Source organism: Takifugu flavidus, chromosome 20, assembly GCF_003711565.1.
Source record: "Takifugu flavidus isolate HTHZ2018 chromosome 20, ASM371156v2, whole genome shotgun sequence".
In the NCBI taxonomy this organism is placed as follows: Eukaryota; Metazoa; Chordata; class Actinopteri; order Tetraodontiformes; family Tetraodontidae; genus Takifugu; species Takifugu flavidus.
The window spans coordinates 2,027,058-2,149,767 of record NC_079539.1 but is presented as its reverse complement, the minus strand read 5'-3'; the positions used below and the strand labels follow the sequence as shown (position 1 = coordinate 2,149,767).

Here is a 122,710-nt window from a genome sequence, read left to right as displayed (position 1 = left end):
GGTGCTGAAAACACAGGCGAAAACAGAAGCGTGCGTTCAGACAAATGATCTCTCGTATATTGTTCAGAAATGATGCAGACAGCAGATGAAATATTTGCAGATAAATATTATGACATATGAAGCGAAACAAATATGGTGTGTCCGTTTGGGGGCTTTGCACAGAGATGGTTTAGAATGGAACCCCATTTAAAGGAGGTTTTTGCTTGAAAACAACAAACTTCTGTTCAGGAAATACTTTTTCTGATCAGGTAATAGTACTGATGTGAATAGTACTGTCACAACACACAGGCCACACTGCCGACTAGTGGTCAGGAGTGGAAATTGCAACAGTTTTGGTCCTTACGGCATTCAGATGTATTTTGTTGTTGACAAAATCAAACAAGGCAAAGGAAACACTTTTTCATTTTCTGGTGAAACATTGATGTGTAAAGGGGGTTAAACAGTCACTGTGAGCTTGTCTGGAGGGTAAAAATCAACCAGAGAGATAGCTGGTCTGAGGAGTGTTAAGTGCATGTTGACTAATGGAACAGAGCATCTTTTCACAGACACAGGTGCAGATGTATTCATACCTGCAATTGTGAGTGTATAAAGCATATACAAGTGTGCAAGCTTGTTTTTATGTTTACTGCGGTACATAAGTCGGCCCTTTCACCTGTTCGCCTGCAATTGTGTGTCTTTAATGGCTACCATTCAAATGAAATAAAATACTAAAACTCTTAGTAGCTCATCATCACACTGTTGTCTCATGATACACACCAAATCACACGTTATTTATATGCACTCCCAGGTGCATGACAGATTTAGGTCCATTGGTTCCCAGGCGATTGCAGCACTGATGATGGAGCAAATCGTTGATGGAGGATAGAGCCAACTGACAGACTGCCATATCTCTCCAGGTTTCCTTTCATCCAGCCGCAGCGTATGAAGCCAATCACACACATATGTTGTCAACACTGAAAGTACTTTCAGTCATTGCTGACAGGGACTTGTCATCAAAGTGCTACTGTACTTTGCCACCTTTTCATCACCACATCCGTGGGCGCGCGTCTCTCTTCAGTCACACACTCAGAGGTCCTTTAGTCCACTGGAACTTTTATTTCCCATCCCCACTGGCTTAAATGTCATTTTCCAAATCTTTTATCTTCATCAGTAAAGTGCCGCTGTACCAAGCTTAACGAGTGTCCACATTTAACAAAAAGAAAGATAATGTAGTATCAGATCAGCATTCCAAAGCAGGTAACGGTGACTAAAGTGATTTAGGGGGAGGAGCCTCTGCTTCAGGAATGTTGGTCATGGTCTTGATTTGGGACCCAACTTATGTGATTATAAAGTGAAGAGAGACAATCTTCCTATGACCTGTTCCACAAACAAACACTAATTAACAGCTTGAACTGTTGCACTACGGTGCTGGTGCATGACAAAATGGCAACAGTCACTCTCTCTCTCTCTGTGTTTTCTTCTCTGTGCTTCACGGTACTTTGTAGCCATAAATTGGAGACAGTTCCAACTGCTGCAGGTTGTGTCTGCAGTAATTGGCGCCAGTTGGAGTGCAGGATGCAGTGCAAAATTTGCCAATTGGTGTGTGTGCAGCACCGTGCCCACTCTCACAAACAGCTGCCATTTCTAATGAACGTCCACTTTGAAACCGTGTGTAATGATGGGAGCAGCAGGAGTTCACCAGTCTGTGACAATAACTGCACACATGTGCTACTGGCACATCAGAGAGGCGTAAACAAAAAAAACAAAGGCCTTGCATTCTTGCCGCCTGTTGTTGGTCTTGTGATGGAAAGAGGATGTCTGTCCATCCATCTGGCCATCAGTTTCCATAATTTAGTACCGTCTGGCTGCCACTAAAGTAACAATCGTCACAATTTTTCAGCATTTCCAAAAAAGCCTCATGCATGAACCTGAACTGTAAATTTCAAATGCATTTTTACATTTAGAATAAACTCACATGTGAGCAGAAGCCAAAAACACGTGAAATCTTGATGGTTTTTGTCATTCTGCTAAGCTGTGAAACATTTAAATGCTTACATCGTTATATTAAACAATTGTGACATTTTCAAAGGCACTACTGGTAATCTAAAAAGAGCTGAGAGCTCCTGCTCACGTCGTCTTAAAGTCCAAGATCAATGACAGCTTACATGCAATGTCTTGGGGTTTTTCTCTTAACGAATGAATTAAAATGAATTTATTACATTTGAGTTATCCACTGGTTACATCAGAATCCTGACATTTCGCTGCTGTTCCCCACAAGTAACCCGCTCTCTTAATTCCTTAATCCCCCTACCTTGGCTTTAGCATGGCTGTAAAAGGTGCCAGCGGTTTTCTGTGCACTAATTAGAGCGCAGGATAATATGATTTGCAGCAGTTGGCACGGTGGTAGGAGTGTGTGTGGGGTGCACACAAAGGAAGATGTGCAGTCGCCTCATGGCGAGCGAGCGTGGCTTTTCTCTCATGGCTCCCTGGTTTCCGCTCACAGTCCCTAAACATGCTCATCGGGTTGATTGGAGGCTCTTAATCGTCCCAAGGTGTGAGTGTGTGAGTTAATAATGCGTGTGCCTCTCAACCAGTGACTGCTGGAACAGCCTCCAGCGCCAGCCGACGACTGGGACCAGTGGTGGTTAACAGATGGTCGGATGGATGGATGGACTGAACTTAATTAACTTATTTTCAATCTTTTCAATACCTACTGGGCTCTTTACAGGGTTGATCCCACAGAGGTGAACTGTGTAACACCTGGGAAGATGCTTCAGTTCTGGGAAGGTAAAGAGCGTCCATCGCTCCAGGCCTCATATTGGTTTTAGAAAAATAATTCTCAGGTCTGTCTCAGCTTATAATAGCTGCACCCCTCTGGCATAAATTGAAGGTCCTTCTGCGCCGAGTGTGAGCCTTATTATAGACATTCATTTGTTGTGGTGTCACTCAACTCTCTAATGGAACGGGACAATACTTATGAGGATTTCTAAAATAAGAAAATTGCTTTAATGCTAATGTCATTCATGCTTGTTTTTTGTAAATCTCTCATAGTCTGCACCCATAGGGGCTGTTTTAAATTGACATTTCAGGATGACGGCGTTATGAGTTTCAGTCAGGCTCAATCTTTGGTGCTCATATTGGAGATTGCTCTTCATGTATACAGCTCTTGATCAGAAAATTGAGTAGATTTTTACTGCCAGCAGCAACAATGTGCAATTACATGGACTATATTATACATTTTAGAATATGTATTTGTTCCTGTCAGCTGTATAAGGTTTCAGCACACGGATTAAATACACATTTAGTTATATCAAGTATATAAAATATATGAAAATGCATGGTTTGGATTTTTTGTTCTACCACTGCAGGAGTTATTCGGGAGGATTAACAAGCTCTGGGCTGGGCAAACAGGGTAAAATGCAATTTAATGTTTTTAACCTTGAGGAATTAGAATTAGCCCTTCAGAGTGACACTCATTTTATAAGAATATTCAGAATACAGCCGGAGAAGGTCATTGGCGGAAGTATTTTTAACTCTCATTCACCACACAGGGATCACCCTCACAAAATATGGGTGTGGCCTAACTCAGGCGATTAACCAGCATCAAAGAAACAGATGAAATGATGATTAGTTAGAATATTAGAATACTTCAGAATCAGAACGACTGCTGCCTAACCCTAACCCAGCATCCACGATATAGTATATTTATAGAAAAAAACATAAACAACAGGTAATAGATTATGAATTGGCATTCTCTACTGTAGAATGTACCATTTTACAATAGTTTCTGTAGTAAGGAGATATTGATGTATGTAGAGTTTGTCCTCCAGAGGTTGAAGACCATAATTACATGGAGTGAGCATATGGCACGATTACTCTTATTAAGTCTCCTGATAAGAAGTGGGAGTCTCATGGACTACAGAGGGAAGACTGACATGGATGTACTATTCCCGAGACACCCACGCAGCTTTATGCATGTGAGAACATAATTATTTGAAGAGTCCTTTACCCTTATTGTAATATACAACTAATTAGATTCAAAGTAATGACAGCACGAGAACACAATGTGGATAGAACTCAGAAGAAGAATTATATATAAGAGCAAAGTAGTACAAAAACATAGCAACACCACACAAACAAACACAACCCTGATGTATTATGCATGATGGACCCCAGGTCTTTATGCAGCTGTCGATAATTTCCATATTCATGATATGCAACATTTTCAGCACTAATAAAGTTCTTAATCAGGCTTTAAGTGGTGTGAATTATAAACCTGACAATAATGTATTACAATGGAGCATTTTTGCTACTTATCTGAATATGAAAATTATGTTCTTTGGGATAAGAACATGTGCCAGATTTATTTATTTACCAAGAAGCAATTTAAAGTTCTCAAACCAACCAAGGTGCACGTTCTTGGTATTGGGAAAGTATAAAAAACATGGATAGGCCTGGCATTCTGATCTTCAAGCCCAAACTTGAGGAAAAAGAATTGAGCTAATGTCACGAAAAGAAGAAAGTCTGAGCTGAACCTCATGTGTTGACTGAACGATCGGCTAAAAACTTTAAAGGCTCCAATCTGCCTGCTCTCTTCTGTCTGGGTACAAAGCTCTGCCATTATTGATCAGGTTCTTTGTATTCAGTGTTTGCAAAGACTTTTTTCCAAAGTACACTGTTTGGACTGCATTTTCTCCTGGTTAAAAGAGAATAATAAGAACAGTATTGGCTTTCTGCCAGTGCTTTTTGGATCAAGTAATCGTTTAGATTAAAAAAAGAAAGAAATTGCCTGCATTTTAATACTTTCTCATCACCTTTACATAACGAGCACTGTGATCAAATTGGCTGTGTAGTGGTGGAGACCTACACTCCAAAAATATGAACACACGATATGAACACACAACTCAGAATCAAATATATTCACAGGGAGTTTGCAGGGGACTTTATAGTACAGGCCATGCAAACTTGGTTCATGGTGATATTACTACAGAAGGACCCCCCCCCCCCCCCCCCCCCCCCATATTCATTCCCTTCTGATTGGCTTATGTAATTGGATGGTTACAGTGCTCTTTGGATGTCTTTGTGACAATAAAAAGATGCTCCTGTTTTGCTTGTGTGGATGATTTTGAGTTAGATGAGTTGATTTGGGTTCTATTACAAAACATAAACGTTTTGCACGTTGTTGGTGCAAAACTGCTGGTGGTTTTTAATTGGACCCAAATCAAGGATTGATTCCACTTCAATACTCAGCAGTCCCACCGAGAATCTGCAGTCGTCAAACAGCTTCAAACCCGTAGCCTTTCACCGTACCCTCGATCCTGGCTGCTGGTCCCTGTTTTGTCTCTGTTGGCCCCAATATTTTAGTCACAGATGAATGAAATGATAATAATGCCCACAGCTCTCCCTGAGTGTTGACAGAAATGACTAAGGTGAGGAGGTAAAATCCCAGCATCCTGCAGTGGTGCTATTATTATCAGTGACATTGTGAACTGTGATATTTGTTGTTAGTAGGTGTAATTTGAGCTCAGGACAACACAAAGCTGTGACTGCCATCAGCCTAATGGCGGTCAAAGTGGGAGGGGTAGCAGACGACAATTAAAGTCCTCCACTTAACAGCAGCTGACATTTTATCTGACGTCTCAATGGCTTTTTCAAATAAATGGATTGGGATCCCAGGCTTTGACCTCTAGGTTTAATACCTCGGAGGCAAGTCCCTGAACGTCATAGGAATCTTAAAAGCTTCACCATGCAGGTGCACTCTGGACTAAACAACATTTAAAGGCATGGCCACACATTTAGGGTCATTTGGTACATTTTATTATCATGTTGTTGCAGCCATATTCCAGTTGAAACTGTGATTGGCCCATTTAAACCCTTGCTGACAGCAACCTGTCAGGTGCAGTCCGCTGCATTTCTCAATACTGAGGTCACCAGCACGGACTTGTGAACTTCTGGATTACATGCATTTGCTGCATGTCTGTCTGTCCTGTGACACATGTGTCTGCCGATGCTGGCCCAGCTGAAATGCATCATGCTAGTGGTCCCACGTCCACACAAGTCATGCCCGACGCATACTTGATAGGATGGGGGGAGCAAGGACACATCTATACACTTAGGCCATGCTTGGCAGTTCTTCCGTGCTTAGAATTATAACAGAACTGTGATGGTGTTTCACAAGTAAACAAGAACACAAGTACAAGCGCAAGTACGCATGTAGAGAAACAGCTCCCGAGAGGCCACCCGTACGTGAGAGTGAAGCCGTGTCTCCGCTCAGCAGGGCAGTTCAGGACAAAGCAGAAAGGGTGTTTAAAACTGGTTTCCACTGTGGGGGTGGGGGCAGGATACAAACAGCTACTTCAAGCAGTACTCAATCAGAAAACAGTGACCGTGTCGAGCTTGTCAATGAGTTCAATCAGGAAGAAGAATATAACCAGACAGAAGGTTGTTTTTGGGTTGGTTTTTTAAAAACTGATATTTGCAAAACCTAAAAATAAAGCGTTGAATCGATATATGAATTGTTGTTTCTGTGTGGTATATTTTGGTTTCTGCGCTGAGAGAGCGGCAGGAGTGAGCTGGTAAATGTAAAAATGTTAGTTACTGTGTAAAAGAGACCCGAAGGGGAAAAGGTAAATGTCAGAGCCCATGTGATGACTGTCAGGTTCATGGTTTGTGCGTGTGTGTGTGTGTGTGTGTGTGCGCGCACGCTCTGAATGTAAGCCATGTTGGAGGGTTGAGGCTGACCGGTTATTGAGGGCGTGTGACATCAGGATGGGACCTTTTCAGGGGGAGATCAGCGGTGCTGCGCTGATGCCGTCAGACCTTTTTCTAGAGGGCTGAAGGTCAGACATGTGCTGCCAGTGAGCTTCTGTAGACCTTTACTATTGCGAGCAGACTGGCAGACACATTGTAGGAGTAGAACAAACGAACGCACGGCAGAGATAATGAGTGAGATTAAAATGAGATGTAATCTGATTTCAGCCTGGTTTCGGAACATTCTAAACACACTAAAACAGCACTTCCTAAAGTCCACATGTTTTGTTATTGGCAAATAGGGACAAAGTTCAATTTTAGTCCTTTTAGGCCAAAGTGCAGCCTCAATTTCTTTGTTTCACCGATCACTTTTAAAGCAAGTTGAGGTCTGGTCCCCAGCTATGCCTCAGTTGAGTGAATTGTAGACCCCATGTGACTCATCCGGCGGCCTAAGATCCTCGGGTGGAGCCTTTCTGGTTGTTCCTCAGTGGAGGATGATGACTAATGGTGACCGAGCTTTGACGGCCAGAACCTCTCAACTTGAATCACCTCCCCTGAGGAGATCAGGCTGGCTAGGTCGGTGAATTCTATCGTAAATCTCTCGTTAGAGCCTGTTTTTCCAGATGGGATTGAATGTGATGTTGACATGATTTCTTCTGGATAAAAACCTAATTAGTTTACTCTGCAAGATCTTTTTCTTTTTTTTTTTACAGAGTAACAAACAGCTTTTGTGAGCAAATTAGCTGCATATCACAGAAGCAAAGCATCCAGAAATACCAATGGTAAACAAACCAGAACAGTTGATCAGACATGATGAATGTCACCTCTCCAACAACTAACTTGTTAAACACAACATAAAACCATGGGAACTGCAGCCCTCTGTTTCAGCTGAACTGGACCCCTGTGTCACTGTGTCAGCCCCTCTTTGTGGTTAGATTAGAGCTTCAAAGGGCTATAATGTCCTCGGTGAGGCGGAAGGTGCAGAAGACAGGTGAAAACATTGGAAATGTGCCACTCCATCACCATCAGGATGTAAGCTGGGCTGAGGAGAGCTAGATAAAGAGGTGAAAGGGTGGGAGGAATGTGACAAATAACAGAGAATATATAGAACATACTTCTTAATAATGCCTGATACATAGGTATATTCCTTAAGCTATCACATCTAGAGGTAGCACATGTGTCTAAATATACACTTCACTTGGCATTCCACTGAGGTGAAGAAAGAAAAGATTTTTGGGCTGTTGCAGGAAAGCGTTTCCACTCTACAAATGACTTCAGGACGTCAGACGGACCTTGAATAAACAGCTCTTTATTTTGTCCTCCACAGTGTAAAAGCTCAAAATAAAAGCATATTTAACCACCAGTGGGATTGGAAGGGCTGTTGAAAGGCAGGAATGACTTGTAAAATAAAGGTTTGTTGTGACCGGAGAAATTGGACTCCTAAAACAACCTCTGGTAGTTGTCTTCCTCTTGTCGTCCCACTGGTTTCCAGATGTCCCACCTCAGTGTTAGCTTTTGACACATTACCATGAAATGCCTCCAGTGTTTCTGTTTTGATTTGCAATCAAATTATCTCTGTTATTTTGTGCCTACACACGAGTCGTTCCCCTGCAAAAGCAGGCCTCTGTGGAGTTGCTTTGTCAATATTACACAGCAGCTGATGCCTCTCATGAATATTGTATGCATTATGCTACAGTTTTCTCAGACAAGGATGTTTGACAGCCAGTGTTGCGCAATCATACGATATCAGCATTCTGTCTCGGTCCCTGGTGCCACAGAGACACAAGAACCCTCTGGCATTCCTGAGGTGCTCCCAGGCCAGTGGGTCTCCGTGGGGCCTCCTCTCAGTGGGACGTGCCCCGAAAACATCACCAGGGAGGCCTTTCTGGAGGGATCTTGACCAGTTGCCTGAGCCACCCCGTCTCAATGTGGAGAGCCCCCATCTTGGCCTTCTCACTGTGTCTCTGAGGGACAGCCCTGACAGCCTAACTGGTTTCTGCTTGTATCTCTGATCTCGTTCGTTCTGTCACTCCCCACAGCTTGTGACCAAAGGTCACCAATGCACGGTGTCCCTCACTCCTGAACAACACCCTGAGGTATTTGAACTCCTCCACACGATCTCATTCCCCACCCGAGAGGACACTCCACCCTTTCCCAGCCAGGGACTGTGGTCTTTGTATCAAGATCCTTCTGCCGCCTGTGCAGCCTTAATCTAGTCGCGCCGTCCCTTGGTCCTCAGTGCCCTCATATGCTGCACCTGCTCCCAATTCTCCCACTCCTTCCCAGTGTATTTATACCTGCCTCTCAGGCGCCAGGCGCTCTGGTGTCGTGCATTCCCCCTGATCTCGACTGTGGATTTTTGTGTTTGGACATTTGTTTTTGGATTCTCAGATTCTATTCTGATTTTTGGCTTCGACTTGTCACTCTGGATTCTGATCACACCAATTGTCTGCTAAATTTGAGTTTGACATTTTCACTACTTGCACACAAAGTCCCTGGTAATCCTTTGAAAAAACCCCACAACGCTCCAGGTGTAATTAGTTTTAAACGCCGCCAGCAACACTGCCAGTGAAAGCAGCTGGAGACAAACGCAGGTGTTGTTATTTGAAATCTGAGCGCGAGCGCCGGACTTTGAAATCACTGACCGTCTCTGATGAGCATGTCGGCCAACCACCGAAGCCAAAATGTGGTGTGAAAAATTGGCTCCCACCCAGAAACAGCTGTCTTTGGGAACAGCCCCTGGGGTTGAGGCAGATTGATGTGGGAGTGCGGTTAGCGAGTGTGTTGTCGCGATCGGCGCTCGCCGCCAGCTTTTAACAATGCTGGATGGCAGCTATGGATCCAGGGCCAGGTCACGAAGCGCTGCATCGCTTCTGCACTTCAAAATATGGAAGTATTCGAATGAATTTTGAGTTATTTTTCTTCTGAAAAAACACTGAGAATCAATAACTGGAAACCTAGTTAAGACTGTACTTCCAAGGAGCCAACTTAAGGTCATAATTTCAACAGATTTTAAAAACAAAAGCAACACTACTGGCTTGGTTCCAATAAAATAGGTCCAACAGTTGATCCAAATGGATGTAGATCGATGTTCGTGCTCTTCCCACCTGTTCTAAATGTAGATAAATGTAGCAGCAAAGAGACTGATGAGTGGTCAGTCGACTGTGCCGAGGTCCAACCTGACAGGAGCACATCGAACCTCTGCCCACAGACTGAAATACAAAAAAGGCACCACAAAAATACTTTGGACTGATGACTTTTGGATTTTCAATATTCCAGTTTAAACAGTGATTTTAATATTCCCACTGTAATGACAGCTGTAGGCTACACCAGTGAAAATTTTAAAAAAAGAAAACAGATTTGTTAGACGGTGGCTCTGCCTCACAGCTATGAATGTTGGTGGAGAAATGACAAAGAAGGACCCTCCCCCCAAGAAATAACACTCGAGTTAGATTAAAAAGAAAAGGACCAAGAAAGAAAAAACGTGGAAATATTTCTCGTGCTACAGTTCAGAAATAAGTGAAGCAAAACTGCAGCTGAACTGTGTTGGTCCCAGATCTGCTACTTTAAAACCCGTCTTTGATCCTGACCTTAATGACATAAAATAACGCCCTGACAGCAATTACTCTAAATCCTTTTAGTAGTTCTATAAAAACAACCGACACACAGTGTTACAAACTTGCACAGCCTTGAATAAAAAGAACAGGGCAGTTGCTTCTCTTCAGAAGGTCGAGATAAGAGACACTATCTCCCTCACGGAGGATGAAACCAGATCCTTTTGTGTTTTCGTGTGAATGGGCTCTTACTACCGGGAATATTCACCTGGGCTGTTGTTGTGCTAACAGAACTGTGGAGGGTTTAAAAGTGTTATGGGTAATTCTTCAGGAAAGACCGTCCTTGGAATGCACTCATGAAAAGGAAGCTCAGGCATCCACAGGGGTCCAGAGGTCAGGATGGAACATTTAGTTCCTGCGTGGGGGAGCGTAGGTGAGACGGATTTTGTGGAGGGTTGTTTTTTTAATCATAATCCCTCAAGTTCTCTCTCTCCATGGTCTAATTTAAGACTCGTTCTTTGAGAAAATTGCTCAAAACAAAATAGAGGTGGAGCAATATCTTCCTGAATGCGGAATTCTTGGTTCATAAACAGATAATTACCATGGCTTTTGAGAATACTGATGGGGTTTAGTAGGAAAAATGAACAATTTCCTTTTGTTTTTGAAAATGTGACCTAGAAGAGGTAAAGTAGCCTTGAAAAAGAATAAAGATAACACACTATTTAGGCTAAGGAAATTTTTAAAAGCTTTTTTCCTTCAGTAAGCACATTTGCACTTTCACATACAGCAGAATGTTCTTATCAAACTGAGCAGAACTAGGACCAGAACCTTTGTTTGGCTAAAATGCCTTTGACACCACATTTTCAAGTTTCCATCGATCTTGCCTGATGTCTTTCCTTCACAAATGTCAATTAAAAAAGGTTCGATGAAAAGACAAGTGGAGAGTGGAAGAGTAGAGAAGGAAAATGCAGAGATTGTAAATATCATAAGAAAATCTGCCTAAAAATAATGTCACATTGTGAAGTCACAGCGCAAACCTTTAATTTATATTTAAGGCTTTTATGACGAATTAGTTATTGATGACCACAGGGACAAAATTTCCCCATGTACCAGCAGTTGGACGAAAAGGGAAACTTTGGAAGGGAAGAAATGTGAGTCCATAATGGATTCTACTCATTTGAAACGAATGTGAAATGAAACAGCAGAGCTAATTAATTTTGTCTGGACAGAAACCGACCCGTGAGACACCTCGTAATGGATGCCGCTATTCCCGCGTGCGTATGTCGGAGGGTTCCTAATGGCCACGCTGTGGCTTTGTGTCTGAGACAAAGTGAAGCTGCAGCTCAAGTCGCAGCAATGGTGGAGGCAGTCTAGCCCCCCCCACCCTGCCTCGTCAGATGATTGTGATTCTCCCCGCACAGGAGCGGCCAGCGTCGCCTCCTCTATCATCTCGCCATCTGCAGATCCAGCTCCAGGAAAGGAAACTCAACAGGAAAACACCTCTTCACACCTACAGTCCAGATCCGTGAGGTCTGGGGTGCCTCTCATCTGGATTTTTCTCCCTCCGGTTTCAGGAAAAAGGCAGCTAAACGTCTGTGCAGGTGCTGCACGATGTCCTCCCGTCACTGTCACACACGCTCTGCTGGATTCTAAATGAAGATTTAGCACCCTGGATGAAAGAAAAATGAGTCCCAACGCCAGTCTTAACTGTAACTTTTAAACACAGTCAGCAGCTGTCCGATATATTTCTTCATAGGATAATGAGGGCATATATGTTGACAGCTATGGGGGAAAACAGCTTGGATATGAGCTCTCGCTGGGTTAAATGTAGTAATGTGCAAACCGGGCTGAAAAATAAAGGTAACTATTGGGTTTACAGGGCTGCAACACTGCGACAGAATCCAAGCTCTTCTTTTTTGCCCAAAAGAGCGCCTATGTGCATCCTGTTTGCACAGTCTATTATTTATAAACCCATCATGGGATGCGTCTGCATGCACCCTTTTCTGCACACACTGTTTAATAACAACAGTGTTGTCTCCCATCACCAAACTGACCTCCGCTGGCCCAGAAGCTCCATCTGCTCAGGCGAGTCGGTAGCTATGAGCGAACATCATTACGCAAGCGACACAGCACCTAGAGGCGAGAGCAGTCGCTGCACGCTGTGGCGATGTGCGAGTCATTTTAGGTATTTGTCGCAGCTGTTACGCAAGACGTGCGATGCCGCCGCTTCTCTTTAATCATGGCCTTTGGAACTTGGGTGTTTTGGTCGCTGCAAACAGGATTTGAGGCTCGGCGGCTCATCATGCAGGAATTGTATTTGTGTTAATAACGTTGTGATTGCGGGGTAAATCGCAAAATAAACCCCGGAGGTGCTACAGTGTATTTGTCTGACAGAATTAGGAGATTATTGATGTATTTGATCTGCATGTTTGACAGTGGATGCAGGGCCGGGACCCAAACACTGACACCTCCAGAGAACAACAGTGAGATAAATCCTACAGCAAACTCAGAACAGAAGGGAGGGAGAAGGGAACCACACACTGGGTTATCACATGATGTCTGTATTGTTTTCCAGATTGGTTGAACTTTTGCAGTCAGGAAGGTCAGAATGAGAAATAATAATTAAATAAAGGTTGTAATTACGCCTCTCTGCTGATAGACAAGGCGTGACACAAGCACCGTCTGATGTGAAGTTTTCAATTTAACTGTGACATTGTGCTGACATACTTCTTAGTAACTGTCTGCGCTACATATATAGCGACTGTCACTGTGTCTGCCAGGTCAACAAAGGTGCTGTCTGACCATAACAGAAGCAATTGTCAGTGTTGACCAAGAATTAATTAACTGCACAACACGGAAAAGGTCACTAAAGCAAAGCACTTCGATGACTAACCAGAATAAAATTGGTGAAGGCCTGATCTGATTATCATCCCATTTTAATAATAATGCTCTACACTTTTCCCAATATTGAAGTAACTGTCTGTTTAATTGGGCTCACGGTGATTAAATGTGAAAGTTCCACCATTTGCATGTTAAATCACGCCAGTTTTTCAGCCTAATGAGAGACGGTTTTCCTCCTGCCCTGCAGCTTCACTCAAGCGTGCGTCTGCAGACTTGACAAACCCCTGAACGATTAAGGTTGTGCACATCCCTGGAAGCGGAGAAAATCCGCTCTCCGCAGTTGATCCTACTCCAAACTCCACACTGACCCGCGTTCGCCGCTCTTGCACGCGCCCAATCACACGCACAGGCGCGTGTACGCCTGCGCGCACCCACGCCTCACTGTGAGGGAACGACATCGTCAGATGGACTCCAGCAGCAGTCTGTGGATGCAGACGGCGGCACCGACAGCCCGGACAGGTGAGTGCGCATCTGCCGCTTCCTCCTCCTCCACCTCCTCCTCCTCCTTTTCTTCCTCCACCTCCGCGCGCATGTGTTTCATTGTGTTATTCAATTGTTAAAACGGGTCACATTTGCATTTTTATTTTTTAAATTCTCTGCTGCGCCAGCGTGCAGATGTTGGAGAAAATGGCACATGCACGCAGGGTGGCCGCTGACAGAGGCTGTTTAAAGAGGCTCAAATTTGGATCCGAGCAGTAACTTAGATTTCTGTCAGACTCAAAAGAAAATCAAACGGCCTAAACTTCGTGTGTGCGGCGTAACGAGTCTAATTGGGCCATCGTGGATTAATTGACTGCGACCGAAACTTATTTTCTGCATCTCTCGCGTAAATTCTTGGTCCTCACGTTTTGCTATTGTCTTTCTCCACCAAAACAGGTCGTATCTGTGTTGTTTGTACCATAAAATGAATCGGCTGCCCTGAAGGAATGGCAAAAACAATTCATTTATTTTAGTGCAAATACATCAGTTGTGAGTTCCAGCAATGTGACATTTAAAACGTCAAGATTTGCAATAATGTTTTTTTTTTTCAATTCAGCATCAGCAACAAGATGCATAATGCATGTTTTCTTTTATATTTCACTATTTCCTAAACAGTCCAGCAGCTGCAACGCAGAAGGTGACCGTTACATTCTAAAATCCTTATCTGGGGATCACAGGACACACTGTCACCCTTCGTTTTGTTTTTTCACTGAAACGGAGGTGTTGTCAGCACGGGGCATGTTCTGCTGTGACAGACACGAAGGACATCTTGTGGGGTTGAAACAGTGACGTCTCAGATGTCCGCAGTTGTCACAAATGTTTTTTGTAGCTTTAGTAGAAATCAAAGGTGACAAGAGCGCAGCGAGTGAGACGGCAGCCTCGGGTCCGACTATATTTAAGCTCCTGCTCTGGGTCCTAAACGAGGTGTGGTGTGCCCAGCTTCTCTTACCAGTGCAGTGCTGTCAGCTCAGACAGGGATATCTGACAAGTTTCAAGGGCCTGTGGCCAAACAGTCTGAATTTCACTTAAAGGGGTTTCCAGTGAGCTGCACGCTAGCAGCACAGACCATCATTTTAAGGTTTGATTAAACATCGACAAAGCCGAACCGACTTTCACTGTGGCATGAAAAGAAATAATCCATCAAGTCATCATCAACTGTAAGGTTTCTGAAGAATCTCAGACTCAAATTGGGGGTAATGATGGTTGATTCCCAACATTAAATCACCAGATGATAGGAGTCAGCAGGGGCCCCGGAACATTAGCAGAGATTCATAGAAGCTGACGGTTGACCCCTCTAATCAGATGGAATGACTGTAGTTTAAGGGTGTTTTTTTTTTTAATTTTTGGACCTTCTGCAGCCTCATTAGACATTTCATTCGAGCACAGTCTCAGGTCTGCAAGGTTTTACTCTTAATTAAACACGATAGTTAACACACCCGTGCTCACAGGGGCAAGAAGAATAGCATCTCTACGGCTGCACTAATGCGCAGGGTAATTAAATGTAAACAGATCTTTCTCAGTAAAGACACAAGCCATTAATAAGTCCACAGCAGCTGCTCTATTTTGTTTCATTCGAGTTAAAGAGATTCATGTACCTGTTTATTTGGCTCTTCTGTCCTCAAATTTCAGCTTGCAGCAGTCCATTAAACTGGATTTTAATGTGCCTCACTTTCATGCCCTCACTAGATGAATTGGCTACATTAAAGGAAGTCTGTGAAGCCTGTGGCACCAAAAACACAGGCTAGTTTCTTTCCTCCTTTTTGGGGGATGCACATTCGTTTCAGCGAGGTACTCGCAGATGCTACGAGAACTCTGTAGCATGTCTCAGCCACACGATGGCGACCAGCTTGACGATGATAGCAGAACATACGGGAGAGGCGTGACAACGCAGCTCCCTCTGAGTGGGAGCAGCGTCCACTTTGTGCACATGAACAAGCTTGGAGGGCTTTTAATTGCGTGATCTTACTTCTAAAAATGATTATTCCTCTGTTTGTATTGTACTTGCAGTGGGAATCAAATTGCAGTTTCATGAAGAGTGCTCCCTTTAGGACTGAAGTATTCTCAAAGATTATTCATTTTACAGCTGACAGAAAAGCTGCTGTTTATCTCTGATAACACTGTGTTAAATGAATGCTAATGAGTGTTTGCTTGTTGCGATGAGTTTGCTTTCAAAATATCAAAATAAGCCTGGGAAGTCATGTGATCAGTCACGATCATTTCAGCTCAACAAAAATGGCTTGAACTGAACTACTCGGGGGTGGTTGTGGGCTTGTTTGTGGCAACGCCTACGTCTTTGTCCTTAGACGTGTTGCATAAATATTGAAAAGTTCACATGAAGAAAACTGAGACTTCAGGCTTGGCAGATAAGATGGATGAAGCTTCGCCGTCAGGCACATTGTCCTATTTCTCCGCTCTAATGTGGTAGGATTCAGCTCAGCGGGATCCAAGCGTGCATCCTGTGGAAATGCTCCTTCATCTTCATAAAATGTGTAATTTGATTTCTTTTTGTCGAACATTAACATCTATTGACAGTACGAGCCAATAATGACTACATTCCACCTTCCCCTTGAGAGGACTCCCCAGGCGAACATCGACTGTTGACGCAATAAACATTATTTTTATAATTCTTTCCAGGCATTTTGCTAACCGCAGGTTCACAAAGAATAATGATTCGTCTTGACAGCGATAATGGCGAGCCTCTTAATTTGGCAAATAAACAAAGGCTGCACTGCGCGCCTGGATCATTGGGAAAGTGTCTTATCCTTTGGAAGATTATTTCTCATTCTTTTAAGCTTCCTATTTCATTCTCTTCATTGACAAGTTGCTATATTGTCACCGTTGTTACTGACATATCGCTCCCTTGGGTAATCTCCCATGCAGACCAATGGCACGAGCCATAATTATATGCTAATCATCTGCATTTTCCAATAGGAGGAAGTGGTGACACCATATCAATCATTGATCGGACCTTCGGCGTATCGACCCCTTTTTCTGGTGTGTGTGAAATGATGTTTCCCCTCCTTCCATCGAAAAGGTGAAGGCTTTAAAGGTGCGATCTGACATTCTTCGGACGCTTCGCTCAGGGACACAACCTCCAAAAGCAAAACAAGGCCAGTTGGGAATCGCTCTACTTCATTTGTAATCTGCAGGTGTTCTGGTTTTCCGGAATTTTCCCAAGGCCGAGAAAGCTGTTTTTGCATTACTGACATTCACAATCTGAATGAAGTGGAGCCTAACTGGTGCAGCCAGTTCTTTACAAGCCGGGGCAACCAATCGCTGCGCTCGTGTGAGGAGCTCCAGCTCATATAGATCTGCGGTTGAGCCTCAGAGTCTGTGCACGTTCACTACGGGAGATTAAAAATGTTTGCATGGCAAGACTTGCGAGAACAGAGCAGCCAAATAATTTTGATGTATATGCATCATGATTCATTGGATTGTTACGGCTGAGCTTGTAACAATCTTCTGCAATATTCAGTGTTTGAATAATTCTGATTGTTCCTACACATATAATCACTCTAATTCAGTGTTTCCAATATAACCCAAGACGGCGTTAGGGCATAGATCCTGGTATACAGTAGAATAAACGTGACATTTCGATGGCCCCTTTTATCCACATCACTGAATTAAGCTTCTGTATGGAGCACCCAAAAACCAAAACCAGCGCTTCATTTGATGTAAAAGCACTTCCAGGATCCTCCTTCTGCGTCAGCTCTGAGCCGGTTTCCTGACAGAGAGGAATATTTGGAATGTTTTAGGTGGGATGATACCGGCAGTCTTTTATTGCCTTTGTGGGACCCAGATCCAGGAACAGACCCAAACCCTCAGTATTACAATTGGATATTAACCGATAAAAAAGGTCTTTGACTCTCTTCAAAACGACCACTCAAACATCAACACGCTGTGAACGTGAAAGCCTGACGGCGTGCGCGAGGATCCGAGAAGGAGACGGAGGTAAAAGCCACCAGGACAGAAAGGGAACCAGGCGAGTTGGATACTTAGATTTAATTTCATGGCGTCCAACAGCTCTGTGTGAGAACCAGACGGGTGGCGTGACTCATCCACCTGCCGGGTGATCGCGCCGCTCACGCCAGCCCAGAATGACACCATTTCGGCACTTCTGTTATTGGGAACCACTGAAGCCACTATTACAGTTAGATGTCCTCACATTTAAAGGGTGGGCCCAGTAGATCTCGCCCTGTTTGTTGATTACTGAGGCCTGGGGGGGGCAGCTGCACTGGAAATACTTCAGGCTTGCATGCGTCCGCGCAAATCATTAGAACGGATTGTTTAAAAGAGCAACCGCACATCAGTCAAACATCGAAAGGGAAGAATGTCAGTCAGATCCACTGAGAGTTGGGCTGAAGGACAGTTGGGTCAATAAGTCCCGGAGCCATTTAACAGCAAATAAATAAACGGCCAGCTAAATATTCATCGATTGACCTGAATGGCACATTGGGTTTCGTGGCCACTTGCCATTTTAGGGTCTAAAAGCAGCGTGCGTCCTTATATAGCCAGCTTTTCCTTCACAGCCTTGATGCTAGCAGCATCAAAAAACATGTAGTGAAACACGAGCAAAGTTCTGTCGAAAGTAGACTGGGGAACAGAAGTCCCACTGCAGCAAATTGCCTCAAAAAGATTTATTTTTCTGGTGGAGCTGCTGTTGCTCCCAGCACCTGGAGTGGAGATGATGTCGAGGGAGCTGGCAGCCGTAATGTGAGGCAGATTACGGAAGCTGACGAACAGACATGGCAGGATTGATGATGCCGGTGAGGATGCATCTATAACTGGAGCGCTGTCATGCTGGTTCGCCGACAGGAACCATTGGTATGTACACCGCCTTGATGATGAGTGTTTACCTATCAGCCGTGTCCGTTTACTTCGAGGCCCTGGCCTGACCCCAGCAAACCTTCTAACACAGCTGGAGACAGGATTGCTTTTAAATTTAAAAATGTTTTAATAGCTAATTTCATGGTGTGCTGTACATGCAGCCAAGTCGAAAAAAATGAGCTAATAAGAGTCCCCGGGGTCCCAAAAGAACACAGAGTAAATTGATTCTCTTGGATGGCCGTGTTCTGCTTCACATAACATTCAGATGGTGAGTGCACAGGAACCAGTAGAGAGGAATAAATCAAGCTCGCTACAAGCTGTTGTATGACTCTGAACACGCCAGTCTTTGACTGATAAACTCTGCACAATGCGAGAGGACAGAAGCCGGGCTCACGTGTTGCGCGCTCTTACAGGGAAGATCAAAAGTCCCTCCGTTTGATGGTTCCTGTGTATGTTTTATTTATTTATGAGGGAAATCATAAAAAAAACAGATATTCTGACAAAAAAAGGAAAGGAAAGGAAAGTTTGGCGTGTTTTCAAATGGATGACCAATCAAGATTAGCGAGGAAGGTTATCAAAACACCAGTGAGGGTGATGAGACAGAGTCATTGGTCTGGGGGGTCTAGGGGGAGGGTCCGCAACAGCCTTTTGAACATCACCAGGAATCATGGATGGTTCTGTGTGGTGGATCCGGGAGCTTTGCAGAGGACAAACTCAGTGAATCAGAAATACTGGGGGATGATGTAAGAGGACCGCGGCTTTGGAAAGGATTTGTTTTCTATCACGAAAATGAGAAAAAGAGAAAAACAAAGCAAAATCAAACTTAAAAATCACATGGGGGGGGTTGAAGGGGTAGCCTGAAGTAGCCAAATCAAAGTTTATTTGTGGTTGGATTTTAAAGCAGGTGTTCAAGGAAGGAAAAGTTATTGCAGTTATATGCAGTTATTAAAGTAGTACACTTAATCAAAGCCCTTCTTTGTCTTTGGCACAGACATGGCGATTAAAAAAATAATTAGTGTAGATGTCATATCAATGAAACCAGGTGACTATAAAGCAGAAAGGTCAGTTCTTGTGGTATTTGGATCTTCAACAAGAGTAATTAACTTTCACAGCACATCTCTTTAAGGGCTAAATATAATGACGTTAGCGTAGCTTGTGTAACAAATGATGTCCCTGGGAAACAAAAAGCAAGTATAATCACCCGTGTATAGAATATTCTGCGTCATCAATGTTTCTTTTGTCCATGAATCTGACGTCCGTTCTGCAGGTTCATCCATCTCTGCTTGCGTTCATTCCAATAACGTGCAGATGTTATCCTGCATTTCTCAGCGCTCGGCGATGACCAGGAGCCAGAACGGCATCACATGGGTTTGAATCAAGCCTGGACGTTTGTGATGCGGGTTGACAAGTGGGAGGTTTTGTTTAATTGTGCCTAAAGGGAGTGACACAATAAAACTGAGTTTTATCCAAATTCTACACACCATCATTTCAGGAAACTGTAGCTTAAACCCAATAAATTCCTCCTTTGACACAAATGATGCATTTGCATTGTGTCATTTACTGCAGGTATTCACTAAAGCAGCCTCCAAATGGCTTCATCACAGCGTGGTTTAAGCCACGCTGGAACAGTGGTGAACCCTCTCGGAAAAAGAAAAGAAAGTGTGTCAGCTAACATTCATTTCTGCTTGGTCTGACTTTGCATTCCACCAATCTGTGCGTCGGGCTGTAATTATAGCTGCAGCTCATGGCTGCTCATTAAACACAGGCACACTGAAATGCACATATAGAAAAGTTTGCAGTGACTATTTGATGGCAGGCTGAGGGTCTGGATGGATTTCCCAGGCATCCGACGGCGTCCTCTCCCTCATTCATAATGACATGCAGGCCAGGTGAGGAGAGGAGAAATTCCCCTCAGACTTGACATCAGTAGATTTCTCTGCCTCTGAATCTCACTCGCTATATGCCGAGTGCTTTCCCACAGCTCCCTGCATAGGAAATGTCAGAGTTGGGTTTCCAGGTAGCTTCCGTTCCAGGAGTTAAAGGCTGCGCAACCACAGTTTTTAGCCATATCAGGGTGAGTGTTTGGAGAATCCAGCAGAAGGTCCATTCACTAAATACGGGGAAGTTAATGAATCCGTTTCAAAAGGTACATCCATCTTTCTTTCCACTGCATTTGGAATCAGTGACGTTGTTGTTCTACACAGTGTCTCTGAGCTTCCTGAAGCCTGTTTTTTCAAATAGAGCTCTTCTTCTTTGAAGTCCAAGTCCGTGTAAAACAAGACGGAGTTGCTCCGGAGTGTGAAATTGGCCATTAGGTGTGGAAGTGGTGGAGCAGGTTAGGTGAAGGTTCAGAGAAGATGCATTTAGGCTCCAAGTGGTAGATTTACATAACCCAAGTGTTAAAATAGCTAAAAATTTCACAACCCTGTCTGTGCTGCTAATGAGCTTGTTAGGAGTCCACCATTAGAGCACGATTCAGTCAGAAAAGCCTGTTGTGTCCGGAAGGAATCATCCAGCTGTGCATGAACAGCCAACTGTTCATGTTCTGTAAGCATATTTGCATTTTAGAGACCCCCCCCCCCCTTGCTTTTTGGATTTTTAATTATCACAATTAAAAGGCAAAATAAAAATGTGTCATCTTCTTAGTTTCCCGTGTCACCGAGATGTCCAAACCTTTTTAAAATAAGACAAAAGAGGGAAAGAGTGGAACACATGAGAACTCCTTGGACCCGTTTAATGAGCGAATCTTGGATCTCAGATCTCAGATCGTTGCTGAGCTTCTCATTTCCACTCTGCTTTTGTGGCAGATGCACAAACGATGCTGCCAAACGTGCTGAAGTCATTTGTTTTTGCTGCATGGTAATATTGATAACTAATAATTTAGTAGCGGATGTGTTAAATGCTTCATTTTATTCGTCGTTGTTTGGTTGCTTTATCGAGTCTGAATGCTCGTTTAGATGAAAGACAACACACAGTTTATATAGATTCAAACCTCTTGCGCTCTTTTTTGTGCTAATGAACATCATCCTCTCTCCCCTGTTTCATCTCCCCATCGCTCAATATGCTGATGCAGATGTTTGAAGTGGAGTTAACTGTAAACATGCGGGTATGCGCAGGCTAGTATTGCCCCCCCAGCAGGACTGGCTGACAGCTGTCTGGCCCATCTGAGCTGACCTTTATGTCTTCTGGATGAATCATTTAATAGATTTGCCCAATCCCTGCCCCACTGGCATCAGTTCACTGCACCCTCAGGCTCTGATCTGTTAAATATATTGGCAGGGCTGCGCCTTCAGGGTTAAATTTGATGGGAAGATCAGGGGAATTAGTTCACCACAAGGCTGCTGGATGAGTCGGCGGCACAATACAAGTTGATGAAACATGGCACAGCGTTTGATGGGGATGTAATTCATCATCTCTCCCACAACCGGGAGGTGATTGCCACTCATTCATCAGGGCATCATCGCACTTTAATTTGAAATGAAGTGCCTGAAGTGGGTGAGGAGAATTTTAAAAAGTCTGATTTGGGAAATTCTGCAGATATTTCCCAGGATGTTGATGATCCAGAGCCCTTTACTGTCCAGCCGGATTTGAAAAGATTATCACATTTGATCGATCAGCGGTGAAATGCAGTTTATTGTGGTGATTCTTTCAAATTGGTCCAGTGTTTTGGAGGAATTAACGGTCCGTGTGAGGCTGCCAGCGTTATTCCGACTGTGACTCAGGAAACTTTGAAGTGGCACGAGAGGAGGTGGGGATTACTGCAACTTGAGAGGACGAGGTTGTTGACGAGGATCTTGTTTGATCTCCAGCAGCGTGTCGCTGTGTGGGCTTGCATAAGTCCGTGTGTGCAACCGCGCACGTGCAAGTCTGTGGGTCGGCGTGTGATAAATAATGACGACAAAGTCGGGGGAGGAAGTGAGAACCGAGATTGAGAATTTGTACATGTTTGGTTGGTTTTTTGTTTTTTTTTGCTCTTTTTTTAGCAAATCTGAATGGCACGTGTCCAAATGTGCTGCAGTTATATACGAAGGTGCATTTCTGTTTGTCCTCTAAACCATTTTGTCCTTGAATTCATCCTCTGCTGCCAATTTCTTCTGTTTGTTGTTTTTTTTTTTTCTTTCCACTTTCGCTCCTGCCAGTCTTGCCTCCCCTCCCTGCCGCATCGGAGAGCCGCTGTGCTTCGCTATCCTCCCTCAAGGAAACGCTTGGAATCTAAACAGACAATGGTCCTAAACACTTATCTGTGTTCGTCAGCAAGAAGCAAATCATGATTTAGTTTAAACCGAATGGATTAACTAGCTACTCTGGCTGCCCCAATTCTACAGTCAGATTGTAGTTATTTATATCTCCACAGCCCGAAGACCAACAGCAAGCAGAAAACATCATTGCGGCGTCCTCATCCGAGTCTGCCTGTAATCTGCAAGGTGATGACAGCGTTTAAATGCTCTTTACCTCCATAAAAGTCTCAAGGCAGCATTAAGATCTGTCGGGGCATTTTTTTACGGGCAGAGATGATGCTCGATAGTCGTCCCCAAAGGATGATCCTATTTTGGTGGAGCCCAGCAGATCTGCAGGTGGAAGAGGGCGATAGAAAGATTCTCAGAGTTGTTGTTTTTTTAATCATCTTTACCAGAACTGGTAGAACATCCTGTGGTGAAGCTGCAACACCGGAATTGTGTCCCTGGTTCTGCTTTAGTCTTCACACACCCAACACTTTTGTAGTCACAGGCTAATCAATAAATATTGATCCCATTTATAAGAGGTTTCGAAATTACAGGCTCAGAAAAATAGTAATTAAGGGTGTGTTGGGCTGGGCTGCAAGTTCATAATAAAGCATCATGTTTGTGTTGGATATTTTATTTTAGTTTTTTCTTATTGTAGGCTTTTAAAATTAACAGGTTAGTGCAGGATGGATCATTATTGGAATCACCGGGAAGCGTAGATGGGCAGAGCAGTATAAAAACAACAGGAAGAACCTGCTGACCAGCTTAGTGGGTCTGATTATGAAGAAAACAAAGAGGGGAGCAGTAATAAACATGTAGTGATCTGCACAGACTGCAGGGAGTGCTTCTTGCCTAAGATCAGCACCACAGGCTTGAAGCACCATCTCAGCGGGCATGCTGGAGTCAAGGCTTCAGCTTCATCAAAATGTACACATGTGCCTCTGTTTATTTTTCCATTTATTCCACTGTGAATGGAGAAAAATTGGAATTTCTTGGGCGCATTTATACAATTATTTTTAAAATATCAATGCAGAATCAAACAAATAAATACTGTCACCACAGTTTTTTGTGGATGTAATTTATGGCTAATACCGCATCTTGCCGACAGGGGGCGCCACACTGCATCGGTATCGTTTAAGACCCCTTGTGTTTGAAGATATTTCAAGCAAAGTATCCAGATAAACACAAGTGTATCTCAAATCGACTATCATTGTCTCCAGGATGCTGCTATCATCACCCTGTTGTGTTATGTGTCCTTGGGGGCGGGGGGAGGGGGGTTTGGCTGTTTAGATCATAGCAACAGCAAAAAAAAGGAAAATGATACATGGCCTTTAAGAAAGGTTATTATATAAACAGATTACATGGCAATAGAGCCCATATATACTGTACATCCTCTCTGATCTGCTGAGAAAACTGGGGCATGAGATACAGAATTATATTTGGCTAAATAATTCCGAAAGCAAGAAGAAGAAGGCTCGATGACGGGTTATAAATTTCAGAGCAGACGGACGAAGCGGAAATACCCTTTTGTTCATCCTCTTCGTAAGCTTTGAATGGAGATTTATGAAAATAAATTTACAATTATCTCCGCTCCGCAGGCTATGACCTTTTAGCGATGAACCCGTGAAGGCTGTTTCTCTGTTCCTCTTTCTTTTTGAGCAGGTATTTTGGGGGACACCTGATCTGATCCAAATAATTCAAGTGAAAGGAAGGAATTTACCAGTATAATCAGCCAGTTTTTACATTTGTGCTGTTGTGTATTTAATTTGTTAGTATTAGAATACTAGAAAAGCAGATAACACAACATCATGAACAGTTTCATAAGTCCATTTAATAATAAATTAAAGCTAAAGACAAGAAATAGTACTGTAAATCTGCTTATTAATAATGCACCATTTTGTACAGAGAAGTTATCACAACACTGCACTTAGCAGAATGTAATGACTGTGGTCACATTTAGATTTGCTGCTGATGTTCTGGGAAAATAAAACACTTTCTGGTAATTTATTCATAGATAATAATGTGTATGTCCATCCATTAAAGGCTTGTACATGAGTTTGTAGCATTATCTGGACAGGACGAAGGCAGCGGAATTAGATGTGTCAGATACCACCTATTTGTGGGCTGTTTCCATCAAAGTGTGCGCTCGGCTCCATCTCTGGGATGCAATTTGCTTCAGAGGTCAGACACCAAGGTCACTGCAGCCTCGTTTGTCCCACTGTTGTCGACTATTAAAAACCTTTTAAATTCTTTAACTGTATTCTTCAAACCCTTTGGAGTCCACGCCTGCCCATTGAGGATCCCTTGATGGAGATTTAAACAAACATACTATAATAATAACCGCCATTACACTGCTGTTCCTCCCTCACTTTCACATATATAAGCTCGAGGAATATCACTGGAGCGGACAATGATTGGCTCCTTGCTATGGTGGGATCATGGCGGCAACATGCAGAAAAAGAAGTGGTAATTTAGTTTTGTCTTGCTGGGCTTTCACGGCTCAAGTGCAGCTCGAGACAAACATCCTCATAAGGCTTCCGAGTGTTTGTGTGCTTCTGCCACAATGAGAGCGAGTGCGTTATTACAGGGAGGTGGTGGCTGAACGTGACTCACCGTGGATCAGTTTAGCCCCTGCAAGTGCGCCTCGTTCGTTGGCAGCTCCATGCAGTAGGTCCCATAAAAAAGGTGTCCATGGAAGAAGGAGAACAGCAATGTGAGTGGGAGAAACAGACAGAGCTCGCCCGAGGGAGGCTGGCAGAGAGACCATCCGCTGATTGAATCTATGCACATATTAAGTGTATGTGTGTTACGTGTATGCTAATGAGAGTGAGGATTTAATGACAGCAGTACAGTGGATGTGTGCCAGCCACATATGAAAGATTTTTAATGAGCAGCGACTTCATCAACGAAGACCTCTCGGATAAATGCCAGAAACGAGCCGGGCGCATGCTCTCCGTGTGTCCAGAAGCTTTTATCGGCCTTTTAAAAGAAAGATTAGGTTTCAAAAGGGATGCGTGGCTGCACTAACGACAACAACATGCCGCGTGTTCTCGAGATTGGATTAATAATGGAGCTTATCTTCCGCTTTCACTATCGTTTTCCCCCACATTCATATAAGCTAATTTGGAAGTATTCTGATTTAATAGTGTTCTTGTTAATTCCTGGTGCAGTGTAAAATTTAATCAGAGGCTGCAGATTATACAACAAAAAAGGTCATTTTCTTTGTGATTTATGGCCGCACACTAAAATCCACTTGGCACAGTTGGCATGGATATTCATTTCATATCTGAGGACTAACGAAATAAACATTTTCCAAATTTAGGGCAAACCCATCCTGAATATACTTCAAACATAATGTAATAATTATAGTTTTATAGTTTTGTCCCTTGTGAGCAGTAGTCAAATCATTTTCAAGTTGTTTAGATGCAGTTTTTATAATTGGGTTGATTTATAGTCCCACTGCTGCGTGGTTAACAGGCCGATACCGTTATTTTTAGCACCAAAGTTTCTTTATAATGCTCTTAAATATGGACCTCAAGCCTGAGAAAATGGTTTGGACTTTTCAAAACGCTGAGTCTCGACATTCTTCAGTCTTTCAGATCAAGACGGCAGAAAATGTGAATAATCTTTGTGTCCCGCTCTGACCTTGGAACTCCTATTTGACACGCAGCGCTCTAAATTACACACTGTAAATGAACACAACATTCTCAAATGTTCAGCCTGTCCTTGTTGATCCGGGACTACATAATATAACATTAAGCAACAATGGATTATGTTAATGTGTGCGGCTGCGTGGCAAACTGAGACTCAGAGAGGTGAAAGAGAAGGAAAAGGAAGCGCCGGTGCTCTGTTTTCCTCTGTCTCAGCCCACTTTTGTTCTCCCTCCGCACTTGAGCTCCTTTTGTCTTCTTCACCTCAGTCTCAAACCTCTGCTGAGAGTTCTTCATCTTGCTGTCTGTCTCCTGCTTTTCTTCTTCTTCGCAGGGAAACACAGATGCTTTACTAATCCGGGGGGAGCACGGGCAATGAAGAAAAAGGAGGACAACATCTATATTTGAGTCGTTCCTCCCCACGGTCACCATCCCATATCTGCATCATATGAGGCAGTAGTGAACCTGACAGTCCCTCCTCCCCTCCCAACCTGTCACCTCTGCTGTTACCTGGCCCTTTTAGGGAAAGTGAAGTTCACTCACAGCCGGAGGGCTTTCGTCCTATCCAACCCCGACCCCTGACACGCTGCCTCACCCCCCATTCTGCCATGGCCAACGACAGCAGCTTCCTCGGCACGTGGGAGGGCTCTGACTGGGCAGAAACTTCCCAGTGCCCACCTTCCATAGGCGGGGCCACTTTTTGGATCGTCGCATACAGCGCTATCATAGCAATTGGGTTGCTAGGGAACGCAGGCCTGGTATTCATCATTGCCCGGCAACAGGAGCTGCGCAACGTCACCAACATCCTGATCGCCAACCTGTCGTGTTCGGACATCCTCATGTGCGTGGTGTGTCTCCCTGTCACCGTCATATACACGCTGATGGACCGCTGGGTGCTGGGAGAGGCCCTGTGTAAGGTCAGGACCCCCCCAACTCACACACACTTAGACACCCGCATACAATTAAACACCCACACACACTTCCTAACAATGCATAAACCTCTTTTCTTCCTCAACCAGGTGACCCCCTTCGTCCAGTGCATGTCAGTAACCGTCTCCATCTTCTCCTTGGTGCTGATCGCTCTGGAGCGCCACCAGCTGATCCTTCATCCCACTGGCTGGTCCCCCGCTGCGGGACACTCCTACCTGGCGGTGGGGCTGACGTGGCTGGTGGCTTGTTTCATCTCCTTGCCGTTTCTTTCCTTCAACGTCCTGACCAATGACCCCTTCCAGAACATCAGCCTTCCCGCCAACCCTTTCAGGTGCGCTGATGTTGTTGTAGTGGGAGCTGCTCCAACCGTGAGCCAGTTCCATGTCACTTTTTCATCTTAATTGATCAAATGTTTGTAATAGGAACAGTATTTCCTCTGTGCTTTAGAGAACGGCCTTGAAAAACAGAAGGAATCTTGGGTGGATCAGCAGAAAAGATCAAATCCATCCATTTTCTCTTATTCCCTATTCCTAATCAGGGTCACGGGGGTTGCTGGAGCCCAGCAGTCAGCAAGCGAGAGGCAGGAACACACCCCGGACAGGTCACCAGTCCACCACAGGACACACACTGTTCTCTCACACACTCACATTTCTGCAGTCAACCTAATGTGCGTGTTTTGGGACTGTGGAAGGATAATAAACAATTGATGTCATTTCAAAAGCGATTTCACAGTTTGTGACATAATCAGAGCTCCCTGTGCAAGTGCACCATTTCGTAGGTGAGACATTTGGATTCGGAGTCAACAGGCAGAACTGTAAATCAAATTTAAATGATTCCGCCTGTGTCAACGGACCTGCCGAGGCCGCAGAGCGGAGCCTTCCTCTGCAAATTTCCATACAGACCGCCTGGAATGTTTGGTTTATTTTGCTGGCTGAGGATCCCATTTACATTATGCTGATTCGGAGCACTCATTTTGGCATGAAATTGCCTTTAATCAGCTTCGTCCACCCTTCGCCATCAGGTTTCGGTGGATAATGGACCAAAAGGTTGGTTTCAGGGTGGCTTCACCAAACCTAAGCAGCAAAGCTTGCTGCGCGTCAGCACGCTAAAAGTAATTTTAGTGACTCTTTTCCTGCAGGATCCAGGTAGCAATGCCATATTTTTAAGTGCTTTCTGTCTAGAAATGTTGACTGCTTTGACATCTGGCACATGCTGCTGTGACGCAAGGAGCCACAGGAGGCTTAAGATTGAAGCTGACACGGAAGATGAAAAATCCCCATTAGTCTGAGGACCGCGTCAGATATGGAGAATAAAATATAACTGCTCTCTCTGTCTGTAGAACTGCTCCCTCCTCAGCTGCACAGCTGAAGTGTAACATTAGAGAACAGAGGGATGCAAAAAAAAATCTTAATCTTAATCTTAATCTAGATCTTGATCTCAGTAGATCGAGTCAAAAGCCATTTATAAAAGAATGCACTCAGTGGAATGCAGCTCCCGAGTCCTGACTGTTAACTATGGGATGGTGTATGAGAGTCAAATGAAAAGCTCTCCCAGGATGGTCGAAGCAAATATCCAATTAAGTCCTGGCTTCGTCATGTTGGGTTTTTAGCCTCATCAGCTCCATTTTTGTTACTTAGTCCTGAAAACACAATGTGATTAAGTGATTAAGTGAGAAAATGTTGGTTTTTTTTCATTTTCTTTATCATTAATTAAGGTGCAACTATCAGCGACAACGGATTATTTGCAACAATCAGAATTTGTGTAAATGTTTAGTCAAGCCTGAGGTTCCTGTTGACTCTTCACCATTTTGAGCTGTTGTTTTCCGCAGCAGACACAAACACTGTGTTCTTAAATAAGCGTTTGAACAGTTGATCTTGGGACCTGTAACTGCATTATAAAGCCTTCAAACGTTTTTAGAGCTCTGAGGAGTTTCCTATTGTAGAGTTTGTTTGTCTGTTTCCAAAATTGGGTCATGTGTTTAAAATTGGATCAAAGGAGGTTCAGAAAAATCAGAATCTGTCATCGCTCATAAATACAGGACTCATAGCTGCACTGATATTAGTGTATTTAATGCAAATTACACGATCTATGACTGTGAACTTTCATATTCTTGGGTTCCATTTAGGCCCATCTCTGAGGGTTAAACTGTGCAGTGGCACCTTCTTCGCCGTTCTGTCCTTTTGTTCGTTCTTGAGGACAAAATGCTTTCAGGAGCTCTTGGCTGTGCACTAGAATCAAACTGTTCCATCATTCAAAAAGATGCCTCCCACCTGCTAACAAACAAGTCCAACCAAGATGTTCTTTCTTCTCCATGGGCTCTCAGCACAGTTTGAAACAAAATCAAAAAAAAAAATATTTTTTAAGAAAGAACAATAAAAGAAATGAGTTTGAAATCACTGGAGCTGTATTAAGGATGCACGATATTTCTCCATCTGGCAAGTTATCCTCCAAAAATGAGGATTTTTTTTTTTTGTCATTTTTAATTATCAGCTAATCCATATTAAGCCCATAAAGGCAAACAATAGCGATGGCTTCTATTTATTCAACAAGTTTCTACAGTGGTGCAGTAACATTCGAGGAAGACACAAGAAGACATTTGTAGCCTGTGAGCATTGATAGTTTTTGATGAAACTGAACTAAAAAAGACCATTTAGTGCAGTATATCTTATCTCACTGGCAACAGCCAACTGTTGGTGGTGGCTGAAGACATCGTATCGTGCATCCCTAATAAACACCTTAATCTCTACTATGTTTTGTGTCAGGGATCATTTGATCTGTATGGAGCTGTGGCCCTCGAACAAGCATCGCCTTGCCTACATGACGTCGCTGCTAGTTTTCCAGTACTGCCTGCCGCTCGTGCTAGTGCTGCTCTGCTACCTCAGGATCTTCCTTCGCCTGAAACGACGCAGGTCACAAAGCTATATTTTGTTCCTCGCAAGTTGCTATCACAACAAATTTGTCGCAGCTCCTGTTTTCCCTTTTGTTCCGCGGCGCAGTCCTCTTTATTGAGTCTCTTTGCCTGAGGTCTGCAGCGGTATTTCACAGTGAATCGCCTGACAATGGGCCTCATGCTGTGTCACACAGGGACATGCTGGAGCGCAGCAGACGAACCCGGGGAGCCCAGAGGATTAACGTGATGCTGCTAGCCATTGTCGTAGCCTTCGCTCTGTGCTGGCTGCCGCTGAATGTCTTCAATACGCTGTTTGACTGGCACCACCAGGCGCTCCCCGACTGCCAGCACGACGCCATCTTTTCCGCCTGTCACTTGACAGCGATGGCCTCCACCTGCATCAACCCCGTGGTGTACGGCTTCCTCAACAGCAACTTCCAGAAGGAGCTGAAGGCCACCCTGCAGCGCTGCCAGTGCAGCAACCGCACCACCGAGAGCTACGAGAGCTTCCCTCTCTCCACCGTGGGCAGCGAGGGGCTGACAAAAGCCACTTCCATCAACAGGATGGGATCGGTCTGCGTCCTCTCAGCCCGGCCTGAGGTCAGCACGGCAATACCCGTGAAAACAATTCCAGGCAACACTGAGGAGCGGTGAAAAATTCTTGTGTAACAAGCGACTGGCAGGTAAATGGCCCGTGAGTGGGTGGCTGTAGGGCCAGTGTTTATCAGAAAAGCTCTTTTATGTCCAAAACACTTTACTTCAGTTCTGCAGTTCTATTGCCAGAGTTTCAGAAGAGCTTTTTCTCCTAAGTGGAATGTTCAGAGACAGGAAAGAATGACGGTAGAGACGAGAAGTATCAAAGGACTGGGATATTAAAATGGACCCAAACCTGTTACACCGGAAAACAGCACAATAGCCTGCACATGTACAGTTAGACATATGTTTAATCAGAGATATCTCAACAAGCACCTGTTTTAAGATTCAAAAAGTGAGACATACCAAATGATGATGTTCAAACAGCCAGCCCACAGCGGATCTGCCACATTTCCGGCACATCTGCGTCGGATTTATTATTTAGAATTTCTTTCTTTCTCAGTTGAGATAAAAATGTGTCTGATTCCTGCCAATCACACTACACAGAGGTGCATTAAGGTCAGATTTAAATCAACTTCCCACAGCTGTGTGTCGGCGTGGATGCACCGATTGTTCTTCACACCCATCCGGGCATCGTTGTCGAGACAACATCAGATCCAGATTGCAAAAACTCGAACCTTAACGATCACATGGATGTACGAGGCAGCACACCTGCCCCGGGACTGTACAGTGTTTCGACCTGTTGGGCCTCACGTGACATCTTCACACGTCTGCTGCCTGTATTTACAAGTTGTGTTTGACCATATAAGCAAAAGAAATCTATATTTTATCCATACAGACACGCAGACTGTCAGATTTAAACAGAGACAAATATGGGCGAGAACTGCGACACATACTGGCAAAGTCCTCATCTAATGTATTTGATTTCATTGGTTGTGGTCAGAAAAGGAACGGTATCAATGTTATTAGACAAAATGTGCTTGTAAATTATAATTTCTTAGCTCACTTTAGGCTGATCATGTGAGCATGTTCCAAAAGGAGTTGGGAAAATGAAGTTTGCTGATCTGGGTCCACGCAGCAGCGTGTAATTATGTTTGTAGCCATGGAAGTGACAGGGTCGCTGCAGTGCATCATGGGCAAATTGGCGTTTTACATCAGTACCCACCAGTCGATTCCCAAAACTTTGATCATTCTTGCTTGTTTTCCACCAAAATGACAGATTGTATTACTCAAAATTGTCGTTTGCTGTTTTTGGTGGGTTTCACAGACGACCTCAGATCATTTTCTATGTGAAATAAAGTGTAAATTCCATTATTACTAGTGAATACTGTTGACATGAGCATGTCGTAGTAAGCATTCCAAAAGTGTGGTAGAAATTACAAGTGCTTGACTTCAGTGGAACGACGAGGCTGCCTCATTTCCGTATATTAGCATATAACTCATGAAGGCTTCATTAACGTCCCCTGAACCAGTGATGGATAAGTCGAATAATGTGCATTAAGAAACTTGAGTGGGTTTCTCTAGTTCCCCGTGGCTGAGTTATTCATGCGTAGCTGCATTCGTGCTAAGTCTGTGAAAGATGCTGTTACAGTTGTCGCCGCTCAGCCTTACTTTTCTGAATGAAATTCTCAAGAATGTTGCAGATACTGAGCATATTTTGTAGCAGTTTTCACACCAAATGAAGTTTATATCGTAACTTTACTTTTGTTTCTCTTTGCCTCACACGTCGTGATTGAAACATCCGTGGTGGCTTTGGTGTGTTCTTCTTTTGGTTGCTATGACTGTGCTGGGACCAGGCATGAGCCCCAGACAGTGGCCACCATCCAGTGTATCTATTTATTGTAAGAGATGATGAGTTTTGACTTTTTTCCTTCCCTGAATTTATGACTTTACTGTAGCCGTGTAATTAAACTTGTGTGTGTGTGGGGGGAAAAGTGGCTTTTTCATATGTCTCATTTATTGAGAGAGTTGTTTCAAGCCGGGAGTTTGCAAACTCATCTGACAAATTACTTATCGCTGGCAACAATACGCACGGTGACGTGCACCGAATGTCTCCCCGGTGTCAAAATAAGCCTTTTTCCTGGAGAGATTAAAAACGTTTTGTAGTAAATCGCTGAATCCAACGGTAAGTCGAAGATGTTAGCGTTATCCTAAACCCTTCTTTCCCGGCGTTAATGTCAACCCAGAGCACAATTCAGTGGAGAAAAATGAATAACAAAGAAAAAAAGTCACATCTATATTTTTTTGTGCGTCACTGTTTATTTCTCCTGATCAGCATGGTCCAGCAACTGAAGAGTTTAAATTACGGTGTGATTGGGAGCTGCTCCTTAAAAGCGCATTACGGCTCGGTGGAATCAGCCCTCGTGCGTCAGCAGAACACAGTCACCATTTACGTAACCAAACCGCCAGCGTGTCAGCTGTTGCAACGTGCTGAACCATCTGCTTTGTGACACGCTCGATACCTTCTAAATGGATTGCTGTGCATCACGCTGGGGTTTGATCCTGAGTCATGAGCTGCGAGCCCTTTGTTTTGGATCACCGCGGCGCTGCGCCGCAGCCGCCACCAACTGTCAAACGTCTGTGACCTTCTGCAGTCCTGGGGCGGCGGCCTGCAGCCCGGAAGCTGGTTAAAGTTCCCCAGGGTCGTGTGAGAAATGTTTGCACCGTCAATCTCATTTCATCCCAACACGGATCTGCACAGAAATCGTCCTCCTTATGAGGTTTTGTTGTCTTTAACCACCTCGTCACGGCACGGACGCCGAACCTTTCGCGTGTCAGGGAACGCCTGATTTTGAATGCGTGGAGAAGTCACCAGTTCTGTCACTCAAGCAATAAAAATGCTTGACAGCCAGAGAGGAAGCTTGTTAACTTCTTGAATTTTGCAATTCAAATCAGGCTCTCCCAACTCATGAGCTTCTCTGAAGATTAAATCCCCGATGTTAGAACCACCCACTTCCATGAAGTCATGCTGGGACTGAATGGAACTCCTGTGATTACAATTTAAAGCAGGATAAAACCCAATGGGTCTCTGTTGTACATAATCCCCATCCAGTCAGTATGGATGTATGTGCCAAACGTCCTCCGTGGACACTCTGTCATTATCAACCTCACACTGATTGTGAAGGGACCTGGTCACGGAGTCACCGGGTTCAAACCTGCTTCCCCCTCCATCATCACCAGATGATTAAATTAGCTGTCCTTGTATCTGATTAACTCGGTGCGCGTCCTAAACGTGGGTTTTGATACACTTGAAGGTGTCTCAGTTATGTAACCATCCTGGGGTGGTGTCCGTGCTGGGTTTCTTCTCTCTGCTGGGCACGGAGCTCCACCTGACCTTGGTCCCTCTGAGGTCAACGGGAGATTTATTACACTTTGTATCCCTGCTGCTGTGGCCGATAAAAGGACCAATGCCTTTTAGTGTGGTTTGAATTTTTACTATTAACTGTAGTAAAAATTCATTTTTATTCAAAATTCTAATATTTATAATAATTATATATAAAACAGGAAAACACACAAAAATGTATAGATTATTGAAATACATAAAATCTATCTGAACACAAATATAAAGTTGTAAAAAAAAAGGGGGGGGGGGGTAAATAATCTGGAAAAGGTGGTATTAAAGTCTTCTTAGAAACAGTAGCGAAAAGCCCAAATAATTAGTAGTTATACCAACCAACGTTTTCTCCATTAAACCGTCAATAAAATTAGGAATAAAAAAAGAACATTTAATTAGTCTGTTGATTTTATTTTACATAATTGTAAATTTGCAAGTTGATCTTTGCAAGTTGCCACTATTCAGAATGCAAAAGGATCTCAGAAGTGTAGAGTGCTCCAATTACAGTTCAAACATTCCACTTTTCCAGTGCAGTGTTGAGAGTTCTCCCCAGTGTTTCCTTGTCCCCCTCCCTCCTGCGTCTCGTCAGTCCTTCCCCGTCTTGTTTGTCTCCTTCCAGGCTGGACGGAGGTTCACCAACCATCGGATTCTCTACACACCTGCAGCTCATCTTTGCTCAATCATCCACACCTGCCTCCAGTCTTCCGTTTCCCAATTTGTTCTGTAACCCTCAGCGGGAACAGCCTGGCTCACAGAACTCGCGTTTCGTTAATGCCTTTGGCTTTCGCTCGTTTTGTACTCTAACACCTCTGACCGCTGCTCCAGCCTCGCCCAGCACCCAATCAGATGGCAGCAGCATTTGTTTCAGACTCTCGAATGCACAGATGATTGTAAGGACAAAGACCTGAAACACAGCTTCCGTCTGATTTCCCGTGAGAGGTGGAGGCTTTGGGGGGGTAAAGACAGATTTGTCCTGCAGTGACCAAACTCATTCTCACTGGTCCTTGTCTTTCTAAACCTCACTGAGAGAAGCTTAGGATGCTTAGGATGTCCTGCAGCAGCCTGATCACCAAGAAATCCCACAGAACCAGATTTTTGCACTTTGTGTGTGTGTGTGTGTGTGTGTGTGTGTGTGTGTGTGTGTGTGTGTGTGCACATTTAAGTGCTCTGATGAGGAGGGCCATGTCTGAGTGCCGTCTTTTGGCAGTAATAGTTACAGCTTGCATGAGGACGCTCTAAAAATCCCTATAATTTAACGTGATGAGTTTGATGAGTAAGATTTACCCAATCAGTTGTGCTCAGGCTGTCGGGGATGGGTAGGGGTAGGTAGGTGGGGTTGGGGGGGTGTGGGGATACAGAACTGATGAGAGTGACACACTTTGCCTACATTAGCATCGCTTTGATTTTTAAAAAGACACATTTGATAAACTGAAAGATAGAATTGTTCTGTCGCTACAAAAGAACAAAACCAAAAAGGCTCCACACAAGTCTTACTGACACTTCACACAAGCACACCCTCCACTCCCTGTTTCCTTGGTTACACACACAAAAATTCACACCCATAGTCAATCCCAAAGTCTCTCCCAAGTGAACAAAGCGATGCTAAGAGAACAAGCATTTACACACACACACACGCACACGCGCGCACACACACACACACACACACACACACACACACACACACACACAGAGCTCCGTGATCACAGCATGAATAATCAAAAACCAACAGAAAAAAAAAGTTGTTGTCATGGAGACTGATTATATTTATGGAAATTGGGGTCTGACCTGGTATCACCCTCAAGAGACGCATGTGTGTGGTAAAAAAAACTGTGATTATTGTGCTTTAGAATTGTGATTTTAGAAGAAATGGCCTCATATATTCATCATTATCATTACGGCACATTCCAAAACATATTTCACACCCCGGATTGAAATCAGACACCCATTTTAGTTTATATGTGGCGATTCAGCTAATTAGTCGGAGCATTTTATCGAAAACAATGTTGGAAATGATCTTAAATATTCAGAGAACGACTACACATGAGGGGCCAGCACCATGGAAGTGGCGTTCATTAGGCTGACAGCTGAAGTGTGCGTTTGTGGAGGGTGTGGGCTTTAATTTTCAGGATAACAGGCTGTCAAGACAAACTTTTGTTTGCCTCGGTGGGACTTTCTTTTCAGGATTCCTCCTATTAGAGCGGATGGCTGCCAAAATAAAGTTAATCAGAAAGTCCTTATAGCACAGAGGAACATTTAAAAGACCCGGAGCATTCAGAATTGGCCTGACGTTAGCTATAAGAATGTTAAATAAAAGGACACATGAAGATGAAAAATGAACTTAGCAGACCAGAACCTTGAGCGTCGAGGTCGACCAAATGTATAGAAAATCGATTAGTCGGATACCTAAAACACAGAGAATCATTAGAATCCGACATTTCATTGAAAGGTCTGGGGTTTATTCCATAGTTGGTAGAATGTTCTTTCATAAAGGGGAAAAAGCTGCAGATTTCCCGCAGGCTACATTAGAGCAGTCACACTTTGAAGCCCGATGGTTCCGATAAACTCTGCTCGGTGGAGAGTCAACACTCTAGGCCCAATATTAGTGCTGAAAAGTTCCAGGGGAGAATTAAATCTGTGAAATCAAATTTGTGGAAGAACTGCAGGAACACCCAGGACAATATTAGCGCTGCGCAGACGTCCAGAGGAAGACTGTCAAGACAAGGTCCATGCTAAATAAAAAACCATTTAGAAGAATCCACGGGGACCTGGAAATACTGCAGCCTTTGCTGAAGTTCCTCTGATGACTCAGAGTGAATGAATGATTACGGCTCCCTGTGGGGCCCTACAGCTCTAATGTGTGTATGTGTGAGTTCTTTGTTGTGGGTTTGGATACAACAGAATACGTCATGGATTTTATTGGGTGAAAGGGGAACTGGAGGTCCGTCTCATCACGTACATACAGTGCATGATAAACCCCAGGCAGGGCTGGAGTCGATCCCAGCAGTCACTGGGGGAGGGGCGGGAAGACATCCTGGACTCGTCTCCAGTCCATCACAAGACGCTTCCATCCGCCACTTAATTTTGGATTTTAGGCAGAGTGCCGGGACCAACAAAGACTTGCAGAATTCTCCAAAACCCCAGAGAACTGAACCCATAAGCATTTTATTTTGCTATGAGGCTGCCATGCTAACCTCGACACCTCACTAATGTATTTTCCCCCTCTCAAGGTACCACTAATACACCAAAAAGCTTTCAAACGTGACCTAAACCCCGACAAATCATTCACTGGTGTAATTTGGCAGCGTTCAACCACCCATTATCTGGTCAGAAGTCCTCCGAAACCAGAGGCGTTGCCAGTTTTGGCGATCGATCTGTTTTCCAGGCTTCCATTTTCCACCTGTTTGAAGCTCTATTACCATCAAAGGTTTTCAGACGCGGCACAAAAACATGAATTGCGTTTTCAAGAAAACCGACAATAATCATCTAATAATGATATGCATGAGGCTTCTGTCGCAGCTTTGTCGCCCCTCCACCATCTGGATGAGCGCTATTAAAGTGTAATATGCTGTCGTTCCACCTGTGAGAGGGCGGCAGAGACGGCAGATGAAATCCATGAAGCACTTGGCAGCAGCCCCCCGACTCAGAGCTCGAAAACTTTCAAAAGCAGCTTGAAAGGGAATTTTTTTGGCCGTGTCAGTTCTTAATAAAAACTTTATTAACGAATGTATTTACCCTAGAAAAAAAGCAGGAGATAACCTGATTTGACACAGCAGGGTGTGACGCTAACGGGGTTTGCTGGTGTTTGCGTGTTTCCTTGTGTTTTCTATCCTTCTTGCTTAGCCTAGTTGGCATTTTATGTCCTCATCTGGGCATTTTAGCTCCATTCTGTGGTCTGCTGTGCACAGTGGCAACATATGGCTAAAATCAGCTGCCTTTCTAGTTTGCTTTAACTTCCTGGCTCCCGTCCTCCTAATTTCTTTTTGTCTTCTGCCTTTCATAATGCTTCAAGCCCAGCAAGCCCTCAGATGCTGGCCCAGCTCTCAGGCTTAAGCTGCTAAAGGCAGCCTAGTTTGAAAGTCTCAGATAGCCAATCGCAACAAAACTATTGTCTAATCAAAGCATGCGTCAAATTATTTAGATTACTTCTACCTTTGGTTTAAAATAGCAAAGGGGGAGGGGCTTATTACATACTGAAGCCTGCACGTGTTAGCAGAGGGTCGTCTAGCTCAGCTTAGCTTAGCTAAACTTGGGTCATCTTATAACTGCATGGTCAAGTTGTGAGACATCAGATACTTGTTGTTCATAGGAAAATCAATCAATCTGCTTCAACCACTCCTCTAATCACCAGGGCACCTCATTAATTACTGCACTGCCCATAATCAGGGACAATAAACACCCCCTCATATGCCCTGTAATTCATCTCCCTACAGTGTTTACTCCCATCTGATTTCTTTCATTAATGCAGGAAGGCCTGCTACAGGTGTTGTTTATGTACACTCGCTCAGCACCGACATCCATCTTCATCTGTCCTGTCCCTCATATGAATTGTTACTGGCAGTAGGTTCAAAAGCCAGCAGCTCTGACGCTATAGGGGTGTGTTAGAGCCACGGACACGTGGTTCCGTACACACATGTGAAGGCGCCAGTGATGCCCCAAAGATACACAGAGGTGTTAGACCCTAACCCAACATATGCTGCCATCTTTCCCCAGCTTACTCCAGCAAGACAGTTCATCGGAAAGCTGCGTGACTAATTTCAAACTGTTGAACTAACAAAGTGGTGCAAGCAGGAATGGGAAGAGAATTCCAGCGTCAACAAATAGGAGCAGGAAAGACGTATACAGTTTAAAATTATGAAAGGCATTCGCGGAGCAACTCCATCGGAATGGGAGTCGGTAATAACTAGAAATGATAGAGCCGATTAGGAGTCAAAAATCCCCTCAGCCTTTCATCTCCAGCCCTTCATGTTCATCTCAAACATGGAGGGGGGGGGGGACAAAAAAAGTTACAAATAAGTCACATTAGCTGCAGCATGTTATGGCGTTCACCCTTGTGAGGGTCATTATATTCCCTCTGTTCTCCCCATCTCTGCTCACGCAAAAAAAAAAAAGATTTGTGTGGAGATTACAGGAGCGGAGACCCGGCTTCTTCCTTCCAGTCATGAACTCCTGTGAGACACTCAGGCTGTACACTTTAATCTCTGGCTCTCTGTAGTTATTTGTGTCTGTCAGTCACAAATATCTGCACTTTGGAGATAATCAGCTCTTCACTCAGACGCAGCCTTCAACTCTTTCAAACTGTTGCTGTCTTACATGAAACGTGGCGCCGATGCCGCCGTGTTTGACTTTTATTACCTCTCTTCTAAATTAAGAATTACTCTGTGGAATAGCTGCTAATGAGTTGTCCTTATTTTGGCCATTTTTGTTCTTGTAAGTGTAGTTGGGGACATCAAAGACGCGCGAATGCACTTTTTACTCGTGTTTTTGGCAATATTCAGTGTTGTGACTCCGTTCCCTGTTATATTCAAGGATAATTTGACAATGGAGAAAGGCCACCGACCTTTGACCTTCCGGCGATGCGGCTTGACTGTCGATCAACGTCTCGTCTCAGGAGAGGACAACAGAGATGCAAAAGATTTCCTTTGCTTAAACAATAACAACACAGAGGTGCGCGGCCCCGGGATCCTCTCTGTCCTTATGTCTCTGTGGGGACATAAGGGTGGGACAACATTCATCAAACTGTCCAGCGCTTTGACCCAGAAGAGAATCCAAATGAAACGGATCTGGATGTCCAGACGGTCGTGTCAGCGGCTGCAGCCCACAGGGACGAGGACTCACACCCCATTAAGGAGACGAGACAGAGACAAGGCTGGGGCCGGTCACGGATTTGAGCCTGGTAAAGATAAAGTAGCACCTCCAACCTTTCATGTGAAGAAAGAGCCCCGTTTGCCTCGGACAATCTTCACCCACCAGACGGTTTCTGCACCAGACGTGATGGAGGAGAGGCTGGAGCCGAATATACACACATTTAAAGGATGCATGGACTTTAAAAGCTCTATTTAAATGAAATCAAAAGTAGCTGAGGGTGTATTTCCACATGAAAACCAAAAACTCACCGTCCCGAAATCTCACTTTCACACCATTTTATTGACGTTTTTTGTTCACAATTTTCGATTTTCCCCTGTTCAATCGCTGTAATTTATATGATTCGTCTGACTGCACAACTCGAAATAATGGATTTAGATTAGTGTAATTATCTTCAACAGGGACGCATGTGTGCGGCTGATCTGTTCCACATGAGCGGCGACATCATGAGAAGATCTTTGAGCTGCTCTGCTGGGGGAGACGTGCAATTGTTCAAAGACTTATCAAGCAGTCAGAGTTGGAGCTCTGAGCACTGAATATCCACAGACATACATAAAAGGGGATCATTACACACATGACTATGCTTTGTGCGTTTGCATCCCCTCCATCCGAAGGCTTGTTTCACATCTGCCAATTCGGAACGCCGTGCGAAGCCTGTCTGCCATAATTCAGCAGAAGTGTTGTTTGCTGACTCGCAGCCTGGATATTTGCACTTTAGAAACGCGTTCAAACGCTCATATTTGCAACCGAGGAGAGCAAAGCGGGGGCGATTGGCCCTGGCACCACTCAAAGGTCTGCGTGAAGAAATGAAATGAAACGCGTTATTTGATTTGTGTTCTATAAACTGTGAGGTAATGTCTGCCCAAGCCTGTGATAAATGCTCACGAATCGCTCTGACAGGAGCGACGTGATGCTGCGAGGTTCCTCAGGGGGCTGCTGGGTTCGCAGAGAAGACTGACACAGACGATTTCACATAGAATCGACATGTGTCTCGTCTTTAAAGGTCCATTTTTCCTTTAGTTTGTGAGCCTGGTGAGGAATCTGCTCCGAATGAAACAACCTGGCATTTAATTTTAGGCACTTTTAAACCTGATAACTTCAATAAATGCGAGAATGTGTGAGTACTTTCACCAGAAATGTGATGACATTTGTGTGTCAGCACGTGCAGTAGTTTGACACTTTAACATTTTTTGCTCTTAATATCTCCCATTTGTAATAACAGACTACGCTTACGACCGATACCTGAACTTATGAACTGAATTAAATCCACTGTGACTGTTTTTATCATAGTAGAGTAAAAAAAAAATTCCAGCGAGCTGCTGGAACTTCTGAACGATTCCAAACAATAAGATGGGGGTTTCTATGACAACCAAAGCTAATGATCGGTGTGACCCACACTTCCGGCTGCTGGAATAAGATCAAAAATGAGCTCCACTTCAAAGGAAATGAAGTACGACTACAAAAAGAATTTTAAAAAAAAAAGTGATGAAGAAGCTTTAACTAAAATTAAGTGTTTTAATATTTAATAAATCAAAGTTATTCTATTGCATACTTGCTGAGATCTATTTATCATATCTATCTACACAGACATGTATATTTTCAAAGCTGATTATGGTGGTTGTGAAAAGAAACTGGTAATTAAATAGTTGTGACTCTATGAAGGTCATGTAAAGGGTTTAGAATGCCTGTAATATATGGGAGAATAAGCATAAATAAATACTGAACTGGGACTGTAATTACACAAATTCTTCAAAGTCAATCTATTCTTTTGCTTCTGAATAATTCATTAGGCGCTTCGTGTAATTTACTGGCTCACATCAGACGTGTTTTTGATGCCATTTGAACACTGAGGCTGGTTTTAAATCCACGTATTCACTCAGGATGGCAGAAAAAAGCCCTGATCGCCCAGAAAACAGGGACTAGAGAGAGAGAATTTCAATGGCTTTAACGTGACCTGGAAGAGCAAAAAATGGCAGCTGACCAGGTGAAAAAGAGCAGGAGAAGCGTGTGAGCCAGTTCAAGTGAAGCCGCCAAAGCTTCATCATAGCTGTCACCCTCATAATGGGAGGGGGGGGGGGGGGGACGTCACGTCTGTGACAGCCGGGATCAAAGTGCTGGAGAAGACAAAAACGGCAGCTGGAGGGCAGCCGTGACGCCCACTGAAGAAAGTGACTGTCAGGTTTTCCACAGTCCAGTGTCTCTAATGAGGAGGTAATCGTGAGGAAAAATACAGTGGAGACACTGATGGTGCTGATGAGGTGGAAATGAGACGAGAAGAAGCAGCGACAGGGGTCGACCTGTTAAAGATCTAATCCTGCTTCTGGCAGCTCTGGCTTTGCCAGAAGGGAACCTGCAGTTGGGCTGCGTTTTCCTTTATTTCGATGCAATATTTCAATCAGATCCACAAAACACACAGTTTTTATTTATTTATTTTTAAAGGGCTATATCCAAATTTTGACTGTGGCCAGAAATTGAGGAAACTGCTGTCCACCAATCAGATGGTCACCAGGCCAACGGAAGACATCGGCGTTGTCATCTCCAAATTAGTCCAAAATCAGTCCTTCCAGGTCCTTTAATATCCTCCATCTGATTATTATTTCTTACCGTTTTGCTTTATTGTCCCGCGTTCAAATTATAGCTGGATGCATCTTTTCATTGTGGAAATGGAGGTGAATAAACACTAAGTTTGGGTTTTTCCCACCTGCTTCTGTCATTTAACCTTGAACTGCAGCTCTGGCTGCTCCACTGCTCCTGAGAAGATCTCTTCAGATGTTGCCTTTTCTTCTGGATCATCTCGCTAGTGATGGTCGGAAAAATGTTTTCCAAACCTCTGTTTCACCTGAGTGACTGAGTTATTCTCAGTCTTCACTGAAGGATTGAGGGGACCGTTTGTTCCGTTTCCCTGGTGTGCTCCACACTGGTGAAGCCAAGAGATCAGACTCAAACTCACTGACAGCAATAAAAGAAGTTATTTTAAGAGGAAACAAAGACTCTTTCAGCCCCGGGGGCTCAGCAAGTGACAAGGTGTAATTACGTGTCATTAGGGAGCTAAAGACAATATATATGTAGATCCGTGATTCCACGCATGATTGGTCGAGAATTAAAAGGCAAAAGTTGCTCTTTTTGTTACCCAGTTTAGGCCTGAAGATTGAATGCAAAGTTTTAAAATCTGAATTGCTGATGAAGGAAAACAGCAGTGAAGCGATGCGTGCCGAGGCGGCGACTCTGAACGGTTGTTGCTGGTGGATCTTCTGCAGCGTGTAAAGGTCAAAGGGCTCAGCGCTGAGCGGTTGTGCTCCAACTGCAGTCTGACAGCAGCAGAGGTCCCAGATCTTAAACCTCCTCACACGATCACTCAGATTCATGAAATTACAAACCAATTAATTCGCGAATGGCCAGAAAATCTCGACTCATCCAGTAGCCTGTTATGACTGAATACCTCAAAATAAGCCCCACCCACGCTGCAGTTTTGTTTTTTTTACATTAACTTGTTAAACAAATAAAGTAAATTCAATTTTGTATGAATATTAAACCCGAGACTTCTGAGCTCACAGCCGCGTGAATAAAATCATTTTAGATTCCTGAGAAAGACTCGAACGTGTGAAATGGCGCCCTCTTGTGGCAGAGATGTTTAATGGCCAGCAGCTCCTGAACGCACCAGTCAACTATTCACCCTCACGCAGGACTAATGTGACAACATTAAAGGAGAAGTAAATGAGACAAATTAGGTACATCCACAGCAAAGATTTATTAGCTCAATTCTAGGAGTTAAGTGGACCGAGTGTTTGGTTGTACAGTACATGTCAAGGTAAACTGCAACTGAATGGAAATGTTCAACAAACGTTTGCGTCCCAAAACACAGGTGATCCCTCGGTTATAGAAACATGGAAAGACTAATGAGGTCAGCAGGCAGATCAAGTACTGTAACAGAAAGGGTCAAGCGGTGTTCAATGGTTCAGAATTTAAGATCTGGAAGTGGGCAGAACCAGAATGGTGCGAGTGAAGTTAACTTTCTGCAGCTTGGAAACATTATCTGATGGTTCGTCACCTCGTCCTGAAAGAGTCAAAGGAATATTTAAAAGATACGCAGAGCTGTGTTATTAACATGAGGGATAACTGATCCATTAATGGGGGATTTCATGTGGCACCAGTTTGTAATGGGAGCCACAGGATGGGCAGCGCTGGGCCTCGCCCTCATGAAGCCAGAACCACACCACAGCGGTGTTGTCTTCTTCACCTGCAGAAGGAAGAAGGATGTGAGAAACAGACACAAAATGGCTGATAAAAATACAAGTGATCTCAATATAAACAATATTCAACGCAACAACCCACTATTTTAGATTATACAACCGTGTTGCTGAGTATCTTTCTGAACCCCTGAGATCCCGAAGGAGGAAGCAAGGACTGCGTTTAATTTGAAAATATTACTTACAGACGCATCCAACAATCCTCTTGTTTGTGATGGAGGGAACAAGGTGGGGGTCAGTTTTGGAGCCAGCATATTCCTTCGGCTTCAGCATGTTGTAGGGATCCTGAAGGACAGAATTGTGATTAAAGCCGATTATTTGGAATTACTCAAAAATAGAAAAATCTGGTTTCAAAAATCAGGTATAGGGTTACATTTTACAATGAGCTCTATAACTTTCTGTTTAAGGCTATTTCTTCCCTCCAGGGGAGCCTGGCATTAATCCCCATTAATCACACTAATCTGGAAGGATCCGTTGGCTCATCACGGACATTTGTAATTGTCGGCGCTGAACCAGTGGTCCACACCGGTTTACAGATAAAGGGGAAATGGGGACAATCAAATTGCATTAATCTGGCTTCTCACACACTCCAACGAAGGAAAGACCCTGTAAAAAAATTTGCACCAAGATAAGGGAAGGTAATTTCACACCTAAGGTCTGTTGGGGAGAGATAAAAGATTTAAAAGCAACTATTAAACAGCTGAGGGCATGTCTTATTTACCGTAGGACTAATTACTGGGAAGTGGAAGATTATCTGTCTAAGTCTTGTACCTGGAGGACCTCAGTCGAGGCTTTGATCGGCGCGCATTGTTCAGGGAGCTGAATAGATGCCCGTGTGTTCAGTCTGTGGCTTCTTTAGTTCATAGCAAAGCTAATCTGAAGGAATTGGTCCACGACTGTGGTTTGATTGTCATCTAACCTCGAAGGTCCATCTGTTTGAAGAGCGTCTGTGGTTCGGTTCTGCCAATATGTGATGTCGTAAAACTACTGGCCACAGCATTTTATCTCCAACTAATTATTTTCTCGTAAAATAAGTATGGAGGGAGTAACTGTTGGGTGCAGAACAGACGACAAATCATCTTACCGATCCCTCTTTCATGGCTGTCATAATGATTTTCTCCAGTCCTGTGGCTTGCTCCTCATCAGTGGGAATCCCTGGACACATAAGTTCAGCATGTCTTATGAAACTAACAAAACCAACAGCTGCAAAGTATAGTTGAACAATAAAACCTGGGCCTGATGGTTCCCTGAACCGAACATAGAATAAAACTGCATGTGGTCGTTTATTATTTTCATTGCTGGACCTGTTTCTCATTATGTAAATCTAGTTTTAAATGCCAGAGGGAAATCTGACTGCGTAATTCATTTAGCCACAAACAGCTTACTTTGTATCGATGAATGGTGTTTCTTGTTCAAACATTAGCGTAAACCATATTTTGTTCCGCAAGTTGATAACACGGAAATGACGCACGAAAAACTCGATAATCAAATTTTAACAACTACAAGTATAAAGCATTTAACAGTCAACTGTATTATGTTTATTTTATGTCTGTGATCTAAGACTTTAACCTGAATGTCAATGTTGTGCTGGTTATTCACATGGCGGAAGACCTAAATTAGCCAAAACTGAAGATTAGCATATGGCTAAAGCCCGGTGTTTAGGTCATTGTCAATGACGTTAAGCAAGTGTGCCAAAGTAAATGTTCTAACTTGACAGCCGATGGGCAGCAGACTATGCACATATGAACAACTTATATGAAAACACCATATCGACTTTTTAAATAAGCTGTCAGATTTCAGTTTCGAGGATAGCGGAAGACACTACGGTGAAGGTTGCCAACGCTAGCTAGTTAGCTTGTGGTGTGTTTGCGGCTGAAATGGTATATTAAACCAATGTTTCAGGTTCCACAGCCTATATATGATTGTTTTTCTTACCACCAGCAGCCATGCCACGGGACAGGGCGGGGGCCGGAGCAGCCCGGCAGGTTCTTGCGGCTCTAAAAGCGGAGCGGAGGAGTAACCTTGCAGCCATTTTTCCTTCTTCACCAGCAAATACTGGTCGGGCGCAGGGTGATGGCGTCACTGATTGACATGCGTCCGTTTGTTCCATGACCACGAATAAACATGTTTCCTGTATCTATTCATTTTTGATAATGTACGGTATTATATGCAAAACAATCGAGAAACAGTACACTTTGTCTGAGTTGTTTGATTCCTGGATTTAAAAGAAACTAAAAACAGAGCCGTTGGAATTTTAAGACATGGAAAGGTCTTCAACAGGTGGCCTGATTTATTGTAATTAGAAAAACAATTGTGAAAATATCGAGTTTGTCATAAACTTCTGGCCTAAGAGAGAATGTACTCTTTTTGCAAGGTTTGCCTGGTATATTGGTTAGTAGGATGGTTAGATAATTGTAAATAACTGTATTATTGATTCTAAAGTGTTCGAAACTTCCAACTTTCTAACTGCAGTTGCGGCAGCGTCATGCTTTGACTTTCCTTCTTTTTCTTTGCTTTCTCTTTGGTAGTTGTTTTATCCCCCCTTCCTGATGTTAATAGACAACCATTACAAAGTATATACTATAAATACAAGAAAATGGTACTTCAGGGTATTCACGAGTTCAAGTATTTATTATAGGGTTCACTGTATTAATGTACAGTCATTTTAAAATCTATGGATACATCCTTCTGAAGATAAACAGACTTTAGTTCATTTAAAAAACAAAAAACAAACCCTGATGTGCATGTCAGGAGATTATAGAACATGGTCATAATTAAACACTAAAGAAGCTCAACATAGTTTGCAGGGAACATCCCAAAGTGCCCGTCAGGGCCGTAACCTCTCCACCAACCCTCGTCCAACATCTCTATCCCGGTGATGATGTCGTCAGGGTCGAATGTAATCTCGGTGTCATCCACTGTTGGGAAGCCAAGATAGTGATCAAACCTGCTGCCGTGTGTGTGTGTGTGTGTGTGTGTGTGTGTGTGTGTGTGTGTGTGTGTGTGTGTGTGTGTGTGTGTTGTGTGTGTGTGTGTGTGTGTACATACCAGCCTGGTAGTCGTACAAAGCTTTTGCAGAGATTTGTTGTCCATTGGTCTGATTATGTTCATCCTTTTTGAGGAAAAGAACACATTTACTTGGAATGGCATGACTTTCCTTTCTGATTTGTGTTCATGAAAAAAAAGTAGTTTTGCAGGTTTGAAGGTGGAACGTGTGTGTGGTTGGCCTCACGAGCAGACAGTTGGGAATGTGTCAACGCTACAGGTTTATTTATGCCTCATGTATTAGCATCATCAAATCAGACCGGGCTAGAAACCTCAATTGCTATGTGGTTCATTTTTAAATTTTTATTTCTGTTGTCATCTATTTGACTGATTTGTAGGGCTGGAAGCGGCGTTTCTCCGGCAGAGGGCGCCCTACTCAACCACCTTTGTCCCTGTGTGACAGTCCTGCAAGAAGCAGCGTCCAGAGACAGACAATGGAAAGAAGACAATAAATATAGAAGGAACTCACTGGGGAGGTGTACTCAGAAACATTTTCATACAGGTCTTCCTCCACCGCTGGTACTGGCACCTCATAACGTTCCTTTACAACTCCAGTGGTCTCTGAACATTAGATTCAAGAATGTAGAGATTATATGAGATTATCAGCCATGTCTTTGTTTTTGCTGTATTATTTACATATCAGAGGTTTAAAGAAATATCATTAAAAATGGCCGCCTCAGAAGGGTTTATGTATACCTCCGCCTCTGCCTCTCTCAGACGAACTTAGATAAATATTCACAAACAGATTCTCTTAGTTTTGAGTTGATATTTGAGTGTTGCTAATTTAAAGTATATTAAATTAAAGTTTAAAAAAAAAAAAAAAACCTGGTGTTGCTTCTTCGGCATCGTCATCAAACTCATCTGACCATTCCTCTTCTTCGGTGTAAATGTCTGCAACAGAAAACACTCTCACTAGAAAGCAGAACAATAACTAATTCACACTGGTGCATTTAGAAAAGGTTTGTTCTGACTTGCAGCAGGGACGGGTGACGACGTGCTCTCCGGTGGTGTTGGCGTGACAACCGTTGGATGGGCGTACAACTGCAGAGGCGAGGGAGGAGGGTAGGCAGGAGACATGGGGGTCACCGAGGCGGCTGCAGCTGGAGGCTGCTGTGGGGTTCCCCTCTGAGACAGAAATGGACTCTGCAGTTTACCTGCGGGGGGGGGAAAGACGAGGCAGAAGTGATGAGTTTCATGCCCGATGAGACGCTGTTGTCGGCCTCCTGCTGCGTACCAGGGCGGGATGGGGCCGCAGACGTGCTGGCGTTGGCCTCGAAGCTCTGCTCCCTCTGCTTGAACACATCTCTGGGGTTAAAAGATCGCTGGGAAATCAGCGACTTGGCCTCCTGCTCGGGATTCCAAACAGCAGCAGGGTCAGCGGCTTTTCCACCCCACAAATATAAACACTCACTCACACTCCCGGGAGTTCGCTCATACTCACGTTGGCTTTCTGCACAGACGGAGCGAAGCTGATTCCTTTCTTTTGGTTTGTGTTTCCCTCCTCATTCTAAAACACAAAGAGTTGCTATTATTGGAGTAACTTTACCTGCTTTCCCACAAACTCTTTTCTTAATCTCTGTAAAGGTGCAGAAATAAATATATGTTTGGTAATATTTGTTCATTTAAATGCAATTCCAAGATGGATCTCATAGAACTAGTGACACCAGAGCTCCAGAAAACACCGTGACTTCCACAACCTGACCGGAATTATGGCTGAAAACAATCCAAATAAAGCAGAGAACCAACCCACCCTGTGCTGCTGTGCTCTCTCTCTCTCCTCTTCTGCCTTTTTCTGATAAAGCCTGAAACACCACAAACACAGAGGATCACATGGGGGGTCTCTACCTGCCCGCTGTCCTTCTGCTGCCTGTGCCGCTTCCTACTTGGCTTGTTCGATCTGCTGAGCTCTCTCCTTCTCCCTCCTCTGCCTCTCCTTCGTCTCTTTCTCGTCCAACTCCCTCCTCTCTCGCTCCAGCCTCTGTCGCTCCTGCTCCACTTGTTTGGCCTGCTCTCGTCTGTGGGCCTCCTCCTCCCTCTGAGGAAGCATCAGTCGTGTTAGTATAGCGTGCATATCTGAGGAAAGTGCACACCACTCCTTCAAAATAACAGCACACCTCATTATTTTCATTTTAAATTGACACGTATTTGGAGATATTCAAGAGAAGCGGATAAATGGAGGATTTTCCATCGCCATCATTTAACAACGGGATGTTTCTAACTGTGGCTCAGTTTTCATCATCACACGAGCAAAAATATGTTTGCAAAGCCATAAATCTGAAGAAAGACCTGTGTTTGGACCCAGAAGTCATCCTTTTTGGTTTGTTGAATTTCCTCCACAGCGTTGACCTTCCGATACACAGAACCCTGACACAAGAAACAAAACTGTCGGTTTGGAGTTGAAACTAGCCAGCAGATCGGTCGCGATCAAAAAGCTGCTATTTTAAAGTCCTAATGGCGGCTGAATACTCAGCGGATGTAATTTGATTCATCATTGCAAATATAAAGTAGTTGTGCAACTCCAACATTGCTCAAGACTCAGTGAAGCTGAGCGACGTGAGCCTTTGAATCTTTGAAGCCCATGTTGCCCTCACTGGAGCCCCTGGGGGTTCTCCTCACCACAGGCCCCGCTGGCGTGTCCCTGTGTTCTTGGGTTTGCTTGTGGAAACTGAAGTTGCCCCCGGACGCTTTGGCAACTTTTTCCAGAATGGTCTCCGGCTCCACGTCATCTTCTCCCCGAGCATTTATTGTTACGTGAGCTCCCTGAGTGCGATAGTCAGTAATTATTTACTCAGCTCCTCACTATTTTGCCTCAAAGATACTTAATTGACAGTTGAAATTCTGAACTTTACTCTATATAAACCTGTGTATTGAATGTTCCCATAGTAACATTTAAATGGCAATGCCCACCTTTAGAAAGTTGGCCATGGAGCTCACGTGGTTCGCACATGCACCTTTCCGAGAGTCTTTCACACCCTCACCTGTCTGCGCACAGTCAGAGCTGAGAGTGTCACTCTGCACTTTTAAAAGTGTGACTTGTACATGTGTGTTGTGTCTCACCCAGTTGATGAGGACATATTTGGGAAGACCGGAGTTGGGGTCCTCCACGCGACAGAATGCATACATCACCTTCCCGCTGTTCAGCTCCTCCACCAGCTCCTCTAATCCGCCATCTACAGGCCCACACATAGGACGATACTACAGATTCAAGCTGTAATTATTGCCTGCTTAGATCCTCCTGTCGGCACTGAGCCTCTTCTACATGAGCTAAAGTGCAATAAATCAGATTTAAATGAAAAAATGTGGTCTCACCTCCTTTTTCTGCGAGGCGGATGTCATTACTGTTGCCTTCATAAGTGAACAGAGCCCTGAAAACACATTTGTAAATAAATTTAGGGGTATTTAAAATGACTGTTGTCCTGATTCCCAGACAGTTTTTGCTCACCAGTTTGTGTTGGATCTGCTGTCCACAACTTCTTTATAAGCAGCCATGAGCTCTGAGCCGTTCTTGCTCAAATTCACCGCCATGTTTCATTCGGGTTGGTTCTGGTTGTTGCCTGAGGGGTCCAAACGCTGGTCCACACAACTCAACCAAGCTCAAAATGGCCTCAGCACACGCACCGATGATTCCCGCAAACTGTGATTCCCATCAGGAAACAGCACCGACTGACGGCAGGGTACTGGTGTTAAACCAGTTGAGTCAGAGGCCAAAAACCTGAGGAGCAGGATTCTTACAGGTGTTCCACACCTCTAACTTTTATACATTCATTAAGATGACAGTGCCCGAATATACATTTATTCTACTTTCTCGGGTGTGCTCTGCTCTTTACAGCCAGTAAAGAATAAAGTTAAATGTACGTTTGTGTGTGTGTGTGTGTGTGTGTGTGTGTGTGTGTGTGTGTGTGTGTGTGTGTGTGTGTGTGTGTGTTTCAGAGACAGAGAGAAAGACAAAGAGATTAAGATATGATTTGTTTCTCAAGCTTAAAGACAGTTGGAGCCAGACAGATGAGGAAGGAGTAACATTTTAACTTCCAAAATTTTTGTCTAAGCTTTGAACTAATCTCTGCCAATTTATAAGAAAAGAATCAGTTTCCTTTTTTTTTACAAAGCCCAAATAACAAGTAAACATAAAGTTATATATTTTATGTTAAAACTATTAGAATTTGATAGTTGAAGGATAAGATAATGTGAATTTAAAGCCAAAACTATCGTGTAATCTCTTGATATTCCTCCTCATTTTGAGATTAAAACCTTAAAGAGAAATTATAGTAAATGGTGTTTAAAGAATGAGTTATTTCTATTTGATTCCATACATGTTGAGCTAGTGTGAAACAACTGTGGAATTTCTTTTGCTGCTGGAAAATTAGTGGCCTTAGATGGATGGATGGATGGATGGATGGATGGATGGATGGATGGATGGATGGATGGATGGATGGATGGATGGATGGATGGATGGATGGATTTGTAAAAATGAAATCGAGGTTGTTGTAGACTGTAAAAATGTGTAGTTGGTTAAAGACAAACAACATAAACAAAACCTTTGTATCTATAGAAGGGTGCAGGACACTATTTGTCCACCAGGGGTCCTCACTGTGCAGGAAGCAGAAAGCGCAATAAATCCACGGCGTGACGTGATGGAAGTCTTGCACGAATCATTTAATAAAGATTAATAAAAGATGATGAAAAAACTTTTAATTCTAACTGAACCGTCAAACTGCCATAGGAGACTTTAAGTCGATCTCTTTTCCCCATTTGGAATCGCCTTCAACTTACAGAATGATGGTTTAATTTTGACCAGTGTTTTAGCTGCTTCATGATGTAAATGTCATGCTGAGTCAGAATATGATGTCAAAGATTTTCGAAATCAGGCCGTTGATGTACTTTTAGTTCTTGAGTTTCATCCTTACATTCATGATCGGACAACAGCTCAGATATAACGAACTTTTTCATTAATGAGCTACAATAATGACTAATACTGAGGCACCAGAGGGATTTAATGAAAAGCGAAAGATTCGATTTACCAGACATACTGTTGAAGCTGTTGCGCTCTCTCTCTCTCTCTCTCACACACACACACACACCACACACACACACACACACACACACACACACACACACACACACACACACACACAATCAGAGAGAGAGAGAGCGCGAGAGAGACGATCCTGTTAGTAAATGAATGGGTGATTGATTGGCTAAAGCTCAAGAGCAAATTACCCCCTGGAGCATAACCTCCCTCCCCCTTCCCTCCTCCCTCCCTGTTTCCTCTCCCCCACCTTCACTCCCCCACCCCACCACACACCCACACACACCCCTCTTCCACTGCCAGTCTCCACTTTTTTATCAGCTCTGGTTGTCACAGGTCCCATTAACATTCTCCTTCACACCTCTGCTCCTCCTCAGCTGCAGGAGGCTCTAAAGTTGACAGAGTTGAGGAGTCTGTGCAAACACACACACACACACACCCACACCAGGCCCCCCTCAGTCGAGCAAGCAAACATTAAATTCGACATTTTCTCAGTGGATCCTGCAGCAGGTCGACGGCGGAGGTGGTGACGGCGCAGCTGCTTTCGCTGCAGCTGACCTCACTCCTCTGCAATTTCATTCAACAAACAGCTCGTTTCGCCTCAGCCAAGCGCCAAAATCACGCAGCTCCTGCGTCACATGACAGAGGCGCTGCAGAACACGAGGTGTGGGTGGGTGGAGGGGGGGTGTTATTTCATTTAAAGCAGGGAACATTTTAATTCACCAGACTCATGATCACCATGTTGCAAAGCTGTTGTTCTTTAACAGGCTAATTTACATTGAGCGTGTGTGTGGGGGGGATGTTTATTACTGTATTTACAGTTCGTGAGTAAGCAGACTATGACTTCCCCTCCCAGTCAGGTGATTTAGAGTTTGTAAATGAACTGTAATTCTCACCCAGGAGGGGTGTGTGTTTTAATGGTGAGAGTTTGGATTTAACGGCGTCTCGTTTCCTCCCTGTTTCGTGCAGTAATTAGTTTAAAGCTGTATAAACACACTAACGCAGCACAATTCAACTTATCCCTCTTTCTCTCTCTCTCTCTCTCTCTCACACACACACACATACACACTCTTTAGTCAGTAAATTATTCTCTTATTTATGTGCCTGTTTCTATTATGACACAGCAGAACCTTTACTGACTTTCATCAACCCTCTAAATCACAGCTTTACCCTCCACCAACTGCACATTTACATCTTTGAAAGCTCCTAAAACTATTCAAAAGCACAACAAGGCACATTTATTCTGGCTCCACGTGTAATTAATGCCATTCAAAGTCTCAGGGGGGCCACTAAAGGAGAGCCATTTTTGAATTTTTCGGGCCGTCACTGTGCTCTCCATACTCATGTTTCATCTTGAAATGACCCAAACATTCGCACTCATCGGTGCGACGGGAGAGAGCATGTCCCTGGGAATCCGCCTTTAATGCTGCTGCTGCAGCTGTTTGGAGCTGGACTCTCAAGTTACTGCAGCTTGAACTTAAAAACAGATTTATTTTTATTTATTTGCTACAGCTTTTTTGGAGTTACTGTAAAATAAATCGAGGCCCGTGAGTGCTGACAGCGGCAGGGAAGCCTCCGAAACGTCTCCGCAGACGGATGATTTACACATGAATTACCACTGGATCAGAGCCCCGGGCTGCAGAAGTAATCACAGTCGGCACTTTCCTAATTGCATCGCTTCAAATCAGGGGCAGACATCAAACTGTATTGACACACTGAGGGTGGAGCGCTGACAGGCCGCAGCCGCTGCAAAGCAAGCTGGAGATGTGAGTCCTTGATGCCTTCGCAGAGCTCCATATTCAAACGCCTGGGACCTTTTCCACCAGCTTCCGGAGCCCTTTTGCCGTCCACCTGAAACTGGCCATCCGGATGGATTTCAGGGTCTATAAGAAGTGCAAACGTGTTGTTTTAACAGTATTCCTATGATTATTATTATTACATTTAACTAAACTTTATCAACCAAAGTGTGTTTTATGAGAACAATGTCTGGTGCGACCCTCATGCAGAGTGGGAGGGAGGCAAAGGGAGGCAGCCCCCCCTCCTTTTTCCTGCATTAACTCTTCCATATGGGAGGATTTCTCCTTGACTTTCTCTTTCTGCCCGTTTGATTGAGTCGGTCACATATTCATCCATCCGCTCGTACCGTCTTTGGGTTTCCTTCGTTAACTGCACTTAGTGTATACTCGGCTTCCTTGGAAACAAAGGAGGGATTTCCTCCCCACCAACGGGCCCTCGGACCTCCATGCACACCCACACAAACTCTAAATCCTGCTATGCAAACACTGCGGTGAGCTACATGTCTCTCCCTCTCTGTTGAGCTGAACACAAGTATGCAGAGACACCCCAATGGCCTCTCTCCCCCCACCCTCCCCGGCTCCTGCATAGCTTTGGGGGAGAAGATCTTCAGCCTGGCCCTCAGCCAGAGACTGAACCCTCTGTAATCCCCTCCTGTTCATATACACAGCTGCTGCTGGGTGGTGTCTGCAATCGAGCGCTAGCTTACAATTGTTGCCTCAGACTTGATCCAGTTTTCTTTTTTTTTTTGGTGGTGGTTGCTATTAACCTCCAGCAGACCGGTCATACCTCAGCCTGCGCTGACATAGCTGCAGAGGCCCCGTCAGGAATATGATGGATTTTGCAGCTCCGTCACAAAATGAGAAACATTACAGCTCAGCTCAGCTCCTCCGGTAACTTGAGCCAACCTTGAACATTTGCAGGTTTCAGGTCTGTAACCCCTTTTCCTGCCCGTAACGGTGGAAATGAAACCGGAGATCCAGATGCAATAATTCACTCACGCACACACACTTTTGGTTAATGGGACAATTAAGAACAGTTTTGAAAAAGGAGAAAAGTCCAGATGACAGAAACTAGTTGTACAGGTAAAGCTGCCCTGTGTGAGCTCTTACACTGTTGCAGTGGAGCAAAGGCGATGTCGTCTTTTTAGTTACTTTAGTTACACTTTTTTTATAAGGAAAACATGGCGAAGAGGCGTTCCAGGCCCGAACGGGCCATACGACCACCTACAGTAGTAAATCTGGATATAATGAATTTGGGTTTCTTAGAAGTGATCCAAGCACTTCGGCCCTTCTCTCTTCGGAAAAACATGTTTGTTTTCAGCACGTCTGACTCAATATCTTAGATGTTTGAACATTGTGCAAGTTGGACCGGAACAAAACCCTCAGATTAGAGACAGAGAAGGAGCGGGACAAGCAAAGAATCTTGAGTCAGAGGTTTAGATTCCCATTCAAACCATTTTAAAAAGAAATCCGAACGTCCCGAAGCAACGCCTGTTTTTGGCAGATTGTTTCCGCTCTCGGGTCATGAGGTCAGAGGAGTGGATCTCCGAATTGTCCCCTTTTTGCCATCGGAACTCCTCCCAGCGGTTCGCGCCTCGCAAACAAATGAGCCAACCTGTTGCCTGACCGAGGATCAGTTGAGCTGGGCGCTCCTGCGCTTGTGCGAGCCGAGCTTGGTGCTCTCTGAACTGATCCCGGGTCCCTGCTAAGATGGCCGGTCCTCCCCCCGCAGCCGTCCGTCCGCCCGCACTCTTTTCCTTCCACTCCGCTTCAGCAAGACGACCAGCCCCACACTTTTCCCACGCAAGCACTCCACGATCGCAATCAGAGGAGGTTCTGATTTGGCACGGATTGCAAAATGCGGAAACCGCGGTTTTAAAGCGCCGTTAGTCTGGAATATGTCTCGCCCAACCCGGATTGACGACGGAGGACCGAACCGGGGCTGTTCTGACATTCGCGACGGAGTAGTTTACGACCAAGAAGTCCATGTAAAGTTTTAGTCGGTGCGCACGGACTGCGCCTGTTTTTACAATGTTCGCGGAACTACGCCGGTAATGAGAGGATTTACTAACGTTGCCGAACCATTTGGAGCATTTGTCGTCAATGTTCTGCCTTTGTGGATTTTATTATTTTTTTTAATTCAAGCGCACTCAAGGAGGGTTTCCACACCTCAAGAGTTCGACGCCAGACTGACGCGTCCGTGAACGTCGCAGGTAGCTAGCTAGCCTGTTAGCTACTTGAAGCTAGTTTGGGGGTATTTTTAAACAACAGTGGACAAATAAACCCCACATCCCTGCAGAACCAGCGGCCTCAATGCGACTGTGCAACTATCGTTGGACAAATTTCGCAATTCTGGATTTTTAATATTGCAAAGTGATTTGGGGAAACTGCATTTAGCCACCAACTCGGTCTAACTATATGGTAAATATTAGCAGTTGCAGCTAACGTCCAAAAATGCCGCAGCTCAACGGGGAAGATGGAGACGACTTGGGAGCAAACGACGAACTGATTGCATTTAAAGATGAAGGGGAACACGAGGAGAAGAGGAACGTGTCCGCCGAACGGGACCTAGACGATGTCAAGTCGTCACTAGTAAACGAGTCCGAAACAAACAGCAGCTCGGACTCGGAGGTGAGTCGACTGGGGTCAGTGTAGAACTTCTCCCCATCTCCGTGGCGCTGATTCCGGCATGTTTTCACGGTCCCTCCCGGCGGGTTTGTCCTTGTTTACTTCCAGGTACCGGGAGACAGACGCCCCAAGCCCGGTGTAGATTTGGAGAGAAGGGCCAGGCACGGTCAGCTGTTGGATGAAGACGGTAATCAGCACTTTATTTCTGCATTTTGCTGCCATGTTAAACTCGCCGTGTTCCAGATTTCTCAGTTAACGTCCAATTGAACCAAGAGTTGAAGGACAGTTTGTTCCAAACTGGATTAATACTCGCCCCAAAGAGCTTTATATTCTTAGCAGTTGGGGTTTTGCAACGCGCCTCCGGACTTTGCCAGTTTGTTTTAGCATACAACGATCAGCTGTTTGTTATCTTAAACTTTGTTAGCATTTGCTTCTGCAATTTGCTAGTGTCCCTTTGCACAGCTGTTGTTTTAAACGGGCTTTTGCAAACCTGCCTTCGTCCTTTTTTTGAGTGTTTTTCCTTTTGCAACTGCAGGCGAGGTCGACAAGAATCGTGCGTTTAATACGAGTAAAATAAATGTCCAAAGTCGTCAACCTTTGCCTTGGTTATCAAAACAAATGATCTTTTCACAGGCGATTATCCTGCTAATCTTGTTTGCAGATTTTGTTTCGTTGGACCTCTTCTCATGATAAATAGAATGAACACGAAAAAAAACCCTCTGCGGATTAATATTCATATTATTCAGGTCTTGACTGAAGTGTTCTGTTTCCTTCTCAGTTTTCAGACGAAGGCAGGACGGAGGTCTCTTCCATCCCTCCCCGTACGTTGGATATCCGTTCTTCATGATCCCAGATCTTGGGAACTTCTGCAGCCCCTACCTCCCCAACGGCGCTCTCGCGTCCAACGCGAGGACGGTGAGCGTTTTCCCAGTTTACCTTTTCACATTTGTGTGGAGCGCAAACCTCAGTCAGTAATTCCCTGTGATGGAGTTCAGCGATCAGCCGTGGTTCATCGTTACTTTGTGAGTCACTGTCGACTGGTGAGGAAGTGGAGCGCACGTGTGCCTGTTGCAGCACGTAGCTGGTGTGGACCGGGTTAAGTAAAGGGGCACAGCTGCCTGCTCATCTGTGGACCTCGGAATACTCGGTTGCGTGCGGCGGAGTTGAGTTGATGGCATAAACAGGATCTCCATTTCAGTCAGAATGTGTGAGTCCTGCTGGAACATGTTCTGTATTGTTTTCTTTGTGTGTTTTCTGGTGCCGTTCTCCGTCTTGGTCCGAGCCCAGGCTGAAGGGGCCGACTGGTTTACCCGCATGGCTTTTTTTTTGTCTTGTAAGTGTTGTGTCTGGTGTTAAACGGGCAAACGGTTAACCAGCCTGGACATTCCGAGTGTGGTGGTTCTCCACAAAGCCACACAATAACAGTATTTCTTTGTTGTGTCACACACAGCAAGTCTTGGATCACTTGATGTTCCGCATCTTCATGTCGGCCATGGAGTTGGGCGGCTTGGCGGCGCGGTAACGGCTGCCGCTGCCTTTGAACACGCTAAATTCCTCATCCCATCTATAATAATTGGGAGGAGGGCCGGTCAGCATCTTCTGGTCTGGCTTCAGCTGGAGGTGCTGGCGTCACGCGGATTAGCCCTTTGGTTTAACTTAAACCCGGATCCACCAGGGCACCGTAACAGATTCCAGCCGCTCGAATCTGTCGTCGCCAGACAGATAAATATTGTTTTGCAGATTGAGAGCAGGGAAACTCAGCCATTGTCCCGAAAGCTTCTCGCGCTGACTCGCATGTGACCGAGCGTCTGAGTGAGGAGCTATGATGTGAATGTTTGCGATGGTGCAGGGTTAGACAGGCCCGGGCATCGCCATAGCTCGGCGGTGTTGGTTTTATGCCGTGGAGTTGTCTGCATTCTGGAGTCCTGGATTATTGTGACGCTGTGGGAAGTTTAATATAGAAACAGCCGCGCGCGCAGATATCCTTGCTTGCGTGTTCGGAGATTTTTGGAATGCATATTTAAGACGGCGGCAAGTTTTTGTCTTTCAACGTGTCGGGTGACGGTCAGGGACGTGCTATCGAGCGCCGTCTCGCCACTTTTGGATTGGCTAGATGTGCAGTCGGGGTTGCGAGGCTGTTGTTTGGCTGATTATTCATATCTGGGTGGGATCCTGGAGTGTAAAGGTGGTATATTTTCAGCTAAACGACACCTCTTTGGTTATTTTTGAGTGGCTCCTCTGTGGATTTAGCCTGGATGCATATGCAGGCTGAGCACAAAGCCAAGCCCTCCCGCAACAACACCTACATTCCTCAGCTTTGTAATTCCCTCCCCCAGCGTTATTGGGTTTTTGTTGTCATTAGCAGCCTCTGAATGGCACTAATGGTCTGCTCCACGGGGGGAACATTACACCTCATTGTGTCTCACACACTGCCTGACTTCTGCATACGCGCAGACACACACGAGTGTTGCAGCAACAATATTCATTTTCACGGCCAGATTGTGCAAATGTGGCCGCAGCCATGAGCCCCCGCAGCTTCTTTTTTAAATTCTAATTGCACAACACAAAAGTTTTTAACATCTTGATTTCTATCGCTTTTCAAGAGTCAGGCCTGGTGTCACGTGGGAGGTGATCCCGACTGCCCCCCCCCTTTCCGGCAGCTCTCAGGGTTTAGTTCTGCTTGTTGTTGCCGTTTGCTTTCTTCAGTTGGATGCTAACTTTGCAGCTGCTGTGTGAATCTCGATGTGTCGTCGTGACAAGGTGGCGGGACTGAGGAGAGACGTACGATAGTTGAGGAGATTGTTGAACATGGGTGGATGTGAAAAGGAAATTGGAAATGCGAGAGGAGAAATGGCCCTCTTAAGCAAGGGGAAAGCGGACCCAAAGTGTTGCGAAATCCATTCATTTAAAAATGCGCTCGGAACCGGTCTGGACCACTTGTGACCACATTCTTTTGGTAGCGAGGAGACAAATGTAGCTTGGGCCACATATGGAAGGATGAGACCGCCTACTCGCTTTACATAACATTCCAGCCCACACTTTCCCGCTCGCAAATAGACGCTCACTGATGTCTTCTGAAAAGACTTTACAGCCGTGAGTGTGAAGTATTACATATTCATTTGGATTATGTATCGATAAAGTTTCCATCAAAACCAAAAGGTTTGTTTTTATCACGGTTAAATGATCACCAAGGCAACAGGGCAGCAGAATTAAAGATCTGAAAAGCGCAATGAAACACGAGGGGATTGACAATAAATGGGACTATAACAAAGGTGTAGTCACAGGAGACACCTGTCAGCATGAGGAGGGAACTTACCTGCACTTACCTGCTCGACCTGCACAGCACCGAACGGTCGGAGGATGACTGAGAAGAGATAATATTTCTGGAATGTGTGTATCTATGGTATTTTTAAAAAAAATTCAAAACAGTCTCTCACTCTGTCTCCGTGTGTGTGTGTGTGTGTGTGTGTGTGTGTGTGGCTTTGCTTGTTTGGTTAAAATGTGTCTCTTTCTGCAGCACGAACAATCCCAGAATTCCTCTGTTTACTCAGCATTGTGTCCACAGTCTTAAAATACCACGAGGATGATCTTTTGAACGCCAACAGCCTCAAACATAGACACCCTTAAACATACGTACACACACACACCGAGTTAAAAGCAAATTTATGATGTCATCTCTTCCCCACATACATGTCTGTCTTGGCAGGCTGTTTCCTTTAACATGTAGCAGTATAAGGAAGAGTTTACCCTTCGTCACGTTGATAATGAGAGTCAATGTTGTGAAACCACAACAGGGTTTTTCTTCCACTCACAACAAACATTTCTAAATTGTCTTGCATGCTTGGTTCCAAACTTCTCAGTTCTGTGTCGGGCTGATTCCTTTCAGTCTGGATCTCACTCACTCGGCTTGATTTTAATCTGTTTCTGTCAGTCTGAAGAACAACGACAGATATTCTGACACCCAGTTTAAAAACCACGGACTCCTCTGACTGCGCCTGGACCCATGGGTGCAAGGACACCCACCAGGCTCCTGCCAAAGGACCTTTTCCACTCCCCAATCTTGGATCACACTTTGTCCAGCCCTTTACCTTGGTCCAGTCAGTGCTAGGAGACTCCCTCATTGGGCTGAGTGCCCAGACACCATCACTGAGGGTATATTAAGGTGCTTAAACCCCTCCACCATGATGAGGTGGGGGTCGAGGGGAAAAATCCCCCGAATAATCAGCGACGGTTATATTTATGCAACACGTGAGCAAATCGTAGGTATCTTATTGTGGTGCAACTGTTTGACTGTGTAATTCAGCCCCAAACCCACCGTGTTGGCTCCACGACTGGCTAACACATCAAAATTCCAAAATCTTCTCCTTATTGACATCTGCTGACTTAATCTTTCGCTGTCTTGGACCCGAGCGCATGTTTGCAGGAGCGTTTCATAAACAGCAGCAGCTCCTCTCATTTTCTCTTTAAGACGGACAATGAGTTTTGTGTTTCCCCGAGTACACTCGCAGCTGTGTGCGCATGCACGTGCACGAGTGTGACTGTGTACATTGATTTTTCCTGGTATTTCCAACAGCTGGATCCAGTTAGTGTTCTCAGCCAGAGCTTCCTTGGGCCTCTGGATGGGGGATGAGATGAGGCTGCATGCTGGAGTTAGACACCACGGTGTGTGTGTGTGTGTGTGTGTGTGTGTGTGTGTCCAGCCTGCAGCTCTATACTGCAGTATCATGTGTATGTGCTCGTTTAGTTCATTATCACAACAGTCCAGCACAGTTGGTACTTTCTCTTAAATGGCTGCTTTGTTCTACTTGGTAACACATTTAAGCAGCGTATATTTACATTTTCAGAAGTTTGACTTTCCGAACACAGTGGCTCGTTGTTTTACGAGTGTGTTTCCATTGTTGTCCCTCCCCAGGGATGTAGCGGTGCAGCCGTTTTTGGGGGGTTTTCCCCCCTCACAAGCGATGTTAGTTTAATTTCACCTCATGCTGTTACATGGACGGAGACTTTGGATCAGAAGGGAACTGAAAGTGAACTTTCGACATAATTAGTTGTGTTGAAAGTTGATTTTTGTCCCCCGATTCTGCTGGGAAACCTGTGGCTTTTGTCATTAACATTTTTGGATATTGAATGAATGTTAGTTTCTCAGCCATCACCAAATCGCCACAATATGGCCCCTGAATCTGCTCACAGCTCGACAGCATCTGTAATCTTTTTTTGGATCGTGTTTAAGTGGTTCCACCTTCCACGCGTTCCTGGCTCCGATCGTCGATGTTGTTGTGGTTAGCACTGTTCAAAATGATCACATTAGGCAAAAAATAAGAAAACTCCAGACCAGATATTCCAGATTTTTAGTGTTCTTTCAGACTCCAATGTGTTCGACCCGCTGTGTTCTTTTAAAGGTGATAAACTGCCATTTTCCATCCTGCATTTATTGATTACTGAACCGTATGTGTGCGTGATAGTCTCGTCATGATGATGATAGTCTGATGTTATTGATGATGATGGGTGGATCATTCACTTGTGTTTGAGGAGCGCTGCCCTCAGTTCTCTGCTCTTCTCCGGGGTCACAGGTCATAGTTGTGAATCTGTTGACGTCACTCACAGTTGAACGAGCACCAAAGGCCTCTTGTGTGTCTGCAATAGGGGGTGGTCTCCCAGTTTGAGACAGCTCGGTCAATATTGGAACCCTTGTGGCCTGTGAGGAGGTGTTTCTGTGTGAAGAAGAGGGGGGCAGGGCGAAGGCAAACTTTGTCCGCTGTTGTGCTCTGTCTGATTCGAGACCCTAAATCGGCACCGGCAGCTTTGAGGGACGTTTACATTGACTTCCACTCATTTTCCATCCATTTGTTCAGCCCAACATCCAATTTATAGCTCCACCTCTTCTCCTCTTCTGTGTTGTAGCAGAAGAATGGAAACAAAACTGTGTTATTTCAGTTTTTGTCAAGGTTTCAGCATCTTAAACAGTCACCACAACATCCTGCGTACATATCTGAGGCCAGGTCGAGAAGATGGAAATCACTATTCGGCTGCAGTTTTATGGAACTGAGCTGCCCTGTGGGTCCGCTCGTTCATGTGTTCACCTGCTCCAACTGTCGGAGGTTCCTGCTCCCAGTTAGACGCAGCTGTTGTTGGTAGCTGGTCAGGGAAACCGAGGAGAGTCCACACCTAAAGAAATAAAGAAACCAAAAGTGAAGTTAGGAGCTGTGCATTTCCAGGAAAAGGTGTGTTACCGTGACGTCTATGGACGGCCGAAGTCTGGCAGAGTTCTCTTGAAACTTTATGGCTTTGTTGCTTGTAATTTAAAGAGCAGTCCTCACGATCTGCCTGTGTCTGTCCTGTAAAAGAGAGGAAGTGATTTCAATGACTTTACTGACAATAAAGCACAAAGTGTGATTAGCTGTGGATGAAATTCTGCAGAGCTGTTTGTGCAGAAGGTTTTAGATATTAAATGAGTTAAATTTTCCGCTGAGGAGGTTTCAGTATGACTTCAGCCTGATGGTGTATCACGTTTACAAGTGTCATGGCTGTTCTCTCTCTCTCTCTTTCTCTTTCTCTTTCTCTTTCTCTCCCCCTCTCTCTCCCTCTCCACAGTACCTGCCGTTTCAGTGGCCTCTGCTGGATGTTGCAGCCAGATCAGCCATCAGAGACTCGACCAACGCAGCACACCTGGTGAGCTCCTCAAGGATGTCATCTGACCAACACTAATTCAAAAGCAAAAAAAACCCCACTAATAAAACTATTACTGTCGCTTTATTACCGTATATACACTCTTGGACTCACCGCGTGGCTGCACCAGAATTAAACGCATACAAGCGAGTAAATTAAGCAGTAGCAGAAGAAGCACATCTGTTTTTCAGCCCTTTTCCCTTCTGGCCCTTTTAGTTTTGCCCAAATGTTAATATATAAAAAATAAATCTTGTTTGGTCTCATCAGTAGATGAGCTCTGGAGGTCAAATAACTGGCTCCAGGGACCAAAAATAGGATTTAGCAAGGCACAGACTTGAGGAAGGCCACAAAAAAAATCTTCAGCGTCCTTCATCTCCTACAGTTTCAGGGTGTTTTTAGCAGCTGGGGCGGTCAGGGTTGAGGGATGACTTCATTTAATTCCTTTTTTCAAAAGAAAACTGATCTAGAGTGCCCTGGAGCTTAGACCTGGCCAAAGATTTACCTTTATCCTTAGAACATAGCTGAAGCAACCTTGGAGTCTTGTAGGGACAATGCCCATGAGTGGACAAGCCAGAAAAGACTTATTGGGCCTCAAATCCATGAGGGCTGGGGAACTTTTATTGCAGAATATCATTATTTTCTCTTTGAGCAACTCTTAATTACTCAGATGTTCTTGCTTTGGTTGATTTTACTGCCACCACGTGGTGAATGTGTGGTATTGCAAACTTCGTTAACATGCGTCGTTGATGGTAATACTCTTCAAAGCTCTAGAAAATACCACAATAATGCTTATAATTATGTTCCTTACTTGCCTCAATATTTCAGAGGCCATTATTTGATTGGGTTGATTATGCAGGAAGGGAATCTAGAAACCAATTTTCTGTCAACAGATTTCTTATTTCAGAATTTAGATTAAGCTTAATTAATTGTCTCACAAATTAAAGCTGTTTGCATCATCTTTACGTAGTCGATTGTCTGTTCACATCTGCTTTGTTAATCATTGTGCATTTATATCTGCAGCCTAATAACGTGCCTATGGTGCAGCACCCTCACATGACCCATCTCCACCCACTGCTGTCCTACAGCCCGGAGGCCTTCTCTCCTCAGCGGGCCTCACCCGGTTTCTCTCCTGACACAGGTACACAACACAGCATCGATCTCCACGTACACATTCGACGACAAGTCTTTTTGTAGACGCGTGCTCTGACAGATCGAACCCTGGCCTGTGCTGCAGGTATATCCAGGAGCCCTCACACCGCCTGTTACCCCGTGTCTCCTGGAGGAATGGCTCAGATCACACATCCTCTCGGATGGTTGTGAGTAAAACCTGCGTTCTGTTATCACAAATACAACTGTATTTTAAAGCGAACACAGACATTCAATGTGTCTCTGCTGTTTAGGCCGGGACAGCCCATGTATCCCCTCCCGGGGGGCTTTTCGCCCGCTGCTCTCGCAATGAACGCTTCCATGTCGAGGTGAGTGAAGTTAGAGAGCTGCAGAGCATTTTTTTTGTGTGTTTAGCTTTTTTTTTTTTGTCAATGTTAAGCTTCTTCGCCCCTCTTTTTTTCTCTTGTGTCAGTCTGATGACGGGTGGCTTCTCTCCCCGCTTGGTTCCGACCTCCCAGTCATCGTCCCCCCACCCGTCCGTCGCGCCTCCAGTAGTGAAGCAGGAGCCTGGAGTCAGCAACAGCAGCCAGCCAGGGTGATTCTACTCTCTTGAATATTGTTCTTGTCAATAATAAACAGATATCATGATCCTGCTCTTCTGACGGTATTAACGCAGTTACATTTTGGGCCCTGTAGCACAAAGATGCCTGAAGGTCAGCACGAAAAAGAAGACGATAAGAGGTTTTATATCAAGAAACCGCTGAACGCTTTCATGCTGTACATGAGGGAAGAGAGGCCCAAGGTGGTGGCCCAGTGTAACGTGAAGGAGAGCGCAACCATCAACCAGATCCTGGGACAGAGAGTAAGGCCAACGCCACCGATAACCTGTTTTTGAACAAATTCTGTTGTAATATTTGGGAAGCAGGAGTGACTGTTGCTCACTGCCTGATTTTTCTCCACAGTGGCACTCTTTGACCAAAGAGGAGCAAGCCAAATATTATGAAATGGCCCGTAAAGAGAGACTGGTTCACTCCAAACTTTACCCCGGCTGGTCAGCCAGAGAGAACTACGTGAGTGCTGCTGCAGCTGCGTTTCTCACCGCTGACCTGAGGTCTCCAACCACTGATGACTGTGTTTTGTCTTTTTATGTAGGGTAAGAAGAAGAAGAGAAAGAGGTCCAAGAGTGAGAGTAATGAAGGTAAAGGACTCTTCATTTGGAAGATGCTTAAAAATGTTAAATGCTGATGAGTTTTCTTTTGTGGGTCTCATTTCCTAAAGAGGGCGTCCCCCCGCAGCTGAAAAGACCTCCCGTCCCACCTGAGGAGAAGCCCCACACACAGACTGCACACACACAGCCCCGCCCCTTCATGACACAGCCGCACACAGTCTCACACCTGACGCACACGCAGCTGTCCCAGGCCAGCCCCGCCTCCTCGCTGGACTCTCCGGCGACGCCCACCACGGCGCTGGCGTCACCGGCCGCTCCGGCAGCGACGCACACCGAGCACACACACTCCACGAACAGCAGCTATATGTCTCCTTACGGCGAGCAGCTGCAGCCGCTCTCCCTCACCACCAAACCTCACCGAACCCCCCACCCCACCAACCACAACACCGGCACTCCAGGGCCCTCCACGCCGTCGTCGTCCACCGACACGCCCACCCCCTCACCCCTCATGACGCCCTCCAGGTGTTCGCCCCCTCCTCATCTACCTCCTCCTCTCCCTCCCCTTCTGTCTCAGCCCTTCCTCGCCCCCCCTCCTACCTCGGCTCCGCCGTCAGCAGTGAGCTCCCACAGTGCCTTGACTCAGTCCCAGCAGTTCTCCAGAAGAACCAATCAGCTGTGAGGAAGGAGCTTTTGACTCCACTAATCAAAATATTAAAAAAACAAAACGATGAAATTGACATGATCTGTATCTATTTTTGATGCTGTAAATGATGAGCTTTTTTTTTTTTTTTTTTTTTACTTTTTTAAAAATAGATTATCACACTTTATATAGTTTAAAGACAAATGATTTGGTCAATATTTGACTCCAAAACACACCTTTTCTATTGATACCCCATCCCCCCCCTAAACTGTCAGTTTTATTTTAATTGAAAGAGGTTTGGCACTGGGGTTTGTTTTCCAAATCTTTTTTTCTTCACATGGTAGAACAAGTTTAAATCTTTTTTCTGGTTCCTCTTCTGTGTTAATAAATATTCACTGAGTTCTGAGAAATTATCCTGCTGTTGAGTGTTTTTTCTCCTGATTAAAATGAAAGCAGCGCCGAGTAACCAGCAGCAACAGCCTCGACTGGCCTTTCACTCATTTATAATGGGAGAAATCAGGTGAATAAAGACTGAAAACACCCTCATTTAGAACCGCACTGCGGCTGACCGTGACATTTGTGGAGCGTTTCCTTGTGCAGGAAACTACGCTGGTATGAGTGCGTGACTGGACGCTCAGCAGATAAGAACAGCAAAATGAACGACTCCAGGCGTTTCCCACCTTGAGTAAATATCGTCACACTTGCAGAGTTATTTAGGTTTTATGACGATGTCTGGTCACAAGGTTCGGGTAACGACCTCTGAAGTCACGTTTTTAAGCACTTTAAATGCCACCATGGGTTGTAAACACAATCAAAACTGTAAAACCTCAGAATGTGTATATTCAGGTTTGTGTGCAGCAGGTGATGTCAGACACATCGGCCCAGTAAAGTCCAGGCACGTGTCTGGGTTTTACTGTGCCCTTGTGGCTCGGGAAGTTTTGCTCTGTTTTAATGTTCCGGGGGCGATGCTGTCACACTGGGGCCTGATGAGCAAGGCAGCTTTACCAGCACTGTTATGCAATTCTGTGCGATACACGCAAGCACGCTCCCTCCCCAGGACACAGGAAATACCTTATAGGTACACAGGTGTGGCAGAGGAAGGTGTGATTAATGTAGGAGGCTGTTTGAAAAGGCTTGTGGCCATTCTGCCGGGAAGGTGCGGAGGAACACAGAAAGAGAAAATGCTGCAGCTGAGAACACTGTTGGATCGTGGCAGGGAGGGTAAAAGGGCCGTGATTGTGTCTGTAGAGCAGTATTATCCCGGGGTGGGTCTTCAGAGGAGGCTCGGCGCCACGAAGGATGCCAGGAAGCTCCACAGCACGCTCTTCAAAATGGGGTTCAAGGTGGAACTGCACCTGGACCTGAGCAGTGACGACATCTACGAGCTGTTTCACGACGGTAGGCAACGGGAATCCATCCCAGAGAGCAACATTTGTTGGGATGGTCTGATCCCAGGAGCTGGATTAACCCTTGTTTATATTGCTTAATAAATATTTGTATAATGTGCATGCATATCGCTGCAGCCTGGGCAGGACAGAACTTAGTGACATTAGATTAACTGTAAATAATGTTGTCAGTGGAGCTTATTATCAAAAAAACCTTTTCAAGCCTTCATGACCTGAGGACTAAAACCTCATTTTTAAAAAATCCCTTTTCATTTCCTTAAATCTACCCAAAAAAAAGGTTCTTAAATCTTCCTCACACAGGCTGAAGACATGAAGGTTAACCCTGACATGACCGGTGCTACTGAGCCTGGAATCATTCATCTACTGCTGTGTGTGGAATCAAATTTGTCATTTGCTGACATTGAAAGTGTGCTTATTAAACTATAAGTTGATCTTTAATCATTTACATCCTCATTGGAAGAAACACGGATCCCTCGTATCTTATCACTGATACAGTAGATTAGAGTGGAGTCCAGTCTGGATTATGATGTAATGGTTGATAAAGACCTGTGTGTGTGTGTGTGTGTGTGTGTTGCAGAGAGTCGTCGCCCCGTGGATGACTGCTTTCTGGCTGTCCTGTCGTCTCACGGGGAGGAGGGCTGCGTGTTCGGATCCGACGGTAAACCCGTCCAGCTGTCCCGCATCTTTGCCCTCTTTGACAGTAAATGCATGGAGAAGAAGACCAAAATGTTCCTCATTCAGGTCAGAAAAGCAACAAGCTTCATGCCGAATGAACAACTAGATCAGTGAAGCATTGACCCCCCCGTGGGTGAGACTGAAGATGCTGTTGCTGGTGTCTGCAGGCCTGCCGAGGAGGCGCTCTGGACGACGGCGTGGAGGTGGATTCAGCCACCGACGCCAGCACGGCGAGCATCTTTCAGCAGTACCTGTCAGTTCCCATGGATACAGTTGTGATGTATGCCACAGCACCAGGTGAGCCGAACAGCCCCAGTGACGGCCCAGTTTGGTACTGGGATGAACACGGTCGCCTGTGTCACGTTTCCTCATTGAAGGTGGAAAATTACCGTCAGCACCGAGCTAGTGATTATTACTGTAAGCCTGTATTTATCATGTCATGTTCGTGCAATCCTCCCTCGGAGGCAGCTAGACAGAGTGAGGTGTGTTGATGTGTCACATCTCTACCTGACAAACAGGTTATAAAACGTCTCAATAAATCGGATCTTTTATCGAAAAGATCCATCAGAAAAAAATACATCTGAAAATAAAAAGGTCTGAAAATACTAAACATCCACCTTTGACTCTCCTCAGGTTATGCTGCGTTCAATAACCCTATGGGGTCGCCCTTCTTGGGGGAATTCTGTGATTTATTACTGGAGGACGGTCAGCGGGACCTGGAGCTGACCCGCCTCATGACCCGAGTGTCCTACAGACTGGCCTACAACTTCCAGGCCAAAGGAAAAGTCCTGGGCGGGAAGAAACAAATGCCGTGTTTGCTGACGCGAATGACCCGAGAGGCGTTCCCCTTCGCCCAGCCCGGGAAAGCCGGCGTGGCCCCTGGGCTCTCGGCCACATCTCTGGTCCACGACGCCGCCAATATGAGAGCACGGGCACCGTCAATCAGTTGACGCTCCCGCCTGCATCCTGAGCCCGTGAAAACATGAAATCTTCTGTTGTAAACGTGAACTTATTTGAGTTATTGTGCAAAGTGTATAGAATTTAATGGCAATGGATTCGCTGTATCGCTACATATGAATTAAACTCATATTTCTTCTACTACAAGTGAGTGAAAATAAAGTAATTTCCATAAAATCCCTCGCAAAACATTATTTCTGATACTATTTATATTAATATTATTATAAACAACTATGTTAATGCAGTAGAACCCTAGTGGGGGCACGGTGGTGTGGTGGTGAGCACTGTTGCCTCACAGCAAGAAGGCCCTGGGTTCGATCCCCGGTTGGGACTGATTGGGGACTTTCTGTGTGGAGTTTGCATGTTCTCCCTGTGCCTGCGTGGGTTCTCTCCGGGTACTCCGGCTTCCTCCCACAGTCCAAAGACATGCATGATTGGGGATTAGGCTAATTGGAAACTCTAAATTGCCCGTAGGTGTGAGTGTGAGAGAGAATGGTTGTGTGTCTATATGTGTTAGCCCTGCGATTGACTGGCGTCCAGTCCAGGCTGTACCCTGCCTCCGCCCATTGAGCTGGGATAGGCTCCAGTCCCCCCGCGACCCTCAGTGGAGGAACAAGCGGTAGAAAGTGAGTGAGTGAGAAGGTGGGGCCGTCCTTGAGAGCCCTGATCCAGACGGGTTTTCTGAACTACCAAGCCCGGTAGAAAACCCGACTGGATCACGGCCCCAAGGACTGGATGGTATAAAAATATCCAGATGTAACATAATAAGAAATTCAGGCGTGTGTTTAAAACCGAAAGTAGGTGTAGAGCTTCACCAGGACGCACCTTCGGCTGCCTTATCATGGTAGAAACCTGCTGACTGAGCACAACCACAGAATTATCATCAAATCAACCGAATATAAAGTTATAAACCTGCTTTATTAGAGCAGAATGAAAAGCAGGGTCAAAGATTTAACCAGCACGACCCGTGACTTGTTTGTGAAGTGCTGTTGGTGTCAGAAGGTCTTGAACCACCAAGAGAACGTACACGTGTCAAACGTGATGTGGCCGTTGTGAGGCGTTGATTTTAATGACGTGAACATGTGGCGACCTCGGCAGCTGTGGCCACTACTCAACCCCTCCACCCCCTCCTCCTCCAGTTTGAGCAGAACATCTCTGATCTCCTGACACTTCAGCGTGATGATGGTCTGCCTCTGACCACTCCATGTGATTTTGATCCTTTCAAAGTCTGTTTTTCCACTGGGGTGTCTCCTCTTCGCCACCACCTGACGCGTGAAGAGTTTCCTCCACGCTGTGGCTCAACGAGCCCCTCACGGTCTGGTCCAGGGCAGCGGGAGCTCTTGCTCTTTCCTCGTGCTGTCTGTTGTTTGTAACTGCTGATTGGCCACCGTTTTATTGTAACCACCTGCCATTTGGAAAGCTGCAATGTCATCTTTTGGGTTCCTGCTCTTCTTCGCTGGACGATCACAATCAGCGCGTTAACTCTGCATCTATGCAGGAGCCTTTCTGCGAGCTTAAGTTATTATCAACATTATCAACATCGGGTTCCAGCTCTTAATAATGTTGTTTTTTCTTGTTGTCTCCTTTGCACCGTGCTGCATTTTATAATATTTGAAGCTAGCGGGGTTGTTAAGGGTTAGAAGTGACTGCAAAAACCTCTTGAGCTGAATTATTAGCTGTCTTGGTGTCCTTAAACTTTTAAGTTTATGAAGCTTCGATGTGTATGGACTTAAACATCTGTGATGTGTATTCATATACACACAGGTGACACAGGTGTCGGGAAAACACATCACAACTCTCTGCTTGTCTTACTGGAGTGTTTCCAGTCAATGCTCTGGTAAATGAGCACTTACTGGTGGGAAAGAACTTCCAGAGTTACAGTAAGTTTTTTCCTCCCTCCTGCAAACAAGCCATGTTACCAGTCTGGTCACGCAGGTTGCAGTAAGAACAAGGATCAACAGAATCTTTCCACCCTGTGGCGTCGTCTCACAGTTTTGTCAACAACATGTCACATTTCTAGTGTGCTCATAAACATGATGGAGTCTTGTGATTCAAGAGAGCTGACGCCCCGTCTGTTGGGATTGGTTTCTCCGACAGCTTCTGAGCCGGGCAATAGTTAATGCAAGGAATTTGCACGCCATTAATGCCCGACACTGAAGAGAAACGGTCACCCTTTTTGAAAATTCTCACCTGATTTGTATTTTTGTGGTTTAATAATTAATAATTCCTTTCTGAATCATCTTAACACCAACTGGAGCCTCCATGATATTTTGCCTCTTACAACACATCAAACATTCTATTGGCTGAAGTCTCAGGACTGCAGATGGGCCAGATTGACTCTCTGTGAAGGAGAACATTGTAATATATTATTAGTTTTACATATATGGTCAAAAGTTGGCAGCAATTTACAATAATTATCTAAAAGTCATTACAGTATGTTCTCAAGACATAAAATATCCCGATATCATTTAGAAATGATCACAAATAAAGAAGTTCTTTGTATTTTTGAGGATTTTCTCAGTCTTTTACAGTCTTTAAGTCCCATCTTTACTTCAGAGTGTAAAGACACAACTAAATACAGGCATACTTTAGTTTGGTGTGTGTACAATAATCAATACTATCTAGGATCTACTTTTGTTTCTTGCAATTTACTGTGAAGACTGAACATGAACAAAACGCAACTTCTTTGTAATATTTCTATGGGGTCTTAAGGGTGGAAATAAGAGTGGAAAAACACGTATGGGATCCTTTTTGTAGCATAAATGCGAGGAAACGGACTTCACTGCATTTTAAAGTGGCCGATACGCGATCTCTGGTTCACATCCAGCTGTAACCGCTAGGTGGCAGAACAGAGCAAACGCCGAATCCCTACGTCATCAAAACGCGACTGGATCGTGCTGGAGCTCAAAAATGGAAGCTTGGTAATGTTGACACGTTAGCAAGGCGTAGTTTTAACTTATGTAGTTTTTTTTCTTCTTAATTTTGTCAAGTTATGTATTGTTCTTCGCACCTAGATAGTGTAGACGACGTGTTTAATGCACTAAATATACTTTTAAATATACACTATACTCGAAGACATGCAGTAACTACAGGTTGTAAAATTGTGTCGTTTGTGGAAAATATATTCTGTGAAGCAAAGGAGTAACGAAAATGGACCGAAACCGTAAGAAAGGAGGTATACCTGACAGGTAAGACCCTTAAATAGATATTATGGAGCTGCTACAATCTGCAGTGCTGTGAATTGCATCTGCAAAAGGATGAGCGATGTAATTGTTCCGAGTTGTGGCTCTTGAATGAGGCTTGTACGTGTTTTTGTTTTTGTTTACGTTCTTCAATGACTCTTTCCCGGTGTTGTCCTGCATGTTTGTTCACTGAGTGTTTCCAAGCGGCTGGCCTGTGTAACAGTCTTTGTGGACCTGTTCACATCTGTTTAACCTAAATTCCTTTGCTTGCTAATACAAGAGTCATTTCAACGTTGACAAATCTACCAATTTAAATGAAGCTGCTGCTTGACTGGTTTAAAGACTGTATGTTATTTGAACATGCTGTTGTTTTGTTTTCTGCTAGGTGGTTGGATTACAAGGCGGTTGGGAAAAGACTTTTTGGGACAAGATTCATTGCGTTCAAAGTTCCTCTAAAACAGGTCAGAATAATCCCACCTTCCCTCTTTTTGAAATCCTCCGTTTGAGCATCACTTTGCCTAAATGGCGGCGCATGCTTGTTCAGGCGTTGAACGATCAGCTGCCCTGTTCAGACGTCTTTGGTCCCTGGGAGCTGCTGGACAGTGTAAGGAGAGACCGGCATGAGCTTGGTTTGATCATCGATCTGACCTACACCACACGCTACTACAGCCTGCAGGTAATCAGCCATGCCAAGAGTCTCATGAACCAGTTTTGAGGTGCTGTTAAAGGATGTCAAGCTGCTCTCTGTTTCTTCAGGACTTGCCCGAGTCGCTGATGTTTGTCAAGATATTCACTGCCGGTCATGAAGTTCCCAGTGATGAAACCATCCTGAGCTTCAAGCGTGCCGTACAGAGATTTCTACGAGACAATGCCGACAATGGTCCGTGCGAATCAGTGTGGGGGGAAGGTTTTAGCTGTTGTGGGTGGTCTACACATGCAGCACCCTTATCTCTGCCCCTGTTTTTCCCCTTCAGACAGGCTGATCGGAGTCCACTGCACCCACGGCCTGAACCGCACCGGCTATCTGATCTGCAGGTGTGCACGCTCCCGGTTTGACCCGTCCTCAACTGAGCGTGTGGCCTGTATCTAACAGCCGTGTGTCTGACCCGCAGGTATCTGATCGATGTGGACGGGATGGAGCCCAGAGAAGCTGTGAAGCGTGAGTTCAAAGGTCACCGCCATCTCTCGAATCTGACGGGCTTTTCTCCAAATCGAGACAAATGTTACCTGTTTTCAGTGTTTAATTCGGCGCGAGGGCACAATATCGAGAGGAAGAACTACCTGGACGATCTTCACCGTGGACGACGGAGGAGGTGATGCACCAAGAGCATCCTAATTTCTTCTTATTTGTTTTTGGGAATGAGCATAATTGTTCTACACCGAAGTCTTCTGTGGAAAAGGTCTGGGTACAGACAGTGTAACGCTTCTCTACCGTTGTTAACAGCAATGATGGGATGGAGGAGTGTGACCAGGAGCCAGCGAGAGGTCGTGCTGTACCTCCGGAGCGCGAGTACAGGTAGAAATGATGTCCCCCGGGTCATCAGGGCCCCCATGCAGACGCTGCTCTTAACAAAGCAGAATCTGATTCACTGTATGTAAACATGTAAAATCTCTGCGAAGGGGGGTGACACAGTCCGTATTCCTTTCAGACCTTTGCCCCCCAGAGAGACGCACCAGAGCGCCACCCACCCACAGAACTTCCTTCTTCGCACCCCGTTACTACCGAGACCAACGTTCTCTGAGGCCGTCAGAGCCCCCCTGCACGACCCGTACCGATACAGGCCCCCGCGTCCCGAGGGACATTGGAGGAGACCCCCTAACCCTGCGTCCAGCTGGTCCAGACATCCCCCGATGTGGGGTCAGCCCCGCCAGCAGCAGCAGGACAGAAGAAGAGGCCCCCCCCCTCGTCATCAGCTGCCCCGCTACACTGCAGACTGGAACGACCCAACACAGTATTAGAAACAGACTGTTTGATGGCTGACGTGCTTGGATTCATCCTCAGTTTTAACACGTTTTTGAATAAGAAAGCCAAGCGCACTTTTATCATTTCCACCAGAGCTGCTCTGTCTTTGTGTCAGGCAGCTGCAGCATTTTAAGCGACCGAGTGTGAAGGTCCATTCAAATAAACGCTTTTTTCAGCATTAAAAAACATGATTTATCTCGTTTTTCATCTGGAATATTGTCCGCTTCACACTAAACTGTACACTTTGCAGCCCCTTTTGACCAGCAGTTGATCCTGATCAGAAATACATCCGTTCCCTCACGTCAGAGGAAAATAAAACTCGGTGGTGCTCCCTCGCTGGTCGTCAGTGCGCATGCGCAGCTGCTGTCACGACGCGGACGCTGCTGCGGCTGCTGCGGATGCAAACATGGCGATGAAGGCTCTCAGAGGAATGGTGAACGGCGCCATGAGCGAGCTCTCCTCGGCGGTCAGCGGCGCCAGACCGACGGCCGCCGCCCCGGCCTCCACCGCCGCCTCCCGGGAGCACGCTTTGGCCGTGAAGCGGGACTACATCTCCCAGCCCCGCCTGAGTGAGTCCCGAGCAATCACGCTCAGGAGTCGTGCATGTGGCTGTTCTGTGATCGCGTTTGAAACTGATGCATGCACGACGATGAACACAGTCCCACTGTGATGTTCTCTGCACCTCCAGCCTATAAAACCGTCTCTGGAGTCAACGGGCCTCTGGTTATTCTGGATCAGGTGAAGGTGAGAGGGGTGCCCTCAACAGGTGGATGTGGTTTGTCCTCTCAGCATCTCCATGCGCTGATGTTTTGCTCCTGCAGTTCCCGAGGTACGCAGAGATCGTCCATCTCACGCTGCCGGATGGCACCAAGAGGAGCGGACAGGTGCTGGAGGTGACCGGCTCCAAGGCCGTGGTGCAGGTACTCCCAGCTCCAAGTCTGGACTTCATGTTCTCCAGAGGACAAAATGATATCTCTCATCCACAGAAAAAAAAGATTGTAGATGATAAATCAATGGAGTCCGTGTTGATAAGAAGTTGGTTACATTTAGACCGAATATCACCTGAATGACGTTTAAAGCTAAAAAAAAAAAATCAAAGCTTTGGAATCATGCGCCTGGAGGCTGACTGGTGTTTAATTTATTTATTCACACTCTGGGGGGGAAAAGAAGAAAATTTGAGCCACATCAACAAGTCCCGTCGCTCGTCTCTCTGTTCTCAACTCTGCCCCCTGCAGGTGTTCGAAGGTACTTCAGGTATCGATGCCAAGAAGACCAGCTGTGAATTCACGGGGGACATTTTACGGACGCCTGTGTCTGAGGACATGTTGGGTATGACGCAACTAATCCAGAACTGCACCCAGATGGGATGACAACAATATGGGTGTGTATGTGTGTGCAGGTCGTGTGTTTAATGGGTCTGGAAAACCCATCGACAGAGGACCAGCTGTCCTTGCTGAGGACTTTTTGGACATCATGGGTGAGTTTCTGTTGTTCTTTCTGTTGGCATAAAAGCTCCTGGCTCACAGCTGTTACCAGAACAAACATAGACTCTCAATCTGGAGCAGGGCGGAAGAACATAACCCTCCATAACCCTCATTTGTCGGGCTCTAATCATTTATTTTCCTGTGGCAGGTCAGCCGATCAACCCTCAGTGTCGCATCTACCCAGAGGAGATGATCCAGACGGGAATATCGGCCATCGATGGGATGAACAGCATCGCCAGAGGCCAGAAAATACCCATTTTCTCCGCCGCAGGCCTCCCACACAATGAGGTTGGCTTTTGTGTAAAGAAAAAGCTGAATGAATGATTCACATCAACTCTATTAAGATACGATACCGTTTCACCAGATTGCAGCTCAGATTTGTCGGCAGGCCGGTTTGGTGAAGAAATCCAAGGACGTGATGGACTACAGCGATGACAACTTTGCCATCGTGTTTGCAGCTATGGGGGTGAGAAGCGTGCATTCCTCAAAAACTAATGTATCCTGGGAAAACTTTAGGCATTTATGCAGATATCAGTCCTAGGAAACACATCATAAAAGGTCAGTTTAATATTAAGAATATGGTAACCTATTTTGTGCAGAAGGGTATAGATGAATAATTTTATCATCCTTGTTTTCAACATGTGTGTTTATATATATTTTATCTGAGACTGCTTAAAGTGACTGTTTTATTCTCATGTTTTTATTGTTAAAATAATGACAAATTAGCTATGTTTTTATGTATACGGTATATGTATTATTTAAGGACTTGTAACCTAAAATAACCAATTTTTCACTCTTTATCGTAGCTTTTAGTGCCCTCGTGTGGTAACATTAAGCAATTACACCTTGATGCGACGAGTGATTGAGTCAAAATACCAGTGCTCAGAGGCTCCATTAAACTGAAAATCCATTGTTTTTTTCTCCCTCTACCAGGTCAATATGGAGACAGCCAGGTTCTTTAAATCTGACTTTGAAGAAAACGGTTCCATGGACAACGTCTGTTTATTCCTCAATCTGGCCAATGACCCCACGTATGTCATACGGGATCGTCCCCCCCTCTATTTGACTACGGGTTGAAAAAATGGCTTTCATTCTCTTGTGTTGGCAGCATCGAGCGAATCATCACGCCTCGTTTAGCCCTGACCTCTGCAGAGTACCTGGCTTATCAGTGCGAGAAGCACGTCCTCGTCATCCTCACTGATATGAGCTCCTACGCGGAGGCGCTCCGGGAGGTCAGCCACCTCGGTGCATTTATTCCCACTGAAAAAGAAGCTCTACGCTGTGTATTTACCTCCTCCGGTGGTGCTCATACGCCAGGTGTCAGCAGCCAGAGAGGAGGTCCCGGGCCGGCGGGGTTTCCCGGGTTACATGTACACAGATTTGGCCACCATCTACGAGAGAGCCGGCAGAGTGGAGGGGCGTAACGGCTCCATCACGCAGATCCCCATCCTCACCATGCCCAATGACGGTACGCACAAACCCGGCCGGGCTGCGGCGGTGCCGCCAACTGCCTCCTGACGTGTCCCCGTGTCTTTCAGACATCACCCATCCCATCCCCGACCTGACGGGTTACATCACAGAGGGACAGATCTACGTGGACAGACAGCTGCACAACAGACAGGTAATGTGAGCCGTAACATGGACCTCTGGGGATTCTGAAGCTTATCTCATGGGAAAACACACACGAGGTGGCCCCGGTCAGCAGGATCCAGCAGCATATGGCTGACTGTAGATAGCAGGTTAAGTTTCTGACTGTCTTTTCATGCACGGTGCTGCAAAACACAAGCAAAAACCCAAAAACCCGACTGTCAGAAGCTTCTGTTTGAGATGAGAGCCCCACCTAATTAATTTCCCCCGCCGCAGGATGGGATTTTGGCCAGCAGGCTCTCGCCTCTGCAGTTTGTAGGGGAGGAAAGAATAAATGGGGTTTAGATTTCGAGGCTGCTTGCTGAGCATTAATCCTCCGGTGTCGCTGTGGTTCAGATTTACCCCCCCATCAACGTGCTGCCGTCCCTCTCTCGACTGATGAAATCTGCCATCGGGGAGGGGATGACGCGCAGAGACCACTCTGACGTTTCCAACCAACTTGTGAGTTCACACGCAAATGTGTCTCGGCGTGACGCGGACGCTGGCTTTAACGGCCCCCCCTGAACGTGTGTGCAGTATGCGTGTTACGCTATAGGGAAGGACGTCCAGGCCATGAAGGCGGTGGTGGGCGAGGAAGCGCTGACGGCCGACGACCTGCTCTACCTGGAGTTCTTGACCAAGTTTGAGAAAAACTTCATCTCCCAAGGTGCAGTGTGGCACAGAAGGTCACTTGAATGCTCACTGAATCAATCCCTGATCATTAGCAGCCTGGTCATTTTTGTAAAGACAAGACAAGGTTCACAGGCTGTAAATAGAAATAGAATGTCTTAGCCTCATTATGAACCAAAGACTGGTGGCAAAACACATGATATCTTCATTTATTCTATTACAATAGCAGCAGCCACTGCAGTGTTAGACTTCACATTTCTTGATATTTGCGTCTAAAACAGAGCGCGGGTCTTAAATAGTTGCATTACCCACTCTCGCCGCCAGATGTCGCTTCCGTCCATTTCTTTCGCTTTTATTTCGCTCAGATTAAATGTATAAATAGAGTTTTGACATCTGTAACGCAGCTGGAGTGCTGATATCTGGTGTGTTTTGTGTGGCCAGGTGCCTACGAGAACAGGAGCGTGTTCGACACGCTGGACATTGGATGGCAGCTCATGAGGATCTTCCCCAAAGAGATGCTGAAGCGGATCCCTCAGAGCACCTTAGCCGAGTTTTATCCCCGAGAGGCCAAACATTAAACCGCCTCGCTCGTGTCCCTCTGAGTGGCGTCCATCAGTTTCAGTGACCTCTCCCTCCCTGCCTCCGTAGAGTGAAGTGCCGCACAGTCAAATGCGCCGCTGTCACCGTCCTGACGCTCATCCTTCATGTGGCGTCGACCTCGACCTCACGCGCAGATGTTTAAGTGTGAAGGTGAGGAGGAAGAAGAGAATGGTGGCATTATTTTAATGCGAAAAGATTCAAACTGGTAGATCGAACAGTCAGAGATCTCAGGAACTCTCTGTTCTCAACCCCAGAATGATTAATTGGATCTGTCACAGCAGAAAGGTCCCGCTGAAGGTCTCACTTGGGTGAACTTTAAGTCAGATTCTGCTCATCCCAGTGTTTCTTTCTGCTGGTCGGGTTCCATCCTTGTAACCCCCCCCCCCCCCCCCCACGACACATTGGCACGCCCTGTGTTCTGACTCCTGCAGAAGGTTAAATTCGCACTTGAAGAGCGATGGAATTCTAAGAGCGAGCGTTTGAAGAGATCTCATGTTTCACCCATGTCCTGTTGTTCCTTCTAATGGTTGATGTTGCTGTGGAGTGTAATTCTTCCGTCTCAGTGCTAAAATCTTTGCATGATGATTGTATTTCAAAAATTGAATCTGTGGGTTCTTATTTTACATGTCTGTGTGCACGATGACTGGATATTTTACGTCAGTTGCATGCGTTAACGTTGAATGTCTCCTGTTGGTGCCTTCAGTATTAAATGAAATAAAAAATAGTTGTCTCATCAGTTCATATGGCATCCTTTATAAGGTCGTGCGCACGTTTTTTTAACATAGGATTCAACTGTTATTGTGTTTCCCCTAATATATCGACGCTTTGCACAACGACGGGACTCTGGTGTTGCAGTTCTGATTGTGGCCGCTGGGCGGTGCTAACATCCCGCGGTTGATCCATTAATGACAGTCTCAAATTCTGTGAAAGATGGAGAAATATTCCTCCCACATTCAATTGAGATGACTCACGTTTTGTATTTTGTTTTTTTTACACCACCATGTCACGCATGACAGTTCGGTTAAAGATGAGAGTGAAAGTCTCACTCGCTGTTTTCCCCTCAGAAGCTTTATGATGCACCGAAAATACAAAGCAGCTAAATCCAAAGAGTTGGTCCAAACTTCCTGCGCATGGACCACAAACACACTGAGCTAAAGCTGCAGCCGGGCCCCCTGAAGGCATTTTAAGGTCTCTGAGAACATTATTAAGAAGCGCTTTAGTTCCAGGACAGGACGGTTAAAAAGAGAGAGACGTGAAACCCAGCTTGTGCTTCTTTAGAGGGGGTATTAACCCAGAACACTGTTTTCGTGTATTTTGCAATCAACGCATGCTTCATTAAATGTAATTTAGTTGCGCCTCTGCGAGACGTCGTCTGGGTTCCAGGATCAGAGTCGATCACTGTCGAAGCTCCGCTTCAGCGCCATCTAATTCTGTCAGAAAGGCTTTTACGACATGCTCCCCGTCTTCAGCTAGAATAACAGCTGTCAAAGGCAGCAGAAACTTGAAGACGTCTCTTTGTCTGCTCGCTCTGCTTTACCTGTCTCTCCTCCTGTCTCTTTGCGGGAGTCAAGTGTCACTTCAGGCGCAGTGGGAGCGCGCATGTAAATTTAGTTTCACAGCCGCGGAGCTCACAGATGTGGCAGACTGCGTTTTTAAGAAGGTGAGCCCCCCCCCCCCTTCATCCCGGAGTGAGCAGATTTTATCCACACTCAGAAATGTGCTTATCCTTAGACTAAAAAGGCGCGGGCGCTGCCATAAGATCTATGAGCTGGTTTGATTTAACAATCTCCGAGGGGCCGTGGAGGGGTCACGGAGAGTATCACTGTTGGTGAGCAGCTGCACTTTCAAAACCAACAAGAACTCAAAATACTCAAATTATGTACTCGATCCTCAGATCAGTACAGAAAAGTAGTTGATATAGTTCCAGTCGCCGTTCCAGTTTAAGCTTGAATGTGTCCCGGTCACCTAAATCCGAGCTGTCCTGTTGGACACTGGATCCGGATCTCTGGGAAGACCTGTGGAGGAAAGGTCAGAGAAGTGAGGAGACAGGAGAGCATAAGAAGCACGCGCTGTCCTCTCCCTCGTCCTCCTGTCTCCAGCTCTCCTTGACATGAATGTGAGTGGACGAGTGTAAGGAGGTGATGTTGATGGCGAGTGGCAGGGACGTGGCGCCTCGGCCTCCCTGCACGGCTCTGACTGCTCACAGTGACTGATACTCGCTATCGCTGTGTGTATCTGCAGCCAGATAGTCAGCATAATATATGTGCTGCTCCTGAAGTTCCACAGACCTTCAGGTAACTTTGCAAACCAGTTTGCAGTCGGGGAGTCTTGGCTGTGCTTGACAGCCACTTTCTGAGGAGCTGCTGCTGTACCGCTTTAGCAGCTAGTGCTAGCTGGACCTGGTTGCTTCCCCCACACCTGGACTTTCTTGGCTGTTTAAGCTCACTCCTCATTGGTGGATTGCTGAGGTGGAAAAGGTCAAAGGCTGAGCTCCAGCCAACCACCAGGTGGTGCAACAGTCGCGGTTTGCAACTTTTTAAAAGAAAAACTTTCCCCAATGTCTTAAAATGTACAGAATCATTACGTGCTAGATGTGCAGATACACAATGAGCAGGAGAGCATAATGATGCCAATGATGGTTGGTTCAAACACACCAGTAAAGTGAGCTGTAACAGTTGGGGGTAAAACACTTTCATTTAATATTTAACGAGTTTCAGCTACCTGAAGGGAAATTTAAGTGAAGAAACTTGACTTGGCAGGTTTTATCATCAGCTAGTCAGAAGAAATGCATTGATTTTGTGGGTGAGACAGAGGTTGACCGCTATCGGCTACACACCAAGACAATGATACTGCTCAGCTGTGTGTTTCTGACAGCAGATCACAGGGATGTTAGATGAAGAGCTGCGGGCGATGGGCTACACAGCTTCAGCTGCTCAGCCAAGAAGCCATCTTTATTTTATTATTATTGTCGATGCGCCCTGCAGTTGTGCGAGGGGAGCTTGATAAAATCAGATGGCGAGGGGAGGAAAACTCCATAACGCGCAACAGCCGCCTTCTGTCACCGTATTATTGACGATTAGCTGTTGACGACTGTAGCTGCAGGTGTCGCCGAGTCAGCCGAGACTGAAACCTGAAGGATGGAATCTTTGAGGTGAAGATAAAAGAAAAACAGAAAAAACCAAAGACAAACCACAAACAAAGTTGGAGTTTAATCTTACTGAACGACCTGCATTGGCTCGCTATGTATGGAGTCCCTCCTTTTCCTCTAAAACCTGCATTATTCATTATATTTTTAAATGTATAAAGTAAAGAGTCCGGGAGATAAATGTAATTTTCATTGGAGCGTTCATGTGTTCTCCACAAAACAGTCTAGGACGATTTTAATTAGACCCCAAACTGGGACTATCTCATCCATTTTATACTTCACTATCACTCTTAATTATCTGTAGCATTATCATTTCAATAGAGCCTTGTGCACGCCTGAGTGTGTGTGTGTGTGTGTGTGTGTGTGTGTGTTTGTGTGTGCGTGCGTGCGTGCATTGATAAACAGCGTAAAGGGTAGCGCAACACGCTTCCTGAACCGGACGGGAATTATTCATAAGCTGTCACATCCGATTCTGTAACACACAACACACAAATAATTGAAATAATGATGTTAAAATACCCGTGCGCGCACACACACACACACACACACACACGCAGGCACACACACAGACACACACACCCACATCGTACGACAGTTATGTAAAGAACTGTAAGATGCTGATGACCTTCTGTGGTTTATATCAAGAACATCATGGCTACATGTTCCTTTTAGCATTTCAGTTTAGAGCTCTTACAAGATGTTGGTGTCAGTGAATGCATCACGTACGTGAGGCTGATGGGAAATAAGACATTCTATAATTCATTCTTCATATACTTGTAACGGCATATACAACTTAGCCAACAGCAGGGTAGCTGTTAGCATCACAGCATTTTTTCAGATCGTTGCCCCCCCCCGCAGGGACCTCCATGAATCATCGGCTCTCTGCAGCGTTGTTAGCATGATAATAAAAAGAAAGAGGGCATTCCGGTTCACCTCAGAGCAGTTGCGCACGTCATGCTGTGACAGTTAGGACATAGGAAAAGAGAATGCAATAAGGGTTTCAGAATTGCTTAAATTGCCTCGTCGTTAAATAAATAGTTGATCCATTGCTACTTCCTCTTTGAAAAACAGAGGCTGCAGTCTAGAGACAAGCTGGTCCGCTGGAACGGTCCCAGCCAGACGTGTCTCCGTTCACCCTGATTACCAGTTCAACTTGTTGGGGTTCCTCCTACTCCTGATTAAACAGTTACAGTTCTTCTTCCACATTCTGATGAAAAACCACCCTCGTAATGGGACCAGACCAGTTCAGAAACACGGTGAAAGTTCAGAAAGTCCAATCTGAGGACGCACAATCGTTTGGACACAGCAGGAAGTGGGCGGAGACAGTTGGACAGGTGGGGGACCCTGTAACACAGGTGGGGAAGTGGCTGCTCCTCTGATACAGAGGTCATCTGTCATTGACCCTTGACCCCTGACGGTACTGGAGTTCTCAGCCTGATCGTCTGGTGGCCCTGAACTACTCTGTGATTGGTCAGAACTTTTAAGTGGGCGTGGCCAACATGGAAAAGCTCTTTAGAACTTAAGGCAAATATCCTAAATAAATACTACCTGCCCATTTTGAATCAGCACTTTAAATACACAAGTTAACGACCTTCCATTTTTTAACTAGCAGGATTTAATAGTGAGTGCAGGTACTTAAAAAAACCTCAATTCTCAAACAGGAAAACATCTGAAAGCAAAGCAAAAGCGCTCCAGCCACTGCAATGCTTTGATTTGCAAATGATTTACATATTTATATAACTTCTTGAGTCCACATGTCTCTGCCACAGTGATCTGAAGGATCCATTGTCTTCCTCCATTACAGACGTGCACAATGATCACAGCGCTAATATCGCCCGTTCTTCTTCCAGTTTGCCCGTTTTAGTTATTTTAGGCGAAAAAACCAGAGCAACAAAACAGAATCTATAATGAAGCTGAACGCCCCCCCCCGAAGGAAAGTGACGGATTGTTACTGAGCACCACCGGGAGAATTTAACAGTCTGCACGTAGACCGGTCAACAAGCCAAACACAAACAGAATGTGCTGTCTAACACTAATAATTTAAACAAGTAATAATAAATAAGTAGAAGACTCCTGTGTTGTGGTCTTGTAAATGAAAGAGCTGGGGCGCCCCCTGCTGGTGGTCAGGAGAGCCGCGCCACAACACAGTAAAACCTTCACCTGCTTGATACTGTGAATGAACCCACAGTGGTTCTTTTCCCGGCCATGTTGGCTGCAGGTCACATGACCCTGGTCTACGGTTTACCTGTAATTGATTACTTGACGTGGCGGTGAGCACGTGCAACGCCGTGAGTCAAAGCTGCCGCGGGACAGAGGAGCGCCTCACACAGCTGAGTGCATTTCTGGGTCTGTGCATGCGTGCTTGCATGTTGGTGTGCGTGTGTTGGCCCATACGTGATCCATAGGCATTAAGAGGGGGGGGGGGGCTGGAGTCGATGGCGAGGCAGCTCAGCTCTATCCACCATCCATCTCAATCCCCCCCGGCTGTCCCTCAGTGAACCTCAAGCGGAAAAGCATTGTTTGTTTTGACAGGCGGTAAAATCCATTTCCAGTATCTGTCAAATGCCGAGTGAATCCATTTGAACTCTGTCTACTGTGTTTCTGCCTCCTGGATTTGTCGGAGCGTCCGGATGCCAGATGTGGGCGGGACACGGCGGAAGGTAGCCAACCAGAAAGATGCAACACGGTGAGTTCAAGCGCACGTGTGCTGACCCCACTGACATCACGTGCGCCGTAACGGGCCTTTATGGTGGTGGGATGTTGAATCAGTCAGTTTCAGTATCATGTATCTGTGCTTTTGGGACAGTTGCCATCAACATCTGTCTACTTTGTTTATCTTATTGCTTAAAAGGGTGTCGGCAGCAAAAACGAAAGTGAAAGTGTTGGAGCATGATGGGTGCGTGATGCTCGGGGCTCTTCCTCATGAACGGAGCTTCTGTAAGTCACTCCAGTATTCTGTTGTAAATAAAAACACACATTTCATTGATTCAAAATTGATTGTTTGTCTATTTCTTCCTGAGAAAACGAACGACGCGTGAGACATAAGTAAAGTGTTTCCTCAATAGTGGCATTACGCAAAAATTGGGACCTGAGTCCTGCACCACAGCCTGGTTGACATTTAAATGTCTCCTAAATCTGCCACTACAGAGACTGAGAGAGAACGAGAGGACGAGAGACGAGATCGGGATGAGCTGCGGTCCTCGCAAGTAGCTAAAAATGCTGCTGGTTTAATCAGAAGATGGTGCAGGAGGTGAGAAGTGAGCGAGTGTACTCACAGGTGTGTGTGTGTGTGTGTGTGTGTGTGTGTTCTTTGGCCTTATCCATTTTTCTTCCAACACTTGTCTGCCTCTGTTCTGTGGGACGTAAATAAATTAGCTTGTTATCAAAATGGAAATGAAGAGACAAGCGGAGACAGCGGCAGCCAAGCAAGGAAGACCAACACAATCAGATCTGTCTCTGTCCCCTGTCCTCTTTTCATTTCCTTTCTCCGTCTCGCCTCTGGATTCATGGTTGTGTGTCAGCTCTGTGGCTCCCAGGCGCATTCATTTAAAGTCAATAGGTGATCGTTCCATCTCGCACGGCCTCGTCGGTCCAGGTGCCGACGGGAATAATGTGGGAATTGGCTGGAGGAAAACTAGAAAACAGGCAGAGCAGTTGTAGCTGTTTGTACAGTCTGTGAGGACTGTTTATAAGTCTGGAGAGGTGCTCATCAGGCTGTGACACGGAGTCCTTGTTGGGTCATTAGAGACGCATCAGGACAGATGGAGAGACATAACTCAGCCACTCTCGCTCTCTCTGACACACACACACACACACACACACACACACACACACACACACACAAACACAGACACACACTCTTTATCTATCAATTGACAGTGCGTCTGTACCTGTTTTCCCCTCTTCTTGTTCCCAGCTGTCCATCAGCAGGAGAGTCTCCCCGTGTCAGCCTGGTCCCGCTCCAGGTTTCTTCCTATTAAAAAGCAGTTTTTCCTGGTGCTGCCCTTTCACTCTGGGTTTCTGTGAAGCACCTAAAAACAAATTTGGTTGTAGAGGAGCATTTGGAAAAACCCTCCCACCTCATTAGGACCACCGGGGAGGCGCACACACACACACACACACACACACACACACACACTCACAGGGTTACAAGGACAGGAGCCCTATCTCTTAAAGCCGCTCACATTTACATTCAGATGGAAGCTGGTAGAGCTGCTTCATGTGCAGCCTGTGGTTATTGACAACTGTTCTCACTCTCTTCTGCGGCTCCCCAGCATGTTTGTTTTCAACTGTCTCATTCAAGGTGACCAAGCTGTGAATAAAACATAAAGCCCTGACACTCGCTATCAGAGCCCCGCTGCCGGCTGAGAGTGACATAAGAGCTAAAAGGCAGCTATTTATGTCCGCCAGTCACCGGGTTTACGTGGTCTCGGAGCCAAATCAATTGAGCGAGTTCGGACGGAGACGCACTTTAAAAAGCTGGGCTAACGAGCAGTTTTAAATGGAAACGTTCATTCAGATGGACGATCGTGCAGCGTGTAGCATGATCCAGTTGACAGGCCGTCTATATCCCCCCCAGGATCAGGTGTCCAGGCCCTCTCCCAGGTTATAAACGCTGTCTTGCTATCCGGTGTCAAGAGATTTGATTTCCTGTGCACTCAGGACACCAAATCCACTTGCATTCACATGAGAGGCTTCATTCCTCTTTGTTTCCGCAGTGTGCCTGGTTGTCCTGTTGTCCTGAGGCAGCAGGGACACGTGAGAGGGCGCAGATTACGCAACAAATTCATTATTTTCCAGATCTGAGATCTGGTCTGCAGTGTGCGATATGTGGCTGCGCACGCTGTAAGAAGTGATGTCGCTTGTTGTCACGCCATTGCAAAAACTGTGTATAGATGACGTGAAAATGAATGGTGTGAGATCTTGTACATGCTATATAATGCTATATAATAATGCTATAAAACGCGGACCAAAATTAGTCTGCACAGTGATGTTATTCTGTCGGCTTCTCACGACGTCAGCGATCTTTTTGAGGGTTAAAACTTGCTTTTAGGCTTAAGGTCAGGTGAGGGTTAGGGAATTAGACCCGATGGTTGGGGTGAGGGAAGTCATTACGCCGATGAGAGTCCCCAAAAGGATAGAAGTACTAAATGTGTGTGGGCAGCTACGCCTGCCAGCATCCATCACAATGCATCCCTTCACACACACACACACCACCCACCCACCCACACACACACACACACACACACACACACACACACATTGTCATCTTAGTCATTCAAAGCTGGAACTCTCTAGGCTTGGGGATCATCGGCTGAATGCTAACAGAGATTGCTGCTGTTCCGCCCCATTTGGGGATAATATCTGAGGCTGATGTGACACGAACGGATCTGAGCTGACATGTCCCCCCCACACACACACCTCAACTAGTTTCTGTTTAGTCAGCGTGGCCGGCGGAGAGAAGAGATAAAGAGAATTAGGGATGGAGGTTGGGTGAGATGGCAGAGGACGGGGTCGGCGAGCGGTACAAGACGGGGAATAAATGAGAGACCGACCCCGGTTCTAAATTCGCTCAACACAAAAAACGGCCTCAACTGTTGCGCGCCTTTCACTCACATCGTTACAACACAAGCACAGGAACAGGCGGACAAGGAAAAGCATTTCCGCTTCGGTTCCCTGGCCTGTAAATGACCAGACACACCAGGTCAAATGGTGGAGAAGCATGACAGCGCAATATAACGGAAGGAGACTTCGCAACTGGAAAGCACGTGTGCGTTACTGCACTTTAAACTGCTAACTTTTAAGGCACCCCTGGGTGTAGCATCTACATCTAACCAGATATAATAGCAAATGTTACTTTTAGTGGATTGTTTGTGAGGATTGCCCCTGCAGGTGTCATTTATTTCTGACTTTTTCACTTTGAAACGGAGCTGAGCAGTTTGATTGACAGGTCTGAGGGGCTAATCTAAAGGAGGCTAAAGGCCACAGAATTTCCGTCCTGTGAGTACAGACAGAATGACTAATGCTGACCTCCTCCCCTTTCTTCTTTCCTCTCTCCATCACCCTTTTAGGCACCTTTCGAAATTCCATGTGTGCGGTTCAGCCACCCCGATCCCCACCACCATTTTCGAACAGCTCATCCTTTTCAGCGTTCCCACTCGTTCCTCTGTGGATGTGTCTCCCTTGACCTCATTTTCCACTTCACAGCGATAAGAGGCGCAAGGGCAGCGCTGCTAAATTAGCCACATACATTATTTTGTGCATCTCTACGTGTTTATGTATTCACAGCCTACACTCTGGTCCTGCTGATCTCATCCTTTTCGCATATAACAGGCAGATGCTGGAAATTGGGACTGTTTCTCTTGGTGGTGGACAGGTCAGAGAGTGGGCGTGCCTGTAGATGATTGCACAGGCGTTGACGTCCAGGATAGAAAGTCACCGCCGCTGTCTCGTCCTGCAACTTAACAGGCTTAAACAAAACTAGCAAGCTGCGTCTTCACACAATGATGTATTATAAATATAATAAAGATTATAAATATAAATGGATGGAATTCTTCTGTCCTTCCTGTTGTTTGTGTAAAGTATAGAAATGTCGCACTGACACAAAGTATTAAACATGTAATTCACAATCTAAATAAAATATATAAGAACTTATATAAGTAAATGACTCTGACTCTCTCTATATTCTGGGTTTTTGTCTAAACCCACGTTTGTGTCGTTCTTCTGAAGATGCAAACATCTGCATCTGTGTGTGGATTTATATTTTCAGAGCAGGATGGCAAATCTTTCCAGGTCCGTACTCCAGTTCCAGGATTTCTGTCTGACCGGGTGGAAATCTCTTAAAAAGTTTCCACCGGGGAGAACAGAAAACGTGGCGAGGATTTGGACTGGACTGATGAGCTCAGCTACTAATGCCTCTGAACCAGATGTTTTGGGGCACATTTATTATTAGTCTACATTAAACATTTTTGATCAGGATAAATCCAATTACATATTGCATATATACATATTTCAGCATTGACGTGCACTGATCATCACATTAAACATAACCTACAGCAAATATGACCATCTACAGCAAATATGACCATCTACAGCAAATATGACCATCTACAGCCGACAACATTAGTCCTCATGAAGCAACACATAAGCAATGTCATCAATATCCACAAAACACTTGATTACAAGTGTCTCAATTACACTTATTGAGGTGGAAATCAGAGTTGCCATTATTCTGTTCAGCAACATACCCACGTTAATCCTTAATTTCTATTTCTTGTCTTTTTAGAACCATTGAAAGGTTGGGTTTTCCTAAAAGTTGGCCCCAGAGGGCCTGGAACCAGTGACCTACTAAGTGGGAGGCACCGGCACTAACCACTACACCACCACCTCCCTGTGTCTCAGGATTTCTCTGTAAAATTTGCTTTGCCATCAACGCTGTTTCAAGGACAACCTGCTGACACTGATTAAGGTCAAAGGTCAAGTGATCTCAACTTGGCATTTGTTTAAAGCAATGTGTTCTCCAAGCAATCATATTTTTGCGCATTTGTCTGCTTAGATTCAGGGATTCAGTTTTTGAGGTTAAAGGTCAACTGATATTAATGCTAATGATCAAAGGAGACTTAAGGGTTCAGTCGTCATCTCACCAGTGGTTTTCTTCAGCACTGTCATCAACCACCGACGTGCACCTTTGATCCAGATATGCTCATCTGCCCTCCTGAACAGAGAGTCGTAGACGGCATCGTCTCTGTCACCACTGAAATGAATTCTCTCTTCGCTCGGAGGTTCTATAATTATCAGTCCGGGTTCCTCTGTGATTTTCCTCAGGGTTCTAATCAATTCAAACCTTTTCTATATCAGTCTTTTCAATCCTGATCAGGCGGTATTAAGCTGCAGAAGGAATCACAATCCAAAGCATGTGCACTTATCTTTGACCGAGCGCTTCCAGATGATTGGCGCTTGTGTTGCACCGACAAGCCTCACGGCTGGGCCATGCGGGCTGACCTCTGCCGTGGAGGAAGGTCGTTCCCTGTTCCCTGCTCCCAGCCTTTCTTTCCAAGGCCCTTGTTTTGTATCTGCCTCCGCTGATTAGTCTTAATACTCTGCTGCGCTGCTGCCGACATAAAAGGTGACACAAGGTGACATTTGGATTTCTGGCCTCATAATTCATCGTCACCCCTCCGCTCAGTGTTTGTGAGCATTTATGGGAATAAACACAGATGTGGAGGATCTGGAGAAGAGTTCAGTCTCAGACTTTTAGTGCTGTGGCAGTAAAGTCCAGCAACAAAGTCATTAGCTGCACCACCGGGTGGTCGGGTGGGTTCTGGCTCAGGTCCTAATCTACTGTAAAAACAACAAAAAAAACTCCACGAACAAACAAAAAATAGCCCACTTTCTGTTTTATTATTACGTGATTCTGAATTTTCTGGAGGAAAAGAGCTGAAAATGAAATCAAAGGTGCCAATCTGGGTGCCCACGAGGCAACGGCAGAACAAAGACGGTTTGTTGACACGTTTTCACAGCTGAAGCTGCAGATATGACGTTGCCACACACACACACACACACACACACACACACACACACACACACACACACATCTTGAAGTGAACGTCAAACATATTACTGCAAAATTTAAAGGCGCTGAGGAACTTTCAGACAAAGAAGAATAACATCAACTTTAGTCAAAAAGCGGCCCGTTAAAGACACCAAAGGGTGTTTTGGACTGCAACTGAGAATATTTACACAACTGCTCCACTTGGGTTGGAGATATTCCTCAAAGCTTTTCACTTCTCTTGCTCACAGCTCAGGTTTCCTTGGGCTCCTCGGTGTGTTACTCACGTCCCAACAGAACGTCTCCCCCAGCCCCATTGAGCCCAGATATGATGCTTTCCTGTGAGGACCATCTCATGTCCAATTACCTCTGGCCTCATGGACATTTCTGCTATTCACGTTAAAGTTCATAAAATCCATATTTTATCCTTAAAGCAGCAGTCTAATTAATAGATTTACACATGGACACTACAACCTTCTGACTCATGAGCCGGAGGCAACATCAATTTTTAATGAGCGAGTCTTTGAGGCCCAAATATTTATTTTTTGGATCATCTCTGTTCCCTGAGGAATCCCGGCTGAAGCCTTACAGTCCGAAGGAGCGAGCGCTGGAACGGTAATGTGCTCATTATCGGCGAGCCTCAAGGCTGCGCTGCGTTTACCAACAAATTCATTTGTCAAGACCGAGCGGCTTTATTGATCGCGGTGCTGATGAAGAGCAGGCCGCCTGAATGGGAATGACGAGGAGGCCGAAGAGGGAGTGAATAACAAGTGCCGGCGCGGTCAGAGAAAAGAGACGTGAGCGGCTCTGACAGCTCGGCGAGAGGGGGAGAGGGAAATGTGCAGGAAGAGAAGGAGCGGATCTGACGTTAGCGCTGCTGACAGGCCGCCATCAGTTTCAGTGTGAAGTGGCGAGTGCGCTGGGAGCCAGTGCTGTGTCAACAACACAAACAAACACTAACATGTCCGTCAAAGCAGATCTATTAGCTTATTACGGAGTGGTGCGACACCCAGTCACCAGGTTTGTGTCTGCTCATCTACATCTGGTAATGAGCCTAATGCAGCAGGCAGATACCTGAGTCGGTTCGTAGGGGTAGTCGGCCGAGCAGAGACCCCCCCCTCCCAGCCCATGGTCCCGCTCTTCTGGGGGCATCCCAAGTTTCTTGAAGGTCATCTGAGAGAAATCATTCAGCCTATAATTTGCTGGCAAGTGAAGATTTTTAAGCATTAAATCAAGCCTAAAACTGAGCAACCAATCAAAGTCCGAATCTCCTCCAGTGATGGGGTCGCACAGGGTTGATTTGGGAGGAATATTGCGTCCCTACGAACCTGAAGGTCCAAATCTGTGAAGGATAATAGCAAAGCTCATCCCTCCTCTGATGGGGCACCATCAACAGGAGCATCAACCGCTGTCACTCAGGCTGAATACAGTCATTATTTCCTTTAATGTGCTTCCAGGATTATCTGAGACCTCTGAAGAATCAATAATTGTAAAGTCAACTTTTAAAGAATGTGCTATAATAATAGCAAGAGGTTATTGCTTATATAACAGGCTTTAATTATTTGAATTATAGTTTGGTCAAACTAAATGTGAAATGTTCATATCTTCTTTATATTTAATAGAAATGTCTCACAGGTTGAGACTGACGCATCACTCTCAGAGCCAGTCTGACTACAGAGGCCCCAGTTCACTGCCGCAGTAGCAGGAAAACTATATTTTCTGTGAGGAGCTTCAAGGTTAAGCTGACGGACACAGATTTAGATCCAATTTGATCCCATTTTCAGATACAGTGTGGTGATATTTGCTGCATAGTGAATCTCCGTATTCCGCTTTGTTATGCTGGTCCCAGGTGCTGCTCTCCGTGGACAGAGTGGGATGGAGGAGAGTTTCAATCGCTCGACTTTGCTGTCTCCTTCCTCCAGGCAGCCTGGTGACGGATTTGGCCGCACACGACATGTGCGAAAGTCTGAAAGACAAAAGTTTGTACATCATTCTACATGAATCCAACCGTTGACGTCCTGGTAAGCAGGCTTTAGGGTCACAGAGAGACAAGAAGCAGGAATGCAAGCAGGACGATTTCGTCTGGGACAACAACAATGCTAAGCTAGTGTTTGGGAGAAGCAAAGCACACGATGAAGAGCACAAGGGAAGACAAAACTCTCAGGAATGCTGTGAATTAACTTGTTCCTGAAGGGATGATAAAAGTGACTGTGACAATTGCAGATAAGGAGCTGTCTACTGTTTGCGTCCGTCCACACGGGAGGCAGATACAGCCGAATAACCCGTCACCTCCGCTAAACAAATTTAGCGTCACACTTAGAAACTTCTCGCTTCACATGGCCGACTTCCTCCCCCCCAACTTTACTAACACACAAACACGATTAAAGAAAAAAATCTCTCGACCACCAACTTGCAGGATGCTAATTGCTGCTATGTTGATTAGCATTGTTGAGTTGAGCTGAACTGTGACATTTCTAGATGTTAATGTAAATCAGCTGCTTTGCCTCAATGAAGACTTTTTATTCTCCTTTCACCATGGCAACATCAGTGTCTCATCACTTCACTGAATAGCGTTTATTGATTTATCTGAGGAAAAACCAGCAAGGGCAGCAAAAGTGGCCGCAGCCCATCACAGGTGTGGTTCATATCGCTATGCTTATGGTATTTTTGTTGAAGAGCAAAGATTTCAGGCCGAGAGCCTTTCAGCTCTCCAACCTCCTGCCTTCTCCTTGCGCCTGGGCCGCTCCTGCTCACTTCTGAAGCAGCTGCTCGCAGCTCTTCTCCTCTCCTCCCGGGGTTTTATTGTGCAACAGCATCATGAAAAGCTACTCAACTAATAGAATGCCAGATGTGGTGTCGACCAGTGAGCTGAGCCCTGAAACTGCGGGGGCGTGCGTGGATCCGAGGAAAAGTTTTGAGGTCAGACCACAGAAAATCTGCGCCTGCAGGGACGTGGATGAGAAACAAGTTTGCACAGCAAAAGTTGATTTATTTTTTTATCTTTTTTTTATTGCTGGGACATTTTTAAGAGAATGCTATTAATATATTCACAACTGAACAAGTCACAGCAGTGGAGCTCACCAAACATTCAACAAAGAAGGTGGAGGAGGAGGAAGGTCTTCCTGGCTGGTGGAAATAGAAACCTGGTCAGCGGTGAAGCTGCTCCGTGTGCAGGGATAATTACACACTGCCACATCCTTTTTTGCAGATGCAAGGATCCTTCCATAGATTGCACTTAATTGGCTGAAGGAGCCTCACATGTGCGGCAGGTTTATTTCCAACCGCATCCAATAATGCACCGGGACCGGGGAGATCGTTCCCTTCTCGACTTATTGATCATAGAATCGCTGAATATAAATAAATATTAATATGTTTCCTCATGAACCAGTGACTGATGCAGCTACAATTGTCTTAAAAAGCAAGAAAAGAAAAATGTTCAATCATGATGCATTTTGGTGAAAAAACGACTTGTGAAGCTGGAAAAGTGAATGTAGTTTCAAGGTCCAGCTTCACTAATGTCTGAGGCTACTCCAAATATCTCTATGTGAACAAATAAAAGCAGGGAACGGTGATCACTTTGGAGTTCTGCAGCCACAGATTGCTTTTTTTTTTCTTCTTAATTTTAGCCTGCATTCCAAATAGATTTGTGTTTCTAAGCGAACACTTCAGGACTTCACAGTTGGCCGCAGTTTACAGTAAAGATGGAAAACAAGTCAGGGTGCCAGAGGACACATCCGAGCTGCACACGTTCCAGAGGAACTAAAGCAGATTTCAGTGACAAATCAGCACAAAAGTGAGAAACTTGAACAGCAGCTTGTCTTTCTTTGTCTGGCAGGATTGATCTCTGAGCAGCTGCAGCTTGGAGACACATCCACACGCCTGTCTCCAGCAGATGAGCAGAAACAGGTATGTGGCTGGATCTAAATGACTGGAGGAGAAGTTCCTGATACCCATGAGGCCACTCTCCACCCCTGTATGGGTGGGTACAGTAAAGTATTAGCTTAATAGCATTACAGTCAGTAAACAAAGAAAGCTCATGTTTTTCTCCTCCATCTGTGCTACATTAGGTGCTGCATGAGCTCCTAACCTGAGGGATAAACTAAATATGGTTTATGGCAAAACAGTTCTGACTGGAGAAAATAACATTACTAGTCAATAACGCTCAATTGAAAGGCGGAACTCTGGTCGGTCGCTGCCCCTGAAGCAGCTACAAGAAAAACCTGGTCGTTACAGCTGCAACAGTGCAGAAAATATCGAACCAAAACAACCAAAGTCACTCGGGGAGGCTGCTGCAGAGCCCAAACCAAGGGCGGTCATGGCGAGGGGAGCGTTGGGATCCCGCAGAGATCAAGGTACAGCCAATCACCTTCCCTGCACGACTGGCGATTCGCCGCGCTCTCATTTCGCGCCAAATTGTGACGGATGAGACGGGGACAGTCTCGCTTCTCACGCTTGTATCATCAAGAGATGATGCAACTCTGTCGTTTGTCGTTTTGTGCACACGCCTCCAGGATGATGGCGATGCGCCCAGCCCGGGGAAACCAGCCGTCTGCCGTGTTTCACCAGGTCAACAGGTGATCCAACAGATGTCCAGGTGTGCAGACAGTTCCTCCCCCATCAGAAGCTACACCCTCGAGGGTCGTGCTGCCTCAGACGATGCTAATCAGACCCAGCGTCACTGAAAAAAACGTCATTTTCCTTTCATGGATGTTGTATTTAATGTAAACTGAAGCGTATTATGAGGGCGCACGAACACTAAACAGCTTGAATAATTGTAAACGAGAAGAGTTTAATTTTGGCTGCTTTATGCTAATCCATCTTGAACTTGAGGTGTGTTTATGGGAGGAATCTTTAACAATAACCAGCTCATTTAGAGGAGAATGCTGCTATGTTCACGTGGCTTAAAAGAAAACAAAAAATTGCATTGTTTTTTTCCCTGTAGCTGAGACGGAGGTCACGGCAATCCAAACTTCACATAATTCTGTGTTTACGCAACTTTTTGAGTAAACTCATGTTGTTCCAAAGACATCTTTATGTTGAGAACAATAAAGCGAGTTCCTCACGTGGCTTGATGGTGGAAGCACACGTTGGCGCGCAGGCATGACCTTAAATGATCAAACAATAAGACTCAAAGCGAACTTTCTGCGCTCCTCTCCAGCGTCTTTGTTGAGAGGAATCAACAGCACCTTTGTTTCCCATTACAACCCGCAGCAGTTCAGACGTGCACTTTCCTGAACTCGCTGGTTTCCTATTTGGCCTTGGGTGGCGGCGGGGAGCGTATGAGATCGACCGGAGATAGGTTCTTATCTCGGATTGATCAGTAGAACAATAACCCGGCTCAGGTGACTATTGTCAATAAGAATGCGACTCTAACCACTCCTGGCCTCTTTCTCTCCCTCCGCCAGTTTGGAATCTCTCTTTGTCCTCCTCCCAATTTCCTCCCTCCATACATCCCCGCTCTCCGCCTGTCGCCTTCGCTCTACTTATTCCTGACAGTTGGACAAGTTTGTACCGATGCGTTTCACACAATGATACCCATTTACACAGGGGAGTGCTCATAATGACTGCAAATTGTCTCTAATGGCTCATAATAGCCAATTCTGTCTGTCTACTGCAGGCATTCCGTAAGTGCACTGTATTCTTTAGTGTGTGTGTGTGTGTGTGTGTGTGTGTGTGTGTGTGTGTGTGAGAAACAGACAGAAAGAGAGAGGCCCATGTTGGTACCCTGCGTACGTATATACTGGCTCTATAGGAGTGGAGTCCATAGATTAGAGCTGCACTGTTGCCTCACAGCATGAAAGTCAAGGAAAGCCCTTATTGGTGACCCGACAGTGACCTTTGGTGTGTCTGGTTGTTTGTTTCTGTGTGTGAGTCCTGCGATGAGCTGGTGTTGAAGAATATGGACGTGATTGCGGGCTCTGGTGGCCTCTTCCTCAGAACTGGAGAAGCCTCTTGGATGAGAGTTGAAGCATCTTCTGGTCTACGGGGAAGTCCCAAAGATCTGTGAGAGCGGAGGAGAGGAGCCCAGGGTGGGCCCCAGCTCTCGCCCCAAGGCTGCTGGGATAGGCTCCGCCCCCTGCGACCCCGCTGGGATGGATGGTTAATGTTAGCCGCTCACAGCTAACCTACCGTTACTGAGGTTTTGTTCCAAAGCTCTACGTCTTTACAAGGTGGAGAAAAAGCTGAATTGGTAAAAAAACAAAAAAAAAACGAAAAATGGATGTTTAATCACGATATATTCAGGGTGATTTAAAGCCGATTTTTGCCTCCACCCTGAAAAATAAACGGAACTGTCGTCATCGTTATTACATGGGTGGAGAGCATCTAGAACCCACTTAAAAAAAAAAGGTGGTATCCTAAATCTCCCACATCTGCAGGCAGTTTTATTTAAATGTATGCATTATTTTCACGGATAAAATATTCATAAACGTGTTTCCAGCAGACGTACTGCTGGAGGAGGTCGTCTCTGAAGCCTTCACGGGCCAAAACTCTTTATTTCACCCATGAATAAGAGTTTCCTTCTTAAAAAAACACGCACGGACATGAAAGAGGACGGAAAACGGGACGGCTGACGCGGCGGGCCGTGTTTCACGCCGTCGCCACAAACCTGAAAACGGGAAAATGATTCTCAGTGAAAACCTGTGCTGAGCCGAGGTGACAAGTTTCAAATGAAATTAGGAAATAAATAGATAAAGTGTGTGTGTGTGTGTGTGTGTGTGTGTGTGTGTGTGTGTGTGTGAGAGAGAGACTGCTTTTCAGCGGGGCTAAAAATGGGAAGAGGAAAACTTCCAAAAGGATGCACTGATTTAGATTTTTCAAGTGTTTGCTGAGCTTGAAGTGGAAAAACAAGTGCAGCATCAGTTGTCGGTAAAAATCCTTGCCCTTGAGCACTGCTTTAGCAACAGACCACTGAGACTGAAATCAAGAATGGCGGCTTGAGTCTTTTTCTGATGTTTCCTTCAGACTTGATGTGTTTTAAATGAAACGACTTCAGCTTCTATAGTCAAATATTCATACAAACAATTATCAGTCTGTTTTGAATGATTAAAAACATTTAGATGCGTTCAGGTAGCGAAGGAAATATCTGCTGATCCAATTTAATTTGACGATTTTAATTTTTAATTACAATGAGAGAGTTGCCAAACGCTGACACGTTATATTCTCCAGCCACTCTTAGATTTCTGCTTCAGCTCTGCTCAAAAAAGAAACATTGCAACACCTTTAAAGGTTGTTTGGCGACTTTCTCAACTGTAATATTCCAACTACTAATAACAGAACGTTATTGAGATCAACAACACGCACCAGACAAGTCAGCCGAATAACAGGACAAACGTTGCTACGGCAACCGACTTCACATCACATGAGACCAAGCGGTGAAATCTTAGCAAATCCCAGCTGTTTAAGGTGACATTTTAAAATAGGAGCAGGACATTTCTGTCTTTCAGTGTCTGGACCGTCTCCGTCCAGCCGACGTCCACGTCTGACCTGATCTCCGGCTGCAGGAAACTAGAATTTTTGTGTTCATTTCCAGCAGATGGGATTATTTCCCCCACTTCAGAAAGTAATAACTGCAGTGTGAAAATCTCCTGAGATGCATAAATTCTTTCCTTTAATTACAGGAGGAGAATCTTCCTCTTTCATGCCGTTTATTCATTCTCTCCTCTGTATTGTGATGCACTTTACGGCACAACAGCAGAAACGTGGTAACTCAATCTGACACCTTTTTATTCCACTTATTAAGGTTGTTAAAACACGACTCATGCTAGCAAGATGGGGGTGGGGGGGGGGGGGGCGATTAATAATGTTTGCATCCACCAGACGGGAGCACTTGTAGCCAGTTTCATCTCCTCAGATAAACTAAAAACCCATAAGAAGCTTCTGCTTCGTATGGAAAACATTACATCATAACATAAAGGACGCTGGTGGATCACCTGATTAAAAGGGATTACCTCAACAATCCTCATCTCTCCAAACCCATTTAAACCCCACCGTGCACTGAATTCCTGATCTCCAAACTGTTCTCATTTACACTTATTCTCACGCACTCCCTCTCCGGGCCCGCCTCGCTCGCCCACTCTCAGCCTCCCCCCCCCAGCCCTCCGTTTCCCCTCGCCCTCCCTCAGGTGGATAGTGTAATTGCTGTGGTTTAACCGGTGCCGTGTTTGATCTGGCTTATCCTCAGCAGTCTCACTGCAGTGAAAGAGAAGAAAGCAGAGACGCATCTCCAAAATAACATCTGTGAGTATGTGAGTGAGTGTGTGTGTGTGTGAGTGTGTGTGTGAGTGTGTAGAGTGAAAATTCAGTCCGCTCTGATTTTTGAAGTAATTCAATTATTGCAGCTGTGGCAGCAAAACTGCGGGCTAAAACACGCAAATCACTTCAATTTAAAGCCAATTCCTTCCCATTTAACCCCGATGTATTACACTGACATGGAGCCACTTTCGCTGCTGCCTTTTATTAGATTTTCATCTGCAGCCCTCGGCGAGCTGTGCAGCGAGGAGGAAGTGGGATCTGCGCTCCTTTCTTCTGTAATAAAGACCATGAATCGGAATTAGACGTGTGGCCATCTGAGCTGCTTCCTGCCTCATGTCCTCACAAAGTTGGGCATAGGGGGGGTTTAAATTTGGAGTTAGGAACGACAAATTTTAGCCGCCATTCTTTTGAGAGGTGTGCGTGTCGATGCATCCCAAAAATGCTGCCCTCATTACATCATTGGGAACTTAAACAGGCAGTTCAGACAGTAGTTTGCTTTTGGATATAAGGATGAAAACACTAATGGCAGTTTTGGCTGCTGTCTGGATGAGAAATCTGTAAAAATAAATAAAAAAAATAAAAAAATAAAGCAAACCAAAAAAAAAGCCCCAAACGCGTACTGCCCTCTGGTGGCTGACTGCAGTAATGAACTGAGCCATGTTGGGACGAAATGCAAACCCACATTTATTATGATTATTTTTAAATCGCCATATCAATAAGTGGCTCAGAAAGGGCCAGTCTTGGTATTCAGAAATCTCAGAAAGCCTGGACAATAAAGAAGCTGTTAAACAGGTCATAGCGGTTGGTTCACCACTAAATGGAAGAGGAGATCATCTGGATCTGTTGTTGATCTCAGGGTTCCAATAACCGATTAATTGCTTCATTTCTGAGCATCAACGGAGGGAGTTCAACTTTTGGCTAACGGCTCATGAGCAGCTATACATTATGTGGCGTAAAGCTGAGCGCTTTCAATAACCGTCGGTTATTAAGGCTGCAGAGCAGAAATGTGATTTTCATCCCTTGACAGCGGTTTCAAAGCCTCCTGCAGGGAACCACAGAACAATTTTATACGTAAGCCGTGAATTTACCGAGCAATCACAACACATATCACAGCATGATATGAGAAAAACTCTTTATTTTTATTATTTTAAAAAATAATTTAGAGTTTTGATTATTGCGTCACCGCGGGGCGGCAGACTCGGCGTGCAGTCGGGGCTTTAGACCAAAGTGTTGGGATGAAACAAAACAAGAAGCCGAATCAATAAATCTATCCTTTTACTTCGCAAAACAAATCTGATAAAGAAAGAGAGACCCTGAAAAAAATATGTCAAACTCCTTAATTAACTCTGCGGTGACAATCCCAGGAGCCACGAGGGGAAGGTGGAGCAGGGATGAGTGTGGGATCAGGACAGAGCCGTGTTAAGCTGAGGCAGGTCGGAAGGGTCAGAGTGATTAGACCCAGGATCCTGTGTAATGAAGATCAGACGAAGAGAAAAGACAGAACCAGAGCAGGGTCAGATAAGAGCTGATACCGGGGCAGCTTTGAACCTTTGGCAAGGCTGAGCTCAGGGGGGTGGGGGTGGGGGTGGGGGTGGGGGGGGTAACAGGCGTCGCATGTGACCTCAGAATGCTAAAATCAGCTGTCTGGCGTGCTCACAGCAGTTAAAGGTCGTATCAGCTAGTTTATCTTTGCAGAGAAACAACTGTTCCCTCAGGGGAGTTCTTTCCTCCCAAACTTAGACGTGTGTCTCATGAGAGGACACCAAGTTCCACCACTATGTTCTCCACTTTATAAAAAAGAATAATAAGAAGGGGGCCAATTTAAAAAAACGTTATTACCGGCGTATTTGGTGTAAAAAAAAAAAAAAAAAAAAAAACCTCCCCCGTTGTGGGACTAATAAAGGTCTTCCATTTTCTGTTCTATATTTGCAGATTTTTAGGATCTGCTGGGATATCTCCAATTTATTAACAAAAGGAAGAGAAAATGTGCTTTCTCATGACCAAAAAGGCTGTTCTTCTACCTCAAATTTTAACAGCCCCCCCAGTATATGAGTCTGGTCCTGCTCAAGGTTTCTTCCTGTTAAAAGGCTGTTCTTGTTCGGGGGTCAGGCTCTGGGTTTCTGTAATCAGATAATCTTGATTACATAAATACATTAGTAAAGTTGAATTGACTGGAGCAAATTTGAAGTTGATTTGTGGTTTTGGCTGTTGGAGCCGATGCAGAACAGCCCAACGTACACGTGTAGGTGGGACTGAAAAGGTCACGTTTTAGCGGTGTGGAAATTTAAGGTCGGGATTAAAGTTGCAAAAAAAGCTTGCAAATAATTATTTTTGAAGCAGAGAGCGGTTTTATATCTGAATATCATCCATAATTCATCATTAAAATTCCATTACTGCTGAAGAGGCTCCGATCAGAAGAACATCTATGTACATTTTAAAGGTATATTATCACCACTGACATTTCAGACAGGCTTTTATTATAAAAGCGGTGCTTTTGTTCTAAAAGAAATAAATGCATTTGCAAAGCTTGTGTGTGAAATCACATAAAAATGATACAAAAGAGAATTTGATGGGGTTAGTTTGGTCCAGACTTCTGTAAGTAATTGACCAGATGTTTGGCAAACTGCAGTGACACAAAATGGCCCGTTCAGGACAAAAAGAACATTCTTCCATATTCTGAGAGTCTCATTGTTTGACAGGTAAGAATAGGTGAAGGGTTGAGTTAGTGTTGCGTTTAATGTCATTCTGTCAGTTCTCTGAAGTGTGCAGCACCACATCTATGGTTATCACATTTCTCGGGTTTATTAGCAATTTATTACATGTGGTTTTGTTCTGGCAGCTCCGTCTGCAGAGGATGATTACAAGATTACTGCAGCGAGAGCCCTAAAAACTCTCTTCGCCTTCATGCTTCTGCCACACATATGACTGATATTCATTACATTTTTCACTCACAATATGTGGATGTTTGGAGCTCACAGCAGACCCTGAACACCATCCATGTTTCCATGGTTTTCATAGCTGTCTGAACAATTATATCAGAGAGGAGGAGACATGGACAGCTGCTGAAGTCAAACTAGGCAGAACTCAAGTGTTTCCAAGTGTAAATGTGTTCTTCAGGCCACAGATGGTTTAAACCTGTGATGGTCAGATTTAAACAAGCCCACAAAAATCAATTTGGCCTCTAAATCTCAGAAGAAGAAAACCATTAAAACCACTGTGAACACGAGTCCAGAGACAGCGAAGACACCCTCCCAGAGCTTCACCTTGAGAGCAAACACCAGGAGCAGCATGACACCTCACTGGGGGTCGACCCTGTGTGAGAAGGTGCCTGTACCGGCAGGATCTAGCAGCGTTTACGCCTTGATCACACCTTATTCTGGAGCAGTGATGAAGGCAAACGTGCCTCGGTGCACACTGTGCAGAGGAGATAAACACTTATTTACCACCAAAGCAGCCGTCATCGTTGGCGAGACTCTCCGCAGGTCGTCGTTCGCACTGCGGTTTCCTCGGCTAAAATCTTTGATATTACACCCGAGGCATCGATCACGGCGTTATCGCAGATAAGTGCTGCACGGAAAAAGAATACGCCGCCGTGCAAGAGATGAAGCAACAGAACACAAAAAAGAACGATGAGAAAGATTTCATATCTTTGCTCTCCTCAGCCGGAGAGCACCCTGCGAGGAACCCACTGTATTTATTCCAAAATTAACACAATGATCTATTCAGAAACTCAATTTTAACTCAATTAAAGCTCCTCTCCCCGCCGGTCATGTCTTTGTCGCAATAATTGTCAGCCTAGTGCTTCTCAGACTGGAGTGCTTTAAACATGAATCGCACCAGAGCCCGAACCTTCAGCAGAGCGAGGAGGAGGAGGAGAGAAGAAGGGTGGGGGGCATTTTAATTCACCACACAAGAGGAAAAGAAACCATGACAGAGTAGCAGGTACGAGTGGGTTTGAGTGCCTGCAGCGAAGCTAGCGGTGTGCCAGAACACACACACACACACACACGTACACACACACACGTACACACACACACACACAAGCGGGACTATGCAAATTGTTGAGCTAATGAATTTCTGAATTTCAGCGTTGGCTCCTGTGATGGTAATGAGCTTATTTTGGCACAAGCTCATAGAAGTGAGAAGACAACGAATCATATGTGCATCACCTACACGCACAAACCCGCACACACAGACGGCAGTGGAAGCCAAACACAATCTCCGGCTGACGGAGGCTCGTCACACCTCTTCCATCTTCTGTCTGTTTCACGCTGCTGTTGAGTATGATGTCATCTGTAAGCCCGTTAGCACGTGTAATCAAGAAATAGAGAGAATGATAAAGGCTTTCATTCCAAAAAGTCCGGTTACACCCCCCCCCCCCCCCCCAAAAGAAAAAAACGCTCTGCTGCGCTGTTAGAGACAGACGAGCCTCTGTTCTTGGCTCCCAATCCCGACAAAATCCAAAGCCCTGGACCTGCGGCTGGTTCGGCTGCCAGGTCCTCCGGCCAGATCTCTCTGAAATGTATATTTCTGCTTTGTGCAGCAACACGGGAGAAGGGAACCAGCATCACTTTCACTTCAGCAGGGTTCCATTCGACTGCCGCTCCATCTGCAGCTCTTCCTTTATAGACCACTGATGGAAACCTCACCATGAGTCAGACACTGAAGAAGTTCTGGTTTTCAACAAGGTCATATCTGAACAAGTATCCTGACTCGTGACGGATGGCTGTTATGTGGACAAAGGTAAGCTGCACAAGCTCTCAGGTCAGCATATCAGCTGAATTAATACCAATAGAAATGGAGCAGAAAGGTGGAGTGCAAACGATGCAGCATTATTTGCAAGGTTATTGTGGCTGTAACTCAAGAACAGGACAGAAGTCAAGGCCATGTCAGGTGAGTTTTATTAAAACCGTAGATACAAAGGTTTTACTGCGCAGTTGGCTGTGGGTCAAGTCCAAGAGAAGTTTCTTTTCATCATAAAAAGGTCTAGTCACAATCCATCCAAAAGTAAATATGTTTTACCCAACTCAGTGTGAACAATAGAATGTATCTGACATCTGTTCCTCCCATTTCTGTCCTCCACCTCCTCCATCCATCCCATCCAGCAGCAGAAGGCTGTCTGAGGACCAGCGCCTGGAGACAAGTGTGATTGCAACAGATGCTATATAAATAAAGTCGAATTAAAAACAAAACCCCCATAAAGAACTCAGATGCTACCATTAGCTGCCAAACAAGAGTTAACAAATAAGGAATTTTCAATTTAAAAGAAACTTCATCCTCTCCTCCTCACAAATGCGCCCCCAGATGTTTGAACTCTTCATGTCTGCCTGAAGAAAGTTCTGTGTATGGAGGTATAGAGGCAGCTAGCACATCTACACAGGTGTGACTGACAGTGTGACCTGTTCTTACACCAAACAGGCGACAGCAGCACAACAGCCGTCAGAGCAGAACCCTGCTGGTTCCGCTGAACAATAATTGTTTTAATTAAGGTGGAACAACGACAGCGATGAATCTGAAATTAAAAATGTCAGGGAACGCGGCCCTGGAGGGATCTGACGTACAGCAATGATTCAGCGCATGTGAATGTTTGCTCGCTTTGCCAGCTTTCTCTCGCTTTCTCAGACACACGTGCACGTCATTGTCGGTGTTACGATTCCACAGAAACATGGAGAGACTCTATACACTTAAATACATCAGTTTTTCTGGACGGGCTAAATTTGTGGACGCAGCTGGGGAGAGAAATCCGACATCTCGCTCCTCAACGTAACCAAGCAGATTTCGCTCCTCAACCCGAAGGCAAAAGTGGTGCAACTGTCGGCAAACAGGCTGTGAAACAACCTCCGACAACAACGTCCCAGTCGCTTGTAAAAAGCTCAGTGTAATGTGAGCTAATGTGTATTATCCGTCATTACAATTACACATGAACCGACCCCTGGGGCGGCACTGTACACAACTCATGGGTGAAGCACACAAAAAGCTGAGATGTTTGCAAATGAAGCCGCAACAAGAGACACACCAATCAACACAGAGAGAAACAAAGCAGCTGACGGGTTTCTGTACAATGTTTGATTGAAAATGCATTAAAAGTGACGCATGTTAGTCCGTGTCTGCACGCCAGAGCTAATGAAAGCAGAAAAACGCTCGATTTGATTCAGAGTTGGAGTAGCTGGGGTTTGCTGTGTGATGCTTCCAACAGTGAGGACATAAAAAGCCTGTTGGAGGAATGTGCCAGTTGTCACCCTTTCAGAGTGACAAAAGGCAGCCCCGTCTCCTCACATCGCTCCGCGCTGCCATTAAAAACAGGACGGAAGCGCGACAAATGTGTTTCTGTGGAGACGCTCTTGGAAGATGAGAGCGAGGAGATCTGGCGATTGCTCCGAGGGGGGAAATGAATCTGACGGCTGCCATCTCTTCCAGCTAACACCTGTGTCACACCTCAACCTCGGGCTGCGTCTGTCTTCGCTGCACAGCACGGCGGAGGGGGCGGGGCTTAAACGGTGGAACGTATCACATGGCCACGGTGCCCATTGTTGGTGCCGTCAGCGGCGGACGTGTAACAAACTGAATGCCTCCGCTCTCCTGTAGATGCAATAATGAGCTGCTGTTATTGAAGTTGGTTTCATTCTGAAGTTCTCGCCTATTAAGAGACGAGTTCCCTGCAGATGTCTTTGAACTTTTCGATTGGCTGGAACCCATCTTCACCACATCAATGGCCAAGTTGTCCTTATTGGCAATGGAGATGAATGCTGCCGGGACCTGTAGTCTATGTTTGCCGAGGTCAAAGCACCAGGAAAGCAAGTGTTTAATGTCCTTATCTATTCATACTGCTGTCCTGAAGTCACCGGTATCGACTCTCACTCACACACACACACACACACACACACAGTTCCTCTGTGAGGAATCAACATCCTCGGTGTGTTTCGTCCCAGCAGTCTTGTGTCCAGACTCTCTGTTGTGTGATCCTCAGATGAGCATCTCAGATGTGATTCAGGTGTGACGGAGGAAATTAATATACGACGAGCTGGTTTAAACGTGTCGCCTCTTTTGTTTTCAGAGATTCCGACGATGGGTGGCACAAAGACACAAACCAGGGTTTCAATTAAAGCTCGTATCTACCCAGGAAAACAAATATTCAGGCAGCGAGTTCGCTCCTTAGCTCCTCTGATTTAATATTCATCTCTTTGATTAAGTCCAATTTATGGATTTGGAACTGCCTTTGTGATGTTTAGTTGTAAAGGAATGTGAACTTCATGTGCTTTATTTGCTGTGATGAGACTCAGGAACTGCCTGAAACAACTGGACATTTTTGAAGAGACTCTTGTTTTATTCATTTCACTGTGTATTCATTTCACTGTATGTTATTGAAGGAGATGCTGATCAGCTTCTATTACGTGACTATCTATTTTCCATTAACTACAGCTTCAACACCGTTAATAATCCCTAGAATACACCCTTCCTGCTGCATGCTTCTACATCTCTTCATTATACATGTCAGTTACTCTTAAATATATCTGTTATTAATCTATTTATTTGCATGCAGTAACTGCAATGTGATAATAGCAGAGCACAAACCAAAACAACGTGTGTATGTGTGTGTGTAGGTTAATTGTGAGCAGCTGATGTGATGTAATAAAGTGGAATATCAATGGAACAGCAACTTTAATTAATAGATGATCTGGGTTATCCTAATTTCACCTCCTCTATTCTGTGGTAATTCTCTAATTGATTTGGGATCACTATCCACAGCTACTTTAACACTTTATTAAACACAATTTATTGATGCTTCAAAAATATTTCCAAATACACTATTGTTTACCCAGCCAGCAACTCTTACATTGCACATTGTGAGAAGAAATGAGTGTATATGAGCTAAAAATAGAGGGTTTTCGGTGGTTGGCCCTTACATTAGTTCTTAAATGTGATATTAGCATCAACAGTAGCCAGTCTGAGCAGACACGGATGCTTAATCCAGGCTAGGAAAACAACTTGGGTAAAATCTGAAAGAAACTGAAGCTCAATTCTGTAAATCGGGAAACTATGATGAGCCTTTAGATGCATATTGTTCCTGATGATTTTGAGAGTTTGAAGGGTTTTCTGGTCTCACAGCATCATATTTCTTCATCCAAGTGACTGATAAGACCCCGACTGATCAGCACCCCGCCCGTGCCCAGATGGATCCAGGCGGGAATGGTCCTGGAGGGCCTCTGCAGGCCACCTTGGCTGAGTGGCTCCATGATTCCAACTCTGTGACCAGCGTTCTTCCAAATAAACCCCGGTACTTGGCATTCTTCCTCCCGTGGTGTTCTAAATTGCCCATGTTAAGGTTTGTTTTTTGAATTTCACCTTGTTGTCCTCCAGAATGTTGCCAGTATTTCTGCGTTCCAGATGACATTAAAGCTGTGCCATAAAGCAAATGTCTCCCCGTGTTTCACTCCACACAGGTTTTTTTTTTATTTTTTATTTTTTTTCCTGCGGATGGAACCGTCAGTGCTCCCCTGCAGTGGACAATTCCGAGTGAAGCGATCTGTGTCTGGGAGTATCTGTGCACGTCTGGCTGCTAATTTGTGTCACTGCAACCGGATTGCACTGGAGTGGATTTCAAGTCATTCCGGCGCTCATTCAGATCACGAGCCAAATGATGATAAACTGTTTCTTTTCCCCGACTCGCTCCCGCCGCACAAAAGCAATGAATTTTGAATGTGACAAGAGATGAAATTCATTTTCCACCACAATAAGGTCAGGTCTGCCAGAGCACTCGCGCGCTCTCTCTCTCCTATTGTGTGAAAGCGCTTGCAGTTTAAACCTATGAGGCTGAGCAAATCCTACCACTCACTCTGCTTTATAAATATGTAGAAGCTCTATTTGTCCGCCCTATATTCACTATATAACTGGAAATAATCTCTGAACTATTAGGAAAGATGTAATTCCTTCTCATTCACTACTTCATTGAGTGTATTTACACAGAAGGCTGCTTACGGTCTGGTTAGCGGCTAGCATTACAGTTTATCATAGTATTAAAATGTGTGTGGATGAATAACAATAAAAGATAATGCCAGACATGTATGTCAGGAAAAAAACATGCACATAAGGACTTTATCTGCTATTTAGAATCATAAGCGGTGATTGCCAGATTACTGGATGTCAGTAATAGTTCCAGATACAGTGAGAGAAGATCCAGTAGCAGCTTTATCACAGCTTTCTGAATGTAGCCATATTGGTTAAACCCGCAGGAACAGAGTAAATCTACACAAGCAGGGCGGGCTACCTGTGTCACCACAGGTGCAGCGGCGAATGCTAATGTAGCCTTTGTTTTTGAACTCAAAGGCAGAACATTTTATTTTGTCTGCCATCTTTTGTTAAAGATCCAAGGAACGACACAAATACGACAGACAGACACTTGATTTTACATTCAACACGAGATCATTGCGTCTCTGAGCAGAACTACAGAATCGGATGCCTTCATCCCAGCTGGTGAGCAGCTGGTCAGCCTGGAGTCCAGCCTCCCACCCTGCTGCTGGCGGGAGATCACAGGTAGAACTCCCAGACGGTCGGACACTTCCCAAACCACCGGACGACACGAGAGACAGAGTTCAGATGCGAATACACCCACGAGGCAGAGAGTTAAAGATAATTATGTTTGTTTTGGACTCGCTGTCTCTGGCAATGAGGTCGCCGATGCAAAGTAGAAGTTTGAACAAAAACTGACAGAACACAGCTGTAAATACAGTTAGAAAAAGTTCATCTTTTCAAGAAAGCAGAAATACAAGAAAACAAGAAAAAAAGATTAGAATTGGAAATGCAGGAATGATGAATATGGAACAGTCAAAGTACAGCCTGTATAAAAGAGAGTGGTGGAAACAATGAGGCGCCCAATCTGGATCCTGACACAGAAACATCATCTCGAAAGAGTTCTGCTCTGCAATATCACAGGATACCATGGTGGGATCCAGCCATCATAACGTACACGTCACTTTTAATTGCTCAGGCCAGTAACAGATCATTTGCAGTCGAAGAGACCTGCATGTTGCTAATGGTGCCAAAAAAAGTGGCGGCTTTTCTTAAGGCTGTGACAAGTTTGGCTGGAAGTCTAAGAGACGTCAGTTCAAACATCTCCGGTTTGAGACAAAGCTATAAATATCTGGCACATTGCAGATGCAGTGCAGTAGTGTAGTTAGCATTGAGCCTGAAGACCCAGCCGCTGAGCTGTTTTTTTGTGGGGGTTTTTGCACTATTGACTGCGGACCCTCTGCGTAAATGTTCTTTTCATGCATTTCTGTGCCTCATGTGAAGCAAATTATCCTGGGTTTTTATAAACCAGACATCCTCCGACTTGGACATGGATGTAGGTGAAAGGAGAGGGGGAAAATGGGAGTACAGGAAGCAGGGGAGGAGAGGATGGACGTGAAAAGGGAAGAGAAAAGGAGATGATCGGCAAACATATGAATAATCCTCAGGTCCTTATCACATTCCTGCACATGTGCAGCTTTGTGTGTTTTTGTAGCGCTGTTAGCATAGCCTCATCCTTGCTACCGAATCCAGTCCCCAAAATCACAGAACAATGATGCTGCCGTGCGTCCTTTTAATGTTGTTGACAAATTACAACATGTAAACAGCGTCTGTGCAAACAGGGCTCCCCCCTGGAAGCGGGACGCTGAGGAAAGATTCATAAGATATTTACTGAATGGCTTTCTGAAGAGACTGACTCGAGGGCGGCTTGTCCTCTCGGTCCTGTTGTGCTGCCGTTCAAATGACAGCGGAGGATTTTGTTCGTAGGCAAATGGGTGTGTTTCGCCCGAGGTAAAGGACGTGACCTTTCAGATGTGGCTGCGCCTTGTTTCGCAACCATTTTTGCGCAGCGTTAATCTCCCCCAAGATGACAGCGATGTTTCCAAGGTTCACGTAAAAGTGAACTGTTGATTTGACTCATTTCCTTATGATCAAATACAACCAAAAAGGTGTGAAATCAACACTTTTAGCGTCCTCACACATGCGTGGTAACAAGTATCCTGATTAGATTGCGGAAGTGGTTATATTTAAGCATTTTAGATAAAACACGTGGAATCTTTTTCAGAATTGGATCAACAATCCCAGTTTATGCCGTAAAATTAAATTAGTCGGATCCGTATCACTTTAAATGAAGCTGATTTGCGCAGGTTAAAAAGTCTTAAGTCGATATTTACACAAATATCAACTTTATATCAACTTTAACAAATGTATTAAATATATTTGGAACACACATTTAAACTTTTTTTTTTAAAGAAAGAAAGTCAACATCGTGGTTTTAAAGTCTTAAATATTGATTAATTTGGTTTTGCAAGGTTGCTTTGTTTTCGTTTGCGCGCGTAAATTTGGGGTTTGCGGTAGTAATCTGGAATAAATTACCTCCTTCAGGAACAGGTCCACGGCTGGTGAAGCACCCGCGAAGCCTCCTCCGTCAGAGACACACCTCGCCTGGGACCCGGTGAGGCTCCTGTCGGCGGCGCACAGGTGGCTTCGTCCCCGCGGCTCCTCCCGGTGGCCATGACGTTAGCCTAGCTCCAGCTAGCGAGCATAGCCGAATTCGATTCGTATCGGTTAAAAAAAACAAAAACTTCCAATCCAAATGGAGAATCCATGTCACGCCGCATCCGAAAACAGTTGACATCCCATAGTAAATTTTCCACAAAAACACACTAGTTCACGCCTTTTAAAGGCTCTTCTCCCCATGAAACCCTTCACCTGTCCTCACCTGCAGGTTAACCCGGAAGTGTCTTTTGAGGTCATGAACTCTAAAAGTAAATCAGAATTACGTTTAATCTTTTAAAGGCCATCAAATTAAAACCCAAAATATGTGTATGTATATATTCGTTAACCCACACAACTATTATTTAAATCCTTTAATATCTTTTATACTGGACGTCTGCTTTTAAATAGCACTTCAAATGCAACTTTATTTACATCCCATCTGTTAGAATGGCGAGTGAGGGCAGAAAGAGAACATCACAGAGATACATTAACCATAGATCATGCAGATGTACAGATTTAAAACTGAGGGGTAATTTAGGTCTGTTAATCCTCAGAATGCTTTATTTTAATCCAGATAAGATCATCCATATTTGTACTTCAGCTCATTTTAAAAAAAAAAAACTCTAGACATTTTCATACTCGTGCTTATTTGCTTTTGTTTTTCATCCACTATTTTTCTGACAGCAGAGTATATTTTACTCCACTGTTGTTGTGATCTTGCGCTATATGTACAAATGCAGATGTTGCTTAAAGTAATGCTGGCTACTCGGCAGAAATGGATTTCTTCGATCTCCACCTAGAAAAAAACATGCCGGAACATCAAAAGCAAGTTGCATTTAACAGTCCTGAACGCAGTGAACCGCATGCGCGAGAGGGGGCACAAAGCAGTGCTCGGTTTGGCAACAGGGTAGGATTATACCTTCCAGAGAGGTGACAGCGCCTGATAAAGAGAATTGGTTGTTTTTCCTCCTCTCTGTGCAATACTGTCACCATTTTTTGGAAGGCGAAAACACTCTCGCTTATTTTTAACTGCATTTTAAAAAAATATATTATTCTTTATTTTTTGGCCACGTAGCAGTTGCTGTTGGTTTATCTCTTTAGTTCAGAATGTCTCCTCTGACATTTGCATTGGAAAACATGCACTAGATGTTTAATTATGTGTCTGCCTAATCCTTTTGACCACGTGTGCTCATATAGTCCAATTATGGTACACAGTTCAGAGATAAGATATCAGTTTAAAATTATTGGGTGAAAAAGCAGCTAACTGCCAATTTTAGCGGCACCTAGTGGTGAGACTGCAGAAGTCTGTTCCTCCTCTTAAAAGGGAGACCAGAGGAAATGTTTCCTTTTTATTGGCTGCAACCACATGTTTATCCAGAAGTTTGTTGTTTGATATAAGCTTTTAGCCTATTATGCCCATGTTAGCTGAGAGATGATTAATGATAATTTTCTGACCGCATATAATCAATAATTAGAAAGTTGTTATTGCGTCTCTTTTTTCAGTCTTGTTTTACAGAAGATTTTTTTGTGGGGGGGGGGGGGGGTCTCCCGTGTTGGGCTGCATGCCTGCTGGCAGCCATTTTGATTTAAAGATTTTTGTGGGGACTCCTGGTGTGTTTGCTACTATTTACAAAATACACACACAATTTCTTTGTGTGAAGGTACACTGATCAGATTTACTGTTATGACCGTGCTGATGGTTGTTTTGAGGTGCAAGTGTTTATATTTGCTGGAATATATCACACTACAGACCTCACAGGGCCGCAGGTCCTCTAAATGTGGTGGATGATACTAAGGAAAGGAAATAAAAGGAAAATAAATGAATGCTTTTTTTCAGCTGGATAGCCACACCTCTCCAGGGCAAAACCATCTCTGTTAGTCTGTGATTAAAGTGTCTGCTAACAGTTTGTGTCAATCGTCTAAGTTTACTTTTCCAATTTTGTTCCAAGGGCCGGATATACAATATGTTCTAATGCATAGGTGTGGCTTGGTGTGGGTCCAGATTTGAGGTCTTAGGTTTGGGATTTAGCTCAGCGTGGTGTGGTGGTCCAGTCTTCAGAAGGGCTCTTGTATTTGGGATTTAACAGCTCAGGCTTCAGGTCAGGCTCTAATCAGAGGCAGTGAATCCGCAGGCTCAGCCACTCTGTTTTCCCTTCCATACGCCGCGCCGCCACTCTCTTATTCTCCACTTTTCTTCACCTCTGTGTTTATCTGCAGCCTGCAGATTTGTCAGTTCCTTCTCTCCGCCTCAGGATTTGCTCTGTCCCTCATACCATTAGAGGGAGATGTCTCCCCTCACTCTCTCCGCTGCAAAAAAAAAGCCTGTTTTCATCAGGTTGGATTCCTTCTTGGCTGCTTCTGCATCTTAATAAAGATTTTATGTGTGTTTACTTGGGTGTGTGGGTTGACAACCTATTATTGTAACAGCGGAGGTGCTTTGGCAATTACCTCCGCGCGTCTGTGTGTTTTGCAGATGTGAAGTGCTGACGATCTTTTGAAGCCCAAATTCTTCCATCAACTGAGAGAAAGCGCTTCGAGCGAGGGATGGGGAAAACAAGAACTGACAAGAATAGGAGAGACGGCAAAAAGAGACGTGTTAAAACACAACGGGGAGAGTTGGAAGGAAAATAGGCATTTGGGAGATAAAATCACGTTTAATAGAAGCTACAAGAAGAAAAGAGAAAAAGCGGCATTAGCAAATGAAAGGAAAGAAGACAATAAGAAGGAGAACAGGAGAAATGATAAGTACACTTTGTTACTCGTGTTTTCCAGAGGTTCTGCCCTTATAGGAAATTACAATACTCAAAACCGAGAGCAGGGAAATGCACATAAATAGCACCAGACGTATAGAATAATCCAATTTTTAGCTGGAACACGGATTACATGAAGTTAGAGTCTGGTCCCTTTTTGTGCTGCCATGTATGAACTGGTGAAGATTGATAGCCGGACAAGTAAAGAAGTGGACCTAGAGGAGCGCCCCATCGCAGGCGGAGCTCAGCCGTCAGTCATGATGCTGTGGTTGTTCTGTGGTACCGCAGCCCAACAACAGAGGGCGGCCTTGTCCACTGATGAGGACTCCATCACTATTTTCCGGCTGACCATGCACTGGTTAATGGTTAATGGTTATCGACCCATTTGAAGAAAAAACTTCGAGGTTAAAACGTCACATCAGAGTTCGCAACGGGCCTCGTGTTTGATAGCGCTGCTCTTGGCCAAGTCATCGGGCCGTTCACACATTTAGCCGATACTCGGCAGCAAAGTCTTTCCCACAAGAGGGCAGCACATCTGTATCTGTATATTCTGTGTGTCTAACAACCTGCATCAAACCTCAATCGTTGCTACACAAACGGCTCAACCGGCTTAAACCCAAAACCCAGGACCACCATGTCGTACTCAACCATAGCGACGGTGTAAAACCTTTACCTCTAGCGTGGGAGAGAAGTGCTGACAGGTGAGACACGGCCGTGACAGGAACAAGGTGTAGTGAGGCAACAGACTCTCTCTTCTCTGCTGCTCTGCATCGGCAGCCGCTCCTCCTGAAGAGATTCATCAACACTTGATTACATCTGTCTGTTTGAATTCCCTCCCTCGCCAATATGTTTACAGTCCCTCTCTGCCCCCCATGTTTGATCCAGATCAATACAGTTTAACCTTCATCTTCTCATCTTTAACCTTTTTCGGCGCAGTGATGGTGCAGGTGTATAACGGAATTACTCACAGCTGCAGGCTGAAGCCAACTGGGGAGACAGATACATGACCCAACACGTCCAACATCCACGAGAGTGCAGCTCACACAGCGATGCACGATCTCCACGCTCACATGCAAATGTCATCTGCCGAGCCTCGTTTGCATGGACAATATGTTTAAAACATAAACATGGCAACTATTTCATTTCTACGAAAAGAGCTTGATATAATTGGAAAATAAAGTGCTTTTAACTGTGACTCATCTCAGATATGGAAGTAAAAGGTAGTTGCACTTCTTTCAAACTCGGCACCTTGAGCACACAAATTAGACTGACATTTAAAAATCCTGTTACTAAAACAGACTTTGAAAAATGTGTTTTTTCCATTATTTTGGCGACTTTGCTCTTTATGTAAAAGTTCCACATTTACTAAAAGCCAAAAACACTCAGCAGCCATCACTGATCAGAATTTGACAAGCTGTCGCTGATGGGATGTGAGTTTACCACCAAAGCTCAGTGCAGAGAAGCAGTGAAGCTGTAACATCCACCACCAGAATGCTCTAAAGCTCTAGAACAACTGGTCAACACAGTCTGTGCAGCCCTGACCAATATCAAATACCTCTTGGAGTCATTATCAGTGTGGTGTAAAGGCAAGGAGAAACATTTCCCATCAGAAACACTTACAGCCACATAAAATAGTCTCTGAAGTCTCGACACCATGAACATGCAGGTGGACCTTGTTAAGGTGAAGCAGTCCTTCATTTGGAAATGTTTATGCGCATTCTTTCTGCAATACTGTCAGGTTGGAAATGTTTAAATAATTCCCTCAAATAATATTTGTGTTAAATGTGTAGAAATCTTGTTAAATGATAGAATAAAATCCCAATAGGTCTCATCAAGCAGCATCTTCTTAACAGCTTCCTGAAAGTCTGTTTTAAGTTGTTCATTAGGTGTGTTCTCTTAAACCGTAGACTTGTGCACGCCCGGGCTCTTCCACATTTACTGAATATATGTGTCATTTGGCTCTAATTAGTAAAAAACTAAAAATTCACAAAAGGAATTGAGAAAGGAGAGAAAGAAAGATGCAGGGATAAAGGGAGAGCCCTGCTGCAGGACGAGGCTGACAAAGGCGCAATAATGAGAAATGTTGCTTATAAAATCCCTCCCAAAAGTCCACGGGAGCCAGTGAATGCACTATCTACAGAACCGGGCCCCGCAGAAGCGGTTTGATTTGCAGCCTGACGCCAAACATGCAAATCAGAACACTGGAGGAAGGACAAAAAAATCAAAGAACTGAAAGCTGAAGCAGCATTCTCAGTTCTTTCAGCAGCTCCAGCTGAATGACTCAGTCAGGACCTTCACCTGCTGCGGCGCCTCGCTTTGGATTCAGAAGCATTAAAATTGCAGATATTTCTGCCCATTTAGTGCCCACAGATAAAGGTTCCAGATAGGGTTTAATACGGGATTTGCACCCACCCTCGAACATCACCTGAGATCATCTACAGCGGATCCTTCATATGATCTGATGCTCGCGTGACAGATGTTGATTCTAGCTGTTAACATTTGTCATCAGTTATAATGCAAAAAAGAAAAAAAAAACTATTTAAGTGTCAATTTTCAAATGAATCTACAAATAGAAAACCTATGGACTGGAAAATCTGCAAAATCCCACAGTCTTTAAACAGCTCTCCAGGGTGTGCTTATCGTATCCGAGAGTCAGACATAACAAGACAAATGTGCGTGAGCAGCAGGAAAAAGCCTAATGTGCTAAGCCTAATGTGGAGAAAGATACAGGTGTTTATCATAATGACTGACACCTGAAAACTGTAACCACCTACGTGGTTGAACAGAAGGCGTAGTTTATGGAACACGTGCGAGTGTATCCTCCATGAATGCTAATGTCTGTCTGAGCCCGAGTGTCCAGGAATGTGAGTGTGAACTGGTATTAAGCCCACGGAGACATTCAGGTCAGGAGCAGGAACAGTCATCCCTCAGCCAGTTTTCTGCTGAGGCACAACATCCCTGAAACACACACACACACCACACACACACACACGGGTTGCGGCTTTGAAAAGCTCACCTTACACCCAGAAATCCCACATTAAACAGCTGCTGTAAAAGCTGTATTAATACATGCTGTCAGCTCGGAGAAAGGAGGGACAGGATGAGGGAAAATTACAGCGTTCCTCCTGCCGACCATTCACTTCAGACAGCAGGCAAAAAGCATGAAGATAAGAGGGAACAGACTGCAGGATTTCCTTCACAGAACTTCTTTGGGAGCCCAGATTTACCTTCATGTGTCTGTGCGGCCACTTCTAGTACCTGATACCAAACCCACCCCGAGCTTACAGCAGCAGTTTATCCACGGCTGAAACTTTCCTTTAGACTTAATACTTTTATTGAAATAAATAAATAGAAAGTTGCCTTTTTGCCAACCACCAGCTATATATTTGCACTCAGACATTCCACATTTAATTCAGCACTTTATTCTAGAGGAGAATGATCTGAGATTTACACAGGTGCTGCGTTAGAGCTTGGCCCAAACCACTCACGGTTGATCTTCTGAGCTCTTTGAATGAGTGTTTTATGGTAAAATAGTAAAACAAGTCATAACTCTAAAGTCCCATAACCCTGAACTTCTCACACTTAAGCTGCGCGCACTGATTAAGCCAATAAAAACAGATTAAAAAATTCTGTTTTCATTGCTGTTACAATGATAATAAAAGCCTAAATGAGCCCTGATGCAACTGTGCACCTTCCGGACTTGAGAGAAGCGCAGCCTGATCTGTCTGAATCCCCAGAAGAAGAGAAAGGAGAAGTTGATGCAACAGAACGGTAAGTTTCACTTCCATTCTCCGCGTTAATCCCCTCGGCTCGCCAGGATTGGTTCCACTGAACTAAACATCGCTGCACACTGTTGGAACTCTTTTCACCAGGCTGTTGGCAGATGGCAGCAAAAACGCTCACAGATAATTGTAATTTTGATTCACGCTGGACCGCAAACGCATGCACCTCCATATGCACAAGGTGAAAAATGTGTTGTTTTTTAAGCTAAAAATAGCTTCCAACGCTCCGTCAGCCCTCTTTATCTGGCAGATTGCATATGTAGCGAAAGAAGTCCAATCTTGGGCCCCAACAAAAACTGGAAAAGAATCAGTTTGTCATCCTAAAATTGTGAATCCTGCCAATTTTACCAGTATGTTTGGTTACAAAAGAATATAGAAGGAATTAACCTGGCAGATACATGTGTGAATACGGAGCCACCGCTGCGGCTCCAATCTGCCACGGCTCTTCATCGGGCTGTGGAAGGCTCCACACCAAGGCAAACAAACAAGGTTTATTTATCGCTTCAACTGCTGAATCATTTCCAAAGTTGATGCATGTTTGAAGGGAAAATCTTGAGCAACCTTAAAAAGTTCTCTTCCCAACTGCCCGCCTGCGTAATAAATAATGAAACAGTCTGAGCTGGGGGGGGATTTAATGTGGGATGATTAAAACAAAGTTTACATACGATGCATAATAAACATTTTAGTCATTAGTGGGATCATCAAACCTCTACAAGTGAAGTAACTGACTCATCCAAAGCCAGCCGGTTGCTTCGTGTCTTGATTTTGATTCCAGAGTCCAGAGATCCCCCCCCGCAAAAAAGAGATAAAGTCACAGCCAGTTAATGACCAGAAAATTCTGTTTATTCATAAACATCTTCCACTAATTAACAGTGTTTGTTCACTTAATTTCCCAGGGTGCCCCTCTGCAGATGGTCAGCACAAAGTGTTTGGTGGTCTCAGCTGTTTGCCAGCGTTATTACACTCTGTGTACACATATAGGTCACTGTACAGGAACAAATCTGTCTGGCTCGCAGCGAAAAAGAGGAATATTCTCCCCAACACACGCTCCACATTCAGGGACGTTTGGCTGAGGCAACATGTGATCAACATAAAGCGTCGCTCTCTGTTCGTGTCATTTCATTAATGAGGGAAACCGGCAGAAGGACAAAAGACAAAGGCCTTTGCACGTCGCGCACGCATGTACATTCAAGTTCAAATGGGAATGCTCGGGTGGGAAATTAGCGACCAAAGTCCTGCTGTTGCAACATGCACTCCCCTTTGAGTTATGAGGCACATCGTGGCTCCTGATTCACCTCAGTAAAAACCTACTTTTCCCAGTATTTTTGCCTCGTTGGCCTGGTCCACAGAACCCGTGTTGACGGTGTCGCATTAGCATGTCCGTGGCGCTCGGAAACCTTTAGGTACCTTGCCAGAGGATGTTTGTGTTCACAGACGTCCTGCGAACGCATCAGATCTGGTCTGACTGCTGATGTCGACATCTGGAGCTGTTTTCCAGTTGCCACGATAAACAGAAACCATCTCGCCTCCCAGTTGAGCCTGTTGGTGACGGCGTCTGCAGGGCGAGGCAGTCCGGGGGAAGCGTTGCCAAGGCGACGCGGCCAGTTCTTTGAACTGGAGTCATTGGTCACTTTTGAATGGGCGGGTGATGAAGACGATGGGCTTTAGGGGTTTGAACTACTCTAGATTTGTTACTGAGTTAACTAAAAAAGATGGACTTTTGACTTTTCAATATGCTAACGTATAGATTAACTGAAAGAAACATTCCTTTCATGCATTTTCTGTCAGTCCGTCTGACCCGCACACTATCCTTATTTATTTTATTAGTTCATTACTTTCTTGAAAACTTTCTGCATTTTGGAGATGAAGTCAGATGAGTTCCACGTTGCTTTATTGGTGAAAGTATATGAGGAGCCACTTTACAGAGGTTTGCATCAAATTCCCATTTTGGCTCAACCTTAAAGTGACTTTTACTGTTTTTGGATTTGGAATTAAATGGCGCTTCAGTGCTTTTCTTACAGACATCAAACAACTGCTAAAGTAGCAGCCTATAACTGCCTGGGCTGGTTGAAAGGGCTCGTCAAGTTAATAACGGGATATTTGATTCAATATAGTTAAATCATGCAGCCATAGATTGAATGTAACTCCATTAGTTACTGATTGGCAGTGATGCTAAACATAAAACATGTAAAAGAGCCCTGAACGACTCGCGGCTGAGCAGTGGACGACGTGAGGACATGAATCTCTCATTCCCTGCAAGGCTGTGCCGCACTTTCGCTTTATTAAACGGCCATTTTTATGTCTCTGGTTGCAGAGGTTGGCTGCAGCCACATCACAGCCTTTAATAAAGCAATATTTCTCCTGGTATTTGCATGAAGCCACGCCACCAGGAGCGATGGGCAGGCTAGGGACGGGCTCTCAGCCGTCAATCTTCATGCGTGACGCAGTTCACCTGCTGTAGCCTCATCAATAACGTCCCTCCTGAGCGAGGGAGCGTAGCCGGGCCGACGGCGGTTGGTTGCCGTGAGCATCATGCCCAGCTCCTCTTGAATACCCTGTCACATCTTGGTTCTGTGCCAACATGTTTCTCAGGTCAAGAAAAAATCGATGTGATGTCATTTTCTGATGATTTGACCACATTTGGCCCATCAAAACTCCAAATGTGCTTATTATTAATAGTGTCAACCTATATTTGGCTCTTTTTTTATGTCTCCTCACCTCCTTAGTGGCTCAGGAGGAGCATTTTGTAACAGTTCTCAACCTCTGTGATGTTTGTTTTCATTGCTAAAACACCGCTGCGCACCCTCAGAGCTCCCACACGGCCACGTGCGAGCATTTCCAGAGCAGAGGTCTGCGCGAGCAGCTTCCTAAATCCTGCTTTCTCTCCTTCCCCCTGACTACAATCTCTCCCATCTCTTCCCTCGGGACAACAAGCTCCGTTTCTGTTGTGTTCCACTGCTATTTCAGGAACAGCAGCGTCATGTTACTGAACTTTTATTTCCCAACAGCGTCCCCTCCATAGGGCACAACGCTTTATTTGAGGCACACTGTGTATCTAATAGGACACCGGGCGCAGTTTGCTGGTAATCTGGCCCCGCAGCACCGCCGGGCTGCTCTGATCACATTGATATCTGCAACTGTCCTCTCCAGTGAGGCTCAGAGGAGGCGCACAGACAGCCTGTCAACAGCCCTTAATGCAGTCTGCAGTTTCATTTCACACTGATTATCGCAGGGCTGTGTTTTAAACGATGTGACTGCGGAAAATAAGTGGGAAAGCAGTCTCTCTCTCTCTCTCTCTCTCTCTCTCTCTCTCTCTCTCTCTCTCTCTCTCTCTCTCTCTCACTGTTTGTAACAAACATGCAACATTAAAATTCACAGTCAGGACTAAAAGCAGTTTAATGTGTTGAATATTAAAAGATACCGGTGTCAAATCATGTCCTGATTTAGTCAACGAGGACGTTTAAAAAGAGCTGACCGAAGCGCCGCAGCAGTAAAAAAGCGGTATAAAGGGAAAACAATGGCAATTAAAAAAGAATAACAGCAAATTTGAACCTATGGTGCAAATAGAAAATGTGGAAAACAAGACACAAATGAGGTCTGAAACATCTGGAAGAAGAGGGAACCAAGAACAGGCTCATGTTGTTTGTATAGATTCTTTACTATAGAGCCATATGTGTTCATTTGTGTCTCCTTTGGCTGAGATAGCAGACTGAATCTTTAGGACGTCAGCGTGTGGATGTGCAGCTGGATTCCTAATGTTTGTGTTTTTAAATAGTCATAAAATGTAGATAACTGCAGGTAAACAAGGCGTATCATTAGCAAATAGCAATGGCACGTTGGGAGAGGAGCATGTCCGTTGTGTGCTGGTGACCCCTAAAGCCTGGTGGTGCCGGCGACACCTGTCTGCGATCACCGTCTGTGCTCAACAAAGCCGGTTTTCAACAATGAAATCCTGCCTCTGCACTCTGCACAGAGGCCCCACAGCAGGTTCTACACAGGCGATGGAAGCGATGCCGCTGGGCCCGTTGCCAGGGAGCGTCCACACTCTGGGCTAGCTTTGGCAGCCCCCACGCCTCAGACGCCACTCACACACAGCCCTGACAGCAAACACAGGAGTGTGTAGACAACAGCTGCATGATTGAGTCAGCGGTTTCCTCCCAAACCAGGCTGAACCCCTGGACAGATTTCCCCAGGGTTGACCCAACAACCAGCTCATCCCAGTCCCCCCCCCCATACAGACACAAACACATATTAACTACTAAACAACTTCCTCCTTATAGACACAGACAGAATATTCACTTCCTGTAAGCGGCGTCACCAGTAACGTTCGATCTGAGCCGTCAGTCACGTCTCAAACGCTACCCCCACCCCCCCACACATCATCATTTGCCATCTTTGCAGCGTCAGCGGCTAACTCCACCGAGCAGTTTCAGAACTCTTTATCTACTGAAACGCCGCCCCAGGTTCTCCGTCTCCGACAGACAGGAGGTTTGTTTCTCCAGTGCTCATTTTTCCACAGAGGGTGGACAACGACAGTGGAAAGTGAGGTCAAGGGTAATATCTGCAGGACTATAAATAGCCCGTGTACCCGGTGTACCTTCGCTGGGAAACAAATACCACCGGACCCAAATAGAATCTGTTTAAGTGAAGAAAATAAATGACTCGCAGCGGAAACATAGACAGCGGGTGAAGAGGGAGCCGCGGCAGACTCTAATGTGCACAAAATAAATTGCTTGTGTCTTGTATACTGAGACAGTCTGACACCCTGACACTGGTAAGTAGGTTGCTCTAAAACTAGTGGGCCCTAAAGGAAAACTGCTCTCCTCCCTGCTGTTCTCCATCTAAGGGAGGAAATGAAGAAGGTCCAGGGAGATCAGGGCTGAGCAAAGGAATCTAATTGGCCCAATGGACGCTTTTTATAAAGAGCCTCATGTGTGAATTGAGAGGGGGAACAGCCTGAATGGATAAAAATGGCCACTTTAGCTTTGTTTTCTCTGCTCTCTACAGCTTATATTTACAGGAAGAAGAAGCCCTTTGAAATGAAAGGTCAGAGCGTGGAGGTGCGAAGTGGAAACACATGAAAATCACACTTATTGTGGGATTATTGTTAGCACCGTTTTTCAACAGTGCAGCTAGAAAAACCAGCGCACAGGTCGACCGTATCAGCCCTGATGCACGACACACACGCGTCAGGAATGCTTTCCCTGGAAATGAGACCTTTGCTTAAAACCTCTCTGCCGAATTAATAACGGTCTAGAAATGTGGTGCTGGCTCTTTGTCATGTTTCCCCTCCACATTCATGAGTGAGCTGCTTCCTCCTATAGAAGTTTAGACCCTGGAGCCATGTTGGAAGCCCCTGACTGAGGCTCTAATGCATCCTGACTGCATCAGACCACACTGACAATCACAGCTCCTCTTATACTAATGCACATTATTTAAATGCACATACACCACACACACACACACACACACGCTGGACTGAGTTGAGCCTCCACACCGCTCCTCTCCCTCGGAGCCATATGAAGAATCTCTGAGACACTTTAAGAAGACTCCATGATGGGGAAATGGGGATTTATAATCACCAGCTGTCATCACGGATGCTCCTGTCAGGCTTTTTCTATGCGTTCCATCTTCATCTCCGCAGGCTCGGAGGATCTCATCTTACAGTTGGAACGACAAGAAAGCGTTTAGAGTCGGGAGCTACTTAGTGACCAACTGTAACACCGTACAAATCCTTTACACGCTTTCATTCTATTACCACGAGAACTGCCCCGATCCAACCTGCTCCTTTAAATTGGACGTTGGTTTTGGGTGCTAAATTGCTAATTAATGCTTGTGTTAGTGTAAACAGGAGAAAGGGTCGTAAAGGTGATGTTCAATTTTGGACAGTGAAAGATTAAAAAAGGT

General features: G+C 45.0%; 7 protein-coding genes and 4 long non-coding RNA genes across 16 annotated transcripts; 7 read left to right on the top strand and 4 right to left on the bottom strand.

The window, feature by feature from the left end:
- The first annotated feature begins 13,481 nt into the window (after window positions 1-13,481).
- Window positions 13,482-32,715, top strand: npy8ar (neuropeptide Y receptor Y8a). Of its 4 annotated transcripts, none has more exons than XM_057019226.1 (7): window positions 13,485-13,643; window positions 16,596-16,698; window positions 26,699-27,281; window positions 27,384-27,625; window positions 27,833-27,895; window positions 30,057-30,203; window positions 30,379-32,715. In XM_057019226.1, exons 3-7 carry the CDS (start codon window positions 26,973-26,975, stop codon window positions 30,836-30,838), a joined length of 1,221 nt encoding a protein of 406 aa, XP_056875206.1. In that variant the 5' UTR covers window positions 13,485-13,643; window positions 16,596-16,698; window positions 26,699-26,972; the 3' UTR covers window positions 30,839-32,715. The 4 variants fall into 4 exon arrangements, with proteins under 4 accessions (XP_056875208.1, XP_056875206.1, XP_056875207.1 ...); XM_057019227.1 differs by having other exon boundaries at window positions 16,596-16,713; XM_057019225.1 differs by lacking the exon at window positions 16,596-16,698 and having other exon boundaries at window positions 13,486-13,643.
- Window positions 32,716-43,698: 10,983 nt separating this feature from the next.
- LOC130517398 (cytochrome c oxidase subunit 5B, mitochondrial) lies at window positions 43,699-46,315 on the bottom strand. Its single transcript, XM_057019241.1, has 4 exons — window positions 46,157-46,315; window positions 45,306-45,376; window positions 44,407-44,506; window positions 43,699-44,211 (listed from the first exon to the last, which is right to left on the bottom strand). Exons 1-4 carry the CDS (start codon window positions 46,251-46,253, stop codon window positions 44,099-44,101), a joined length of 381 nt encoding a protein of 126 aa, XP_056875221.1. The 5' UTR covers window positions 46,254-46,315; the 3' UTR covers window positions 43,699-44,098.
- A 518-nt stretch (window positions 46,316-46,833) lies between these two features.
- On the bottom strand, window positions 46,834-50,940 carry dbnla (drebrin-like a). 2 transcript variants are annotated; one of them, XM_057019239.1, is made up of 15 exons: window positions 50,709-50,940; window positions 50,576-50,631; window positions 50,324-50,436; window positions 50,174-50,248; window positions 49,883-50,026; window positions 49,553-49,630; window positions 49,150-49,301; window positions 49,017-49,068; window positions 48,708-48,773; window positions 48,501-48,612; window positions 48,238-48,420; window positions 48,092-48,157; window positions 47,736-47,827; window positions 47,270-47,333; window positions 46,834-47,139 (listed from the first exon to the last, which is right to left on the bottom strand). In XM_057019239.1, the coding sequence occupies exons 1-15, from the start codon at window positions 50,789-50,791 to the stop codon at window positions 47,003-47,005; spliced, it is 1,473 nt and encodes a 490-aa protein (XP_056875219.1). In that variant the 5' UTR covers window positions 50,792-50,940; the 3' UTR covers window positions 46,834-47,002. The 2 variants fall into 2 exon arrangements, with proteins under 2 accessions (XP_056875219.1, XP_056875220.1); XM_057019240.1 differs by lacking the exon at window positions 50,709-50,940 and having other exon boundaries at window positions 50,324-50,461.
- A 2,823-nt stretch (window positions 50,941-53,763) lies between these two features.
- On the bottom strand, window positions 53,764-55,845 carry LOC130516804 (uncharacterized). The gene is made up of 2 exons (XR_008947589.1): window positions 55,704-55,845; window positions 53,764-54,175 (listed from the first exon to the last, which is right to left on the bottom strand). It is a non-coding gene; the product is annotated as an uncharacterized LOC130516804 (long non-coding RNA).
- On the top strand, window positions 55,783-66,710 carry tcf7l1a (transcription factor 7 like 1a). The gene is made up of 12 exons (XM_057018068.1): window positions 55,783-56,719; window positions 56,825-56,903; window positions 57,495-57,631; window positions 63,308-63,385; window positions 64,403-64,520; window positions 64,617-64,698; window positions 64,783-64,857; window positions 64,962-65,084; window positions 65,186-65,351; window positions 65,452-65,559; window positions 65,642-65,687; window positions 65,768-66,710. The coding sequence occupies exons 1-12, from the start codon at window positions 56,543-56,545 to the stop codon at window positions 66,334-66,336; spliced, it is 1,758 nt and encodes a 585-aa protein (XP_056874048.1). The 5' UTR covers window positions 55,783-56,542; the 3' UTR covers window positions 66,337-66,710.
- Window positions 57,638-61,863, top strand: LOC130516807 (uncharacterized). The gene is made up of 2 exons (XR_008947592.1): window positions 57,638-60,473; window positions 60,511-61,863. It is a non-coding gene; the product is annotated as an uncharacterized LOC130516807 (long non-coding RNA).
- A 720-nt stretch (window positions 66,711-67,430) lies between the features above and the next one.
- On the top strand, window positions 67,431-69,512 carry LOC130516801 (caspase-7-like). Its single transcript, XM_057018071.1, has 4 exons — window positions 67,431-67,695; window positions 68,281-68,444; window positions 68,546-68,675; window positions 69,012-69,512. Exons 1-4 carry the CDS (start codon window positions 67,479-67,481, stop codon window positions 69,326-69,328), a joined length of 828 nt encoding a protein of 275 aa, XP_056874051.1. The 5' UTR covers window positions 67,431-67,478; the 3' UTR covers window positions 69,329-69,512.
- A 2,708-nt stretch (window positions 69,513-72,220) lies between these two features.
- Window positions 72,221-74,666, top strand: dusp11 (dual specificity phosphatase 11 (RNA/RNP complex 1-interacting)). The gene is made up of 10 exons (XM_057018072.1): window positions 72,221-72,256; window positions 72,470-72,523; window positions 72,903-72,978; window positions 73,062-73,193; window positions 73,274-73,397; window positions 73,492-73,552; window positions 73,630-73,676; window positions 73,755-73,830; window positions 73,962-74,033; window positions 74,167-74,666. Exons 1-10 carry the CDS (start codon window positions 72,246-72,248, stop codon window positions 74,474-74,476), a joined length of 963 nt encoding a protein of 320 aa, XP_056874052.1. The 5' UTR covers window positions 72,221-72,245; the 3' UTR covers window positions 74,477-74,666.
- Window positions 74,667-74,819: 153 nt separating this feature from the next.
- LOC130516799 (V-type proton ATPase subunit B, brain isoform-like) lies at window positions 74,820-79,556 on the top strand. Of its 2 annotated transcripts, XM_057018069.1 has the most exons (14): window positions 74,824-75,049; window positions 75,169-75,224; window positions 75,302-75,400; window positions 75,716-75,809; window positions 75,880-75,957; window positions 76,113-76,252; window positions 76,329-76,430; window positions 76,898-76,995; window positions 77,073-77,196; window positions 77,282-77,432; window positions 77,503-77,585; window positions 77,948-78,052; window positions 78,128-78,257; window positions 78,662-79,556. In XM_057018069.1, exons 1-14 carry the CDS (start codon window positions 74,833-74,835, stop codon window positions 78,796-78,798), a joined length of 1,614 nt encoding a protein of 537 aa, XP_056874049.1. In that variant the 5' UTR covers window positions 74,824-74,832; the 3' UTR covers window positions 78,799-79,556. The 2 variants fall into 2 exon arrangements, with proteins under 2 accessions (XP_056874050.1, XP_056874049.1); XM_057018070.1 differs by lacking the exons at window positions 77,948-78,052; window positions 78,128-78,257; window positions 78,662-79,556 and adding an exon at window positions 77,828-77,911 and having other exon boundaries at window positions 74,820-75,049.
- Window positions 79,557-83,557: 4,001 nt separating this feature from the next.
- LOC130516803 (uncharacterized) lies at window positions 83,558-110,552 on the bottom strand. The gene is made up of 4 exons (XR_008947588.1): window positions 110,149-110,552; window positions 89,609-92,479; window positions 85,856-85,996; window positions 83,558-84,920 (listed from the first exon to the last, which is right to left on the bottom strand). It is a non-coding gene; the product is annotated as an uncharacterized LOC130516803 (long non-coding RNA).
- On the top strand, window positions 84,919-88,629 carry LOC130516806 (uncharacterized). The gene is made up of 2 exons (XR_008947591.1): window positions 84,919-85,215; window positions 88,299-88,629. It is a non-coding gene; the product is annotated as an uncharacterized LOC130516806 (long non-coding RNA).
- Window positions 110,553-122,710: the final 12,158 nt, after the last annotated feature.

What these genes read in the sequence shown, in the direction of transcription:
- npy8ar (XM_057019226.1), top strand. Translation starts at nt 26,973, where the DNA reads ATGGCCAACGACAGCAGCTTCCTCGGCACGTGGGAGGGCTCTGACTGG. An exon ending in TGGGAGAGGCCCTGTGTAAG is followed by an intron (nt 27,282 to 27,383) that starts GTCAGGACCCCC and finishes TTCCTCAACCAG; the next exon opens with GTGACCCCCTTCGTCCAGTG. An exon ending in CAGGAACACACCCCGGACAG is followed by an intron (nt 27,896 to 30,056) that starts GTCACCAGTCCA and finishes GTTTTGTGTCAG; the next exon opens with GGATCATTTGATCTGTATGG.
- LOC130516801 (XM_057018071.1), top strand. Translation starts at nt 67,479, where the DNA reads ATGCTGCAGCTGAGAACACTGTTGGATCGTGGCAGGGAGGGTAAAAGG. An exon ending in CTACGAGCTGTTTCACGACG is followed by an intron (nt 67,696 to 68,280) that starts GTAGGCAACGGG and finishes TGTGTGTTGCAG; the next exon opens with AGAGTCGTCGCCCCGTGGAT. An exon ending in GATGTATGCCACAGCACCAG is followed by an intron (nt 68,676 to 69,011) that starts GTGAGCCGAACA and finishes GACTCTCCTCAG; the next exon opens with GTTATGCTGCGTTCAATAAC.
- LOC130517398 (XM_057019241.1), bottom strand. Translation starts at nt 46,253, where the DNA reads ATGGCTGCAAGGTTACTCCTCCGCTCCGCTTTTAGAGCCGCAAGAACC. An exon ending in CAGCCATGAAAGAGGGATCG is followed by an intron (nt 44,507 to 45,305) that starts GTAAGATGATTT and finishes TCTGTCCTTCAG; the next exon opens with GATCCCTACAACATGCTGAA. An exon ending in GAGGATTGTTGGATGCGTCT is followed by an intron (nt 44,212 to 44,406) that starts GTAAGTAATATT and finishes TTCCTTCTGCAG; the next exon opens with GTGAAGAAGACAACACCGCT.
- LOC130516799 (XM_057018069.1), top strand. Translation starts at nt 74,833, where the DNA reads ATGCGCAGCTGCTGTCACGACGCGGACGCTGCTGCGGCTGCTGCGGAT. An exon ending in TCGTGTTTGCAGCTATGGGG is followed by an intron (nt 76,431 to 76,897) that starts GTGAGAAGCGTG and finishes TCCCTCTACCAG; the next exon opens with GTCAATATGGAGACAGCCAG. An exon ending in CCTCACCATGCCCAATGACG is followed by an intron (nt 77,433 to 77,502) that starts GTACGCACAAAC and finishes CGTGTCTTTCAG; the next exon opens with ACATCACCCATCCCATCCCC.
- dbnla (XM_057019239.1), bottom strand. Translation starts at nt 50,791, where the DNA reads ATGGCGGTGAATTTGAGCAAGAACGGCTCAGAGCTCATGGCTGCTTAT. An exon ending in AGAGAGCACAGCAGCACAGG is followed by an intron (nt 48,774 to 49,016) that starts GTGGGTTGGTTC and finishes TTTGTGTTTTAG; the next exon opens with AATGAGGAGGGAAACACAAA. An exon ending in TTTGTACGACTACCAGGCTG is followed by an intron (nt 47,140 to 47,269) that starts GTATGTACACAC and finishes GCTTCCCAACAG; the next exon opens with TGGATGACACCGAGATTACA.
- dusp11 (XM_057018072.1), top strand. An exon ending in TCAAAGTTCCTCTAAAACAG is followed by an intron (nt 72,979 to 73,061) that starts GTCAGAATAATC and finishes ATGCTTGTTCAG; the next exon opens with GCGTTGAACGATCAGCTGCC. An exon ending in ACGAGACAATGCCGACAATG is followed by an intron (nt 73,398 to 73,491) that starts GTCCGTGCGAAT and finishes TTTCCCCTTCAG; the next exon opens with ACAGGCTGATCGGAGTCCAC.
- tcf7l1a (XM_057018068.1), top strand. Translation starts at nt 56,543, where the DNA reads ATGCCGCAGCTCAACGGGGAAGATGGAGACGACTTGGGAGCAAACGAC. An exon ending in TCAGCTGTTGGATGAAGACG is followed by an intron (nt 56,904 to 57,494) that starts GTAATCAGCACT and finishes TTTCCTTCTCAG; the next exon opens with TTTTCAGACGAAGGCAGGAC. An exon ending in GGTCAGCCAGAGAGAACTAC is followed by an intron (nt 65,560 to 65,641) that starts GTGAGTGCTGCT and finishes CTTTTTATGTAG; the next exon opens with GGTAAGAAGAAGAAGAGAAA.